Raw genomic sequence first — 144,179 nt, forward strand, 5'->3', positions numbered from 1 at the left:
GTCAATACAAGGTGTCATTGTTTTAGCTTTCCTATCCACAACTTGCTTTTCTTCTCCCCAACTTCCCTCTCCTTTGGCAACTTTTCCTCACATTCTGTCCTACATTTGGCCCCAAGTCAGTTGAAAGCTCTGCAAGTTGATTTTCCATTCCCATCTGAATTTTAGCTTAGCCGTGGAACTGTTTTCCATGTGTTTTTCATCATTTGTTCATGTGTTATGAGCTTATAGGAACAATATGGTTCCCCCAAGCTGCCTGCATTGTATAAGCAGAAACTGGCAAGGTGGCCAGTGGAGAAATGGTTTTCAGACAGATGCCCCCTACACTCATTTCTGTTGGTGGTGATACACCGCCCCCTTCTTCCAACTGGAGAAAAACAATTTACAAGCTGCCTAAAGTTAACTAACACACATAGAATCAATCCTCTGGCACGAGTTACCTTTTCTAGGAGTATACTCCGTCAGGAGAGACTTTCATGGGAACTGTGGCTGGTATGACGAAGTTCCAAGACCTACTCTGAGACCCCGGGAGGCTGGGAAATAAAGGTTTACTCTGAGTCTTCCCAGAGTTAGTGGAAGTTTGATTTTAAAATAGAGTCTGAACTCAGAGAATTAAGGATATGTTCTCCGGGACAAAGAGATATCCTTTAGAAAGTAAAGCACAATAAGAACCTGTGTCAGAAGTTTCTGTCCACGTTTTAATTGGATTTGGTATGATAAAGCAGACATTCACTAACATTCCAAGTGTAGAGTGAGGGGCCAGAAGTGGGAAATAAACAGAAGAATGTATTTAGCAAAATCTGTGTTCTCCAAGTTGCTGACAGTGCAGTCTCCAGCATAGACCTTGCTATTTCTCCCTGGGTAGGAAGACACATGCACCCAAATTAAGCCAAGGCTGAGGGTTCACTAAATGCCAGAGTAAAGAAGGGACTTCCTTTATTGATGCCCCCCCAAAATCCTGTTGTTATGGGTGAGATGGCTCCCTTGTAACCCTCTACTAGCCAGGGAGCTGGCTGGATGACAGGTCTGCTCTTGCCGCTTAAGACTTTGGATTTTCATAGTTCTTTTGCTCACTCTGATCTTTTTTCTCCATTATATTTAGGACCGAATTCACAAATGTTGCAGAAAGTTCTAACAGCTGCAAGAAGGTATGGATGATCCCAGAAAGAAAGATTTAAAGGTGTGCTGGAGTGAAAAGCTAGACTTCGGTGGGTTAATATGTTAGTGGATGTGAGAAAGTGGAGGTGGGGTTTGGACAATTCTTTCCAAAATTGTGAAGGCAAAAGACTACACTGAAGTTCAGAACCTGAAAACTTCTATGAAATCAAGAGATGCTTTTAGAAAGTAAAGATTCAAAGCAGCAAGCATATCAGAGACAGCCACTGGAATACAGGGAGTTTGACAATAAGTGGGGAGACTATTCAACAAAAGTAGGTTGGACAGGATGGAATTTCAAGAGCAGAGTAGAAAGGAGAAATTAATTAGTATGGATGGATGGTAAGATAGGAGGGAACTCTCATCTAATGGCTTCTCTCTTTCTCTGTGAGGTCATTGGCTGAAAATGATGAAAGAGGCAGAATGGTCAAAGGCTTCAGAAAATTTGAGAAGTTTTTAAATATTCTATATGGAAAATAAAGAGTTGACTAGAGTTATATGAAAGATTGGGCAGAATTGAAGGTTCTGTTAAGGTGGGAGATAGTTCATTTATATAGAATTAATTTTTGTCATTTTGTCTTCATCTCTACCAGCACTCCGTAGTCTGGGTGTGGCCGAGGGAAGGTGGACAGCTGGGTGTTTCCAGGGTTAAGATTTTACTAAGTGTGTGCAAGAGAAGAAAAAAGGGGTGAGGGAGTTAGGAATATTGCAAAAGTTTGAAGTGATGGGCCATGAATGCACCCTGGATAGGGAACAAAGTGAAGATCAGAAAATTTATAGATATTAACTCACTCATTCATTCCTTATTCAGTTTAAACCAATATTCTGGAGCATCTACTACATGGAAGGAATTGTTCTAGGGCCTGAGAGGATTACTAAGAAAGACATAGCCTCACTTTCATGGACTTTAAATCCAAGTTGGAGACAGACGTTAAACAAATGTTCACACCAATAATTGTTTAACTACACTTATGGTAATACTAGAATGAGGATAAAGCAGAAAACAAATGCTGTCTGAAAAACATGAGAACGTTGTCATGAGAGAGTGGAATGCGGATGTCACAATTTAGAGGTGGAACAATTTCTGATAATAATAGGGATCAGAATGTAATAGGGATGAAGAGAGGCCAGTTGGAGTGGGGATCATCAGATTTTGGCCAGGTGTCGAATGCGACATCATGTGATACTGATGGCATGATATCAATCAGACCCATCCGTGTGCACACTGAGGTCACACAAGGTGATAGTAGGATTAGGGGTGAAAAGCAAGGCAATAAGTCAGAGGAGGAGAGAAGAGCAGACAGTATTGCCCCTGGCAAGGTTTAGGGACACACAGTTAAAGTACCTGAGATCATGCAGCTAACAAGCTGTAAGGCAGAGCCAAGAATCAGATAAAGTTTTTCTGGCTTCGAGTTCAGAGTTACTTCCACTTACATCACTCTCTCGGAGAGCAGCTTTCTGCGAAATGAAAAATGATCAAGGTAAATGTTAAGGAAGGGGAAAAAGGAGCACAACAGAGGCTAAGCATCAGTGAAGGCATCCCCAGGACCTATCACAGACAGTGGGCAGTGGGGGATAGAGGGACAGTAAGATGGCGGGGCACATGGTGAAGTCACCTCAGCTGCCTTGGCCTGCTTCTCAGATTTGCAGAAACCCTCTCTGCAGTCTTAGTAAGTAGCTGATTAGTCAAATTTAGGTATGGTCTATGACTTGTGCATGGTAATAGCTACAGCTCTAGTTATGAAAAATAAAATGCTTGTCCCTTGTATTGGAGTGTTTTAGAGAGCAGTGAGATCACCGAACCTATGAACAGAAGAATGAGATCTTAAAAGGTAATTCAGGGATCAGTGCCTAAAAGTGGAAATGGGGAATTTTTGTGACATGCTACACCATCCCATATTTGTCCTTTTCTACTGGCTATACATTTTGTTCTCTTAAAGTGATGAAATAATTTGCTAGAGCTGCCATAACAGCCATCACAAAGCACCCCAGACTGAGTGGCTTAAACAACGGAAATTTATTTTTTCACAGTTCTGTAGGGTGGAAGTCCAAAATCAAGCTGTCTGTGAGGTAATTTTCTTCTGAGGGCTCTCTCCTTAGCTTAGAGATAGCCATCTCCTTACATCTTCATGTAATCTTTCTTCTGTGTGTGTCTTTGTCTTAATCTCCTTTTCTCATGGGAACATCAGGTTTATTGGAATAGCGCCCACCCTAATGACCTCATTTTGATTTAAGTACCTCTCTAAAGGCCTTATCTTCAAATATGGTCACATTCTGAGGACTGGGGATTAAGATTTCAACGTGAATTTTGGGATACACAATTCAGCCCATAACAGGTGACAATTTAAAAAGATTGCATGTAAATAAGTTGATAATAATAATTGCTTCCATGGCAGGACAAGAAACCTGAAAGGTCAGAGGAGAATTTACTCTTCATTGTATAATTTTTTGTATTGTTTTACTTTTGTTATGTATTTATTACCAAATCAAAAGTTAGAGAAAATCCACGTCTATTGTACTTCTTTGCACTTAACAAATATTTATTGAATAAAATTAGCAGAGACACAGGGTGACAGTCTGCTGTGCCTTAGGGATTCGGATCTGAAGTTCCCCTATCAGTACGGAAATGGTGCCTGCCTGGGAGATCCTTGTGTAACTTACTCTGAATAAAGTAGACTTTCCCTATGGATGGCAAATTCCACCAGGCCTGGATAAGGACACCCTGACCATTTTATCCCCAGGACCCATCACAGAGTTGGCACTCAGATACATGCTGTATGAATGAATAAATCGCTGAGTTCAGTAAGTGGAGCAGCTTTGGGGAATGAGACCCTTTCTGATGTGTTCTTCCCACAGAAAGTGGCAGTGGGGAGAGTACTACATTTTGAATAATTTACTTAACTAAATCATGACAAAAGATTTAAGGGGAAACCACTTAGTCTAATGTGCCCTCTTTTTTGTCTTTTGGAAAAGAAGAGATCCTGCCTTCTTTTGGGTTCTTTTTAAATAAATGCCCATGACACTATTGCTATTCTATATTTTGAAAAGTTAGGTAGATATAAGGCAATGGCAAATTTCTTCCCAAATCCATCAACCCATATCCGTTTTCCTGTCTTTCAGTTTTCCAAAATTATAAATTTGCTAGAAATCTCAAATTTTATCTTTGGCAACAAATAATCATCAGTTTTCCTTGAAGCCCACCTTCTACCCCAAACTGCCTCTCGTCTTTTGTTGATTTAGGTCTGGGGTCTTCATAGGAGAATTTAGCTTCTCTCTTTTTCCTTAGAGAGCACTACAGCACTTTTTAGCTTTGTTCTGAGAGTCTATAAGAGGAACAGAAACTGTAACTGTTACTGTTTCTTCTCACAGGCACACTGGTAGCTCAGTCCAGTCCTGAAGACACCCCAAAGTGCCTTCAAGTTGAAATTAGAGCATTCGGATCATGCAGTGCATGAGTTGTAAATTGGAATGAATGAATTATGACATTGGCCCTTTTGGTCCTCACACGGGCCTGAGGTTGTCTCAGGAAGTCACCTTAACAAGCTTGGACACATGTAAGCTCAGGCCTGCCTTTCACTGTGGTGTTTGCTACTAAGTACACCAACAATTTGTGGTGTGCTCTCCACTCAACAGCTTCCTGCTGTGTCTGGAGGCCCCCTCCAGACCTACCTCCATTTGGTTTCATCCAAATTGGGAGGTGACTAGATGTCTGTGTCACTGAAGACCCAAGGAGGCAGCATATTTTTGCTAAAAACTACAAAATGTGTGTTTATGTTCTTAAGAATAAGCTGTAATGTGTCACATACTCAGCTTTAGAATTGATGAAAGGACACAGTAGTGAAAGGTGACATGTTATCTGCCCTTAGCTGGAAAGATGAGGGTTGAAGACAGACTTATGTACCATAGCTCTCATCATAGAGGTTTTACTTTACTAGATTTACCCTTCAGGATATTTGTACATTTTCTCAAGAGGAATGGCAGAACAGAAATAAATTCTTCATGAGTATTTTTTAAATGACATTATTAAACACCAAAATTAGGATGGGAAGAAGGAGAGTTTAGGACTAAAGAAGGGTTAAAAATGGATAAGTGACATCCGTACAGCTAATAAAGTTACCAAATGTGTGATGCCACTAGACTGTACAAACTGCTCAAGGGCAGGAACCAAGTTTTTATAATTTTTTTATCGTTTTTTAGTATCCAACATGATGCCTACATCTTCTACAAATCTTCTACAAATTTTAATGCAATGGACATTATTTTAATTGTATCCTACGTTCAGAGCTGAGCAACCTGAGACCTCAAGTGGAATCTCTGGGGAAGTCTTCAGTTTGGGGAAATGCTAGATACTGTAATTGATGGCAATGAAACTTCAGGCATTGAAAAGTAAAGTTTAAAAGGAATCAGGGAACATATCATAGCTGGCTTCTATAGCATATTTATCATCAGGTCACAGAGTGGCCAGCTCTGGAGTCTATCGCATTGACTAGGTGAGGGGAATTAAGAAATTCAAATCGATGGCAATTAAAAAAAAACACTTTAAAAGAAGTGGCAAATACTAATGCTCATTTAGGATGGATCAACTGTACCTAAATACTAGCAAAGGTTCTATGGTATTTGGTATAAAGAAAACATAGCTCTTCTGATAGAATTCTGGAAAAAATATGGTCCATTTAAAAATAGTTCATTATTGTAGATAAAGGGTTTACGCGAGGCTTTATCTCACAGAAGTCAGGTATGACTATTAAAAAAACACGTGTCTGGAAAATAGATTCCAGTGGGTTACTTCTTAAAAAAGAAAACCAGTACTGAAAACTGGGGGAGCACGTTCCAGATTATGTGTGTTACAGGAAACAAAGAATACGGTGATTAAACTGAAAAGGGAGAAATGTAAGCAAGTAATGGGTCAATTATCAATGGAAATACTGTTCAAATGGTGCGGAGGGTAGGTTGGACTCAATTCTGGGTTTCAGTTTTGTGGATATGTTTCTTTCTCATACCTGGTCTGATTTACAACATTTTTGAATGATAGTCACCTAACAAATTTTCCTTTGATCCCTGAAGACTCACGTTTGTCTCCGTCTTTATTTATCCTGGCCATCAGTTATTGTAGAATAAGGGAGATGATGTCGATTCTATAAGATAAAGAATTGACCAGTCAGCTTCATGCTCACAGCTATCAAACTTGGTTCTTAGAATCCACGTTCTCAAGTCTGGCTCTTTGTTTAGAGACAGAAAAAAATCAACAGGACAGCTTGGGAGTAACATTTCCCCATCGTCAGTGAGGAGTGATGAGCTGTCAGTCTATTAGTATCTCATTAGTAAATGTGTGAACAATTGAAAGAGTTTATCTGATGACTGACCAGTTGTGAAATTTAGCACTGAGTATTTGATTCTTAGGATGAAGAGAATAACTTGGGAATTGTGTTTCCTTTTACTCCCTTACCATATAAAACCAGCAACCCCAACCACATCTAGGTAAAAGGGAGAGTCCTCTGCTCAACAAAGCTAACATCCTTCTATTTCTTCCTTTCTCGTCCTTACAATTTTGATACATACACTTTTGGCTACTCGTGTGTGTGTGTGTGTGTGTGTGTGTGTGTGTGTGTGTAGAGCCCAAGGCCTGTTTTTAAGTAACTGTATGCCTTTTTTATCTGATATACTTCTCTCATAGAAACATGTTTTGTCTGTTTTATCCCAGCACAAAGCAGAGGCACTGCATATGTTAGCTGACTCTGGTCCTTCTCTAATAACAGTGATGGGAAATCCAGGCAAAGAATGTGTTGTTTTCACTAATACTGCTCTTTAAATCTCAGCCGATAAAGTGTCAGCTAATGAACCCCTGGGTCCCAGGCTTTCACTGGGGCCTCCTAAAATACACAAAACCAAAATGAAGGCAGGACACCATTAGCACTACATAATTCAAGCAAACAAATGTGTTTACACTGCCTGGCTACTGACCACCTGCCTTCCCATCCTACAAGGCAGGTATCTATATATGGGATGTCCTGTTCACAGCCCTGCAGGCAGTGAGTCTCTTCTTTAAGCCTCTCCATCTGTGAATCTAAAAGACGCTTGGGACCCTGATAGCATGCATCTCCTCTTACTCTGGCTGCTGGTGCTTCTGCCTCTGGGGAGGGCTGCCTGGCCCCTGGATGGCCGCCAGAGTCAGAATTCCGTTTCTCTGGTGCTCCTAGAAAGGAATCGCAGGGAGCTTCCCATGGGCAACCACGAGGAGGCTGAGGAGAAGCCAGATCTGTTTGTTGCGGTGCCACACCTGATAGGTGCCAGTGCTGCAGGGCAAGGCCACAGACAGAGAGAGAAGATGCTGTTCAGGTTTAGCAGATTCTGGAAGAAATCTGAGAGAGAACTGCACCCAACCCAAGACCCTGTCAATGAGCACTTTCCACTTGGGACCCAGGCTCTCACTCAGTCAAAGGATCGGATGCAAATGAAGAAGTCTCCTCTCCAGGAAGAAGCCAAGAAATTCTGGCACCACTTTATGTTCAGAATGAGTCCGGCTTCTCAGGGAGTCATCTTGCCCATAAAAAGCCATGAAGTGCATCAGGAGACCTGTAGGACAGTGCCTTTCAGCCAGGTATCTGTTCCTGGGGGAAAGAGGGGGCAAGGGTTGGCAGGAAGGGGGTGGACAGCTGGGACAGATGGAGAGAAGGGGAAGAGGCTGTCAGCATCCCGTGTCTTGCCTAACTCCCAGACTTGGTCCTTGGGTGTTCATCATAGGATTTGACAAAGTATGATTATACTCCCTAAATTTCTTTCTAAACTTATCATTCATTGTTTCTTGGTATTCAGGAAATGCTGCGAGAACGGTATGGCTGTACTGCCAATATTAGTAATCATTCATATTAATGGCACACAGCTTTGTTTAATGTGGTTTTATTTATTTATTTTTATAAGAGCGTTGGTCTATCCAGAGATATAAATAAGACTGTACCTTCAGTTAGGAGACTGGGGATTTAGAGCCATCACCAGAATTCTCTCTAGAGTATTCTGTACTCTGTACTCTATAAGGATGTGTGTGATCAGGTCAACTTTATCTGCAGATAGGTGGGATACACTGGACTCCTCCTCAAACAATCTCATACACATGTATGTTGGTCTTAATCCCTATATTTCACATGTAATTACTTCATAGGTCTATGAAATATGTTAAGGTTGCCAGGCAAAGTTGCCACATCATTCCTAGTATTACCATAGCAAAAATGCTTTAACTTATTTTCTCGTAAGCTTTTAAAAAATACTCTTGATGTGAAATTACATCTCCCCTTAGTAATACCTATCTCCTAATTCATGTTGTGTTGGTTGATTTGCAGTTATCGTGATTGATTCCGCACTATTAAGATGAAGGGGTATTCTACTATCTTCTTCCTCCAGTCAGTCCTGGCAAGCCTCATGTTCCAAATGTTAAATTAAAATTGAAAAATTGCATCGGGTCCTTAAACATAAAGATAGCGAACCAAAAGCAATGTAGGGTAGACTAAAATTTTACAGTCCAGTAATGCTACCCAATTAAGCAGGCAGTATTATAAGGTAATTGACTGTGCATGGCAGTTAAGCATTCTGCCTGAAAGGGCAAGGATGTGTAACAATGACAAGTCAACTATCAAATAATAATGACCGCTTTGTTGGCCACATGAAATTAGAAAATTGCTCCTAAGAATCATGAAATCAAATTTCCTTTGAAACTATTATTTTACATTCTATTGCTAATTAAATAAAAATTAAGGTGCTTAACTAACATATTTTGAAGGGCATATAAAGCTAGGGGCATGGGGCTATGGGAGAGGCAAAGATGATGTCATGCATGATGACTTGCAGGCTTATGTGTTGCAACTTTGCTCCATGCAACTTCATAGATTTGAATGTGCTATACGCCCTGCAGAATAGGATGGAATTAAACTCATGATGTTCCGATTTTATTTTATGAGCAATTGAACAAACTTATGTTGAAAATCTATTATGCACATGCACTGTGAGGAATCAAAAGGTAAGGCACGTTACTTACATAAGAAGTCAGGCATTAGAATGTTTTCAACTGGCAACACCCAATTAGACAAAATTTCTTAAAGTTGGCATTTAAAAATTAGTGTAAAATATTTTCACATTAATGTAGAGATTTCTTAAAGGCTAATTTATTAATTTACTCAATAAAAGAAATATTTAGTTGAGGTGGTTTTTGCCCTTATAGATACCATCACTTGTATTGCAAAATATCCAAAATTGGAAGGTTTTTGAAACTTTAAATTATTCTCAGACTTACAGTTGATAGCTTCTGCATCATATATGTTAGTGAGATTATGCAAAATAATTTAATGGAGATGTGTTTGCCTTTTAGAGTATCACCCATGAAGACTGTGAGGAAATAGTTGTACAGAACAATCTTTGCTTTGGGAAATGTGGGTCTATTCGTTTTCCTGGAGCTGCACAGCACCCCCATACCTTCTGCTCCCACTGCTCGCCTGCCAAGTTCACCACGATGCACTTGTCACTGAATTGCACTGGCCTTGGCCCTGTGGTCAAGGTGGTGATGCTGGTAGAGGAGTGCCAGTGCAAGGTGAAGACAGAGCACCACGAGCATGGACACCTCCTACAGGCAGGCTCCCAGGCAGAATTTCCTGCCCAGGATCCTTTCACCCCAGGATTCTCAACTTAAAAAGCTATCCCACTATTGCTTTGGAAAAGCAAAACCACAATAGCAAAGTTGCTGATTATTCAGTAGAAGTTTTCAGTGGGTACATATTTTAAGGGAAAGGTGATTTAAAAAGCAGTACGATAGAAAAATGTAAAGAAATTGGTACTGATTTGGTATCTAGTTTTGGCTCTATTGATCAGCTGTAGAGTGTTAACAGTAGTAGAAGCTTTCTCTGCCTCAAGATGTTCATCTATAAACGGAACTTGAACTAAATGATTACTGAAGTCCTTTCCACTACTGATATTCCATAATCTATGGTCATTGAGTTTTTGTAAAAGCCCTGCACCTGAAGAAGGAAGAGAAACTTGACCACAAAAACCAGCTTCTTTAATAATTTGTCAAAGCACCAGCAAATGTATACATACATAAAATTTGTGGAAAGGCCTCCTCATACTTATAGCTGTCATCGCATCTGAGGCAGTTTTATTTGACTTCTATCAGATGATTAAGTAGTTCCATGTAAGGAGTAACTTGTTTGGTTGCTTCCTTATTTTTGATACTCCCCATATAAAGTTCTTAATGTCAGCTTTCTGGCTTTGAAGGAGGAAGATCGATGTTACTTTTAGTGCTTTACGTAGAGAAAAGGAACAATCAATGGTAGCCAAACAAGTACCTATATTATGGAGAAGGAAAAATACATGACCAGTACCAGGTTTAAAGGTCAATCCAGAGACATCAATGAAAGAAACCAAGGAACTCCAGTAGATGTCAAATTAAACGAACTGCAAATGATTTAAAATTGAAACATTTTATAGGTGAAATCCTTTATCCATATATATTTTGGGTTAGGTAGTAAGGTTCTGTGTCTGAATGACTTTTTTTTTGCTATTGTATAAAAACTCTGTATTACAAATTTTATTCTACAAATGTCACAATTGCAAGTTCTGAAAATATTCTGACTATCTTAATGTATTAAATTTTAGTGTATGATGCAATCTGGGAACTGTCATGGCATTCAATTGTCTTATATTTTGTCCTTATTTGTTTTGTCTGTCCCATAATTTAAAGGTACTATCTAGAGATTACCTAACTAGATGCATTTGTGAAATGGATTCAGAGGCTAATGACAACGGCCCAAGTGTTTTTTCTGACACTTCAAACAGCTTTCTGTTAAGGTCCTTCAATCACTGTCTTCTGTAATTACATTTCTCCTTCTGTATTTATTTATATGCATGTGTTGTGCAGAACTGGCTTTCCCGAGCCATGTTTCTTTTTCTATAATCATTCTTTAAAAATTAGTCTTAAAAATTATTTTTATTTTAATTTTCAGTATATACATAAAAAGTATTTCCCAGAATAATGATTATTTTCTAAAAAAAAAAGAAATGAATGTATATTTTAATTCTATCACTCTTTAATCACACTGTCTAACCTGGTGTTCTGAAGAAGCAAATGCATTTATATTTAGTGTATATTTTACAACACATCAATGTAATAAAATATGTGCTACACAGATACGCATGTGGCATTTACATCAATGTGTATTATACTCTTTGGTGGTCAAAGACAACCTAATTGGCCAAGATATGGTCATAAGGATACAACTGTTAAGCATTAATGATATCCCAGCTGGTCAATATATTTTGGTGCCAAAAGCTATTGAGCAGCTGTCTAGTTTGCAATTGCCTAACCCTGATTATGTAAACCTATCTCTGCCAATCCAACTATCCTTCCCTTCCTCACACACTTGCAAATAGATAAAATCCCTTTTATCTATTCTTGCAAATACTCCAGCCCAAGCCTCAATCATCAGCTTTATTCAAAGGCTGGTCTGCCCTTCCTCACAGGTGAATTCAAGATGAAGTAGCTGATAGTGGTATCAGAACTTACATTAAGAGTAATAGCATAAGCCTCACGAATTGCCCATATTCAACCATTTTTACTTACAAAAGAGGCAATTTCCAACGGTTCAGCATAATACATGGAAACGTAAGAAACCAAGTGGGAACACACAAATATTGAATATCTATTGAGTGCTAGATACTGTGCTGGCTCTTTCACATGAATTATACCATTTATGTAATACATAAACATGTAAATTATACATTCCTCACAAAAATCTTAAGAGGTGGGTAAATACCCTACTTTATAGGTAAGGAAAATAAGACTTAAAATGTTTAAGTAACTTGCCTAAGGCCATGTGGAGCATGTTTTCTATTTGTATTAAAATATTTGCTCATTTAGCTCATCAATTTAGGTTGAACACTTTTAGGTCTTTTGACTATAGACTTTAAAGCTAATTCTTTTTACCTCTTGTCTAGCTCTCATATTTGAAGGACACTGAAGTTATCTCTTGGAAGAGAAATCACTCTTAGGTCAGGTTCCTAGCCAAGCATTTCCCTGACTTAGGAGGTGGTCAGAGTAAGCCTCATGAATCTTGATCTCATTTTTCTCCTGATTAAAATAAGGCTGATAATAATTACTTCAAAATTATTGTGATGACCAAGCATAAGTAACAGCACATCAGAAAGCTTTATTTTAGATCCTGTAAAACTATAAGGAGTTAATTCACTCCTCTCCATTCAGATTTACTTTTTTTAAATTTTGTTTTGAGAAATTCAAGAGAGAAAAGCACAAATAACACAACAAATTATCACCACTAGAATATTTAATATTTTCTCACCTTGTGCTTCTTGTTTATTTTTGTTTTTTAAAAATGAACCATTTCACATATAAGTAAAGTCTCCTCTAACCACCGTGTTGTGTCGCATCCCCAAGCCCCTCCCTGACTCCTCAACACCCCCAACCCGAAGATACCTGTTCATAATTCCAATATCCTTTTATATTTTTACAAAGGTGCATACACATCTATAGTATTATTTTTGTGTATATGTTCCTTTATTCGAAAGGTATTTATTTGTTCACTAGCTATGTGCAAGATACAGCTCTAGGTACTGTGACTATAGCAAGGAAACAAGTTAGACAAGCTTTCGCTCCTAGTGGGGGGAGATAAGCAATTTGAAAATCAATCAATTCATTGATCAATCAGCCAAAAAAGAAAAATATCAGATGGTATGAGTTTTTAATTACATGCATGTTATTCTATATGAATTGTTCTACAGTTATTTTTTTCTCCACACAAGATTCTGGCTTGTTTTTACAACAGTTTTAGAGGTTTTTTTTAAAAAATATATATATTTTATCTCTATTCTAGAAACTTGGCATTAAGTATTCCCTACAGAGAGTGATTAACTTAGCTTTGATAATTTATTTTTTAATGTATATAGTCTCTTTACCTGTCAATTTAATCCTAATAGGAATGTCTTGTATCTTCTGAATTTTTACAGAGACTTTGTTCTACACAAGACACTGTGCTGAGAACTCTGGGATAGTCAAAGGTAAATAAGACATTTTCCATCATGCTGGAGCTTACAATTTGGTAGCAGAGATAATATATGCAAATTATAAATCAATAATGATAGTACTAATAAAAGCCAATAATTATTGAGCCCTTACTATATGTTCAAGTACTTTATATTTCTCATCTTTTAGAAATTAACATTTTATAACCATCTTTTTGACAAGGAGTGTGAGTCAGAGAACTTCATTCTTTAAGTCCACAAATATTTATGATTGTAGTGATTCTGGTCACTGTGCTGGGTATAAAGAATATAAATAAAAGAATACATGATTATCTGAATGTAATTCCCAGACTTAAGAAGTTTACCATCCAAGAACAAGTAACTAAAAGTATTTGCCTCTATAATGCTACAATTATGATTCCCCCTATCATAACCCCAAGCCCAAACTCAAACACTGCTTTTCCAGTGAAGCCTTCTTTTTCTCCCAGACAAGGTCAGGTTCACTTCTTATATGATTTCATGGTGCTTTATACCTTCATTTTGTAGCTCTCATCTCAGTTTATAATTATACCTTTATTTGTATCATTATTAGTCAAATCATAAACTCCATGAGAGCAGGGGTCATACTGCAGTTCTTTCAACATTGTAATCAATGCCTAGGAAATGTCCAGCACATAGTAGGTACTCAAGAAATATTTTTTGTCTGCATAAAAGAAACAATATCATAAGCATTATGTTGAAGGTATATCATATGTTAGGCATTGTTTCAAGAACTTTATCTACATCATTTCATCTAACCCCCATGAAATCCTATGAGGTAGGGAGTACTGTATTAATTTACTGATGAAGATGCTGAAGCTCATATAAATTAAATAACCTTCCCATAGTACCACTTCTGGAGAGTAGCAGAAGCTGAATGACTCCAAAGTCCCAGATCTTTCCTACTATGCTGCACTGCCTCAAGATTTTAAAAATAAGAATATATAAAAGAAATATATATTTATACACACATATGCATACATACATATGCATGCATACACACACACACACACACACACACACACACAATCAGGGTTAAACACCTGATGCCTTCACTAGTCTATTCCTTCTCTGACTCCCATAAACCATTATCCGTTCCTGTCATATGTCACTTATATCAATAAGGATGCTTTCAGCTCAAGTACCAGAAAACACAACTTGGAATACATTAAGTTGTAGGGGAATTTATTATTCTTTAATATTATTATTTTAGTGAAAATATTCTTTTCACTAAAAAGAAGTCTGGGAAGCAGCTAGTTCCTTAGTTGGTCAAGTCAGAAGTTCTACTATTCCATCAAAGACTTGGGTTTTTTTTCATCTTTCTGTTCAGTCACTTTCAGTGTGTCCTCCACCAGCTTAAACTCCTCTCAGTCAGAACATGGCTGCTACAGTTCCAGACATCATGTTTTACCTTACGCACATCAATTTCCGAAGTGGAAAAAAATGAATTCTCTCCCACTTACATCCTTATAAAGAGCTGAATAAAATCAATTACACTGAGGATAAATAATGGAACAAACTCTTTGCCTTGACAGCAAGGAATAAAGAGAGAAATAGCTATTGAGTAGGCAAGCATAATGTGTGCCACAACCGTTGCCACTTTTTAACTTATGTTATCATTATTTATTTACCTATTTTATATTTCTTTCTAGACTGTAAACTCCTTTAATAGCAAGTCCTGCATATTAAACATTTTTTTATCCCGTTCCTTTTAATTTAATGTTTTATGTTTAATATAGTATATTATTTTAATATTATTAAATACATAAAATATATTTTATATATTGTATTATATTATTTGTATGTTTGCATATTTTATATATTGTATTATTTGTATATTTGCATATATACATTAACATGGACATATACATAAAATGTATAATTTTAATGTTTTATCAGGGATCAATGCTCAGTACATGCAAGCTAAATGAATGAATTTTTGGAGCTGCTCTAGGAAGGATAGGTAGTGTACATAGTGTAGGGAATTTTGAATAGCAGCTAACTAACAGCTTTTAAGAATGTATTTGGCAGGCAATCAAGAATTTTTGAAGGTTTTCGAGCAGAGTAGGCTAGTATGGGCTTATAACAGTTGCTTCAGAGGGGCTTACGAACTCCTTGAAATGTGAGTAAGTGGCATGAGTATGGGCATACTTCAGGGGAGAAGGTCCAGAATTTTCACGTTCTTCTAAAAGATTTCCATGAGTCAAAAATCCTAATCGTGGGTATGATATATTAGAATGAAGAGAAAGCCTGGAGGCCAGAATTGTTGGAAGAGACCTTGGAAATCATGTGCTCAAACCTTTTCTGACTGGGACTCAGGAAAATCAGGTTTCCATTTTAGGGACAAAGGATGAATTTAAAATAGACATCAGTAGATCCTCTTTACCTTGTTTAATCTAATGTTCACATTCAGGATCTGGCAGTGGTGAAACGGGTGAGTAATAACACCCTAAGCAAAGAAACGGACTTTCCTGTCATACTAGTTCTCCAAAGCCAGGCCCCACTTATCCACCCACACTTCCAGGAGAGAGCTCAGATTTTCATTTCATGGCCTGCTCATTTCTTATTCTGTTTTGTTCTCTCTCCTTTCCTCCAAGAGAAACAATCACCAGTGACCCACCTGTGGGTGGGGACTTGGTTAATATTTTTCAAAGAAATTATCACAACTTCCTCTTGTCTACCAGCTAAAGGAAACACACCTATTTCTGTCCAATACCCAAAGAACAAGAATTTCCAGTAAGTACTTTTTTCTAAGTCATACTTCTATTACTAAAAACAAACAAAAAAACAAAAACCAAAACCCAAAACAAAAACAAACAAACAAAAAACCCCTATATCCAGCCTAAACCTCAGGCAAGAAATAGGTGAAAATATAAATGGATAGATAGATTTGATGATCTTATACCAGCTCAACTAAGACACTAAAAGATTGCCCCCTACAGAACCTGGGATCCAGGGAATCTCCTAGTGTCTTTGAACACGAAACAAACAAACAAACAAACAACAACAACAACAAACTAGAGTACTTCAGGGCCCCAAGAACACAATGAGAACCTATAATTGAAGGAGCTCCCAAATGTGCAGACATTACAAAGAGAGACTATGCCCCCATTTCCCTGCTTGTCTGCTAAGGAAATTATGAGTCCAGGCAGAGCTCTAAAAGAAAATTGAAAGCAGGTGGAATTTTCTTTGGTATCTACTTTTCTTTCTTTCTACCTATGATCTTAACCCCGAGCTCCCTTCCCTCTCTCACCTTCATTTCAGGATAATCAAATTATCGATAATTGCCCAGAGCTTCTAATTCCTGTCTACTGATCTATCGGGTCCATCAATGTATTCATCCAATTAACATCTATTTAGAACTTATTAAGCTTTAGGCATTGTGCTTCGGGCATTTCCTATTGGGGTATCGAGATGGCTGTGACAAATTTTGCCAATGTGGAGACATAATTTGTCTGGCTGAAAAGTTCGGGTTTCATTCTACAGGTGACTGCTTCTTAACCTAAAATTACCTATGACCTTTTAAAATATAGAAATTCTGTTCCAATGGGTGGAGTTAGGGGTAGAGGACAGCAGGCAATAATCAATATACTTTTAAAACTCCACAGGTGATTTTGCCACCAGGCCAGACAGTGAGGAGGTGGGAGTCACTGAAGAATTCTGGTCACAGGAATTCTGAACACTTGCTAAGATTTCATCTAGAAGGAGAAGGTCATGCTGTGCTCTCAGCTCTTCTTAATCTTCCTGTTGTTCTTCACCAAAAGTCTCTTCTAAGTTCTTCAAATTTCATTTTTGTGCAATTCATGAGTAACATTACTCTTGCCCAGTTAAAGAAATTGCAAAGGTGGTTTTCTTTTCTTTTCTTTTTTTTTTTGCCCAGAGGAAATAGAGGTGTTTAATTGAGTTGATTTTTCTTCCCAGATAAGTTGCTTTTTAAATTATATACCTATTACACTTATTTCTCCATTAACATTTAACACTATAATTCAATAACTCTCAAATATTAGTGTTCCTAAAACTTATTTTGGGTGCTCATAGCAATACTTTTTTGGTTCCACATCCAGGATATCTGATTTACTGGGTTTGAGATAAGCTCAGGTATCTTCATTTTTCTACTTTTTCATTATGAAGATTTTCAAAAATACAAAAAAAAAAAGTTGAAAAAAAATAGCACCAATAATACTTCTACAGCTGCCACTTTAATTCAACAATTGTTGACATTTTTCTATATTTTCTTTATTTCTGTTTGCATGAATGTATGTATTTGTATTTGCTACATTATTTTATATTGTTGCACCATTTGAAAGTAAATTACAGATGTCATGATGCTTCCCCCTTAATACTCCAGCATGCATCGCCTAAGAATGAGGATAGTCTCCTACATAATAAGGATAATGAGATCATCGTTACGCTTAAGAAAATTAACAGTATTTCCAAAATGTTATCTAGTCATTTGCATTTTAATGAATACCTTCTGGATCTAAGTCTTTTTCTCAAGTTTGAGAGTAGAAGTTTCAGACATTATGGTGGGCTAACAGAGGAGACCTTTGGAGATTAAGCAGGACTGATGGAACAACCCAAATAAGTCTAGAGTTAGCTTGGATAAATTTCACAAATCGAGGCAGACAAATCTTGCCAGAATGTATATTCCGTTTGACACAGTCTAAGAGAAGCCAGACAGGTCATACAGCTCCTAGGATGCACTCCCAGCACACTAGTTTTAACTATAGGAAAGCTGAAATGTTCTTTCCTGCCCTGGGAAACTTCAAAGAAAATCCTCCTGCCCTCATTTTTACAGTAGAAAGTTGATTGGTGAGTGTACAAAAAGGCATCTAAAGCACTAACTACATACCTGGTTTAAAGATAAGATTCGCTTCAGTGGAAGTGATCAGTTGAATGATTCCCTGCCGTCATTAAATAGTTAAAATTGTGGCCTAGAGTCATTTCTTACAGCTTCGGGGAGCTGTAAAAAATAGAGATCATGGGAGTTGTAGTGTGACATTTCTGCACACTCTCTAATACTGTTTCCATAAAATAGCATCAGCTGCTGGTGCACATGGTATACTTTTAACATGCTCTTTTAATATTTATAGTGTGCCTATAAAAGACTTCACAATGACAGTTGGTGATTCCCATGGTATTTAATGCATGACAGCACAACTGTGATCAGATTGCTTCAGAAAAGAGTCTCTGAGAATGCTGTTTTTCAGAAATCCAGGCCCGGGGATGATTCCTGGGGGCAGGATTTTTTAAACCTAAGGTTGACTCCATTTCATTGCCTACATGGTTCGGAAAGGTCCTTTCTCCAGGTTCTTCCCACTCAACAAAAATGGAATAGGAAAAGGTCCAGTGAATAAGGAGGTTGCTTGCAAGAACAAGTATGAGCTTGGGAGTGACTTTTTGTGTTTCTAATGCAGTTTCGGTGAAAGTTACTCCTTGACTAAGAGAGCAAAGGACAAAAATATCAGCAGAAATGATGTTTCTCCCTCTCTCTCTCTCTCTCTCTCTCTCTCTCTCTGTGTGTGTGTGTGTGTGTATTTATTATTGTGTGTGTGTGTGTGTGTGTGTGTGTGTATGTGTATCTATGAGTCTGGCTGCTATCCAAAGCAGCACAAGTATTTATTAAACCCAAGACGTGGTCAGCACACTTTAAGAGGTTGGTCAGTCTTTCACCATTGCTTCCACTGAATTCTTTAATTATGTGTTTGCTTGCCTTGTGCTATTCTCTACCATGACACTGAGCTCACGTTGCCTATGGAATTCTCTCAAACATCTCTACTTACTGTTGTAACCCATGTCAACCACATTTTCACCAGCTAAGTCTAAAGCTTCCTGCTGTGGCACTGTGGGGTGTCAAAAGGTAAAATGTTAGATGGCCTAAATGTTTTCATTTACTTAATGTAGATACAATGAACCCAAAGCAAATCTGCTGAGTTTGTACATTTGGAAAATAACGAAAGTTAATTCTCCAAAGTGTTTTAGAGTCCTAAGTTACAGCACAAAGTACTATTTTATTACCTCTGGCACAAAGTACTATTTTATTACCTCTGGCACCTGCATTTTCCTTGAAAGATCCAGATTATTTTATTCTCCTAGTCAATATTATCTCAACATGAGCCATGTGGGCTGTCTCCTTCAACCTCTTCATCTCCTTTCCTGGTGCTGAGCAATTCCCTCTCTCCTTTCCCCTTCTGAGAGTTTAGCACTGCCTGTTCTTATGTCTACACAGAGATAGAAACCATTGAACTTTAAATCTCAGCTTTCCTCCTCTCCTCTTCAAAATCTTCCGCTTGGTCACTCTCTGGCTCTTCTTTTGCTTCTGACTTTGAGAATCAACTGTTTCTTTTTTCTACCCAAGATAACCCTTCAATTTGCACCCTTGGTTCTACCAGTGCTCCTGCCTCACACTTTGTTTAAGGTCCCAATTTTAACTTGTCTTCCTTTTCTCTTTTTATGATCTTGTCTTGGTGACGAACTCTGGTTTTCCCCATTTCTCTTTGCTATTTTCATTATAATAGAATCTCTCAATGAAAATCTCACTCAATCTCCTTCATGCAAAGAGGTTGGCATCATCAAAATTGCCCTAGTTTTAATATGTTCTTTACATTGAACCAGAATGTTTTATCATTTTTCTAGACCCATTTTACTTCTTTCTTGGAACTCTGTTAATCCCACTTCTTAAATTAAGCCATCTTCTAAAAATACTACACACAAAAGTAGTTTTTAAAAGTACTTGTTCCTTCTGTCTTCTACCTTGACCCACATTTCTCCAAAGGATGAGTGATCAGGGTAACCTGCCCCAAACATCACTTCTTCCCAAGATTAGTGGCAGGGCTTCTTTTTCTCTTTCCATGTCATTCTTTCCATTCCAAACACATTTTAACTCTTCAGAGTCCTAAACTATAAACTCATCTGATGATTCAGTGGGATACAGTTCTTCACTAGCACTTAACCAACTGTATGAATCTCAGGTTCATCTCGATTTAACTTAATAGAAATCTCTCTAGCAAACATCAGGCAACTCTAAAAAGTTAATGCAAAACCACGTGGCTTCACTAACAGGTTCCAATTTAGGATATTAATAACTTTTTCAAATGCTCACCACTATGACTCTCGATGATGCCCCTGCCCTCACTAATGGTCTTTCCAGATTAGATCACCCCAGTCCAAAAGCTTAATGGCTCCTCATTGGAAAAAGCATTTTATTTGAAGTTCATCACGATCTGACTGTTCTATCATTTTGTTGTACTCTGTTAAACTGTTGTACTTTCATGCCTCCTTTGCTTACACTTTCCTTCATCCTGGAAGGATACTTTGTCCCAATCAAAATTCTATCTTCACTTACCTGATGCAAGAACTTTTTCCATGAAGCCACTCCTAAATCACCTTGCTGACACGACTAGCTACTTTGTCAGCACTCTCATTGCATTTTGCTTGTAACAAACTGTCTGGCATTACTTTTGTTCTGTCTCCTAAGCACACAGTAGTTTTTTTAGAATTATCCTTGATATGTTTTTTAAAAAGTTTATTTTACCTACTCTCTGTGTCCTAAGGCAAGTTCTTAACCTGATGTTCATGACTTCATTGTGGTCCTCTGATCACCTCTGAGGTGTGGGAAGGTGGAGCAGCTTGTGAAACTTTATGTGTAAATATATTTGTACATGTTTATGTAATTGTGTATGCTTGTGCTTTGTTAAGAAGAGGGTCCACAACTTTCATCAGGTGCTAAAAGCTATGTGTAACCCAAAAGAGGTTAAGAACAACCATTAGAATATTAGACTGTTGTGGAATGGGCACTCTGCCACTCAACAGATGGGGGAGATGACTATAAGCAACCAAGAAATCATGAATGTGCATCAAAAGTGGGTGCTTAGGGCATGGTACCCAGCTGGGCAGGTGGAGAATGCCATTCACCCAAAGCTGCCAAGGGCTATTAGCCAGTACTGATTAAACTCTGGACTGCATTTGCACTGACTTTTGGAAATTGCAGGAAAATCCAGTCCTTCCCAGTCACAGCACAGAAGCACAATAGTTGGCTGAGCTTATCCACATAAATGACCTGACTGTGCCTTTGTTGAGAAGCTAAGTTGGCAGTGGCAGCAATGCTACTTGTCCTTGTCTATTTTTTCAATTCCCAGATAAATATTAGTTCGATTAATAATCATATGTCCATCAGTCACAGGCACCATGAAATAGACTAGAATTTTGGAGGGAAAAAATAAGAAAATAGGAAATAGGAAATAGGAAAGCTCCCTAAAATATTACATGATGCCATATCTCTTACTCTCTCATTAAGACACAGGTATCTAGGTATATAGATTACAAGACAACATAGTTATGTCTACCATGAGTGATAGGGACTAGATAATTTGACTTTCAGTGTAAGGGATAGAGAGACCCTTGATTATACTTCTTAACTGCTCATGCTAAAAGGGCTCCTGATTTTGAGAATGTTTCTCCTGCTCCTTCTCCTTTTCCATGGCTTTTAAAGAAAATTCTCTGTGGTATTGGTTTGGCTGAAAAGAGACAAATTAACTCACGAAAAAGAGGCATGAAATATATATATATATATACTTACAATTGTCATGTACATTATGTGCCCATTCACTAATTCTCATTTAGGTGCTCGTTGAGATCATTTGCCACAAGTTATTCTGTCACAAGGGCATTCTAAGAGAGCAACATTCTCCCAAATATAAGAGGTAAAAATCCACATTTCTTCTTCCCCTAAAGAGACTTGTCATCTGATTATTTATTTCTTTTCAAACAAACCAAGTTGCAAAAATCCTTCTACATATAATGCATTATGAAAATCAGATACTTCTTCCAGAAGCAGTTGTTATAGCCTTCCAACTAGCTAGCTACACATGAATAGAGAAGCACATTTCTTAGTCTGAAAGGCAATAAAACTTATGTAGAGCCAAATTAATCCCTACCATTGAGTTCCTTTGGGGGTAAGAGAAAATATTCTAGGTCAGTAATTCTAAAACTCAAGTGTGCATTAGAATCACTTGGAAGGCTTGTTAAAACACAGGTTGCTGAATTTCACCCCTAAAGTTTCTAATACAGTAGATCTCGGGTGGAGTTGGAGAATATGAAACTTCTCACAAGTTCCCATGTGATGTTGATGCTGCTGGTGTGCGGACCATGCTTTGATAAAACTAAGTCTCTAAGGTCCCAAGGTGTTTGTAATCAAGTCAGAAACTAAAACATAACACATTTAAAAATACCTAGCAATACAAGGTAACATTAGGGCCCAAAATACACTACAATGTTTATGAGAAAGAACTCTAGGCTGGCAGGATTTGAGCTGACTCCCAAGTTTTAGAATTAAGTTCATGAGAGTGTAAGATGGATAGAATTAAGTTCATGAGAGTGTAAGATGGATGCCATTCCAGATGGATTTATGAACCAAGTTAGTAGTTAGAGATAAGACTGGAGTTGTAAGCAGGGACCAGTTTGTGGATGGCTTTCAATGACATCTTATAAGGAGTTCAGATTTTATACAGCAGGTAATATTTCTTCCACCCACACATTATCTCCTCCTGTGACATGCAGGCATAAAGATTCACCTCCAGATTATTGCAAACATTTTAACCTTTCCAAAGTACTATTCAGCTGAGGAGAGGGCAAGAGGGGAGTTTTTAGTTTATCTCTGGTTGTTTGATAAGTTAGAGTGGAAGATGGATTATTTGCAACGTTGAGTCAACTTAGTTACCCAAGGGTTGCAGGATGGGAAAGCCTGCAACTTTTTTACGTCTCCTGAAATACTAAGTAAAACTTGTTTGGGTATGAATTTAGGTTGCTGACAGAAATAGGAAAAATCTTGGATGGCTGGGACGACTTTGGCTTTCTCTCATAGAGGGTCTAAAGTGGGCAAGACCATGCACTAGAGGTGCTTTTCAATCTTTAAGGTGCACACGTTGGAATCACCTGAAGCTCTTGTTAAAATGCTGATTCAGCAGGCCCGAGACTGTGCATTTCTAACAAGTTCCCAGAGGATGCTGATGCTGCGGGCTGCACTTTTACGGAAGGCACCAGGAGACATCCAGAACGCCTTTTGGAGAGAGAGGCCGGATGACCATCTCCCCTTGAGAAAAGAGGATAATGCGATCCTTAAAGGAAGGCCCCTCACCTGGACCGTCGGAGAGGGGAAAGATGAATGTGGGGACAGAGACAAGGACAGCGGGCTTGAGCAGAGCTCGCAAGGCCAAGGCACCCAGGTGCGTCAGGCACGAGTGTCCCATTGATGGCGGTCCGGTAGGCACGCGGCCTGAGTCCGCCGCACGTCTCCTCCCGCCCGCGCCGCGGTTTCCGGTATTTTGGCCTTCGGCGGTTCCCATTGTGGCTCCCCGGCGCGAAACGGAGCCGGCGACAGCGGCTGCCAACTACTGCACATTGCGGGCAGGCGAATACATACCCCGCCGGCCCAGCCACTCGGACTCCCGGAAGCGGAAAAGGAGCGCGGCCCGGCCTGGGCGACGGCGGCACTGGAGGAGGCGGAGGAGGAGGAGGGGGAAGAGCCGCTGGCGGCCGCGAGACCAACGGCGGCGAGAGGAGAGCCAGCCAGTGCCGGTGAGTGTGTGCGGGCGCCGGGGCCACCCGGCCGCCCCGCGTCCCCGCCCGCCGCCCCCCGCGCCCGCTGCCCTCACCTGCAGCGCTCCCGCCCCGCGCCCTGGCCCCTCTCCGCTCCTGCCCTCCTCCCGCTTGGGATCCCCCCGCTCTTCTCGGTGCCCGGCTGGTCCCTGGCCTGGCCTAGCCAAGAGCATCTTCAGCCAAAGCTGCAGCCTCCCGCCAGCGGCCCCTCCCGTTAACTGGTGGTGGGTGGGTTCCTGCTCTAGTCGAAATGATTTTGGTAGATTTTCGTGTTTTTGTTTTTGTTTTTTTAATTTATTAATCTGTGCCCCGAGTTTCTCGTCTGTGAACTACTGTTTCCCTCTCTATACCCCTTGGAGTCTTGCGCAGCGATTTCGGATTTATGCTACCCCAGCCTTTCATTCATTTCCAGATCGCTGGTATGGGGCTGCAGAAAATGAGCAGGAGGAGAAATAGTTTACTTCTTTATTGACCTTCTGCCTTCCTCCTTCAGATCCAAGAGTGATTTTGAGAAAATGGCTTATGGATGGGCAGCAGTTTGCACTTGTTACCATTTACTGTAATAGAATTTTAACTGGAGAGTCCATTTAAAGTTGTGGTCTTTCTCAAGCTGTATTTGGGTCACGTTTTATGATTCCTTGTGAGTCAGTGGAAGATGTCTGTATCTCTAGGGCTGAGAGAACCTGACCGGTTATTACTTGAAAAATACTGCAATATAGCAGCCCATAAAAGTACAGAGGGGAAACAAAATCAAGGTCATTGTGGGTGGTTCATAAATCATAGTGTAAAGTTACATACAGTCTGAAATAAAGAGGACTGAGGATAGTTAAGGGCAAGTTAAAAAGATGTGTCAAATGGATCCTCAGCCTAGTATGCTAATATGTGTACTTTAAAAAATTAACTACCTACCTCATGGTGGTAATAATAATAATAACAGTAATAATAACCATAGTGTAGTATGTGCCTTCCCTGGACAAAAATGCATTGGCGTAGTAACTTGTTTAAACCTTTCTAAATCTTTAGATTTTATTTATTTTAAAGATGAAATCAGATAGGTGTTTTATTTGCATTAGATTGTGCTTTGTGTCTTAATAGCTAAAAGAGTTTTGAAGAATAGATGAGGTGAGAAATCAGTCAAAAGAACCAAATGAGATTTGGTGTTGTGGAAAGAGAAACTAGATTTTAGTACCGTTGCTGTCACCGTCTAGCTGTGGGATCATGAGTAGGTCAGTGACCAATGCCTTTTTTTCATCTATACAATTAGGGAGTCAGACTAAATTCTGTAAGGTTTATGCACTTTTCCATGCTTACCTGGCATACGCTATGTTTGTAAATAATTTAAGACCCTTTAACATTTTTAGAATACATTTAAAACATTTACTTGAAGAAGTACCAGTAAAATTATAGCAAAATATAAGTAAAAAATGTACAATTCCATGCTTTTGGAATAGTGTTTGGCATAGTACTATTCTAGAATTCCTCATTTGGGATGTAAAGCAATAAAATTATATTAGGTCCCTTCGAACTGTTGGTATTTCTGTTAAACTTAACATACTTTAGAAACTGTATTTGGAATAAATGAAATAGAGCATATGTTAGATAAAATGATGACTGTGTTGCATTGCTTGTCTCAGGGGTGTGTAATAAGATAAATTTAAGCATTTTAAAATGCATACACATAATCATCAGCTTAACAGGTAGGTTCTAAAACAAGAACTAATCAGTGAATCATAAAAGTTTTACTTATTTCCCCATGGCCTCATTTTTTTTTTAATTCGTAGGGACTGATTCAGAACTTGTAGAAAAGGGCATGGATAAAATAATGCCATGTATTAGTGAAGAAATGAATTGGGAAGTCTAGTAATGTGTTCATGGAGGTTTTTTTTTTGGAGTTATAATTAAGTGTGAGCCAATCAAATCTTTTTCAGCACAGAAGGCTACATAGTGGTGGTATCAGTACTACCAGGAATAACAGGGAATGCAGAGGAAAAGCTATTTTTATTACCAGAAAGTTGTTCCCTAAGCTCAGTTTTACTTTCTATGAAGGAATGAAGACTTTTTATATTACTTTAGTAAAATAGTAGGATTCAGATTCCACTTTTCAAATGTACTAAATACAAGTGGCAGTTTAGCCTCTAGTAGAATAATCAGTGCATTGATACCTCTTATTAAAGTTGAAAATGTTTGAACTGTTTTGAGTTGGTAAAAAAATATAGGTGAAAGACAAGAAAGGAAAAACACCAGTCTTTCTTATTGTCAGGATAGTGATCTTTTGGCTAACAATCATTGGTAAATTGAGTTAGCCTAGTTTAAAAATCACATCTTCATGGACATGAAGTAGCACTGCTCACATTTTCACAAAGTCTTTCTGGAGAACTCAGTGGTTGAATCAGAATTCCCTACTTTAATTATGCGTTCTTCATTGACTTATGAAATTAGGTTCTGATTTTCTTCCATGCTTCATTCCATAATTCATCAGTCCTTCTGCTTTTACTTGAAAAAGATTTAATTTACAGGCTTTAGTTCAGTCTCTCTATTTTAGATCGCATTTCTGTTTTTGGTTTACTGCTTAAAAAGATCTTATGCCAACATGTGGAAATACAACCTCCCTACATACTTGTAGTATGATACTAGTTGAAAAGCTGTCCTATCTGAGGTTTCTCATCTCTGACAAGTAGTTCTCAGACTTCAGTATTAGAGAAAGTTGGTAGCTGGGGTAAGGTTAAATTGTATCACCACTTTAATCATGGGGACCCAGATCATTTTTCATTCTGTAGTTTGTAAGACTAGAAGTAAAACTTCTTCTTAAATTTCCCTTCCTCTCCTCTCTCCCACTTCTCTTTAAAGTTATCATTTTTGGAGGTGCCAGGCAATTTCTCATTTAAGCATGACAGCAACTGAACTAATATTATGATCACCATTTTACAGATAGCTAATATGAAGCTTGAAAGGAAACTGAAGCTTATAGTTAAGAAAATTTGAGATATTCTTTGTTATCCCCAAAATTTTTTGGATTTTTAAGCCTAGTATTGCTTCTATACCACATAGATGAGATTTGATTCAATGGTGGTAGTGATATTGTTGAACTAGATGAAGTGCTCATCTTGTTTTGGATGCTATGGCTGCAGTGTAGCTCAAATAACTATAAATGTAAAGTAGGATTTTTCTTTGATTTTAAGCCAGTGAGTGACTGGGGTTTGACTCATAGATGATTGACCTGTGCTGTTACCTAATAATATTACTGACAGAAACTGTTACGCTGAAACATTAGGAAGCCACCCTAGAGTCATAGTCTTAGCAGCATTATTGATCTTGCCCATGCTTCAGAACATTTTGTTGTACCAGCTCCTTTACTTTCTCATTCCATATTTTGTCTCTAAGAAACAAAGGTGCAGCTAAGGAAACCACGATAAATTAGCTTAGAAAGTTAGAGTAGAAACAAATTACATTTCACAATCTAACAGTCATAGACCATAGAAAATTGACCCTGGGAGAAAATTATTTTTTTATATATATTATTTTATATGTGTGTATAAAAATATAAAAATTTTATATGTGTGTGTATAAAAATATAAAAATAATTTTATATGTGTGTGGAAATAATTTATATATATATTTTTATACACACACACATATATGGAATAGAAATGAAATGATAATGATCTTGATGTATTTTTCACATCCTCAGTATATCATAGTTTCTCAGTGCTATGGTAAGCAGTATGCTTAATAAATTCATAACTTATCCTTTATTTCCTGTCTTGGAGAATGGTACTATCCTTCTCCCAGTCCCTAAGTCAAAAGCTTGGGAACCATTCTAGCACGTGAACCATTTGCTTCCAACTGTTCACCAACTCCTGTCACTTTTACTCATTAAGTTCTTAATTGCCTTTTTCCAGTGTGCCTCCTGTTTTAAGTGTTTCTTCCTCATCCCCTGCTCTCCCCCACACCCCTTTTAAGTTACCACTTTTGGGTACTTACCATGTGCTCTCATTTCTCATCTAGGTAACTAGTAAGCCTAGCTTATTTCATGTAGTCAGTCTTGGAGCTTCCAAGTGTTGTTCTTCTTTCCAAAATGCAAATTTCATCATGGCATTCTTCTGCCTAAAATCTTTTGGTGGTTTCCCTCTGTGTTCAGGGTGAAGTCCAAGCTCATTGACATAGTTTAACAGTGTGTTTCACTCTTAGATCATGCTCTGCTTGTGGGTCATGAAATATCAGAGTACATCACATATTGGAAGGGTAAATATCATTTTATTAAACTTTTTTGGTTATATATTTCATACATATGAAATACATACTTATGTATCTCATATATTCCTGTGTGTACTGGTAACATTACAAAATATATTTCTTAAGAGTTGATTGAGGTCAAACGGTTAGATATGTTTTTTACCATTCTTTCATATGCAATGATTCTAGTCATTTCAGTTTAATTGGCTCTTCTGCCTGCTTTTATACCTTTGCTTATTTGCTCCCTCATTCAGAAGAGCTACCTGCCAGTCTTCATATAACTAATTCAAAAATTTCACTCTTTGGATATTTTTTTCCTGATGGCAACTTACCGTAATAAATACATTCGTATTGCAACCTAGTATACACATAAATATTCACATAAGGAAAGTTCCATGAAACAATAACCTTCCTGTATGAGATGCTTTCTTGCCCCCTTGCCTTCTATCTTACTTCATCTTACATGATATTGATCTGTCTTCACTGAGGTTAGGGCTCCTCCCTTTTATATTTATACCCAGTGCCAAGGTGTAGCATACAGTCAATAGATGTCGATTAAATTAATGAAATACTGAATTGGTATGTTATCTAGGACTCTTTACAATATTGTTTAAGCTTGAACTGTAGAAGCTAACTTTTATGGTTGCTTCTCAATGATTTTATTACAGGAGGGTAACTTTTTTCTTTAAAACTTTAAAACTAAAAATTGTTTCTATGTTAAATTCTTTATATTTATCAATTGTGACTGCATAGTTCTAGCCTCACATCATGATAGACATTACATTGCATTTTGTCACATCAGTGATCTCAGAATTGATTATCATTTGTGATTTGTGGTCAGCAAGTTTGATGAAGTCCAAATGCTGGACACATAATGCTAATTTGTTTTTATGGAAACTGAGTGGTTTCAAAGGAGAGAACTTTTATGTATAACGGTAATCAAATGCAGATTTGGGGGGATGGGGTGAGATATGAAAGCACAGAATCAGGTGGAGTTGAATCATCTTATTTCTGAATATTTAAAACTTTGTAAATGACATTTTCACAGGATATTTAGTTACTTACAATTTTCCTTTGTGGAAGATAATTATTTATTAAACCATTAATAGATTCTCATGGAGAACTGTTATTGAAGAGAGAGATCCATTTGTTGGAATGTAATAAAAAAGAATGAATCAAGACAAAACCTCTAAATGCAAGCACCAGAAAAATTACAACATATCACAGTGAATTTGCAAGTGGTAAGTCTGCATTTAATTTTACATGGGAATATGTTTCTGAATTATGTGGCATGATATCTTTAAAGTCTTATGTTTAGATGTGTTTAACAGTTGTTCATTTGCAAAATAAAATTATGTTTATTTAAAAGTTTTTTTTTATTAAATTTTAACTAAACATTTTCTTAGATAAGGCTTTTTCCATAGAGAAAAATAATCTATAAGTAATAAAGTTTTAGAAACATCTTTCTGGATTATGAATCTTATATGGCTTTACAGCTGATGCTCCTACACTGCATTTTAAAAAATATTAACTTTAAAAGCATATAATTTAAGAATAATATGTATTGATAAGAGAGGCTTCAATTAAACACTTTGTTTGTAGGGTTGTAGTGTCTAATCAGAACCCATAGGCTATCTTTATATTTCTGTTGGGTGAAAAGAATTTAGAACTACATGTGTTTATTAATAAACTTAGAAGAACACATAAATACATACATAAAATGTGAAAGCCTTCCTTCTCATTGCTCTTTCTTTCCTCTGCTCAGTGATAACTACTGTGAACAGTTTAATAGATGTGTTCTTTCACACTTTTTTCCTATACATATATAGAAATTACTTATGCATATATTTTTTCTATCAAAAAATTACATTATACAAATATTTCTATAACTTACTTTCTCCTCCAACATTTAATTATGAAAAATTTTAACGGGAGAGTAAAAGAATTATTTAGTATAACATCCGACTACCTATTACCTACATTAACAACTAATATTTTACTGAACTTTATCACATACTCATCCATCCCTCTGTTCATCTGTCAATCCATTTTAATTTTTTTGGATCCATTTCAAAGTAAATTGCAGACATCGATACATTTCCTCCCCTTTCTTCCCAATACTTCAGCATACATATCATTAACTAGAGTTCAGTGTTGGTTTACAGGGTTTTTAAAAAGGTAAATTTACATACCATGAAATGCACCAATCTTAAGAGTATATTTACTGAGCTTTGGCAATTCATAACCTCTGTATCTCAAACTCATATCGAGATAGAGATCACTATCAGACACTGCAGAAAGTTCCCTATGCTCTTTCCTAGGCTATCTGTATCCTCCCTCCCTTCAGGAAACCACTGTTAAGATTTTTCCCCTCCACCATAGATTTTGCCTATGTAACTTATTTTTCTTCACTCCAGTACTATGTGTAGGTAGTCATATGAAGATCTAGATCTACCTCTTTTTTCCTTTGTTTTTTTTTCCTTTTAAAATTGCAGTGGCTCAAAAATAGTCTACACTGTGGATGTGTTATAATTTGATCATTCCCCTGTCTTTACGTGGACATTTAGGTTGTGCCATATTTTTGTGATTGTGAAAAGTGCTGTATAGAACATTCTTATATGTATATATACCTGTCTACTCTAGTGAGTATTTTGTAGGTATTACTAGAAATAAAACTGGGTCAAAGAGTTTAACATTTTAATAGATACCGTCAGATTGCCCTCCAAACGATTGTATCAGTGAAAGTGTATGAAAGTGTCCTTTTTCCTCTGCCTCCTCAACATTGGGTTTCATCTATCTTTCTAAAAATTTTTCAATACAAAAGATGAAAAATATACCTAGTTATTTCACATTTTCCTAATCACTAGTGCTTAGTCATTGGATTTTTTTCTTTTCTGAATTGTCTTTATGTATTTACTTTGTATGTCTCTTATTAGTCATATGTTATATTATTTTTTCCAGAGATGCTTTGTCTTTTAACTTTGTTTTTGATGTGTTTCGGAACTTCAGAGCTTCTTTCTTTATGTGGTCAAATTTGATTTATGGGTCTTATTTGTGAACACCTTCCTCATTACAATATTATAAAACCACATGTTATTTTTCTATTAGTTTTGCTATTTTTAAATTTGGAATTTAGAAGAGAAAGAAAAATCACTGTGAACTGAGGTACCAGGAACATTTTCATATGGAGAGTGAGATTCAAATTGACCTTAAAGTATGAGTTGAATTTAGAGTAAGCAAAATGGTAAGGTCATTTCAGATAGGAGAAATGTGAGAGGGAATATATTTTTCATATTCATGGAGCAGTGATAAGACTACTGGCTGAGGTGGCTGATAAAACTGTATATTTAAAGATATATATTTGACGACTAGATTTCTTGTCAATTATTTTGGCTAACTTTTACCATTTTCTAAAATCTGTATTCTGATGTTACAGTTTTCTCTCACTTTAGTTTTATAGTGACTTGAGAATTCTTCCTCAGAAAAATGTGTAGTGAAATTTAGTTGCCTGAAAAGGCAAAAAAGGAAAGGTGGTTTCCTACCAGAATAGTTTGAACATTGTAAATATTTACATAATCCAGTTTATTAGAGTTGAATTATAATTTCTTTTTAAAAAAGTTCGTGCTGTAGTAATTTACATCATTAATGAAGTTAGTCACAGCACTCAAGTATAGTTACCAGATAGCAATCTTAAAAAATGTTGAAGTACCAGTATGTCTACTAGTTACATCAAAGTTTGAGTTATGAGCTCACCATTTAATATACAAATTAATATGTTGGAATCTCTAGCTAATGAAAGTATTTTACAAATGCCACCCTTAAGATGAACTAGCAGCATTGCGTTCAGTTCGGTTGTTGCTCAGGATGTGTAATAGTTTCTGTTCAATCATGAGCCACGCCTGGTAGATATTACCTGAGTGGAGTGATCCTGCAACTCTACCAGTTACCTGTTTCTGTTTGAAATCTGATTTGAAGTTCTTGGGAGACTACTGTTTTCTTCTCTACAATCTACTTGTGAAGATTATGTGGCACTAATTTTCACTGATCAGGTATTTAAAGAAATATTCAACATCTTATTTGTTTACTGTTTTATTTTTCTGTCTTTTGCTCACTTGGCTTGGGGATGCTTGTTCATCTAGACTTTGTTGCCTATATATGTTTACATCCAGGAAAAACACAATTTTTAACTATACTTTTCACTGTCTAATATTTTTCTTTTGTGAAGAATCTTCTAGTGACAAGAAAAATTCCTTTTCTGAGAGGAGAATAGAAATAGGATTTAAAAAATGAATGAGTATTTGATAATTTGCTACTTGTTTTGCTGGCTTATTTGCTTTTCTTTTTCTAATATTAATAAATATTAAATTTAGAAATAAGTAATGAAATTACTCTGTTATGTATAATTCATAGACTGTTGTTTAGTACTGAATGGAACTGAACAGTTAAATGAAAGAAGGTATATGAAGTTAATAATATTGAACATGTTGAGAGACAGTCTTCTGTCTTTTAGCACTTGATGGTTGGCAAGACTGTAAACATAAACATTCTTTTTAATGCTTCTCTTTTTAGCTATGTAGATAGTTTATCATTTGTATTTGAGCTCCTTTAGTTTTTAAAATAATACCTAGCAAATTAAATAGCATGCTTTATCCTCTGTGACTTTCTTCATTTAAATGTGATAGGTCTTTTAAATTTCGAATTAAAAGGTAATGAAGTTCAAACTTCTTTTAAAGATCTAGGCATGATTCCTATTTTAGAGTTAATATATAGGTACTAACTTAGACCATCTCTGATGTAAACAGTTGGGTGGTGTTGTGTTTGAGTTCTTGTCTTTTTTTCTGCTGCCCCAATATTTGTAGATTCTAGGGATGATAGCAAAGGGATATTCTTTTAAAACTAAGTAACTCTTAATTTTTTTTTTTTTTCTTGAAGCTTTGTAGCTTCAAGAACATTGGCAGGGCCTCCAAGAGATGGTACAGAGAAGCTTTTCAACTGATGATAATTCTTAGAATGAAATAGTCTGGGAATTAAACTGAAAATTAGGGAGTCATTACTCAACTTTCTTCTGACCCCTAATATCCAATCAATTAGTAAAACTTACTGGGTTGATATTAACTATTTCTTCAGTTGATCTCTTCTCTAAAAGTAATTTTGGCTATTGTCTTCTCTTAGCCGAACTGATCTCTGTCTTTAATTTTATCCTCTACTCCAGAGCTTCAATAATTTATTTAAAGTATAAGTTTCATTATGTTAACCCCCTGCTTCAATAGCTCTTCAGTGCCTAAAAATGAAGTCTTAGCTTTCTAACATGACTTCTGTATGTTCTTCATGATTTAGCCCCTTCTTTCTCAACACTCACTCTCCACTGAAAGCTTTGTAATTTATGATGGCAGTTTGTGATAACCTCCTACAATTTTTACTCATATATACCTACTGCTTTTCCTTCTATTGGCAGTATTGTTGTCACTCTTCTTTGCTTAGGTAAATTTTATTCATCTTTTAAGATTGAATTCAGGTTTTACCCGCTACAGGAAGTCTTCCTCTGATTTAACCAGTCCCCATCTTTTGTACCACTAGTAACACCTTGTCCACGTTTCTGGAACTTACCGTATTCTATTAAACCCATTTAACGACTCTTTAGACTGTTAATTCTTTTAAGCAAAGACCATGTTTTAGTCATCACTGTATCTATAATCCCTAGCAAGTGACTGCTATATAATGGAGGCTCAGTGAATGTTTGTTGAACTGAGTTCAACTCATTACTGTAACATTGAAGTCTTATTGAAGCTTCTGGATCAGTAATTCCTAGGTATCATCAGCAGTATCAGATACAGTTTGGGAGCATTTTATAGTTTTTGACTTTACACCATAAAAAGTTATGATTCCATAGACCTAGAATGGAACCTAGAAATAAGTATTTTAAAGACACGGCTCAGTTGATTTTCGTTTGCTTACAGGTTTGAGAAACACTTTGAATTTATTATTGTATTATTCCATTGTAATTTATGTAAAAGTTGTCCCCTAGACCTTGTACAGTAGTTTGTTATTTAAGCTTTATGTCTACTAAAGTATGAATATTTTTTAAGTCACCTTTTTGGTACCATGGATATAGAAATATCTTAACTTTAAATGGCTAAGTGGGGGGTCTGTTTGCATTTCGTTAACACTCAACTGAAAAAAGCTCCATTTAAATAGGACTCTTCTTGAGTTGATAGTGATAAGAGTAATTGGTCTTTATTCCGTGGAATTAATTATTTTTGGCAATTAGTAATTGCTTTTCCCTTTCTATTACAGTTTTTCAAAATGATTTTCAAGCTTTTCATTACGGTTTAAAATTAAACTAAATTGCACAAATATTAAGTGTACAGCTCAGTGAATTTTTATATATGTGTATACCCATAAAGCACTACCTAGGTCAATATATAGAATGTTTCTAGCCTCTCAAAGATTCTCTCATGTCTCTTTCCAGTTAATATACCCCCTCCCATCACAAGATTACCACTATTTTGACTTGACTGCCCATCGGTTAGTCTCATGATGAAAGCTACGAAAAAAATTTATATTAATATACATATATGTACACCTCATTTCTCTCGGGTTTATACATGGTATTCTTGGGCTAAGGATAGACTAGTGTTAACTTCAGAAGGTAGCGTCAATTTATATTTTGTGATAACAGTTCATAATGAAAATTGAAATTAAATTATTTGAAGTTTTTGGTGAAGTTTTTAATATCTTTGAACTTCTTTTTGCTTTCCAAAGTGTTTTATTTTGTCAGAAATATACAAAGAAAACTAAATAAGTGTCATTTTATAGTTGCCAGTAATATAGTTTTGTTTTAGTCAAATAATTTTTTCTATATAAGTAATGTTTTTCTTTTTTTCTCTCCTTAGGATCATCTGTCCTTGTGGGTTGGCAGGCAGTTGTAGGACTGCAAAATGGGTCTCCGGATTCACTTTGTTGTTGACCCACATGGTTGGTGCTGCATGGGTTTGATTGTTTTTGTCTGGTTATACAATATTGTTATAATTCCCAAAATTGTCCTCTTTCCTCACTATGAAGAAGGACATATTCCAGGCATATTAATAATAAGTAAGTTTCTAGGTCTTTATTTCTTTATATAATTAAAGATTTTCCTCATTTCGAATGTTTCTAGAGTATAGTGCTACTATGATCTTCCTTTTAATATTATTAGTACTGTTATTACTAAGTTATTTACTAAATTATGGAAGTTTTAAAAAATAATGGACTTTATATTTTTCAGGGTTAGATAAAAGTGATATTTCCGTATGTAACTCTGCAAAATATATAAAGATCATTTTGTTTAAAAAAATCTGGTAACAATAGTGCTAATTTGCATGTGTCTATATTTTTAATGTTTCTGTTATGTATTTATTGCAAATGTAGAAGGAGTTTTAGGACTGAAGATGATATCCATTACTGAGAAATGAGAGTTTCATGATACAAATAGTGATTATGATGTTGATTATAGCACTGAACTTCTGGATAATTTTTTCCTGCTATAATTCATTGATAATGGCTTGCTTATGATTAAAAGAATAAGTTTGAAATGACATATTTTGCATGTACACAGCATTTACATGTACATTTTGTCATTTTGACCTCACAAGAGCTGTGTGAAATACAATCTCTGTTACACAAATGATAAAACTGACCAATACCATGCAGTCAGTGCTAGTTAGCACTTGAACTAAGTTTCCTGTTAAAGGTGCCTTCTTTTTCCCTAAACAAAATGCCTGTTTCTTATTCATTTTAAAGGTGCAATTATACCGTTATTTTTTCTAGTTTTTCATTTTAAAACTTTAAAAAGAGTTTCTAGATTCTTTATTTTCAAATTAAATATATTAAGAGCTATCAAAAGGAACAGTTGAACATTACTAATGCAAAGTAATTTTGAAGATAGCCAGTTAGAGCTAATGAAAAAGTTTAATTGTAGAATGGGTTTAAAGATGCTGCTTTGATTCTTTCCATTATAGTATATGTAGTAATTAAAAGGAAACCCATTTATATTGTTATTGCTAGGGAATCTCTGTTAATAATCTGATTTATAACAAGTTTATCAGTTATTATCATGCAGTATTATTTGATGAATGAAATGAATTTATTTAATTTTATCTTTTGAAAATTATCTTGATAGATTAAAATATACATTTAAAGTTTAAATATGCTGATTTATAAAATGTTTTGAAAGGTAAATGACTAATTTTACTTATTTGTGTATTTCAAAGTCTTCTATGGCATTGCCATATTTTGTCTGGTTGCCTTAGTCAGGGCCTCAGTAACTGATCCGGGAAGACTTCCTGAGAACCCTAAGATTCCACACGGAGGTATGGTACTCTTCAGATTCATCAGTTTATTACGACAGAATTATCTTTATTAATATGTTTTATTACCTTTAGTATATAATAGTTATATATGTCATCTAACACAACTTTCAAGTTTTTTCTCAAATGTTTCCTTTTCAGACTTCTCTATTTATTTAAAATAGCAAATCCCAGCTGACTCCTCATATCCCTACTCCCTGGCTATCCTTTTCAGTTTGCTTGTGTATTGGTTTGTCTCTCCTCCCACTCTAGATCTGTATAATCTCTGTGAGGGTGTGTAGATTTGTTGTTTTGTTTTCTTTATTTGTTTAGTGCTGTCCTTAGTGCCCAGAACAGACTCTGTCACTTAGTAAATGATGGGTAAATATTTGTTACATATAATTATCTGAGAAATTATATTTTTATTCGACAAAAAAATTTTTGATGGTGCCATTTACCTCGATATAATATATTTCTTATAACGAATTATGCAGAATTATAATATATGTATTATAATATATTGCCTATATTTCTCCACATTCTAACAATTCCATGAAAAATTTGAAAGCCTTTTATTCTAGTTTCAGTTGAAGGTAATTTTTAATCACCTTATTACATAGTAACCGTTCACACCACAAAAATGAGGTAGAGTGTATTGCTTATTTTTTTACATGCTGATATAGTAAACCTCATTTACCTTTTTTCTCGAGTTTCACTTTCTGATTATTTGCTCTGTAAGCTTTGAGAACTCTGTACTTTTTTTTTTCCTGTGAACTGATATTTATTTATTTTTTCTTTTTTAAATTAAATTTATTGGGGTGACAGTTAATAAAATTTATAGATTTCAGGTGTACAATTTAATAATACATCATCTTTATATTGCATTCTGTGTTCATCACCCAAAGCCAAGTCTCCTTCCATCACCATGTACTTTCTTCTGTTAAAAAATTTATATGTCTTTGTTGTACATTCTAGAGCCAAAATACTTTTTATAGTAATTCAGTGGTTTCCATACTTGCTGCACATTAGAATCACCTGGGGAGCTTTTAAAAATCTCAATGTCTAGATCACATCGCATTAATTAAATTGCAGTGTGTTGCGGTGGGTGCCAGGTATCAGTATTTTTTGAGTACTGATCCTAGGTGATTCTAGATGATTCCGGGTGTAGCTATTTGGGAAGCAGTAATCCTTTCCAAAATAATATTAAGCGGCAGGTTACTTAAAGAGCCTTTCTTTGAGTGTCTGATTATTGTTTTTTGAGACCCATCATTTAGGGGCTTGCTTGGCCTTGCAAGTTTAATGATTAAATGGGAATGATATGACACCGATGTTTACGTAGCTGTAGAAGTTTCTGAAAACTATGCTGAATATTTAGTTTTTATTATAGGAACAATATTACTACCACTTTGCAGAGTGTGTGTTTTTGTGGGAGAGTAACACTCTGTGATTTGTATAAAATCCCTCTTCTCAACTAGCCTCAACCAAAGGCTCTAAAATATAGATAACATGTATTATCTACTTCAACTCTAAAACCCAATGTTCCCAGAAAAATCAAGCAGTCTTTTCCTAACTCTGAAGAAATCTTTATTTTGCAGTGGTCAAACACTCAGTGCCTAATGTGGCAGATAACTGCAAATCAGTGAATGGGGCTAGGGAGGAACTATTTCATATTGAAAAATCTTATAACTTTTCTAATGGAAGTGGCTGCTACTCAGCTACAGTGAAATTGTCATGCAGGCCTAGTCTTAGATCTGACAGTTTTTAAAGAGATAACAGGGAATCTTAATGTTTTTGAGAAATTTCATTATTTTAAAAAAATATTGGCAACTAATTAAAAAATTTAAAAACATTATAGACTAGTTAATGGAGGACACAACCTTGCTTAACTATTTGAATGTCTGTATTATATCTGGTCTCAATTGACATTTGGCCTGTTTTCTTCAGTGAGTCTAGAAGACTACAGATGAATAATTTTAGCTCTTTATTTACTTTTGCTATGATTTGGGGGAAAATTTGAAGTCATGTTTTTAGTGCTGGTTGCTTGATTATTTTGTAAATATGATTTTAACTTGTAAAAAAAGCCCAAAATTTTAACAGTGAAAAATAATATAATGACTAAAAAGTTGGAGCTATAGAATAGTGATATTTATTCAGCATTGTTTTAAGGTTGAGCAATTGATATAATTGAAATTTTTAGAAGAGGAAACTTAAATGCTAATACTTTTGTGATTTTATCCGTTTTTTGAATTTAATTACTCTGAAGTAATTTACATGCCTTTAAAAAAAAAAAACAAAACAATAAATTTAATATCTGTGTGACCCACCAAATATTAGGCAATTTGAATATAAGAGAATTTTATTTAAATATAAGAGAATTTCCATTTTCCCATGCAAAGATCCTTCGAGCTTGATTTTATAAACTTTAAGAGATGTAGATGAAAAAGTCAAATGAAATTATTAAATATATTATTTAAATTATTCACATGTATGTTCAAAATATAGAAATACTACATTTTGTCACTTTTAAATTTTATGAAATGATTTTTATTCAATGTCTTAACATTTTTAACAGCTTTTTTGAGTATAATTCACATGCCATGTAATTCACCCATTTAAACTACACGCACTGGTGGTTTTTAGTATACTCACAGAATTGTACAACTATCACCACAATCAGTCTTAGAACATTTTCATCAAACTCTTAATGGAATGTTTGACTTCAGTGTTTCTATCATCACTAGAGCTATTTTTTGACAGGCTGTTACAGAGCAAAATCTTTTTCCTAAATTTTAAAAAATATAGCACATTTTAAATTTGTCTGATGCTCTCCTTTAAAATTTTGACCCAAGCTATAGGGATGGATAAATATGCTGTTAATGCTTAGGGTCATGTAATCACTGATAGTTTTGCTTTTTCCTCTCCTTTTATATTGCTTTATAAAAGTGATTTGTAGGATACTTACTGACATTTATTTCCTACAATGGCACCCAGTTCTGTCAGGGAACCTCTGTTAAGACCCAAAACTTGTATTGATTTTGGTAGTTTCAAGTTATATTTTTTCCCCAAAACACTACTCTGTGATTTTCAATACAGTAATTGAGAAAGGGCCCCCTAATATACAAGTCATTTAAAAGACTCAAATAGAAGATGATTTCTTCCTTTCTGAGGATAAACAAAACCAAACCTTGCTTTATATTCATTTATAGATTTACAGCATTAATAAGGATCCATGTTAAACAATGTAATACTGTTTACTTACATTAAGCAGCCTCAATCATTTATGGAGTTTTTCTTTTTTTCTTTGATTTATGTTTTGCTTTTTCTTTCCTTTAAAAATGTTAGTTTTTATTTTTTCTATAGCTACCGTAAATAGGCAGTTGGAGTCTCTCTCATAAGGCTTTTATTTTATCTTACTAAATGGCTAGTAACAAAAGTGTTGTAGGAAATGATCAGCCATCAGATTGTATCGGTTACCAAGGACCTCTTTGGACACAAATAAACCCTAAAGAAAGAAATGGAGGAGACTAATATGGTTTATGAGTATGTAGGATAGGTTAAGATGGATGGATTTTTTTCTTGCTTTACAAGCACAAACATAGATTACACTTTTAATTAAGTTTCTAGATTTTTACAATAGTGGTTTTTACTTTGTTTTCTAAAAACACAGGTATGTGTGTGTTCGTGCTCATGCACATGTATGACAATGAGATTTTGTAGGCGTTTCTCATTTTAGAAACTTGTATCTTAAATTTAGCAAAAGGAATGTCTCAATCTCTTTTTTAAAACAAATTTATGGTTCAGACCATAAATCGGCAAACTATTCTTTACTGTAAAGAGTCAGATAGTAAATATTTTCAGCTTTATGGACCATATAGTCTCTATCACAACTTCACAGTTCAGACATTGTGGCATAAAAGCAGCCATAGACAATATGTAAATGAATGAACATAGCTGCGTTCAAATAAAACTTTATTTATGGATACTGAAATTTGAATTTCGTGATTTTTACATACCACAAATTATTATTATTCTCAATCATTTAAAATTGTCAAAACCACTCTTAGCTCATGGGTCACACAAAAACAGGTTGTGTCCTGGATTTGCATATGGACTGTAGTTTGCCAAACTGCGATCTAGACTACAGAATTATAGACTTTCTCTGCCTATAGCCAGATACTCTCTTCTCTTCTGAGGATAAATATTTTAAGTATGAATAAAGAATTTTGTTCTCTAGAATATTATATGCTAAAATTGCCAATAATGAATATACCATGTTTATGTTTTAAGGGACTAGTTTAAGAACATAAAGTTTTTATGTTGTCTTATAATGAAAATTGGCTCACTGAGGAGAATCTTCTTTATGATTATATTTCTTCAAAGTGTTAACATTGGGATGTTTGGGAGCATCTAGTTAAGTGGGGAAAAAAGTGATATGCTTGTGACATTGTATTTTGCCTCATATGAAACGAGTTTTTATTTCACTTTCAGTAAAATAATACTAGTTTAACTGTATCTAAATTAAGCTTTAAAACTTGCTCTCTCACATGATTTACTTTCATTAAAATAAGAACTGTAAGTAGGAAATTAAAGAGGATTTTATTTTAAAATGAGATTTTAAATGTAAAAGATAAGTTCTCACCTTTCATATTATTGAAACAATTTTGATACAGGTTTTATTTATACTTCATTGATTTCTTCAGAGACATCTATAGCCGAATGTTTTTCCCACACTTTATAAAATTCCAATATATCGATTTTACTTCTGGCCATTAAAATAATAGAATTAAAATAGTAGGTTTTTCTTTTTTTTTTTTTTTTTTTTTTTTAGACTATCGAGCACTACCTACTATGATCTTCTTTCACTTGAGTTTAGACAATTTGATTTAAAAATTGTAAACTTTTCATACTTTAGTAAGCACTTAGTGACTACCTACTGTGTGATAGGTTCACACTTTGCATATACTAATATTCACTCTGAATGGGGAGTTAGATTGATTTTACATACTTTTAATGAGGTTAGGGTATAGTTTAAACATAAGTCATAGAAGATTTAATTTTGTAAAAGTAAAATTTTATTTCAACAAATATTATTAAAATATATTCTGTATAACAAAGCAAGTTGTCTTGCCTTGGTAAATGACTTTCCCATATAGTTTTAATGGATCTGATTAGAATAATTTATAATGAAAGCACAAGACTTTTCTCTTTATTTCTGTAAACTTCATGTTTTTGGTACAAAACTTATTTGTGTCCTCTTTCACTACAGGCTAGAGGAAATTGCCCTTGATGGTAGGACAGTTTTGTAAAGAAGTTTCTTTCCATTAAGTAGTAGTCTCGTAATCTTTTCACTTCTGAAACTATTCTAATATATCCTAAACTAATCTGAAATTCTTTTCAAATATCCCTCATAAACATTGCCAAATGAATTCAGCGATATTATTAAATGGCTTTTGGCCGAGAGTGTGAGGAGACAGAATGCCATCTCTGTTTCTCTTGAGTTTATAGGATTGATTTTGACTTATTAATCCATGAAACCAGGGCTCAGCATTATTCCTTCTTTAGAGCCTTAATAAAATTTCTAGACATAAATTTGTTTAAATAAAATTCTGTTTTAATATAATAATTCGATTGTACTTTAGGGTTTTGTCATTAAATTTTACTTATAGCAACGTATCCAAAACCCAGATACATTGTTTTCTATTCCTTAGTTTGACTACTGTCTTATTTTTATGGAGTTTAAACTTAGAAACATACAAAATCAGATATACATAGACTAGAACAGCAACATTTATGGCAAACACATTTATACTGGAGACTTAGAAGAAAAATTTCTTAGACATATATATTGAAGACTTCCTATAAAATCTCCTATTAAGTTGTTGCTGAATTTAAACACTACTCATTTGCCTTCATTAAATGGATTTTAATTTATTTCTCTAGAAAGGGAGTTCTGGGAATTATGTAACAAGTGTAATTTGATGAGACCAAAGCGTTCCCATCACTGCAGCCGCTGTGGCCATTGTGTTAGGAGAATGGATCATCACTGTCCATGGTAAGAAATGAATAATTCACTTTTAGGGAAATAAACCTAGTAAAAAATAAATCTTAGTGCTTAGCACATTTATACAAAAGACGTATCAAGATTATATAGTTTTAAAAAATCTCTTAATAAGGATACATTTTCGATTGTATGGTCTGTGAACTCCCAAAGTCATTTTTTCATAGAGATCCTATCTTTTCTAACAAGGAGATATATGAGCAGAAAACTAAGAATTAACATGTGCTCAAATATACAAAAGACTTAAGGTGATTATGTTAAATGAGGTAATATATATAAAGCATTTTGTATACTGTCTGACACTTAGAAGGTACTTAAATAGTGGCTGTTATTGTTTCTAAAAGTAGTAAACCATATACATCCCATTGTTTGAATTTCCTTTTATGTCCTCTTTCACTACAGTTTCCCAGTTATTTAAAGAATAACACTTTTCAGGTACCTTGATTCCTCATTTTAAGCCTGTATTATATATTGGATATAAGTATTAACATTGCACACATGCTGGATATGTATAAGTGGAAATTAGTTGATTCTGCTGAACTGCCAACATTTTTGGTCAATAGAGGGCTCTCTTGTAATATTTAAAAATGTTCAGTTCAGAAATAGAATTTTTTAAAACAAATGCTATGAGAATTCTTCATTGTATCTCATTTCAAAGCTGTCACAAAAATCTGTGAACAAGATATTGTATTTAATTCTGTTTTATTTAGCATGGGATCTCTAAATATTTAAACTGGTATATTGTGGCACTTTATAAATATATCTATACATATATATTTATGTTTGTATACACATGCATGCACGCATACAAAGTTAACTACATAATGGGCTTCTTAAATTTATGACTGCATTTATCTAAAGTTGACTCAAAGGAAGAATTTAGCTTTGCCTAATAATGCTAATCAATTTAGAGTTTCTCTTATTTTCGATAGTTTATTTTAGTAGCATAAGTTGTTATTAGCAAGCTTTTAGTGGAAATTTGAGTTTTACTATAAACCGATTATTTAAATAGAAGGTAATTTTCCGAGATTAGGAAAAAAAGCATTTAGATAAAAGCACTTTGTTTATTATATCAAAAAGTTTAAAATTGTCTAATTCTATCAACAGGATTATTATAGTGTATAACATATAGTTGGTGTTTTAAAATGTGCCTTGAATTTAAACAGATTAATTCTCTAGTATTTTCCACACCTCAGTGATCTGTTTACAATTAAAATAGTAATAGATTTTAAAAAGCTAGGTAAAAAGGTAATAGATTTTAAAACCTAGTTAAACAAGTAAGTGTAATTATACTGAAAAACTCAATTTTATATACTTTTTAGAGTCATGTTTCTGATTAACTAAAAATATAATAAATGTTCATGGTATCATGGATATTGATACTTCCTTTTATAAGAATTTAATAGTTTAAGCTTAAAAAAATACCAGCTCACTAGGAAATATTTTGGTGCTATAGAGATTAGTGATATTATTCATTTATTTACTTTTAAGGAGTAAAGACTAACTTGATGACAAAATAAAGTGGTAGTGCCTAAACTCTAATTGAGGTGAGTTCTTTATTTCTAGGCTTCTTGCTTCCAATTTAGTCAACTTCTCAGTATTGATGGGAAGAAGAGTGGAAGTAGAAAGAATTAGAGGATAAGAAAGGAGGGTAGATCAGGGATCTGAATAGATTTAGAGTTTTTCATGATTTAATTCTGTAACAGAGCATTGCTGAGATATTCAGTGTGAGGGAAATGTGCAGTGTGAATTGGAAGCAGGGAGAATTTTTATTATGTTCAGAAACTGCATTGTTCTAACTGCCTTACAGCTTTAGGTTTGGAGGTCAATCCTCGGATCACATTAAGATTTTCTGGCTCTGATCACTCTTTCTGTGTATTTTAATTGTTTCCAAAAGAACTCTTACATATATATAGATTGACTACTTTAGTGTTTCTTAAAACTCTTTGGGTAAAAAGAATGCCATGATCATAGCAGTTATTTCTAAAATTGTGGGGGACAGGAAGGATCTTACAAGAATAAGTCATCTTTCAAGCAGTAGCTGTTGAAGAGTATTTTTGAGTGCATACATAAACACAGTTCTCTGATAGCCTTGCTTGGAAATAACAGAACAGGGACTTTTCTTGTTAAAGCATGAGCTCTTAAGTCTAAGAAATACCTCTGCAAGGTTTTCTGTTCAGCTCTATATCTGATTTTAAAAAATAGTTTAATAACATACCTTTAAAACAACTTAAGTTAGGAATTGAACCTATTATATTGTTTTTTTCCCCAGACAGTGGCAATGTATAATACTATATTGAAATAAAAAATATTTGTGCAAGGTAATTTATAGTTTCGAACTAGTGTTTTCAGCTGGAATTGTAAAATATTTTGGAAATTTGGGTACAATAAATTTTGAAACAAAATATTCAGATTGCTTTATCCTTGAACTTTTCTGATTATAGCATTAATCTTTTTTCCTAGTTATAGTTCACTATTGTATTGCTGGACGTGTAGCTCTAAGAATTTGTAAATAGTTTTGGATATGTGTTTATTTTCAGCCACCAAAGATAGCTTTTAAAAGTAAGAAAAATTGTGAATGCTTAGCAATTATGTCAGAGTCGCAGATTTAAGTTTTTTTACTTCACATGATTCAAATTGCTCTCCAAACTAGAATGTTGTAATCGATGAGCAATGTATAGAAGACGGTTCTTGTTCTCTTGGCCACAGAGTGTACGTGCTCTGGCACGTGTCTTAACTCCTTTGTTCCTGTTTCCATTTCAATGAGACAAGGAGACTGCCATCTGCTCTTCCTGCCTCACTGGGTAGTTGAGGGGGGATCATATTCATGGAGTACCTCTGTGAAGTAGTAAGTGCTTTACAATTGTGAGGTAGTGTATTTATATCTTTTCATATGCAATATTTGCTTTTAGGTTTGAGTGACTTTAGCATATCTCCATGAAGTTAAGCATATATGAAGTTCTTTGTTTTTATTTTTAGTTTTACCAGTTCTGAAATTAACATTTTTAAAGTTTAAAATAATTTTTCTTTTTTATTTTTTTTCTTTAGGATTAACAATTGTGTTGGTGAAGATAATCATTGGCTTTTTCTGCAGTTGTGTTTCTACACTGAACTTCTTACTTGCTACGCACTGATGTTTTCTTTCTGCCACTATTATTACTTTCTTCCACTAAAAAAGCGTAACTTGGTAAGAAATGTTTATATCCACTAATGTTAGAGCAGCTGTATCATACAGTTATGAACATGTGGTTCTTTTAAGTGCAGAAGATTGAAAATAAAAGCAACAACAATAAACCCCCAAATTAATGAATTTTAAGATGTATTGGAATTGAGAAAGTAGACCCTAATCTGACATTACTTTTTAACCAAATCCATTTAAGATTGCTTATTAGTATTGAGTGACTTTCTTTAAAAAGCAACATTTTAGATCTTTTAATATCTATGTTTTGGTCTCAGATATCTACAATAATGAAAAACAAAGTGAAAAATGTTAACTTCTTGTTTCTGTCCAGGAATAAAAATAGACATCAGAATTTTAAATGTTCTCTAAGGAACATTAGATTCTTGAGAAAAAGGACTCTCCCCCTCCGCTCCCCTATCTTTTCACAGTTAACAATAAGAATTTGCAGGATGCTTTAAAAAATTATATGTACCATTAAAGGCAGTGCTTTTCTTATTTTGTTGAGGAACTACAACAGATGTTAATAAGACTCGCCCCAAAAGGTGATAGTAGTGGTGGTGTTGGTGATAGCAGCAACTAGGAGTTTTAGGTCCTTGACTATATATATCGACCCTATGCTATGGGCATGCCATTTTAATACTAACTTTAATGCTCACAACAATCACATCAGGTGGGTACAGTTTCTTTCCCATTTTTATAGATGAGGAAACAGACTAGTAGGCTTTAAATAAATACTTACTGAAGCGATTATTCAAGTGGTTTCAGTTGTTGAGCTGGAATTTGAACCTAATCTTGTGTTTTCTGAATCTACCCTTCTGTGTTTTGTGTGTAGAGCTGGGATTTGAGCCTGATATGTATGTCATTTAGACTCTGATTATGTTTTTTAAAAAAACGTGTGTGTGTGTGTGTGTGTGTGTGTGTGTGTGTGCATCTGTTGTTCATGTGCACCTGTTTGTGACAGAGAAAGAGAATTTGCACAGGGATGCAAATATGCATGTGAGGAAGCAAGGTTGGGGAAGAAAGAGGGAAGAAAGAATCCCTGATGAAGAAGGGGGATTTTTTTTCCTATTTGTATACTTTTATATTATTTAAGTCTTTTATATTAAAAACAAGTTCAGTGATGGTACATATAATTAAATTTTGGAATAAGGGTGAGAGTGAAATAAGTCTTTACGTTCTATGTATTTAGATCTTTCTTGTACACATTTTATATAATTAAAGGATATTTGCTATTGTTAACTGGGCTATATATATTAGTGGGGGCTTATGATTATGCTTTTTAAATATAGATTGAGCAATTAAAATTAGATACTAATAACTGAAAAAGTTCAAAAGAGAACACTTCAAATATAGCTGACACTTTCACACTGAGTATTTAGTGCTTGCTAGTACTACAGTTTTAGAAATTGTATCTTATGGGTTAATTTCTGATATAATTGGCACTATAGTTAGAATATGTGAAAGATTGTACATATTACCCCAAGATCAACCTGTTTCAAATAATTGAGCCTAATAAGAAAAGCATTAAAATAAAGTTTCCCAATAAGATTAAGGTAATAATTTTGATAGAGAGATAACGTTTAGTGACATTAAATTAGGTTCTCTAGGAAAGAATGCATTGTAGTATGGTGGAGGAATTGACAAACTATGGGCCTTCAGTTAAATTAGAACTGCCACCTGTTTTTATTAATAAAGTTTTACCAAAGCACAGCTACTCTCATTTGTTTACATATTGTCCACAGTTGCTTTTGTGCTACAACAACAGAGTTGAGTAGTTGTGACAGAGACATGTGACCCGATAACCCTAAATATTAACTATATGTGTTTTTATATTGAGTTTGCCAATCCCTGGTAGTTTGCCAACCCCTGGAATGATGTTGGCTTTGCAAACACATAGACCTAGGATCAAAGCCTGGCTTTTATTATCCGTATAACCTTTGACACTTCATTTAACTTTCCTGAATTGCAATGTCTTCTTGTGAAAAATGTGAATAATAATAAAATTAAATATAGAGATAACACATGTAAAAGTACCTGGTATATTATAGACATTCAATTTATGTTACATTTGATTTTAATGAAAGCTCTCAGAAGGAGGGAACAGTTTTTCTTTGGCCTATTAGATTTTACGAAAATTTTACGGACTGTTTAACAACATTACTGGGAGATAGATAACAGACTAGATACATTCCAATACTCACGAATATAATAATATTCAACTGAAGGATTAAGACATTTAAAATTACAAAAGGTAATCTTCTCCAAATGTGAAAGATAGAAACCCTGGAAAAATTAGTACAAATTAGAAGAAGAATTTCTTTTTTTAAACAGAAAAACTGACTATAGGTGATAATATTTGAACACTTAGAATTATGTATATATACACACACACATCATACTAGGTGTTGAGAAAAGACTAGCATAGTAAAAGTTTATTATGAGATTAAAAATCTAGGAAGAAAATAGGAAAAGTGAGTTTAAGTTGGGTTTTGAAAATTCAAACCAGATTTTCCTTAGAGCAGTCAATTGTAGAAGCAATACAGATGATTTTTAATTTTATAAAAAATCATAATGTGTTAGTAGGATTACCAAGTGAAAATCAAATAAGCAGCTAGATCATTGTAATATAGCTACTTTGGTGTAATAAGCAGTAAATTATAAATAGTTCTAGGGACCTGACAGTTATTTTATCTAATAGTGCTAATGTCCCTTTAGCCCAAGTCTTATAGTATCCTTGTTGTTAAGTAGGATGCTTTTATAATTACCTTCATAGTAGAGATAATGAAATTGAAACCCAAAGAGGTTATGTTACATTTTCAAGATCATTTAGCATCCTGTTGAGGAATCTAGTATGTTTTAACCTTGTTTATGGTATATTTATGGTATATTCTCTGAATGAATGAAGTGATTTGTATATTATAAAGTTAGGTATATGAAGAACTTTAATGTTGCCCAATATAAGAAAAGATAATTCATAAAATTAGAATATTTGTTATTGGTGTTTCTAACCTACTTATTTTTACTAAAGTTAAATTCTAGGACCAGAACTTTAACTAAACTTGGGGAAAATATTTTATAATTTAAAAAGCCCGAAATATTCCAAGGATCTGAAGCAAACTGAATATTCAGTAGCACCTAATATTCATTGAAATGAATTCTAGTCATTTCATTGGTTTAGATGTTGATAATTTGAAACTCTATTACTAGATGCATACAGTGTAGAATTCTAATGTTTTTATGGGCTGGATGGATTGACTCTTGTATCATAAATTACACCTCTGTAGTAATGATTCTTGCCTTGAAGTATTTTTCTTTCTGTTATTAATTTGCAATATCTGCTTTCTTCTGGATAGTATTTTCACGGTACATCTTTTTCCTTCTACTTTAAGTCTTTCTCAGTTGTACGTCTTGTCTATGTGTCTTGTAGACACCAGATACTTCATTTTTTTAATCTGGTGTGATAATCTTTGTCTTCTAATTAGAATATTTATTTTTATTTAGTGTAACTGATACTTTTTCATCTTACTATTTATTTTTTATTTTAGCCATCAATTACTTTTGTTTCCATTTTTCTACTTTTTCTTTTACCTGCTTTGGAATTTTCAGTTAAAAAATATCTAATTTATCCCTTCCCATGGCTTTTTTTTTTCCTCTTCTTTTAATGGTTTTCCAGAGTTATAAACATTCTTCCTTGATTTTTTGAAGTTGAATCTAAGTTAGTAGTTTGACCACTGCCCAGACAGGTGGCTTTAGAATGCCACCCATCACCATCATTTTTGCTCTTTTGGGGTATAAAATAAACGTAGAACTAAAACACATGATGAGATGTTGTGTTGTTTGTATTTTATATGTTATAATGTATATGTTATATGAAGTCGGTATTCATTTGGAATTATCCAAATATGAATGCTTTACCTAGTCTTTCACGTCGTCATAGATTTCTCGACTTATTTCTAGGAATATTTTCTGCCTATTGATGCAAGTCAGCTGAAACAAATTCTCCTAGTTTTGTTTCGCCTGAGAATATCTTCATTTCTCTTTTATTTTGAAGGATTTATTTGCCTGGCATAGAACTGTAGGGTGGAGTTACTTTTACTGTTAAAGGATGTTATTGCATTGTTTCATGGTTTCTATCATTTCTGTTGTAAAAATCACTTAGTCTTATTGTTACTCCATTGCAATAAAGTGTCTTTCTCTGGCTGCTTTTATGATTTAGTAATGTAGATAATTATTTATTTTATTTCAGCTTTATTGAGGTATAGTTGACATATAAAAATGTAAGATATTTGAGTTGTACATCATCGTGATTTGATGTACATAAACACTGTGAAAGGATTCCCCTATCTAGTTAATACATCCATCACCTCACGTATTTATCCTTTTTTTTCAGTAAAAAAAAATCTCTTAGCAGATTTCAGTTATACAATACAGTTATTAACTATAGTCACCATATTTTACATTAGATCCTCAGACCTTATTCATATTATAGCTAAAGTCTGTATTATCCTTTTACCAACCTCTCCCTATTTTCCCCAACCCTAGCTCCTGGTATACTTTACTCTATATTCCTGTGAGTTTGACCTTTAAAAAAAATTTTTTTTTAATTGCACATATTAAGTAAGTAATACCGTAGAGTATTTGTCTTTCTCTGTTTGGCTTATTTCACTTCATATAAGGTGCATCTATGTTGTTGCAAATATTCTTTCTCATGGCCGAATAATATTCCATTGTGTGCATATATCACATCTCCCTTTATCAGTTCATCTACTGATGGACCACTTAGGTTGCTTCCATATCTTGGCTATTTTGATTAATGCTGCAGTGAACATGGGAGTGTGAATAATCTCTTCGATATCCTGTTTTCATTTCCTTTGCATATATACCCAGAAGTAGAACTGTTGGATTATGTGGCGGTTCCATTCTCAATTTTTTGAGGAGCCTCCCTACTGTCTTCTGTAGTGGCTGCACTATTTTCTTTTCCCACCAACAATGCCCAAGGGTTCCCTTTTCTCCACATCCTTGCCAACACTTACCTCTTGTCTTTTTGATGATAGTCATTTTAACAAATGTGAGGTGGTATGTTGTGGTTTTGATTTTCATTCCCATGATATTAGTGATGTTGAGCACCTTTACATGTACCTCTTGGCCATCTGTATGACTTGTTTGTAAAAGTGACTATTCGCTGTTCCTCGGCCCATTTTTAATCCAATTGTTTTTTGCTATTGAGTTGCATAAGTTCTTTATTTCGGATATTAACCCATTTTCAGACATAGTATTTGCAGATATTTTTTCCCATTCCATAGGTTGTCTTTCATTTTGTTGATGGTTTCTTTGCTGTGCAGAAAAGTTTTAGTTTGATGTTGTTGCACTGGTTTATTTATATTTATTTGTTGCCTTTGCTTTTGGTGTCAAATTCAAAAATACTATTTCAAGACCAATGTCAAGGAGCTTACCCAATATGTTTTCTTCCCTGAGTTTTATGGTTTTACATTTTATGTTTAAGTCTTTAATCCATTTAGACTTGATTTTTGTGTATGATATAAGAGGTCCAGTTCCATTTTTATTGATCCATGTGTCTGGTTTTCTGCCTGTATCATACTGTTTTGATTACTGTAGCTTTGTAATATAGTTTGAAATCAAGAGGTGTGACACCTCTAGCTTTTTTTCCCTGTAGATTGCTTTGGTTATTTAGAGTCTTTTGTGGTTTCATACAAATTTTAGGATTGTTTGTTCTACTTCTGTGAAAAATACCATTGGAATTTTCATAGGGATTGCATTGAATCTGTTGATCATTTGGGTAGTATGGACATGTTAAGAATACTTAATTTGTTAATCCATGAACATGAACTAACTTCTTTTCATTCATTAATGTCTTCAATTTTTTTCATCATTGTCTTAGTTTTCATTGTACAGATCTTTCACCTTCTTGGTAAATTTATTTCTAGGTATTTTATTCCTTTAGATTCAATTGAAAGCAGTATGTTTTCTTAATAATTCTTTCTGATAGGTAGTTATTAATGTATAGAAATGCAACTGATATTTGTGTATTGATTTTGTATCCTGCAGTCTTACTGAATTTGTTTATTAGTTCTAACAGTTTTTTGTTGAGATCTTTAGATTTTCTCTATGTAATATCATGCCATCTACAAATAGAGATACTTCTTCCTAATTTGGAGGCCTTTTATTTCTTTTTCTTCCCTAATTGCTCTGACTTCCAGTACTATGTTGAATAAAAGTCATCCTTGTCTTATTCCTTACCTTAGAGGAAGAACTTTCACTCTTCACTTCATCACTGAGTGTGATGTTTCTGTGAGCTTGTCACAAGTAGCCTTTATTATATTCAAGTATGTTGCTTCTATACTCAGTTTGTTGAGAGTTTTTTTTTCTATGAATGGATGTTGAATTTTATCAAGTGCTTTTTCTGCATCTATAGAGATGATTTTTACCCTCCATTTTATTAATGTAATTTATCACATCGGTTGATTTGCAGATATCAAAGCATCTTTGAATCCTGGAATTAAATCACATTTGATCATGGTGTATGATCCTTTTCATGTATTGTCGAATTTAGTTTGCTGATATTTTGTAGAATTTTGCATCTGTGTTCATCAGGGATATTGGCCTATAATTTTCCTTTCTTCTAGTGTTATCTAAAGTCTGGTATCATATCAGGTTAATGCTGGCCTTGATTATGGAAAGATTCCTCATTCTTCAATTTTCTTGAAAAGTTTGAGAAAGATTGGTGTTACTTTAAGTGTTTGGTAGAATTCATCTGGTCCTATACTTTTCTTTGTTTGGAGGTTTTTGGTTAGTGATTCCAATCTCTTAATAATTGGTTTGTTTAGATTTTCAGCTTCTTGATGATTCAGTCTTAATAGGTTATATGTTTGTAGGAATTTATTTCTTTAGGTTGTCCAATTTGTTGGTATATAATTTTTCAAAGAAGGTTTTTATGATCCTTTGTATTTAAGTGATATCAGTTGTAATGTCTCCTTTTTTATTTCTGATTTTGAGTTCTCTTTTTTTCTCTAGTGAATATAGCTAAAGATTTGTCTATTTTGTTTATCTATTCAAAAAAAACCCTCAGCTTTTAGTTTTCTTGATTTTTTTCATCTTTTTTGTTTCTATTTCATTTATTTCTGCTCTTACCTTATTTACTTTCTTCTGCTAACTTTCAGCTTGATTTCTTTTTCTAGTTCCTTTATGTGTAAAGTTAGGTTGTTTGAGATTTGCTTTTTCTTAACGTAAGTGTTTATTGCTAAGAACTTCCCTTAGAACTGCTTTTATTACAATTTGTAAGTTGTGATATGTTATATTTCCATTTCATTTTCCTAGAGATTTTTTCTGATTTCTGTTCTGATTTCTTCTTTGACCCATTGGCTGTTTAGTAGTATGTTGTTTAATCTCCATGTATTGGTGAATTTTCCAGTTTTCTTATTGTAATTAATTTTCAGTTTCATACCATTATGTTTAGAAAGGATGTTTGATATGGTTTCAGTTTTCTGAAATTTATTAAAACTTGTTTTGTAACCTAACATGATCTATCCTGGATAATATTACCTGTGTGCTTGAGAAGTATATGTATGCTGCTGCTGTTGAATGGAATGTTTCGTCAATGTCTGTTAAGTCTATCTGGTCTAACATGTAGTTTTAAGTCCAATATTTTCTTACTGATTTTCTATCAGGATGATCTCTCCATTTTTGAAACTGAGGTGTTGAAGTTCCCTACTATTATTATGTTGCTGTCTGTTTCTCCCTTCAGGTCTGTTAATATTTTCTTTTATTTTTAGGTGCCTCTATGTTGTGTGCTATAACTATTTACAAATGTTATATCCTTTTGTTGGACTTCTTTCACATTACATATTGACCTTCTTTGTCTCATATCTTTGGCTTCAAATATTTTTCTGTCTGACAAAAGTTTAAATATTCTGCTTTCTTTTGGATTCCATTTGCATGGGATATCTTTTCCACCCCTTCACTTTCAGTCTGTGTAGCCTTAAAGCAGAAATGAATCTCTAGTTGGCAGCATTTAGTTGGGTCTTATTTTTTTTTTAATCCATTCAGCCATTCTCTTGTCTCTTGTTTGGAGAATTAAGTCCATTTACATTGAAAGTAATTATTGATTGGTATGGACTTAATGTTGCCATTTTGCAAATTATTTTCTAGCTTTTTTCGTAATTCATTTGTTCTTTTCTTTTCTTGCTCTCTTCATTATTTGATGATTTTCTGTAGTGATTTGCCAATGTGTAGAAGTTGCTCACTAGTTTCTGATATCTTTCAAAGGGAATTGCTCCATGTGTAGCAGTAGATTCAGTGTGTCTGTGGAAAAAGTTGCAATCAGGAGGCTCTTCTTTTGTCATCTTGGACCAAAACGCCTATGTTTTTTTTTTTTTTTTTTTTGCCTTTGTATTTTAGCAGTTATTCTATGATGTGCTTCATTGTTGTTTTCATTTTTCTGTTTGAGAATTTATATAACTTCTTGAATCTGGCTTAATGACATTTTAAGTTATGGATTTATTAGTCTGTGTCTCTTCAAATATTACTTCTACCCAACTTTTTCTCTTGCATTTCTGGGAGTACAATTCTAAGTACATGAGATCTAACTGCACTGCATAACTTTTGTGGCCTTTTCTACATTTTCCTTTCCCCTCTGTGCTTCAGACTGGGTATTTTCTACTGACCTATTTTTCTAGTTTACTGATCAGCTCTTCTGCTCTGTCTAATCTGTCAAACCATTATGTTGAGTTACTAATTCAGTTATATATTTCACTTCCAGAATTTACATATGATACTTTTTTTTTATAGATCACATTTCTGGTGAAATTCTGTTTGTCATCTATATTTTTGAACAGTTCAAAGTTGTTTTAATGTCTATGTTTGATAACTTCAGTGTTGAGATGTACTTGACTTTTTTTTTTCCATTTCTTAGTTTCCAGATATTTGGTTCTTTCTTCTGTCATATCAGATAAGTTTTGTTGGATACTAGACATTTTGTATGACTAAGGACAAAAGATCTTGTTAAATATTTTCTTTGATAAAATATAGTACTTTTTTCTTTTTTGGATAGTCAATAAAAGACTCATCTTGATCCAATCAAGGGTTTGTATAACAAACATTTCTAAGTCTAAGTTACAGAACACTGATCTTAACAGTGGTTCTTTTGAAGATGACATTATTGCATTTATTGAGATTTTTGTGAAGATTCATGATTATTGAGTTTTTGTCTTTGTGAAGGACTGCTTTCAGTTTGCCTTTTCTCTTATAATGAAGCTCTTCAGGAGTCTCAGGTGAAAAACAGGTGTTTACAATGGATTGTAGCTTTGCTTTATTGTTTTCCCAGCTCTGTGAAATAGCAGAAAGCTCTGATCTGTTACTCCCACTCAATCTGTCATAAGTACTGCTTATGAATTGGCAAGTATCTTAAGGTAAAAAACAGTACAAAATAGAGGAATCACCTTAATGCATTTCTACTCTCTCTGGGATCTTGGCCCTTGAAGTCCTAGCAATTTGGCTACTTTCTAGTGTCTTTCTACTTTCAGTCAAACTGTTTATTTACTGATTAATTGGATTTTATCTGGCTTTTAGTAGTGTTCTTACTGGAGGGTTTAGTCTCATATAATCTCTTCCTTCATAGGTGTCATTGGCAGTAGCATTTTATTTAAAAATTTCTTCCCAAGTGATTCTAATCAGTGCTGCCTAACTTCACAATTCCGTGAGGCAACACTCAGAGTAAGTGTAAGCAGAATCCTATAGAGTTGTGCAGGTGATTCTAATCAGTGCTGCCTAACTTCACAATTCCATGAGGCAACACTCAGAGTCAATGTAAGCAGAATCCTATGGAGTTGTGCAGAACAGCGCTTCTGTAGCAGTGAAGCTTGAGAACCATTGGGCTGTGGGGAATGAGACCTGTGAGGGACTTTATGGTATAGGTAGAGATTAACCAGATGGAGAATTGAAGGAAATTGTTGCCGGACAAAAGAACAACAAGAGGCTTGAAGCAGTAATTAGAATAATTGGTTTTAAGGTCAAATATGTTCTAAAATAGTAATATACTGTATAGAAAATATTTCTAAGGCTACATAATAGAATAGAACATTGTGCTTATTGTAGCAGTTCTTTTGATGATGACATTTATTGTGTTTTTTATAAAAGAAAAAAATCAATAATTTCACTACAAAAGTCACTATTAACATTTAAAAAAATAAATTTTTGTAATAGAATATTCTTCAAACAATCCTGTCCCATTAATTTTTTGCTAAGTCCTTGCCCATGTCTCTCGTTTTTCTCTAAAACAAACTATAATCCAGCTCTTTGTTATATGCGAAAAGCTGGCCAGCTAGTGTCATAAATCTTATTCACCTTGTTACCCTTTTCATGATTTGGGGTATGGAATAAATATCCCCAAAGGCCTCTAATTATCTTTGAAAATTGTATTAATGACTACTGTGCATCTTTCTTGTAGAGATAGTAGTACAGTTAAAGTATGCCATGGACTTGGACCGTATATTCTTCTGTAGGCCAGAGGAGGTGAAAGCGTTTGTCTGCAGTTTTCTATATACCCTTTCAGGTAGGTAGATGGCAGCATAGTATCTTTACTAGCCTATCTTTAAATTTTAAACTCGAGTGCTTAACCTCTAGGTGGGAAAAGAAAATATAATAATTCTTAAGTTATTTTGTTTCATTTTAAGGTGAAATGTTTATTCATTAAACAGAAGAAAAAAATGAATTGCCCTTTCAACTTTGTCGTAATGGAACTTAACCTGTAATTGGTAGAAAACTGGTACATTCGGTTAGGCTCATGGGAAAGAAAGAGTTGGAAAAAAGGATGCTGTTCACAGACTCTGGGAGGGAAAGAATTTGGGACTCTGATTTTTCTCTATGTCTCTTTCTTAGCTTTTTCTTTTCTGGGGAGTTATTTCTGTATTGTTTTTATTGCTTCATAATTGCCCCATTGTTTTTTAGAGTAACTTAACGCTTTTTAGATTCCTTCTTAATCTTTACTTTAAAAATATCCATCTGTCATGGATTTTCAAGGATTTATATGTTTTTATCATGTGAAGTTTTGATATATCCTTTAATGATGGAAGGTGGTAGTAAGAGGTGTAGGAGATAAGAAATTTATTCATCATGAATTAATGCCCAAAATAAGGATTTATTTTTAAGCTGTATATTTTGATTTATATTCTATCTTATACTAAAGAAAGCCTATGGACCTAAGAAAAATAAGTATTACTATCTTCTTTGTAAATAGTAACTGAAAAAAGTCTCAACTCAGTGTTAAGGCAAAAATTCATATCTACAAACATTTCAAAAACTTAAGGAATAGGTATCTTTCTAAATAAATTGGGTTAAATTAAATGTTAGAATTACAGAGTCCAAAATTAATAAAGATTATAAGCTTTGAGATATTTGGAGAGGTTTTTCAAATGTTAAGTGTCAGATTAGTTTTACCATTATTTGCATTAGTCATGACGATATAATATTAAATATTACTTAAAATTTCTCTTGAAACGGATGTCTTGCTTTAGTTACTGGGATGACAGTCATTTTGAAGATTACAAAAACCTGTAATTTGGAGAGTGGTTTAGCATTTTAAATGAATAAAACAGATGGACATTAAAGAAATACATTTTCTTTAACCCAAGTCCATATTTGATTATTTTTCACGCAGTTATTTTAAATGTTTATAAGCAAGTGCCTGGTCATTTGGTATGTTATTAAATTATAATAATTTATTTCATTTTAATGTCTGATAATTATTTACCAAAACCAATATTAGAAAATTATAGCTTTTTAATTAAATATGAAGGAAGGTATCACCATACTTAAAGAGTATACTTTCTAAAATTTATTATTTGTTGTTCCATGAATATTTCATTAGTTATATATTTCATAATTTTTACTTTATATTCTAGATTTGTAAGCATTTGATTAATGAAAGATGTCGACTCATTTGAAATGTCCCTGAGAAGATAAATAGTAGGTTCCCATTGTACAGATAAGGTGACTGAAATTCAGAGATGTTTAATAACTTGTCTAATCACAGAATTGCCAATTGGCAGAGATATGATTTGAGCCCATTATGTCTGTCCCTAAGTCAGTGTTCTTTACATAGTACCAAGCTGCTATTCCACTTTTGCATTTTTTTTCCTGAGGACATTTTTAGCAATATTATTATAGCATTGTTCATTTAAAAAAAAAAAAATTTAAAAATGCTCAAGTATCACAAAATTTCTTCAGAGAAAGCTCATTGAATCTCCTGATTGCTAAATTCATACTTTGCTGTTTTCATTTTTTATTGAGGCAACCTGTCTTTAGAAGTTTATCTAATATAAACTGTCAAAATGCATTTTATAAAGGCATTTTAGTAGGTTAAAAATATTTTTAAAAATATGTACCTGATGGCAATCTCATTCTGTAGGCGATACCGTCTCTCTGCATGAGAAAATAAGGGGTTATTTTCTTTTTTAAATAAATAATTTGTGGCTATTAGAGTAGAGATTATGCAACTAATCATTTATGGCATAACACTTTAGTTCTAAAGTTACATCTTTTAAATTGTTTTTAGATGAAGTAGATTCAGATAATTTCTAATAGATTCTTTTATACCTATTTTTATGTGAAGGGCAAAAAATAACTGCATTTAAGACTATGGGGAGAGTGACAGAAAGGAAGAGAAATTTCAATAAAGGACATGCTGCCAATATTTAGAAGAGGAAAATAAATAATGCTTAGCAGTCCAGCCAGTCCTTCAGCTAGGAAGATATATTATTATTATTCCAATTAGCTCATATCTAATAGTGTTACTAGAGATTTGATGTCGGATATAACCATGCCACAGAATTTTTTGCCTAGCTTTATGGCTAACAAAGAATAGAAATAGCCAGAAGACCTGTTTGCAGATATCTTGAATATTAGTAAATCTATCTACCTACCTACCTACCTACCTATTTATTTATTTATATACTTTTTCTATAATCAATCTTAAAGTATCCTGAGTACTTCTGTTATTTATTGCTATTTAAAAAACATTTTAGGCTTTACTCAATAACCTTTATTTATTTATTTTTTTGTATCTATAAGGTCATTTATTCATCGTGGTGACTAGAATAGATAAAATTGCTGAAATATTTATTTAGCTTCTTGGATTTGGGGCAAGAGTAGTCAAGAATAGCCAAGAATAGTGTGGAATTAAGATAAATATGAAATGAAAATTGTATTAATTATATCATGAAGTTAATTTGGCATTTTTGTTCATGTATCCTGAAATGCTAGTGGAGATATTATCCCTTGGTAAAATCAGTCTATCTGCCTGCCTGCCTGCCTGCCTTCCTTCCTTCCTTCCTTCCTTCCTTCCTTCCTTCCTTCCTTCCATCCTTTCTACTTTCCTTTCTTCCTTCCTTGGAAGGAACAGTGTAAGATGTATAATCAGTTTATATCTGTAGGGAAAAAATAGTTTAAGAATACCCTATTATTCAACAGTTATCAATTCTGTCTATCAATATATGCCTGTGTCTTTAGTGATTAATGGAACACCGAAACCTTATCAATTTTGACCTTGCCCTGCAATACCAGGTCTACTGGATATCTGTCCTCATTAAATTTATTTATATAGCTAGTTAGTTAGTAATATTATAGCATTTAGCATAAAAAAATTAGCAGTTTTTATTTTTCTTTAAGAATATCTCAGTCACTTTGAGTTTCAGTGGTGTAACCATGGTAGCAATTTTACTGTCTCACCCAGCTTTTACTAAACACTATAGCACTGTGTTAAATGAAAAATGTAGCAAGAAAATACATTATCTTATTTTCTTATTGAATTGTTCCAACTTTTCTAGAGTTTTTTACTGCTAAAATATTGGAAGGCAGGCAGAATGATTTTTTTGAAATATTTTACCCTCAGCCATGAACCTGGCAGTCAGGTGTTTGTTAGTAAAATTTGCTCCCTAAGAAAGCTGCATTTATATCTGTATCAAAATTTAATGTATAGTTCTGAACACTCAATTATAGCCATTAGGTATAAATAGTGATTTGTTTTTTTCATTTAAATTCATTTTTTTAAATTTCCATTAGGATTTAACAAGACTGAAAAAGTGCATTTTACCTGGGGGCTAGAAGTGAGGATGTACATAATAGTTCTGTAACCTCTTTTCCTGTATTTTAATGTAATGATAAAACTTAAACTAAGGCCCATCCTAAAAAGTGCTGATAACTATATAGGTATAATAGGATTTTATTTTATGCAAGAATAATTGCTATATGAACCTGACCTCAGTATGTGAAATTGGTTATTTAACCATTTTGAAAATGAAAATTTATACACTTCAGATATCTCCGTTGTGATCTAAACTATTTCCATTTTTGAAAAACATAGGAAATAAATCTCTTCTAGTAGTACAGTGGGTGGGGTGGGGGAGGAGACTTTGCCCTCCAGGGGACATTGGTAATGTCTGGATACATTTTTGGTTGTCACAACTTGGGGAATGCTGCTGGCATCTAGCGGTAGGGGCCAGGGATGCTGCTAAATAATCTTCAATGCAAAGGACAGTCTCCAAAACAAAGAATGATCCTGTCCAAGATATCAATAGTACTGAGGGTGAGAAACACCTTCAGTAAGAGGAAGATCCCAAAGTACTTCACATATTGTTTTCAGACTGGTTTCATAAAAACACAAAACTACTTATAAATAGTAGTTAATAAATAAAAATTACTTTCTGCTGATATAAAAACTAAAATTATATGTAAAATTATATTTGTAAAACATAGTCATTTATTTTTTAATATTATGAAGAACACTCAGTCATTCAACAAATATTCAAGTGCCTGCTGTGTGCAGTGGTCCCTGTTCTAGGATCCGAGGATGCAGCAGTGAACAAAACATAGTTTCTGAATTAAGGAGCTTACATTCTAATGGGGAGAGATAGGCAATAAACAAATATATGGTTTTTAAGATAAATATCTGATTTATAATAAAGCTGGGTATATGATAGAAAGTATCCTTTCTATCATATACCCAGCTTTATTATAAATAATTGATGATATAGTCAATTTATTATAAATAATTGATGATATAGTCAAGGAAGACCTTTTCATAGTGACACTTGATAGAGACCTAGAGCTCAAGCAAGTCACACATATGGAGAAGAGCATTCCAGAGAGAGGAAAGAACCAGTGCCAGAACCCTGAGGTGGGAGCATGCTTGACATTTTCAAGGAACAGTAAGGAGGCCTGTGTATCTTGAATGAGTTAGAGAGTAGTAGGAGACTATTTGAGGTAATTGGAGAGGAGACTGTTTTGTTTGGTTGTTTTGTGGTCCAGACTTTGGAAGTCACCGGAGGGTTCCAAACTCATTTATATTTTAGAAAGAAAAATGACTGCTAGGAAGATTAAACTGAGAGACAAGGATATCAGCAGGAAGACCAATTACTAGACTATTAAATTATAGTCCAGACATTATGGGAGTTGTAGAAGTGCTGAGGAGTGGCCTATTAAAGTTTGAAGAGCTAATAGGATTTGGATGTGGCGTATGAAATAGAAAGTGACAAGCTGAGGATTATTCCAAGGTTTAATTGTCTGAACAACTGGAAGATCAGAGGTACCATTTGCTAGAATGGAGAAGCCTGGAGGAAAAGTAGGTTTTAGGGAGAAGTTTAAGTTTTGGTTTTATACATGTTTACTTTAAGATACCTATTCAACATCAAAGACATTTAAACTAGACAGATATAGGAATCTGGATTTCAGAGGAGTGGTCTCAAATATGTATACACACATATATTTAGGAGCTTTTTGCTGTGAACAAATCCAACAAAAGGCACTGAAGAGAAAAAGGAGACTAGGTAACAGTTTGCAAACTGAGGAGACGAGCCTCTGGTAGAAACCCAGAGTGTGTTTGGCCAAGACAAATGAGAGGCCATTTTTTTTATAGAAAACGTCTTAACCATAGTTCCCATATCAGTCCATTTTATGTAAATGAGATTTCCAAATTGTACAGTTTGGATTGGTCGGTGTGAGTGCAAATAAGGGTACATTTTGTACAGTTCCAATTCGTTGGGAGAGTCACAGTCTTTTGATTGGGTGATAGCATGGCAATGACAAAGAACTTCGCTCTAGTGGTTGACTCAAGCAGCATAAATAGGCAGAGCCTAGTGTGGGAAACTAAGAGTTCATCTTGTGGTTCTTCCATCATACAGAATATGTAAGAGGTTCCTTCAGTAAACCACTACATTTTGAATTTAGGCCCAGCTAACCATAGATTGTCTACGTCCATCTCAATAGATAAATTCTCTTTTGGGGTTTACATTAGATAACTTTTTTCTCAGGGTCTACACAGCATAAAAATGGTATTTGTAGTTATGTGACCTGGTAGGAGATTTTCTAGGAAGTAAGTGTAGATAGAGAAGAAAAGAGGTCTGAAGGCCAAGCCCCTTCAGATTTTAAATTTTAGAAGTCAGAAAGTTGTAGAAGAACCAAAAAAGTGACTAAGAAGGAGCAGCCAGTGAAATGGGGAAAACAATAAGAGAGTCAGGAAAGTCGATAGTATATTGAAAGAGAAATTATCACAATGTACCATGGAATATAAACAAGTAGGGAGTCAAATGAAAGTATTGGGGGAGGCAGTGATGAACAGCGAAACAGTTGGATCAACAGATTGTCAGTCCCATTGAGGTAGAGAATTTGTTAGCGTTGTTGGCCCACCGGGAGTTAGCTTGAAAGACAGGAGATGTGTGCTTGAATTTGCAATTGTGTTATGGGTACGGTAATGGGAAATGATAAATGGGAAATGATTATAGGATATAATCATAGAATTTAGATTGAGATTAGGATAGAAAACAAGATTATTAGAAGAAATGAGTTTGAGGTTTTTCACAGACCAATATTAGAAGGATTATTTGCCAGATCATAAGTAACCAAATCTGACTCTTGGTTTGTTTTCATTCAGCTATATCAGGAGGTGATGCCCCCACTACTCCTTAGTTTTGTAACATTTTAAAATTTTAAATGATATAATTCCAAAAGATTATCAGATAGAACTGTTCTTTCATGTAAGTACCCCCTCTTCTGTTAGTTTGAGTGACACATGTCTGTGTACATGTTGCCTTTGTGTTTCTTTTTCCGTGTTTATCTCTGCTAATACAAGTGTGTAACAGTCTTTGTAGGTAGTAATCTCTGTCTCTTCAGGTGTTGGGGGAGGAGACTCTGCTCTTTTGTCTAGCTTTCTTCCTTAATTTTCATTCACTCGATAAACACTTACTGTGGCACCTGCTGTGTGATAGAGGTAGCGCACTCTAGGTTCCAGGGACAAAACAGGTAAAAGTCCCCATCTTTAAGAAACTTATATACTGCTGAAAGACAGTACGTAAAGAGAGAGAGAGAGAGAGAGAGAGTGAGAGAGAGTGTGTGTGTGTGTGTGTATCAGATGGAAGTAAGTACTATGGAAAAATAAAATAGGCCAAGAAGCTATGGAATGCTGGGATTTTCTGTAGTTTGGAAAAATGACTAAATGGGCCCTGGTAAAAATAAGCAAATTGGTCTCTGATAAGGTGATATTGAAGCATAGACATGAAGAAAGTGAGGCTAAACATGTGGATATCTGGGGAAAGAGTTTGCTGGGCAGAACAAATGTAGCAGCCTTCACGTGGGAGTTTGCTTGATATGTTTGACAAACAGGAAGGAGATCAGTGTTGTTGGATAAGAGTTGGCCAGGAAGAAAGTGGTAATGAGATTAGAGAGCCAGTCTGACTCTTCCTTTCTCCTTTTTCTCCTCTCTTATATCCTTTTCTGTAACGCATTTGACATTTTTTATCTCCCATCACAGGCCATATGTCACTAAATTTTATTTTACATTTTGTTGTATGAGTTTTAAAGGAATTATGTTTCTATTTCTAAAATTAAGATTTTTAATTTTTATGATCACAACTTTCTTTTTACTATAATTTTATTTTTTTTTTACCTTTTGTATTGTAAAGTATAATACACATACAGAGGAGTGCACAAACATCAAAACATACGGCTCAGTGAATTATTGCAAAAACATTTTTGAGCAATATTAAATTTATTCTTTTTGTTACGTTAAGTATAGTTAATTTTCATAGCTATGAATATCACTATAAATATTCATAGAATTTCATTTAGTATAAAACAATTTATCCATTCTATTGATGGACATTTACATCATTTGCAGTTTTTGTCTTAAAAATAATGCTAATAGACACAACCTTGTTCATGTTTCTTGCTGTACATGTGCGTGTGTCTCACTTGGATGTATAGCTAGAGAAGGCAGTGTTCAAAGATTATGTGTATATCCCTTTACAGACTATTAAAACAGTTTTCCAAAGTTAACCCCCCGACTAGTACAGTATATGAGGTCAGGTTACTTCACAGCCTTAACTAATACTTGTTAATGCCTTCCTAAAGTTAGTTATTTTGTTGGGGATAAAAAGAACTTAATTGTGTTTTAATTTGCATTTCTCCAATGACTAATAGTCTTAAGCCTCTGTTTGTATGTTTATTGAGCGTACGAATAGCCTGTTTGGTGCAGTGTGCCTGTTTAAGTAATTTGCCCATTTGGTAGGGGAGTTATTTGACTTTTTTTTAGTTATGGTAGGATGTTTTAAATTTGAGCCCCTTTTTGCATATGTGTATTATAAATATCTTTTACTCTGTGTCTTACCTGTTCACGCTGTTAATGATAGTTTTTTGATAAACAAGTTTTAATATATTCCAACTTATCAATCTTTTCCTTTTTGGTTAGTACTTTTTAGGCTTAATAATTTAATAAGCCTTTTTCGATTCCCAAATGATCAATATAATTCTCCTATATTGTCTACCAAGTATTATATTTTTTCATATTTCCACCTGGAATTGATTTTTTTTTTTTGATTCTTATGAAGTAGGAGTTAGGGTTTCACTTTTTCATGGGTAGATAGCCAAATGATTTAGCTCAGCTTATTGAGAAGATAGTTCTTTCCACTCTGCAATGTTATCTTTGTCATAAACCAAGAACCATATATGTGTGTATCTGTTTCTGGTTCTTTTATAGTCTATTGGTGTATTTATCTATCCTTATGGTTATAGGACACTGTCATAACTGTAGTTTTATGATAAATCTTATCCAGTAGAGGAGCATTTCTCAATTTTTTTTTTTTCATTACCGTTGCTCCACTAAGGAGCCTTTTTAAACATTTTCTCCCCTTCTATGAAGTTAAATACTAAGGAATAAGAGTTTATCAGGTACGATTGATTTATGTACAGCCACAAACCAGTGTAATAGCTACAATTTTTATTCTCCCCCCTGGAGGCAATCTGACCCCTATTGAGAATGCGCACAGTAAAACAAACCCTCCTACCCTGTTCTTTTTATATAGGAGTAGTATGCTATTGTTTTTGTATTTGTTTGTTCCTATGAAATTTAGAAACAGCTTACTTAGCAATTTCTGCAAATCAAAACGAAGTAAAATAAAAAACTCCTACCAGTAGACTATATACTCCAATGATGAGGGATTTTTATTGTGATTGTGTTAGTTCTATACATCAGTTTGGATGGTTCACATCTTTACATTATTGAGTTTCTTGATCATAAACATAGTATAGCTTTAAGAAGAAAATTGTTTCAAGAAGAAATTGGAAGCATGGGTAATTCTGTAATCATGAGTGAGTTGTTAAAATATTTCATGCAAAGAATATTAATATTTATAGATTTACCAGTGAATTCTAGCTCTAGCTAATATGAAAGTAAACAATAATTCTAGTCTTACATAAACTCTTTAAAAGAATAGAAAAAGGGGGAACTTGCCCCAACTCATTTTATGTGTATAGCATATATTTGATACATAATCTATCAAAGATAATAAGAAAAAGAAAGAAAATTATAGACTAATCTGATTATGAACATAGATAACAACTCCTAAACAAAATATTACCAAACTGAATCTGGTTATATATAACCAGCCTGACGAAGCTGAGTTTATCTTAGGAATGAAAGGTTGTTTTTACATTAGAAAGCCAGTATATTTTATTACATTAACAGATTAGGGAGGAAAATCATATCTATAAAGACTATATCAATATATAAAGACAAAACTAAAAATCAGCATGTGTTCATGTTATAAATTCCTAGTAAACTAGAACTAGAAATATTTAATGAGATAAAAGGTTTCCCCCTGCCAGAACCCCCATTCCCACCCCCACAAAACAACACAACATCTATAGCATGTTTAATGATGAAATGTTGACCTCTTTCCAAGCTGGGGGACAAGGCATTGATGCCCACTATGCCCTCATCACCATTGTTAAAAACGTAGTGATCAGAGTTCTCTTCAGTGCAGTGAGGCAAGAGAAAGAAAGAAATGGTATAACTGCTCAAAGAAATAAAACTGTCATCACTCTTAGATGATATGATTTTGTAAATGATTTGTCCATAGATTCTTTTTGATTTTAAGTTTAGGAAGTATGACTACAAAACAGTATTTTAAAACTTAATTCTATTTTCTATATGCTAACAAACATCCTTTAGACAGTGAAACTAATAGCCGAGTTATTTATAATAGAATCAAGAAACAGAGTTCCTGAAATAAATCTGACAAAAAAATACAAGACCTCTAGCGGGAAATTGTGAAGCTTAATAGAATATGTTATATGTTTGTGCATGCCTGAGTGTGTGTTGTAAGTTGAAAATCTAATTAAAATTTTTTTATGGCAGTACAAATTATCTGGAATAATCAAGATAGTCTTGAAAAAGAATAAGAGGGGATGACTTAGCCTACTAGATATGGAGAGTTATTACAAAGCTATAGTAACTAAGACTTATGTCATTGGTACAGGGATAAACAAATAAACCAGGAGAAGAGAAGAGAGAGCCTACATCATACTCATGCATGTATGGACACTTGAACTCTGATCATTGAAGAAAGGACAGTTTTTTAAATAATCCATTCTGGAGCAATTGGATATCCAAATAGGAAAAGTAAATTCAGACTGCTATATTTTACTGTGCTCAAAAGAGTAAATACCAATTTCGAGTGGATTAGTGACCTAAAAATGAAAGGCAAAACACTAAAGCTTTTAAAGGCTTTAGAGAATGTCATTATTACCTGAGGGTTGGGTAGGATTTCTTAAATAGGAAATAAAAAACGCTAAAGGAGAAGATTGATAAGTTGGACTACATTAAAACTAAGAACTTCGAGTTATCAAAAGATGCCATTAGAATGTCTGAAGAATGAATTGGCAACCTTTACCTTTTGAGTAGGAATGAGGGAAATAATGTGATGGGGAAGGGATGCACAGGGGAAAGCCTCTGCATGGTTTCAAAAGTTCCCATTCTTGAGAGGGTAGTGTCACTTTTCTCTAAACTGAACTTGTATTTTTTGCATTTATCTATATATCAGTACATTTCTTAACCACAAATGAGAAGAAATACATTTATTAGTTTGCTTGGGCTGTCATAAGAAAATACCAGAGACTGAGAGTCTTAAACAACAGAAATTCATTTTCTCACAGTTCTGCAGACTACAAGTCCAAGATCAAGATGTCAGGCAGGTTTGGTTTCTCTAGAGGCCTCTTTCCTTGATGTGCAGATGACCTTTTGCCTTGTCCTCACATAGTCTTTCCTCTGTGCTTGAGCAACACTGATGTCTCTTTGTTTCTATATTTCCTCTTATAAGGATGCCAGATTTGATTAGTGCCCACTTTAAGGGCTTCATTTTAAATTAGTCACCTCTTTAAAGGCCATATCTCCAAATACAATCACATTCTGGGGAGGGTTTTGGGGCGACACAATTCAGCCACAACATTGATTTTGTAGTCAAGATTTTAAATAACAAATGAGTTTTTGTGATTTTGGATATAATTCCCCAAGCCAATATTTTGATTTAAAAAGTGCTATATTTAAAAAAGAAATCTAAGAAGTAAAGATGTTATGCTCTGGAGGACTGTGTGAAATGACTCAAACTATGGTTATGTATGTGTAAACTTAGAATACAACTTTTTTAAAAAAATGTAAGTAATAAAAAACCATTTCTAAAATGTTTTTACAATTCTTAAAGGTATAACCAAATGAATAAATGTAATATTGTCAGTAGATCTTTTAGTCTCATCTTCATTTTTAACATTTATAAATTCTTGTTGGCAAAAAAATTTTTTTTAAGTCATAAATTCCTAGTTATAAATTCCTATGTTATAAATTCCTAGTAAGAGGAGAAGAGAAGATGCATTTTATTTGGTCATATATTGTATTTTTATTGCAGTTAGCTCTAGTATAACAGTATGTGCATTCCTGTGTTATTCACCCAACTATGCAAAATCATGCATTGAAAACCTCAGGACTTATGGGAGAATGGAGGTACAACACTCAAAAATTTTTGTCAGTGACACTTAAATGAGTAAGAACCTAATAAAAACAGCAGCACAGTTTTACACACATTAAATAGTTAAGAAATGCATAAATACTGTAATGAACATGGCACTTTAAAAGAGATCTGAAGTTTTCTTGTGGAAGTGGCATTAGAGGATTACAGTGTGTGAGTTATGGTGAAGTGACAGAAGTAGGGTCATCTGAATTTGAAGGGTAAGTTGTAATATCAGAGGTAGATGAGTATGGCTCATAACACATTAAGATAAATGGAATAGCTGGTAGATGTTTGAAGGGCGTCCGTGTATTTTGTGTATTCCTATATGCCTTGGTTTAGTGACTGCAGTTTTTTGTGTTCATCTAGGGTTTCTCACAGATAAAATGCACAAATGAACACAAAATGCTTGCTATGCTCGAGTTACTGCTTAATATATCAACCATGTTGGAACAAATTTGTTTTTTCAAACAGCGTTATAGCAGAACTTACTGTGCTGAATTTTTTTTTATACCATTCATAGCCCCATCTTTTCATCTTTAAGTGTTTTGTAAGGATTCTGCATTAGGCTCTTTTACTGAAGTTTTGAAATGACTGCCTAATATTTGCCTGCTACATAACACCTGAGTGTCCTGGTGAATGTTAAGTTCTTCCAGGCTAATGAGTTGAGTGATTTGGGTATGGAATCTGATTTTTGTTTGAGTCTGGTAGATGATCACTGTGATACACAGAAAAGCATCAGTTCTTTTGTTTTAAGCACGCTCATTATGTTAAATGACCTTTCTGTTTTTGTTATTGCTGCCAGGATACCTTCAAGCCTTACCCTGAATCGGTATTAAGAAAGCGTGTCAGTGGTTATGTTTTGGGGGTCCTTCCCATTCTTTTGTTGCTTTTATCCACTGTGGCCATTTCATACCAAAGCCTAGCAATAACAGGTTTCCAGGAGAAGTCGTCGTTCTTTCATTCTCTCTCCTCTGGTCTGTATAGTTGGTAACAGGGACTGCAAATAAAATGCTTCCCCTAGTTTTACTCTCCTTCCACTACAGTTTCTTTGGTTAACTTTTAAGACCCTCATTTTTATGCCTTGAACCAGAAAATCAGCTTTCCGTTACATCATTTCCATTTCTCCTTCTCATCTAGGCATTCCTTCATGTTTCTGCAGTCCTCCATGTGTGCATCTCTAATATAGCATATATCACATTGTTTCGGAGTTTTGTGAAGCTGGATTTTCTAAGTAAACTGCAGTATTTCTTAAGGGCACAGACCACATTTTTATATTACATTTTTACTATATAGCATAGTGCTTGGCAGTGGTGGTTGGTGAGTGGGTAGATGAATGAATAAAGTGAACTTGAAGGATCCATATGGTCCTATTATTATTATCCCCCTCACTTTAAGTAAATTACATAATCTCTAAATATCATGGTCACTTGAACTTTAATACTACGATTTAGCTTATTCATTCAAGCTTTTTAGCCATGCAAAAATAAAATTTCCTTTTGTGGAGCCAAAGATTCTGCACCATCTGTTTTGTTTTTTAGAGGTTTTTTTTTTTTCTTTTTGCTACAAATAGTAAACAAATGTGGCTAATTTGCAACCTTAGGATTGAGGTTTTTCTTGACACAATAGAGTAGTAAATCCTATTTTCCAGCTTCTATGAAACATTTGGTGATGGAAGGAAATTTAACTTTGGATGGTAAACACACAGTGCACTATACATATGATGTATTATTGAATTGTACACTTGAAACCTATTAGATTTTATTAACTAATTCATTCCAATAATTTTGATAAAAAATTATTTTCAAAATTTTAAAATATTTATATATCAATTAAATGAAATAAACTCCAAAAGGGGGAGAGTACTTTTTCTTAAGATAATAAGGGGAAATGTTATGGCTCAATTCTTGATTATTATTGCAACTATAAAAAACGTCTTGAATTGTTTTTAAAACTTTCTTTTTCTTATAGGACCTCTTTCTTGTTAGACATGAATTGGCCATAATGAGACTAGCTGCCTTTATGGGCATTACTATGTTAGTTGGAATAACTGGACTTTTTTATACTCAACTAATTGGCATCATCACAGTAAGTATATTTTTAATGTAAAGTAATCCGTTTATCAACATATTCCCTAATTATGACCTTAATTCTAAAAAGTTATAGAAAGTTTAAAAATTAAGAGAAAATTACCCATCATCATTTATATATTCCCATTTCCATATGACTGTGCAATTTTAAAGTAGTTCTAATCAGTGTACAGAATGTACATACAATTTTTTATCCTGCTTTTAAACATTAAGATAAAGGATTTTTATATAGCTATAGACTACATGTTTATAATTTTTAATAGTTGGATATACTCTCTTTAGTAAATATATCATATTTTAATTAAGTGTCTTCTTGTTGATCAGGTCTTAGTGTGCAGTTATTTTTTTCTATATTACAAATGACACTACTTTGAACATTTATTTTTTCTTTTTAAACTATTATATCAGGTAAATTCTGAAAAATGCAGTGCTGATAGAAACATTTTATTAGTAATAAATCATTTTTTAATGTACTTGTTAGTTAAATGGGATTTAGCACAACAGAAAAGATTAAAAAGTGAGAAAAATATAGAGAAAGGATTTAAAAGTTTGATAATACATTGCATTGCAGAAGATGTAGGGTAAACAGACTTTCTCATGTTATTGATAGGGATGTAAATTGATATAATCTTTTTGAAAGGGAAATTGTCAATGTCTGTCAAAATTTAAAATACATAGTCCTTTTGCCCAATCTATAAATTTATTTTGTAGAGAGTATTTATTCACTTGTGTGTAAATAAACATGTATTTTAAAGAGCTCCATTATTATGTTATATATAGCATGTATTATATATGAAAATTTAAGTGTTTACCAGAATATATTCAGTGAAAGAAATGTATAGTAAGAAAAAAATGCATCAAAACTTATTATAGAGCAATAGTAATCAAAAAGGTGTAATATGGCCATAAGGATAGTCATATTGATAAATGAAATAGAATTGAGAATCCAAAAATACACACAGATTCTGTGGGCAGTTATTTTCAGTGAGAGTGCCAAGACGATTCAGTGGGGAAAGGAAAAGTCTTTTCAACAAATGCTACTGGGATAACTAGATATCCACATGCAAAGAATGAAATTGGACCCTTATCTCACACCTTGTACGTATATTAACTCAAAACAGATTATAGACCTAAATGTAAGATCTAAAATGATAAAACTCTTAGAAAAAAACATTGGAGTAAATCTTGGATTAGACAGTATCTTAGATCCAACACCAAAAGTGCAAATAACCAAAGAAAAAATTGACAAATTGGACTTAATCAAAACTATAAACTTTTGTGATTCAAAAGACACTATCAAAAAAGTGAAAAGACAGCTCACAAAATGGGAGAAAATATTTGCAAATTATAAGGCAGGGGTCCCTAATCCCCAGGCTGTGGACCAGTACCAGTCCATGGCCTGTTAGGAACCAGGCCTCACAGCAGGAGGTGATCGGCAGGCTAGCAAGCAAAGCTTCCTCTGTCTTTGCTGCTGCTTCCCAGCGCTAGCATCACCACCTCAGATCCACCTCAAATCCACCTCAGATCATCAGGCATTAGATTCTCATAGTAGTGATTGTCTCTGGTTCCAAAAAGGTTGGGGAACTTTGTAAGGGACTTGTTTATAGAATATATAAAGACCTTATAACTCAATAATAAAAAGATAAAACATGAGCAAAGGATCTGAATGACCATTTCTTCAAAGAAGATTCAAATGGATAATAAATGCATGAAAAGATGCATTTATTATCCATTTGAATCAACATCATTAGTCATCACAGAAATGAAAATCAAAATCGTAATGAGGTTTTGACTTCACACACACTAAAATGGCTATAATAAACGACGACAGTAACAAAGGTTGGTGATTCATTATAAATTAATTATAAAGTAGTGATTCAATGATAAAGTAATTCACAATTACTTTATAGTCTGTTCATAAGTCATGTCAAAATTGCCAGATTATGCTTGAATTTTTTGAATTTACGCATTTGATTTTACCAGAATCATTAGTATATTTTTATGACCCCTCGAATGGATTTTCTCAGATTTCCCCAATTTCGTCTGATTAATGACTGGAAATTACATTTGGGAACATTGCTGCTAACAGTACAAGTTACTTATGAGGGCCATCTTTCTTACAAGTTATTTATGAGGGGTTTATAGCTGAGGGTAACAATTTCCTTTTTACCTAGCAGTGCTAGTAGCTTCAGAGAGTGTGGGTTTGACAGCAAAGCCTTCAAGATCTTTTAAGAATCAAAAACAGGCTCACAAATACAGAGAGCAAAGAGAGATTGGGGGCTGGGAGAAGGGAGTAAAGGGTTAAAGAAGTCCAAATTAGTAGTTGATAGATGGTTACAAGGATGGGGAGCACAGCATAGGGATTACAGTCAGCAGTAATGTAATCGCTATGTGTAGAGCCAGAGGGGTGATAGAGTAATTGGGGGAAATCTTTTCATAAACTATATACATGTCTAACCAATGTACTGTATACTTGAAACTAATAATAAAAATAAAATGCTAAAAAATTCCTACTTTAAAATGTTAGCATTCACTCTGCGTTGGACATAAATTTTTTATCATATTTGTTGGTTTTTAAAGGATTTATAGTAGTCCCCCCTTATCTGAGGTTTTGCTTTCTGTGGTTTCAGTTACTGGTGGTCAACCGCCATCTGAAAATACTGTACTGAATGGAAAAATTCAAGAAATAAACAATTCTTAAGTTTTAAATTGCATGCCATCTGCATAGTGTGATAAAATCTCTCACCCTCCTGCTCTGCTCTGTTCCATTTGAGACGTGAATTATCCCTTTGTCCAGTGTTTCTACGCTGTATACTCTACCCACCCGTTAATCACTTAGTAGCCATCTCTGATCATATCAGATTCACTGTTATGGGATCACAGTGCTTTTATGCAAGTAACCCTTATTTTATGTAATAATGGCCCCAAAATGCAAGAGTAGTGATGCTGGCAATTCAGATATGCCAAAAAGTAGCTGTAAAGTGTATGTATGTATTGGAAAAATCATTTTATGTGTAGGTTCGGTACTATCTGAAGTTTTAGGCATCCAGTGGGGGGTCTTTGAGTATATACTGTTTGCATAAGGGGGGACTACTACTGTATATTAGATTATTTTCTTACTGTTCATACTACCAACATGTTAATATTTTTTAAATTGTACAATTTTCTCTTTTGCTACAATATTGAACATTTCATTGTTTTAGGATAGGGAGATTGGTTCTGATGTGCTGTTTCTAAAACTGAGTAGAAATCACATTTGTTAAATAATGCTCTCTCCAAAAGTTTCATTTCTTTCTGTATACATATATTACCCTCTCAGAATATTCTGTACTAGACAGGTCTGATATCTGTAGAAATTACACATTTGTGAAGCATTCAAAAAAGAATGGAAGTTTTAAGAGAAAGAAGGAGAAAGAATATATTTTGTTTGTTAGTCCAACCTTTAGTCACCGTACTTCCTCTTGAATCCAATTACTCTGAAAAATTACTTAAATTTTATTTCCATTTACCTGGACTTTCCTAGTGGATTTCAAACATCACTCTTTTTAGATTAAAAAACTTTTTTTAAAGGTTTCCAGAATGCATTTCTCCCAACATTGATTTAATGTTCTTTAAGGTTTAATTAAAATTGTTATGCATTCGGTATTTAACATTAAATCTAATGAATTATTAACATTTAAATAAAATGGTATTTAATATTTTAATTAAAGTAGAAAATATAGATTTGTTTACTTTCTTTATAAAACATACTTGCTATTTTATTTTATGAAAACATTAAGACTACCTACAGGAAATTTCCCACCTAGATGTGTTTTTATCATAATCTAAATCCATGGATCTCTCTTTACAGTGTGAAAGAGTGATAAATTTGTCAGGTCGCATGAGAAAGAAAAGGAGAGAACAAAACAATAAATTTAATGTTTCCACTGAAATCTTCCTTTCCCTACTCTTGTACCCCAAAGACCAAGAGGCATTTTGGGAGAACACTGGTAGGAATATCATCTTATTATATAAACTATGTGATTACATAGTTTGAATTTAAGCCTGTTAGACAACATAAACAACAAATGCTAGCTTTTTTTAGGTTTAGATAGAGGTTTTGAGGAAGCAGCATATCAATTTTCAGCAATTTTTTTCCACTGTTTTTACTTGGGATTAATAAATCATTTATCTCCTGTGTAAGAGGAAAAGTCCTATCTTCTTATTGATAGTAGAAGGTAACAGGATAATCAGAGTAATGATAATCAGATAAAATAATTAGAAATCACTTAAATTTAAAATAGTGGATTTCCAATCTCATTTCCAAGGTTAAAAGTCAACAAGGCCAGATGTTTCTGTGGAATAAACTAATCTTAAACCTAATTTTAAAGGATTACCTTTGATTATTTTTAGATTTAATTTTCTACATGATTTAAATATGTTTGCATTTTTACTAAAATTAATATTGAAGTAAAAGTGTTTTCAAAGAAGTTGGTTTTAAAGTGTCCTTTATTTAGAGAACAGATTATTCTAATTATTCCTTACATAGACTGTTTAGCCTTTTTTGTTTGTTTCTGAATGAAATAGATAGTGATGTTATTAATAAAATTGATGTCAGAATTTCTTACTGAGCGGTGGTTCACACACAGCCAAGAATAATGTCCATTCTGACAATCACCAATACTAATAGTGCGGGATGATTGTATTAGTCATGTTTTCAGTCACTGGGCTTGGAGAGAGTTAATGAAGAAGCTCTGTAACAGCTGGTACAGCGCCTTCTGGTGAGATTCTGACAGTGAGCTATTGTATACCATGACACTGCTCTGACAGTTTATCTGGATTTTGTATACAAGCATTTTTGTTTTCTGGGCACCGTGGAGTTTATATAATAGCTGAAGCTTTTGATAGCGTCTCTGGAGCTTAGTGTTTTTCTCAGTTGTGAGGATGAAGGTAGGGTGGGGAAGATATATTTACTTGCAATTTTGTAAAAGGCCTTAAATTCTCAAAAAATTGAGCTTTTGCCTTTGGTCTCATGATTACTCAAATAAATACAAAGTTATAAATGCAGGGATGACTGAATTTTAACTTGTTTATCTTATGCAGTGAAAAGTGTCTTGTATTTAAAATGTTAAATTAGTTAAAATGAGATTATTAAATAGCATTCTCATTGTCAATTAGTGGACATACCTGCCTTTTAATATATATCCAGAAATGTAGTCCCAAGATTATTAATCCTTATAATTAAATTTTGCCAAGTATCTCACGGAATCAGTACTGTGAATTAGCAACATTCAGTACAATCTCTGTACGGATTATGTTTTGTTTGCTCAACTCCAAATCAACATTGCACATATGGAAATCATTGTTAATTATGCTGAACCCAGTTCACTTATATTTTTGTAAAAGGAATTATGTACACCATTTTGATTTCATTTCTGAATTATATTTTTGTTTAATAAAAGCAAAATGTATTTCTAATATTTTTGTTCAGATCATATTAAATGACATATCTTCTCAGTAGCTTTTAAAAACCTAGAAAAATCATTAAAGTTTAAAATGTCACTTTTATATGCTTTTTAAAAGCATTTTACTTTATTTTATCATTAGTTTCAAGTACATTGGTTAGACATTTATATAGTTTATAAAGTGATCCACCCGATTACTCTATCACCCCTCTGGCTCTACATTTTTTATATGCTTTTAATGTTTTATACTAATGTTAGCTATGATATTTCTTTGAATTTTAGATACAGTAGAAAACTTTATAGAAACTAGATTCCCCCTCACCAAGGAATTAATTTAAAACATACTAAGTTACATTGCCTACTAATTTAAAAGCACTCTTTTAAAAAATGCCTATTTTGATCAAAATTATTATATGTGGAATTGGATTACTCTTTAGCATAAACATGTTCCTATGTGAAAATGTATATTGTCTCATCTCTCCTTGCTCAATTTAATAAGTATTGGAAGTATTTCTGATAAGATTAAAAGTAATTAAAAACAACTTATCTGTTTTTATAATGCATAAGAATAGTACACTTAAATTTTTTTAAAGCATTACTAATTGCTTGAGTGATTAAATAGATGCTTTTTTTGGGTTAGCAAGCTAAACATTTACATTTTCCTTTTATTTGCAATTTTCCTTAGACATTCATATATTCTTTCATGTTCTGAATGTACATCATTTTTAATCTTACTTTAAAACATAAAAAATAAAATAGTGAATCTTATATAGTTAACTTGTAGATCTTTTTCCACAGCAATTCATAGCTTCTCTCTCACATTCTATCAATATATTAGTTGCTACCAATATCTTAGCCAAAGGGATACATTAGCTCATCTTCTACTGATAACCAAAATCTTACTGAGAGGATAATTTTGTATTAAAAATATAAGAGTAGTTGACCTTGAACGTTAATCACAAACATAATTTTTCAGCTGTTTCAAATATTTAGTATGTCTTATTTATAGAAGATGTTACTATACATAGTCATCCTCTGGCATCCTCTATATTTCTGTATAGTTATTTTGTATATTCGACTACTTTCACTAGACTGCAAGCTCCTTGATGCTAAGGACTGTCATAATAGATGCTTAGTAAATTTTGATGGATGGATAAATGAATAAATGAATCATGGTTTATGTACTTACTACTTGGTTTCTCAGCTAGGTTGTAAGCCTCTTGTGGACATTGAATTTTATCTGTGTCATCTCCCAGAGGCCCAGTCATTTTATCTTTTATTATAAAAACCATGTTTTTTGTTTAAACGTAATTTTTTAAAGTTCTATTCTGATATAATTGGGATATTATATCTCCAAGCCCTCTCAGAAAGTGTTTAGTAGACAATATCAGTAAAAACAAGGACTGCCATTGGTTGAGGAGTTAAGGGCTCTAACATATATTAATTCATTTAAACCATACAAGAACCTATGAGATAAGTATTATTATTTGAAAATTGAGATACAGAGTTTTAGTATCTTTCCTAAGGTTTTATACAGCCAGAAAGTTGCTTGATAAAGAAGAGTATGGGGAATATTTTGAAAGGAGATTTTCAATGACTATATAAATGTAAGATCTCCTGCCCTCTTGGTTCCGTGATTAAATGTTTATGTGAACTTCAAATCTCTAATCAGAGATTTAGCTGGTCCTCTGTTGGAGATAGATGCTTAAAGGACCACTTATTTCAAATGAGGAATAAAGTGAGTTCTGTCTTCAAAGGAGGAGAGAGAACTAATATTAACAAGAACATTTTTCTCTTTGGATTTCAGGAAAAGATTAAAAAATTAAGGAATCATGCTTTTTCTGTTGATGTTCTCTTCATTTAGTGCTGCAAACATATATTTAGTATCCACTTTGAACAATATATGCTGCTAGGTGGTATGGAAGGTACAAAGTTAAATGAGCTGCTGTACATATGTTGATCAGAGGTGCTAGGAAGTCAAAAAAAGTCTAAGAATTAGTAGAAATTAGTAATAAATAAAACAGGTATATAATCTCTAGTTGTGAAAAACTTTCCTGAGTAGTTTTTTTTACCTCCAGATTAAATCAACAGTCATTGAATTAGATATGTACAACAGAGCTAAAAGTATTGACAAGACCTATAGCAAGAACAAAAAGTACAGGTGATCATTGAGGTTAGATTGAATTATCTTTAAGGAGTCTTAATGATGGAATGTTTTTATTTTCATCAGGTTTTCATTTTAGCAGGTCTAGAAACTCCATTTTTAAAATCTTTCCAGAGTTAATCAGACCCAAAAAGCAATGGCTCTTACTTCCAGACTTAAAAGTGATAGCCATAGAAGTCATATAAAGCAGACTGAATGTTTATTCCTTACACATGATTGTCAGGTATGCCAGAGGACTCTTTGTATTCTTTCTCCCCTATAACAACATAAATGGCAAAGTGTTGGTTGGTGAGAATGAACTCAAAGCAGGATGAGTTAGTTGGATAGGTTGTACTATCAAGCTGTCTATTCCAAGAGGACTGCTAGATTCTTGGATCTGTTAACCAGGAAAAGTGGTGGTAAATTCTGATGCTTTGCCCTTCACCCCTCTCAATTTTTCTAGCAGGCAATAAATACTCCCTCTCCTTTTCTGCTAGGAACTTCTTTTTTCCATTTTAGATATAATCTTATAAGTTGGGATATAGCTTTACTTTATAATCAAAAATATATTTCTAGATTGAATCTGAAAGATCGTTTCTTAGGGTAACATCAGCCAGCCATTAGAAGTAGATAAAGTATTTGTCGATAAAATAGTTAAGGCCTATATTTCTGTAAATCTTGCTTTTTCTAGTTTATTCTTTTTTTAGAAAATAAACTTTCAGTTTTTAAAATAGGAAAGCAATCTCCTATATCTCTTAGTTAAGTAGGCTGAAGAAATTCAGATATTTCGATCATTATACCAGAATCAAGACATAAATATTTCTCTGGAAATAAGATATCCTAATTGTAGATAACATTAAATATAAAACTTCTTATCATTCCTTGAAGAATCCGTTTTTCTGAATAGCTGAATTTTATATTTAAGAATTTATGAATTATACTTATACTCCTTAAAGATAGCAGTTATCTTACTGGTCGTTTTCTGACGGTCACTAAAGGTATTGAGTCTTTTATATCGAATGAAATTGTCTGTACCAAAGTCGGTTTCAATTATTTTTAGTTTGTTTTTCTAAAATATGGCACATTTCTGTGCTTTATAAAACAAAACACAAAGTATATTAAATCTGTTTAGGCACTTGGAAATAATTTAGAGTTTCAATGTTCCAGCCAGTAGGAAACTCTTTCCCCTAATAGTCTGCTGTTTCTAGTGTGCTTATGAATATGATAGCATGATAACTTGTGTTGCTCTGAGTATGTTACATAAATGCCAGTGCAAAAACATTGTGACATATTCAAATACAAATTGTTCTTTTTTTTTCTGGATAGCTGAGTTTCAGAGAGATAAGTATTTGTTATTTCTAGAGGGAAAACATAGCCACTTTTGGCTATTCTGACTAATCATGTTCATAGCGTCTTGGTAAACATTACATCCTCTGATAGAATAACCATATGTTTATCATTATTTAAAAGGTAGTATTCTACCTTTTTCTTGAACCAGATTCTAGAAGAATGTCAACAGCTTTAAAAAAAATTAAAGCTTTTCCTGTACGAGGTCTAAACCCAAAGTCTTTAAACTTGATTCTTTTATTGCTACATATAAGTTCCTCAAAGTTATAATCAAGTTGTAAATTCTGCATAGTAAAAATTGCCTGTAATATTAGCTAGCTATAGTAAGCTGACTTTGTAATTGCTTCTTCATCCTGAAATAGTTTTCAATTTTTAAGTATTATCCACAGCTGCAATTTTAGGTCATTTATATATATCTTTGCTAATAGCACTTCTTGACTTCTGTCCTCTCTTTCCCTTTGTATCTTTGCACAAGCTATCTTAATTGTTTAGAACCGCCTGTGACCAACCCATCAGTTCTAAGAAATCATTAAAATTACTTCATTTACTTTCTTTACAGATGTGAAACCAGAGGCCCAGCTTTCTTCTTAAGTTCCTAATCAATGTTGTCACAAAGTAAAATATTATGTTGAGGAAATTATGCAGCAGAACCCCCAAAAGTTAATTATAAATAGAATTGTCATTGGATACCATGAATATCAAAGCATGCTAGGAAAACTAATAAATATAGAATATGTAGCTAACCTACAGTCTTGTCCCAAATTCCTGGGTAATTCGGAAATGAAACTCTATTATTGGTGACTAGTCATCTAAAAAAAAAATTATTTTCCTATATGTGAGCTAACTGTAGTTATTCAACTTCATACATAACAATTTAATATTATGAGCTATTCATGTAGCTTCTATAAAAGTCTTTTAAAGTAAAGGTACTTTTTCTTAGTGTCATTGGAGAAAAGTTCTACAATCAAAGAAGTTCTTGAGATTGGAGTTGAAGCCACAAATATTTGCATGAATAGTACTGCTTAATAACAATACAGTCCACCTGCCATGTATGAGCAAGCTAGTAAAGGATAAGAGGAGAAAAATTTCTCTAACTTTTTGGTATATTTAAAAGAATATTTTTGTACTACTTTGAAGTACATTTAAAAAGCAGAATAAGTAATTTGTGTTTTAATTATTTAGATGTTACTTATCGTCACAGTTTCTCAACCTAATTATAGATCTTCTGTTAACATGAATTAAACTAGCATGTCTGGAAACTACCTTTTGTTTGTTGAATTGTTTTCCTTATTTATTTCTTAGAGCTTTATAAAAAACACATAATAAAGAATTGTATTATTATCAAAGAGACTGATTTTTCTGTTGAAAAAAAGGGAATAATTTTTAACCAAAGAACACTAATGAGATCACTTTACTTTTCAGAATACTAGATGTCGTAGTATGGCAAATGCGTAGATTGCCTTGTTGAATTCGTGTTTGTTAACAGAAATCCAGAATCAGTAGCACTCTTTGGCTGTTGGTGTTTTCTGTTTATTGGTGTCTTTGTCATTTTGGTATTTATTTTTTTAATGCATCTTCACTGACAGTTGAATTAGAAATAGGTAATAGAATTTTAAAAGAATTTTCAAGGAATAAAGTATAATAAAAGGTTAAAATTTAAAGAAGTGAGACTCCTACAATTTTTGTGAGGTTTTGTAATTGAATAATTTTTTTTTGACACAGTGTAGTATTGAGTCACAAGAACTTCAACCAAGATATGTAGATAATTTAGAATTCTTAGTACCTATATATAAACTGTTTAAATCTTCGCATATTCTCTGAATATGATTAAAAACATTATAAAATTAATATAGGATAAAACCTTGATAACTTTGTTACATCTGAGTATAATTTTTTAAATTTTTAATAGGATACAACATCTATTGAAAAGATGTCAAACTGTTGTGAAGATATGTAAGTATAAAAGTGAAGTCTGTAGTGTTCTTGTTAAAAATGGAAACAACTGGCCAGATTTGAAAAATGTGTGCATGTAGTGGAAAGCTAATATAATGACAGCTTTTTTTTGGTGCCTTGTCTCAGGCCTGAGCTAGACAGGCATAACCCAGTCTTACAGTAGGGGTCTTCTAGCCATGATAGTTTTTAAACAAAATAAGTGCTGATCATTCTTGTTCCTTGTCGAAGTAAAGTAAGTTAAATTATTTGTCCTGAAAGTACATCAAAAGAGGTTTGCTACTGTGTTGTTGACACGCGTTCTGTTAATCCTGAGATTCTCCTCTGCTTCAAAAGTTGCCCTAGGTTGATTGACGACACAGATACAATATATGCTATCCAGAGTTAAAACTCAGCTGCATGCCACAATGAAAGAAAAGCTGTATTTGTGATGCTGGGACACAATTCATCAGAGTCCAGTAATGGATCCCCAGCCAACCTGTATTGTTTTAGCTGACTGAAGTGCACCATGGGAGTGCTGTCTTTCACTAATAATGCTGTCTTCTGTAGATCGAGGCCCCGAAAGCCATGGCAGCAGACCTTCTCAGAAGTTTTTGGCACTCGTTGGAAGATCCTGTGGTTTATTCCTTTCAGGCAGAGGCAACCACTGCGAGTTCCCTACCACTTTGCCAATCACGTCTAAACAGATGGATGGTGGGCACAGATGGGTCCTCCATGCTGGAAATGCGTTACAGGTTTTCTGATAATAGAACGATGACAGTCTTCAAGTCAATTAAAATCCACCCACCAATCTTAGGAATCATAATGTGCCCCAGGCTTAATTTTAATAGTGATCTTGATCCTATTGTGGGACTAATACAGGATCTATATTTAAGTTTTAAAGCATGTTTACTTTCAAATTAGCTTTCCACAGGGATTTCTTTAAATGCTTTTGTTATTAAACTGTAAAGGCAGTGATTGGGATGAAATAATAGTACCTAATTTCCTTTAGTACTGACAATGTTACAGATTTTAATTTATGGGAAATTTCAGATGTTTATTTAAATTTTTCACTCTTGAGCAGTACTAACCCAAACTGAATTTAATACTTCAGGTTTTAGAAAAGGTTTTACACCTTATATGCAAATTTTCTTTTTCAAATACAATTTAAAATACATTAATACTTTTATATGTGCTGCAAGAATTTTTAAAATGCAGCATAGAATCGAACAACAACAAAAAAAAGGGCAGTGTTTTCTTAGAAGTAGCTTTGTAATGTTTTCTCTTTTTCTCTTCCCCAGAAGCAAAATAAAAACACCACTAAAGTAGAGCATCAACTACCTACCTTATTTTAAAGGAAAAATTAAACTTTTCTTCCATGTTAACTTTCCCATTTTCCCTGTACTGTCGTAACTATTGGTTGTTAATATACTTGCTCCAAGGAGAAAATTTAAACTAAGTGGGTATGTATTCCTATTTTATCCTAAAATATTGATGAGTAAAAAGCAGAGAGAATTTGCAGTAACTCCACAGGTACCTTTTCTAGTGCAGTTATGCGAGAATGCTTGTGTTTTAAAATGCTAGTATAACTAGATAATATATAATGTACAGTATAAAGAGAAATATTGTGCTTTTGAAAAAAATATTTCTTTTTACTAGTAGATCTAAAATTACACATTGAAGGTTTATATATAATAAATTTTGGCCAACTAATACTGAAATTTTATCTATAGGAAATTACTAAAGTAAGTAACTTTGGTGTACCTCTAATCATCCAAATTGAAATTAAATTTTAATTGGCCCACTATAATTTGGATTGAGAGACCTTTTTAGTAGCTAGTGTTAGGAAATGACCTTAAAATAAGAAAATATAATGATCTGCATTTATCATTAGCCTTACACAAATTTAAACTGCTAACAGTGATGGTCCCTTGGAAAGCATAGAACTTTTGTGTGAAAAGACATATAGCATGCTTTGAAAAAATTGAGCTTTAAAAATTTTTTCCATTAGAATACTGCAAAATTCATATATCTTTTAAAAAAATGTATGTACTCAGTCTTTCCCTTGAAAAGAAGATTGAAGGGATCTACTGTTCTTGGAGCATATCAATAGTTTCCTTTTAGTTAGTTTTGATAGAAGGGACTCATACCTGAGAAATCATGAAAAAGGTTACTATTGTCAGCCAATTAACTATACTGTGGTTGGTTCTTTCAAAAATTGTAAATATCTTCTAAAATAATAGAATAGGCTGTTCTCAGAGATATAAGTACCATGTCTTTCATGTTCTGATTACAGTGCTTTATTATTTAAAATAGAAGTGGCAGATGAAAATATGTATTGGTGCTGATAAGATGCATAGTAAATTTAATATGAGAAATATTTATAGAGTTTAATGAACCACAAAATTAGTATATTCATGTCAGGCAAATGAGTTGGCTTTTGTGCAAGCTAACATATTGACCAAATTTGGCCTGGTGACAGAACTATTATAAGGAAGTGATATATAGATAATGCATATAGATATCAGTCGATACCCTAGCTGTAATACAATACATGCCTTTCAAATGAGGACCTTGAAAACAGCAAAGTGAAGATCCCCTAAACTGCTTTATGGGCATGGTTAAACTTCGTATAGTAGCGGTAGCTACCTTAAAAGTTACCTGAGAGGTACTCAGTGCCAACTTCTGCCTCAGTAATGAGAACCAGAGGTGGTCACCTTCCCCATTCTGGGAATTTTTGTTTTCTTAGTTTTACCACTAGTAGGGCACATTCTCTTCCCTCTTTTCTCTGTATCCTGCCTGGTCCTGATCCCTCTGTATCTGATTCCTGTGGTACTGGAATACAAACTAATACACTAGCCAAGGCATACGTTTATTTTGTTTGAATGGCAGAAATGCTGCCGAGCAATATGTTTATATAAGAATCTATATTAAAGTCTATATATAAATATATATTTATACTGTAACTTTCAGTATTCCTAAATTAGCACACCTAACTATAGGTTTTTTGAATTCTTGTTAGACAGCTTGAGAAAAACTGACTACAGTTTCCTAGGGAGTACATGAACTCTAGTGTTCTCTCTGCGCCCTCTTTTGGCTAATTGGTGTAATTATACTGGCTCTAGAGATTTACTGCCCCACAAGTAAATTGTATAGCCATATTCTGAACATGTCAGAGGTCCAAATGTAGGAGTATATGTACAAAAGTGTAATATTTAATGAAAATGAATATGTTCCTGTTCATGATGTCACATCTGGTTTATACAAAACTATGACTACTTTGCTTCATTTTTGTATATTCTTATATTTTTTACTATCAATTACAAATTTATATGAGATCAGGATAAACAAATGTAAACTATTTAATGAATTTTATTTTAAATCTTATTTTGGCAAATTAAGTCATTAGAATTAGAAAAGTCATAATCTATTGTAGTTATAGTGGCAAGCAAGTATCTAATGTCTTTTACTGGATACCTAAAAAATATGTTTAGTTTTTTTTAATCTCAGTTTTGGAATGATTTTTTTTTACTGATTCTGTTGCATTAAAATAATAGATTAATAATTCTGTACATTTCTTCATTTTTTTAAAACTTTCCTACTTAGAGTTATAGCTGTAGCTTTAGTAGCCAATTTATTATGTCTTCTGGTTAACCATGAAAATAATTATGTTGAGCTTTAGAAAATAATTGTGAGCTGTGAGGTAACTGATGTAATCTATAGATTTGATGAAGTAGTTCCTTATAAACATTCCACTTTGTTCTAAGCAAAATGTATTTTAAACGATGTTTCACATCAGCAAAGTCATTAATTGGGTTTCTGGAAATGAAAGAGTTTTACCTAGATATTATAAGTTACACCTCCTGAAGAATTATATCTGTTGTTATTCTTTTTGTTAAAAATCTTTATGGGCTCAAGATTGTTGACAAAAATTGACTGGTCACTTTACAGTCCAGTCCCCCAAACAGCAGGTATTCAGTAAAAGAGCTTCTGGTACTTTGTATCCAAGACTTATAGTTTAAAAATATTAAGTTAACTGATATTCCATTATAAGCAAAATACTATTTTGCTTAAGAGTTGTATTAAAAATATTTGTGGTTAACATAAGCAATAGCTGTATTTAAATTTTTAGTTAATATATTAATCTCTTTTAACAGAAGAAAGCATAGTTTACTTTTAATAGTAATAGAAGTAGAGAGCATAAACGTACATAAAGTTCAATATAACAACACAGTTAGAACTTCTGTCAGAGTGAACATCCATTTTTGCTAATGTTTCGAGGTATTTTTCTCTCAGAATGGTGGCTAATTATAGCTATTCTTTTCAGGCTTTTTCAGGTCATTTCTATATAAGTAAGTAGTTGAAGATATGTTTCACCCAAAAGGGTATATTAATTCTGAATGCTAATCATGGAGACTTAAGTTAGGACAACACTTCCAGTCAGGAAGTGCGAATAATTTAGATTATGGCCACACAACTCTCTGTGAGTTAGGCCATGGGGCAGTTCGGGTGTTCTCATGTGTATTGCTGTAAAATCACAATGTGTCCAGCAGTGGTTTACAATGGCATTAATATTAAGAAAGCTGCTAGTCTCTCCTCTTAGTCTCTAACTACTTCCCTTCTGCTTCATGGAGAAATATATCACCTAGCTCAGATTTACTAAACTATTGCTGCTTCATTAAATAAGCTTTTGACATGACCTCTAATATACTTAGGTATATCTAGAATTTATATGGTAAAGTTTATACTTACAAACGTTAAATAATTTACTAATAGATACAAGTGTTAGATTTTTTTACCCAGTTCTAGTATTGCTTTCAAAAACATATGTGTTGACAAATGTATTATGTCATGTACATTTAGTATTTTCTCCTTGCTAGTAGTATTAACCACATAATTAACAAATGAATATGTTATTTAATGTCCACAGTGTTACCTTCTATTCTAAGAATCATCCTCTGAATTAACTATAAATTACAAATTTCATTATATTCTGAATTTAGTCATTCTCAGTTGAATTCTAGAATATTCTACAGTAGAATGTGAGCAAGTAATAGAACCAGCTTGCTTAAAGTATTTTGAACCAATGTTGTTATTCTATGTATCACTATTTAGAATTTCCGCTGCCTTTGGGATGATGGTTTCACTTCAGGAAAGTGACTGTTTTCTCAGAAATCTCCTTTCATTTTCATTGTACAGTTTTTAACAGTCTACTACATTTTTGTCTGTTTTTCAGATATTGTAATGCCTGCTAGTGCTAATTTGAAGCAGAATTAACAATGGTATTTAAAGTTCTTATTTAAAGTTTAATGGTATTTAAAGTCATAAGTATTGCTGCTATTTTCCATTATCATATTTTTTTACTATTATATTTTCTTTCTCTAGTCCACCCTAGAGGACATAGAGTATAAATGAGTAGTAAGTAGCCAAAATCGGAGAAAGAGGATAGGGGAACTTATTAAGATGGAGAGAAGGCTAGACCAGTAATGGATAATCAGCAAGCATTCTCAGCAACAGGATAAACTCGATACCGTTTCTGTGACATCACAAAATCCCCCTGGTATAATCATTTAGCCTTATCTGTTCTTGATACCATTCTACTTTGAGTCGTTGATGCTTGCAAGCATTTTGTTTGAGCTGTTTATCTAAGGAATTTATATTGCTAATTCTCTTTAGCTAGTCAGATGCCTCTGAGAAATATCTTAAATTTTAAATGTTATGATTGTGTAGTGTATGCTAGTATGCAGCGTTAAGAATGTGAAGGTGCAGCTTTTTAATGCTGAGAAGAAATAAATAGGTTGTCCAAAGTTCGATTGAAAAAACTGGGACCTTTTTCACAAGTCTCCTGTTGGAAAGAAAGGATACTAAGTATTATAGTAAATTTTGTTACCAGATTAAAAACCAACAATTTATATACAAAGAGTCATTTTCACTTTAAAATTTGGGCTATTTTGGAGTTCTTGATACCTTGAAGGTCTCTATATCTATTAGTACTGTGAATACCTGTAACATGTAGTGGAGTGTTTGCCACAGTTGTTCAATACTCTCCGATCGTTTTGGTATTGATAGCTTTATATATAAACAATAATGTAGACAAAAGGCAACAAGAAAATGTGTTTCTCTTTATGGTTTTGCTTGCCTGTTTGACTAAATACAGGGTTTAATTGCATAGGCTGTTAATTACAGGGAAAGATTGCATATTGCAAGCTTTGTGTTCTTGCTGGTGTACGTTGGGTGATATTTTAACCTACTAGTGCCTGAAGTTAGTGTTTTACAACCTCTACAAAAGATCCTGGTGCTACTCACTTTAGCATTGAGTGACATTTTTATTTTCTGTACCAAAGAGTTAATTTTTCTTTTTGGTTGAATGAGAATTTTCTTCTCACATCTTTGTGTTTATAAAGTAGAATTTAATGTTACTAAGAACAATATTGATTAACTGACCTGAGTTTTTGCACACTGCTGCCTCAGTTTGATTTTAGATATTTCTCATTTGAACTTTTTTTTTTAGTTAGGCAGATTCGTATGTTTTTTCATTTTGTATTTTAATATAGATTGGCTGCTTTAAAAGGTAGTTTAATAGGTTGAAGTTACAAAAGATAATTGCAGCGCTTTCCACAAGATATTTTGGTTTTGCTTTATTTCTGCAGGAATACATGAGAAATAATAAATCTACTTTTATTTCTGTAAATGAACTGTATAGATTATTGGCCCATTTAATGAATGCTGAAAAAAAATGCGAAAATGAAAAGGTAAGGGCCTTCTGTAATTACAGATGAAGAATTCTGCATCTGTGTGTATGTGTGTGTGTAGTCCTTAGTGGCATTAAAAACTGATATTACCATTTGTCTATTTTGCAAATAAGGATAAAATTAAAGAACACTTTAAAAAAAAAAATATATATATATATATAGACATTTCTCAAGAGGAAATGCAAATGTACTTGATTTAAGCAAAACTGTAATAGAAATTGAACTTAACAACAACAAAAAAGATCTGTATGATGTTATTCACTTTACATAAAAAGTTAGAGTTATTTTAAAAACTAATTCTGCTTAGTGATTTATTTTACAAAAGATAGGAGAAAATACCCTTTAGAAGTACTTATAATTGTCCAAATGTAATACTGCTATGTATACTATTCTGGTTCCCTATGTTTTTCCACAAATTTTCAAAATACTCATATATGGCATCCTTAAAACTGGAGCTGAAATGGTTAAAAAATTGGGCAAGAAGATAACAGTGTGTATGTATTGGAAAAGTAGACAATCACATTTGAGAATGTTTTGCATTATTTTCAGTGAAAAAATTTTCTCATTTACTGTAGATACAATATATGGTTTTGCAGTGAATCCTGAATGGAAAAAAAGAATCAAGTCCAACACTTACATGAAAGGTGTCTTAGGATCATTTGAATGATATGTAGAAATACAGCTATAGATGTCAATTACAGGTAAAAGTAGAATTCAAAAGAAAAATGAGAAGAAGCAACATTATGTTTCTCTCTAATTGTCAACAATATATTTCCTAGATTTTGTTGCCACAATGTCAGTTCTGAGTTATTCAGCTTATTTATTATATTATACATTATTTAAATTAATGTGGCCAAATGTGGTTATTTGTTCAAGCTATTAGATAGTAGAGAATTCATCACTGTCTGCTGTCATCCAGAGATGAATATTAAAAAGAAATTTCTGCTTTAGCATAGGTAGAACAAAGCAACTAAATGATATGATAGGAAGAATTTCTTCTACGATCAGCAATATTCGGACAACTGAGTTGCAGTTTGAAGGAGGGCTGAGCACAGATTATCATGGTCGTATGAGCTTTTTGTCTCTGCAGTTAGTCATTTTTGAAAACTTGACCAGCAAGTTTAACGAATAGGCAAAATCTATGATGTTTTGAGGCTTCTAAAATTTTGTGTCGACCCCTAATATTGTAGCCCTAAAATAAAGGACTTTTGTTTTAATAGTGGGGTGTTTCAAGTGCCATATAAAGATCTTGTTTTTAAATTGGTCGGACATTTTTTCATTCAGTACGTATGTTTATGTGTGATTGCTGTTTTGCTGCACTGCTTGTTTTACCCTGTCTGTTCCCCTAAGAGCATTTGAGGAAAACCTTCACTGTTTCTAGTGCTAATGATAATAAGGAAAATAATAGTTGAGAGATAAAAGACTAGATTGAGAAGAGTGAGGAAAATGACAGGTACAAACCATGTATCTGAGATATACTTGTTTCAATGAAGTCTACACTGGTTCTTAAAGTGGAAAACTATGTATCTACCTTAAGAAAAATGTTTTTAAATTTTATTTTAATGATTTAATTTTATTCATGTAATATTTCTATTTTTCTTTGTAGATTGTTTTTAATTTAAATTGTGGAATTTTTACTTCTCTTGAAATGTATTATGTACTGTATTTTTAGAAATCTTATTTTTAAATAAATACTTTTCAAAAACATAGGACTGTCTCACCCACTTCATTATTTAATAAAACCAACCCGAATTCTAGATTTTAGCACTACCAGTGGTTTTTTTTTTTTAGTTTTATGCCGTTTAGATGCTTATAATTAGTAGCCTTAGGATATTGTTCTACCATAATCTCAAAATTCATTATGTATTCAAGAACTATGTACGTATATATACGTACTAGGATTGAAATTGACAGTATTTCAAATTAGACATATGTGTCTTAGAGATGACCTGATGGCTAGATTCAGTCACGCTATTTAATATTTATTGTGCCCGATACTTACTTATGGAAATATTTTTTTGAGGAATAATTTACATAAAATAAAATGCATAGAACTTTATACATCTAGGCATTATTTTAGATCTAGGGATATTGAATTACTTAAAGCCTTTCTCTTATGGAGTTACATTCTAAGAGTTTCTGGATAGCTTTTTATTGACAAATTTCCTGAGTCTTAACTAATTGCTTTACTTGTACATGGGAAAAATCACAAAGGAGAAGTGTATATTAGTATAAATTAGTCAAAACATAATTTGAAAAGACAAATTAGTATGTCTTAGAAACAGTGAAGGAGTAAAAACTGCCCCGAGACTGAAAAATAGGGGCTAGGCTTTGTTTTTTTAATTATTTCTTAAATTTTTATTGCCAGAAAACTAATGTTGATAAATATCATGGATCAATGCATAAATTAAATGACTTGGTAGAGTCACATATAAAACTACAAACTTTGTTGCATTGGTAAATAAAAGCAAATTGTTGCATTCTGATAAACTTTCAGGGATTATAAAACTTTAATCTTGTTTCTCTTTGCTCTGAATCTAAGCAGAATTTACAATAATCATGCTTTCTTAGTGATGATAAATTACAATTCTCAATCCTTTTGATCGCAGGACTCCTGTACACATAAAAATTATTTCAGGTCCCAAAGAGTTTTTGCTTATGTAAGTTGTCTTTATTGATATTGACTGTATTATAAATTTTTAAAATGCTTATTAATTCACTTGAACATTATAATAAACCCATTACTTGTTAACATGTATTTTTATTGAGAGACCCATGGTTTTACATTGTTTGCAAAGCTTTAATATCTGCCTTCATAAAAGAAATTTGGATTCTCATATTGCTTCTGCATTTAATCCATTGCATTGTTATTTTGGTTGAACTACCTAGAGAAACCTGGTTTCATGCAAATAATATACAGATGCTCCTTGACTTAACAATGGGATCATGTCTCAATAAACCCATTGTATGTTGAAGATATTGTAAATTGAAAGTGCATTTAATATACCTACATTACCAGACGTCATAACTTAGCCTAGCTGGTTTCTACTGAATGTATATTGCTTTCACACCATTGTAAAGTTGAAAAATCATAAGTTGAACCATCATCATAAGTTTGGGGGACATCTGTAGGTGGAAAAAGAGGAATATTTTAATAGTCTTTTCAAGTGACTGCACTTCTTTGATACAACAAAAACTCAACAAGTGATGGTTTCTTAAAGTTTAGTTGCAATTTTAGACCAGAAACAATACCAAGAAACTTTTTATACTCTGTTACATTAAAATCTATTGGTCTCTTTTTCACTTTGGAAAGTTCTGTTAACTCATAAGTAATTTTGTGACATTCAGTGGTCATTTGGAAACTATTGGAATAATGCAGCTCTTCCAAGTGTTAACACATTTCATTCTATAAAGTAAATTAATTTTGAAAAATATTACCACTGATCTTGCTAGAAAAGTAAGTAGTGGAAAGCTGTTGAACTTGTAATGACACGTTACATTTTTCAAAATTCTAATTTTCACTTGAAAGCTTGAATTTTATCATTGGTAACTACATACTGTCAATGGTTTTTGTTAAAGTGACAAGTTCACTTGACTTATTTTGGATAAAATGTTTGCCATGTACCCACATCTGAAAAACCATAGTTTGTCAGTTAATCTTTCAAATTAAAAAAAAAAAAAAAAAGATGGAGTTCCATGATAAATGTGGCTAGTTCAGCTTGCAACTCAAGCAGTTGCACCAGTGCTTTTCTTCAAGAATAAACAAACATTTTGCTGAAACAGTAATATGCAGATGAAATGCTTCATGTGTACTTCTCATATTGTCAAACAATAATAAAAATAAAAAAAAATCAAGACAATAAAGTTAATCATTTTTACTGATTAAAGGGCATTATTAACTGAAACTGGCTTATCTTTCTCTTTTTTAAGCTAAAGTTTGAATCTAATTAATTTGTCTTTTTTTAGGAAGGAAAGCAATGAGAGAAGGTAGGGCCAAATCTTATGCATTTGAGACTTAAGTTCATTTACTCGATATTTGATAAGTGAAAAGGAACATCGGCTGTTTAAAATAATTTGTATTTGTATATTCTTGCTTTTGAAGCCCTTAAAGCATCCTTGAAGGTTCACAGCTACTTAGCCTTGTTATAAAGAGACAAAACTTAAAAATACCTGATAGTATTATAATACTGCAAAATCATTTGAGAAGCTGCCAGTACTGCAGATGAGCAAATGCACACAAATGCTGCTCTATGCTGACCAATTACCCACATGAGCAGCAATTATATTAGCGTGCAAGGCAATTGGAGAGAAAATTGGACCCTGTGGACATCCAGCTGAGCAAACAGGACTGAGGAAGGATAGAGAATGTGTGTTACTTTGAAAAAAAAAAAAATACATCTAAGCTTACTTAAAAAAATATTTGTATCAGTCACAGCACATTCTTTATTACATGTCCTCTGGTTGCCTAGTATTTTTCAAATTAGCCCTCTTCTCCAAACAAAAGAGCGCCGCTGCTTAAAGATCAAACACCCAAATAGCAATGTGTTTTGCACATAAGAAAGCCAGAATAATTCAGGGAATAGAGAACTTGAAATATACAAATCCAAATAATTGTATATTACTGTACATATGCACTTGTGTATCATTAGTTATAGTTTAATTGTGGCATAGTCTGGATGATATTTATCCTTTTTCAATACTGAAATTTACTATTATAACTAGAAGTGTTCCCTAGCTCTAATTTGTGGCGATTCTTGACAAAAACAATGATTGAGGATCTAATGTGATGTGGAGGTCTTGTAGTTCCACAATGAACTATGGATGAGTAGACCTTGATGAATAAGTAATGACCATCAAGTTAATGAAATTTGTTCTGTAAATTGTATGAGTTGTGTAGTTGTAGGCCAAATACCCTCATTCCATTAAACAGATTTGTGTTTTAATGGCAACTAGAAGTAACCCATACCAAAGTTTTGATGGTCTACACTTCTTATGACATGATGTCTAATTTAGAGAGTTCTTGAGTGTTTGAAAGCATTTCACATATTCTCAACATGGAAAAGTTCCCACAGTATGGAAAATACCAATCCATCAAAAGTGCTTCATCCATTTAAAACAAATTTTTCACATTTTTATTCCCCATTTCCACTTACATTTTATGCATATAATTTAGAATTTTGTTATTTTATATTCTCCCTTTAAAAATCAACTTTATTGGGGTATAGTTTATATACAACAAAATATACCACGTTCAGTGTGTATTTCAATTAATTCTTACAAATAGATATAACTATGTAGCTAGCAACACAAGATACGGAACATTCGGTCGGTCACCCCAAAAAGTTCCCTGGAGCAGCTCACTCCCTACTCTAGGAAACACTGATTAGCTTTCTCTCACTATAGATTAGATTTGCCTTTTCCAGAACTTAATTCAAGTGGGATTATACAGTATGTCCTCTTTTTCTGACAGGCTTCAGCTCATTTGAGATTTGTTCATGTAAGTATCAATTTATCTCTCAGTGGTATTCTGTTATATGACTTATCTTGATTTTTTATCTATTTTACTTCCTGAAATAGTTATTAAAGATTGGTATTATTTCTTTAAATATTTACTAGATTTCACCAGTGAAGCTAACTGGACCTGGGTTTTTCTTTAAGATTTTTAATTACTTATTTAATTTATTGTTGTAGGCCCATTTAGGTTTTCTATTTCTTCTTACATCTGTTTTGGGAATTTATGTCTTTGTAGAAATTTGTTTTATTCAATTTGTCTAAATCGTTGGGACAAAGTTGTTCATAGTATTCCCTTAGAAGCCTATCAATTTCTATAGTGTCAGTAGTGAAATTTCTTCTTTCATTGCTAACTTTGGTAACCTGCCTTTTTTGTTTTGTTTTGTTATAGGTTCGTCAATTTTGTGATTACAAGACCTTTTGTTTTCATTGTTTTTCTCTGTTTAATGTGTCATTGATTTGTACTATAGTTTATTTTCACTCTATTTCTTTTCTTCCACTTTGAATTTAGTTTGCTTTTCTTTTTCTAATTTCTTACTGTGCAAGTTTAAACGACTGATTTGGAACCTTTACTCTTTTCTAACAGATTTTCAAAGCTATAAATTGCCTTCTTAGTACTGCTTTAGCTGTACTCCACAATTTTGATATGTTGTGTTTTTGTTTTGATTCAATCCACATTATTTTAATTTCCCTCGAGATTTATTTTGTGACCATAGATTATTTAGAAAGGTAGTGTTTGATTTGCAAGAATTTAGAAATTTCTCAAATTTATTTCTATTGCTGATTTCTAATTTAATTTCATTGCGATTGGAAAGCATACTTAGTATAACTTCAAACCTTTTACTTTATGGAAATTTATTTTATGGTCTAGCATCTTTTGTCTCTTGAAGAATGTTTCAGGTGTTCTTGAAAGGAATGTATATCCTGCTGGTTTTGGATATAGTTTTCTATAAATATGTCAGTTATGGCAAGTTGGTTGATATGTTTGCTCAAGCCTTCTATTCCCTTAATGTTTTTTTTGTTTTTCTATCAATTATTGAGATGAGGGTATTGAAATCTCCAAATATTATTATCAAATTGTATATTTCTTCTTTTAATCATTTTAGTTTTTGCTTCATTTATTTTAGGGCTCTGTTGTTAGATGAATATTACAATTGCTGTATCTTTCTGATTGTATGTCATACTGTTTGGTTTATAACATTTTATATGTAAATATATGTAAAGCAAGTAAATACATGTATTTTATATATATATAAAACAATAACAGAGTAGTGGAAATAGACTTATATTAGAATAAAGTACTTTAAGTTAACATTAATTCATAGTAGGTTGTGATGAGTTGCAATGTTTATCATAATCATTGAGAAAAGTAATTCAGTAAAATATAGTTTAAAATCTGTAGAAGAATTAAAATGTACACTAAAATATATATTTAAGACAAAAGAAGGCAGTAAAGGAACAGAAGGGAAAAAAGATATGACATAGAAAACAAATAGTAAAATGGTACATGTAAATCAACCCTATCAGTATTACCTTAATGTAAACGGAGTAACAGCTCCAACTAAAAGTATAGACAGTCCGACTGGATAAAAAAGCAAGATCCAACCAAATGCTGTCTGTAGTAGACAAAATTTATGTTCAAAATGTAAATTGAAAATAAAATGATTACAAAACATGTACCATGTAAACAGTGATCATAAGAGAGCTAGAATAGCTATAATGATATCAGACAAAATAGACTATGCCAAGAAATATTACCAGAGTGATATACAAAGAGGGGTATTTTATAAAAGAGGTGTACCAAAGGGTTGTAATTTAATAATAATGATATTTTTTGCTGCTTCATGAAGGATCTTGAGACTGTTTTTCCCACAAATTTAATGATTACGAATAATACAACAATGCTAGTACAGTTTGATGTTCTGTGTTGATTTGACCACAGTTTTAGAACTGCTGATTTGGGACATTTATACATAATGTAATTATCATTATGGTTGTGTTTAAATCTGTCATCTTATTATAATACTCCGCTTTATCCCTCCTGTTGGTTTATTAACTGTACCTCTTTTAATTTTTTAATGGCTTCTCTCAGAATTATGATATGCCTGTTTATCAGTTTACTTTTAATTATTATTCTACTTCACATATAATATAAATATCATGAAACATTTTGCTTCTATTTTCCTCTTCTTTCCTTTTGGAGATTATTGTATATTTTACTGGTACATGTTAGAAACCTCACACTACATTGTTATTCCTTTTACTGGTCAATTATCTTTTAAAGAAATTTGAAAGTAGAAAAATTTATTTAATTTACCCATTTATTTACCATTTCTGGTGATTTTCATTCCTTTTGTAGGTCTTGGTTTCCTGTATATTTTTTTCATTCTGCCTGAGAATTTTCTTTTACATTTCTTGTGATTCAGGCCTACTGGTAATGAATTCAGTCAAATTTTGTTTGTCTGGAAAAGTTTTATTTCACCTTAATTTTTGAAGAATACATTGAATGTAGAATTCTAGTTTGGTGGGGTTTCTTTCTTCCATATTCAACGCCTTCCATCCTATTATTTCTGGCATGCGTATTTTCTGGTGAGAAGTCTGTTGTTATTTTTTTTTCACTCAATGTGTCAATTTTTTTCCTATTTTTTTTTAAAAAATGGTCCCTTTATCTGTGGTTTTTAGCAGTTTAATTATAACGTGTCTTGGTGTGGTTTTCTCTGTGTTTAGTCTGCTTCGTTTTATTGAACACTTTAAATCGATGGGTTTATTCATTCCATCAGATTTTGGAAATTTGGGCTGTTACGTCTTCAAATATTTGGTTCACCTCATCACTTTTAAACATATGCTATAGTGCTTAGCATATATTGTTCCATAGGTTACTGAGGCTCTTATTTTTTTTCAGTCTTTTTTCTCTCCCTCTCTCCTTCTGTTCGAATAGTTTCTATTTTGATGTTTCAAGTTCACTACCTTTTCTTTTGCAGTGTTTCTACTGTTATTATCAGTAATCCACTATTAATCCCATTCAGTGAATTTTTCATTTTAAATACTACATTTTTTTCTACAGGTAATATTTATTTTATATCATTCATTTCTCTTCCTGTTATGTACATGTTTTCCTTTAGATACTTACACATGATTATAACAGCTGTGTTTTAAGCCTCTTATCTGTTAATTTCATTATTTCTGTCATTTTTACAACTATTATTATTGACTAATTTTCTCATAGTTATGAGGTTACTTCCTCCTATGTCTAGTAGTGTTTGATTGAATGCTAGACTTTTCGAATTTGACATTTTCGAGTGATGGATATTCTCTTTAAGAGTATCAGATTTTGTTATGGCAGTTGGTTAAATTACTTGCAGATCAGCTTGATCCTCTCAAGGCTTGTTTTTAACCTTTGTTAAAAAGGCTAGTTTGATCCTAGTACTAAGGCATACATCTCTCACTTGAACATCTCCAGTCCTGTATGAATTCTGGAAATTGTTCAGCTCACAGTTTCCCAGTCATTTTTTGCTTAACCTTGTGGACTCTTACCATACACAAGTGTGGCTCGGTATTCAGCAACCGTCTCAGAGAGCCCCATGAATCTGCCCTGCAAATTCCAGCCTCCTCTGTCTTCCTGAATTCCAATCTCTTGTCTCCTCAATTAGGTGAGACAACTGTGCTCTGCTTGGGATTGCCCTCCTTATATAGTGGTCTATGAAGTGACTGCAAGCAGAAATACAAGGAGATTTTTAGGACTTAGACCATGTGTTTTTCTTTTTCGAGGTTGTAGTCCTGTACTGCCTGTCAGCCAGTGCCTGAGAACCGTTGTTTCACACATTTCTGTCCACCTACATCACTTTTTAAGCATTAAAAATATTTAAAATCTTTACCATCAAGACTATGGACATATCCACCATTTCTCAAAGGTTTCTCCCACCTCCTTTATTATTGTGTGTATCTGTATTTGTGGTGAAAGCACTTAACATAGATATACCCTCTTAGCAAATTTTAAATATGCAATATAGTACTGTTAGATATAGGTACTTATTTATCTTGCATATCTGAAACTTTGTCCCATTTGACTATTACCTCCTCATTTTTCCCTACCCTCAATCTCTGATGACCACCATTCTACTCTGCTTTTATGAGTTTGACTATTTTAGATTCCACATGTAAGTGAGATCATACAATATTTGTCTTTCTGTATCTGGCTTATTTCACTTAGCGTAATATCTTCCAGGTTCATCCATGTTATCACAAATCACAAATGGTAAGATTTCTTTCTTGTTTATAGCCTTGGCGGAGATAGTGTTTCACAGGTATATACTTATCCTCAAACTTATTGCATTGTCGACATTAAATATCATTAAATATGTACCTCTTTTTACATGTCAATCATACCTCAATAAAGTAGTTTTAAAAACATTTAAAACCTATTTTAATATAATTCATCGTGTAGATATATCTGTTTCAGCTGGTCACAGGCCTCACTTGACTCGCTGACTTGATCTTTCTTTAGCTAGAAGACAAATCAGTACATATTGTTTCCACTCCACTTCATTTCCAGGAGACTTCGACTGAATGAACCTCTGCTCTCAGCAATTGCTTCTTCTTTTCCCAAGTGTTTCTCCAGTGTTCTGAGCCAAGAGAAGGCATGGAGAAGTACAGTGACTAGAGTACATTCCTGTCAAGGCTCTTTCCATTTACTCTCGTTCAGATTTCAGATAGCACTACAGTTTGCCTTCTAGTTTCTGAGCCAGGCTTTTTTTTTTTTTTTTTTTTTTTTTCTGAGTTGCCCTCTCTTGGTTGCAAGAAGATGCTGGTGAGGGCTGCAGGAAAAATTGTTTTCATAGAGCACTTCCTAATGGGTGGAGAGGGATAGTAGCCCAGTTTCCTGATTTGTACAGGCTTGATCATTGGAGTCAGTGGACTCATAGTTGGAAGATGTGGAACTCTTTTCTCAGACTATTTATGTTTCATAAAATAAAGCCAGGGTTGATCGTGTTAACTGCCATTTCCACCACTGAGTGTTAGTTCCCTTAATGACATTTTGCCCTTTCTTTCTAGCCCCATCCCTATAGAAAATCCAGCTAGAGTTGGGACTCCAGAGCTGCTTCCTATCCAGGAATTCTAGTGAGAAAGAAGGACAGGTAAAAGGACAGAAACAGGTTCTTTCACTCTTGGTGGTTCGTGTTTGGCTGGGACTAGATGGCTGTCGACACTTCTGTGTGGCCAGTTTCCCCTTGCTGTGGTTCTCCTGTGGTCTCTTCAGAGGACCTGGGAGAGACGAAGGACACTCTTCTCCGCAAAGCCCTGGATCGGAGGGATCAGGCTTCCCCTGGACTTCTTTCCTCTCCTGATTTCAGTAAAAGACAGTACTAGCAGTCTGTTGTAGCTGGAATGCTTCTGCATGGTAGGTGGGACTTGTCATTAAGATATAGATGAAATGAAAACGAGTTCAGCACCCAGAGTTGGTGCCTTCCCAACCAAGGCTTGACTATGAAAACGATGGAAATGTAAGCAGCTTTTCAGCTGCTCCGTCCCTCAGCTCCACCGTGTCTTTCCCACTCATTTCTCTAAGGCCAAGGAACACATTAGGTACTCAACTGGCCATGAATCTCTTGGTTAATAAGAAGTGGGGTGTTGGAATCCCCCAAACTTAGCTAGAATTTCTTTTAGGTTCTCCCTCAGCTTTAGGGAGAAGGAACACGAGGTATCCTCCCCTATAGGGAGGGGAAGGAAAGGTCTTTATAGCCTCCTTCTGTGATAATTCACCCAGAGGCCACACTCTGCCATTTCTTCCTTTATATTAGGGGCCTGGGGCTGAAGGTGGGGAAGACTGAAACGAACTCCTCTCAGTAAACCTAGGACATTTTGTGCTGTTACTTTACTCATTTGCTATAATTCTAGGACAATGGGGAGAAACCTTGTTTTACAATGACAACAATAATAACCATGAACCTTTGCTAATAACTAACATGCACCGAGTACTTGCTTTGTGCACCCATGGTGCTGAGATCTTTACAGGCATTATCTTCTTTAATCCTCAGAACAAGCCTATGAAATCGTCCTAATTATCCCCATTTTATAGGTGAGGATTTAAGGTTACTCAGCTATTAAATGGTGGAGCCAAAATTCAGACCTAAAATCTGCATTTTTAAACAGCTAGAGCTATTTTTTCCCAGATCATGCATTTGGCTGTCAGTTTTAGTGATGCTGGCTTTGAGTTTCCATCATCGGGTATATCTGCATGGATACCAATTGGAGAAACTGCAGGGGAAGCACTGGTGCTGTTAGAAGTCTTTCTCAAACAGGAGTTTTGTTTTCCCCTTGGGGTCTTTTTAATTTTAAGATTCTGTGATTCATACATAAATAATAAATATGGTCTAGTAGAGGTTAATAAAATACTCACTGACGTACTGCCAACTTTACTCTAGGTCTTGGTTTCTTTGGTTCTCTCAGGGAATAACTACCTCTTTGGGAATTAATTTCCCCATGTGGATTTGAATTCATTCCCTCAGGCCACAGAATTGTAATCTGGAAGAGTTCATTTAGCAAATGGCACCCAGCTTTTCTCACCCTGATTTGCCAAAGACACTGTGAGGCTTTGTTTGAACACAGGCAATGGTACTGGACGACAGATGTTTGCAAATACCATTTGTTTAATTGCTCAAGCACTTCGTAATATATTTTTCTCCTAAGCTGTGGGAAACACATTCTTTATCAGCTTTAAAACAGAGTGCAACTTTGGAGGGCCTTTCTGTTTGTCTTTTTTCCTTGTGCATTGGTCCAGACAGATCGAGTGAACAAAAAGAAGAGAAAAGGGAAGCTGTTGGCAGTTACCCGCAACTTTGCCTCTTTGTAGCAACAACAGCAATATAGAAATGAGTACCTTTTCCCATCCTGCTCCCCATCCCCTAAAAAATAAACCCAACCAATAGAAAAGCACTCACAACTATCAAGCTGAAAAGACAGCCAAGGATAAGGAAGGTCACATGCCAGCAGCCCTCCTTAGCAGCATATCTCATAGCATCTGCAGTTGCCAGGGTCTCAATTCTGGGAATTTCACAGGGACCTGGCATCGCCTTATGTCTGGCGCAATCACTCATGGGAGGTTCACGTGGGCACAATAAGCATACCCAGCATGGCTTTTTACTCTGCACGCAGTCACTTCAGTCTCTTACACATGCTGCAGAGCCCCTGACGGTTGTACCTTAGAGGACATGGTATGTGGTAATTGGTCTAGGTTTCAATATATTGCCAGCCCTAGGTGAGGCTCTCCAGAGCCACCTAGAGTCAGATTCTTCTTGCCCCAGAGTCAGCATGCTAAGCTGTGGTACCATTCTGCTCTACCTTTAAAGAATTTCCAGTAGTGCCTCCAAATCTACACACAGCCAGAGAGTTCATTTCAGTAGCACTTGGTAGAGGCTTGGGAATCTGCATCCCTGTATCAATCCAAAAGATTCAGATATGCAGCTGGGGTTAGAACTACTGTCTTAGTGCTTTCTAAAATGAGACACTAAATATATTCTTTATATCTAACAGTTACAAGAAAAGTCTCTAAAGTGAAGATTCTAGTCCTGGTTCTGCCACTTATTAGCTATGTGATCTTGGACATGTAAGCTCTCTGTGCCTTATTTTCATCGTCTCTGATGTGGAAATGATCATAGTATGATCATGCAGTGGTTTGAGGATTAGGTGAAATAGCACATAAAAAACACTTAGAATATAGCATTCCCTCAATAGATTGTTATAAGTTTAAACTTATTTAGAAAAAAGAAAAAGTGACCATATGTTTGCTTTTGACTTTTGTTTGAATCCCGTAGAACAGGAAATTGCCTTGCTCTTCATCTGTCTAGGTATAGAAAGATCCTGTGGAGGTACCCCTCAGTGCCAGATTTTTCTTTTAATTCTTGCTTTAACTTATATCTGTCTTAAAAACTTTCTTATAGGACCCAGTTTTAATAAAGAGTTCATTTTATTTTTTAAAAAGTTCTATAGAGATTACTTCTGGCTTCTCTGGGAGTCAGGCTGTTAGCCAGACAAGGCACCAGTCTCCCTGTGACAAATACACACATTCTAGACATGTGCTCTTAGTATTTTTTAAGTTTAATTAGCTTCAACAAATATTCAGTAAGTTTATACTAGGTGTGAGGCACTTTTGGAAAAGGAAGGCAATAAGAGAAAGGAATCTGACATTTGTTGAGCAGCTACTGTATGCCAAATACTGAAATAAAAACTTTATAATACCTTATTTAATGTCTGTGATTGATACAGTTAGCTGTATTTGCAGATAACGAAGCGGAGACTCCTAGATTTCATTGTCTTAGTATTTTATAAAATCCAGGGCTATACTCTTTTCCAACTTAGAAGGTTCAAAGACGAAGATGGATCTGATCTTATTTATATAGCATATTATGATTTATAATTACATGCACATCTACATCCTACATAGGGACTTAGATTCCAGTGCTGTTCTTTGTCTAGTAGTCCACATGACTTTTATGAAATTTATAATAACCTGTGCTTGTAGGGGCCTTGATGCTAAGGGAGTCTTATCTCACATAATTATTACAATGACCTTATGAAGGAATAACAGTCTTATAGGCAATGTTTAGTGCTTACTAAAAATATCACGTGCCAGGCATTACACTAAGAAGTTTAAACGTTGTCTCATTTAATCCTTAAAATAGCTGGTAGGCCCTGTTCATATTCGTGTTTTGCAAATAAGGCCACTGTAACCTATATAGCAATGCTAGGGTCAAAACTCACATCTAGGTCTGCCTATCTCTAGAGCCTACAGTCTTAATCAGTGTTATACTGTATTATTACCTGCATTTTATGAATGAAGACACCAAGGTTCAAAGGGGTTGTGGACTTGCCCTTGGTATCACAGCTAGACTGAGAATCAAGCCTTTATTTGCCAATGACATGTTTCTGACTGGTCTAGTAAACAAGCATATAAACAACAGTACTAAAAGGCAGAATAGGAAAGGAAATAGAAATGGAGAGGCTTATGAAGGAAGTGAACTAGGCCTAATAGGATGAATAAGATTTCTAGAAATGGAAATAACCAGGAAGGATATTTCAGATGAATGCAAGATGATGAGCAAAAGTATGAGATGTGTAGAGTTCAGAAAGCGACAGCTACACTCATGTGAATTCACCACACTACAAGGTGCATGTAGGGTGTATTGGGAGAGACTGAGCTAGAAAGCTATCTATGTGCTTGGGTGCAAGTACGAAGGGTTTTGAGTTCTAAGAGAATGGGGAGCCACTGACTGTTTATGAGCAAGGCATGTTTAATGATCAAAACCACACATTAAGGAAGATCATTGTGGCAGGGAACAGTGAGACTAGGAGAAGGCCATTGCAGTGGTTCTGAGGATAGAAGGAGTGTCTGAACCAGTGTCAAAAGTGTGGAAGGGGAGAATTCAGATGGCCATTGCAACATAAGTGTTGGCAGAACCTCATGACTATCTAGACATTGGGGGCTACAGAGAGTGAGGTATCAAATATAGTTCTATGTTTGAGTTCCTAAAATAATTATGTTGCCATAAATGAGTTCCAGGTTCCTAAAATAATTACGTTGCCATAAATGAAAATAGGGAATTAAGAAAGAAGAGTTAATTTAAGAGAGGAGATAATGATCTCAGTCTGGAATAGGGCAACTTCGAGGTGCAGCGGGTCATTAAAGCTGAGAGACATCAACTTGAGTGAATAGAGATGCAATCGAATAATATAGTTTGAGGAAGCAGTCAAATGAAAGTGATAGTGGATTGGGCAGGCATGAAAAGAGGAGAGAGAAGGAAATTCCTACATTCAGAGGGCAGGCAGCTGATGATTAGCTCTTACAAGAGGTCGGGAAGTAAACAAAAGTTTAGAGGGAGAACCAACAAAGTACAACGCTATGAAAACCAAAGAAGGGAGCTTCTAGAAGAGAAGAATAGCTAACATTAGGAAATGGGACAGACAGCTAAGGAAGTTGAAATCAGAGAAAAGATCTTAAAAACGGGTTTGATTCCAGAGTGGTGGTAGAAAGTAGAGAGTGGTTGGCGGTAAGGAAACTGAGGAAACAGATTTAGAAGCGAGTGAGCTGGACCAGGTAGAATGAATAGGCTGCTAACTCTCTCAAGAAGTCTGTCAGTAAAAGTGAAGAGATCAATTCTATTTTGCAGGGTCAGATGGCATACTACATGCAAGTCAAAGGGTGCGTAAGTCAGTTTAATATATGAATTTGCATTTTCAAGAGATTTGAAGGAAAAATTTTTTAAAGTGTTAGCAATCGACATGAGGTAGACATCTAAAGCAATTATTCTAAAGAGGATAGAAGAAAAATACAATACCACAGGATGGAAATGAAACTTGCAACTTATGGAAAGATCACAACTTTGGCTTTTATACAACATTCCACTAATAATTAGTGGAGAGAAAACTATAGCCTCTGGCTGAAAAAATAGTCGAGTCATTTCAAACCCAGACATCAAGTTTCTGGAAGCAGCTGGTTATACACCTGGCTACACATGGTCCTTATCTCACAGATAAACGAGACAGCTTCCTCATAGCAATACAGTGTTCAGTGTTTTCTTATTAAATGCTTCATTTCAAAGCATTCATTTCATCTCTTCCAACAGTTTACAACAAAAGGACAACATTCTTTTGTTTTCCCTTATTATTTTTTTTAAGCTGCTGTCTCTGTAACATGTTACAGTGATGATCAGATTAAAGTGGGCCCTTTTGAAAAGTCAATATTGGAATATATGGAGAAGATATACAAAATTCTGGTTTATAAGCTGTCATATGCTTCTGGAATAAAACCAAGTTAAGCAAAGAAGAGAATTTGATTCCAGATGATCCATACTTTCCTCTGACCTAAGACAAGACGCGCGCATGCACACACACACACACACAAGCTAAAATAGTATACTTCGTGAATCAATCCTTGGTTCTCTTAATGAAGTACCAAGACCTGTCCTTCATGGAGGACATGGAAGTCTCAGGTTTTTATGATTTTGACGTATGGCTTCCTTTAGATAGGTTTGTTTCCCTGTATGTAGCCGAGAATCAGGAAGCCAATAAAATGCTCATTGCCTACATGTCCAGTCCCCTTACTTCAGGCTCTTACAACTTGAGAGACTCCTGTTTGTCCTATTCTTGTGTTCTTTTTATTTAGAAATTTGTAGAATGAGAAATAGTCACTTCATTAACTTTTAATGTTATCTTTAATAAAAGGACATTATAGAAGGCTCGCCAAAATTAAGGAAAAGTTACCCATAACTACATTCTAAGAGAGACTACAGTATTTATTTTGATGTATTCTCATCCAGTCTTTTTTTTTTTTTTTTTGCTATGCATAGTTGTTCCATAATTTTACTCATAGTCTAATATAATTTTGCTGTTTACATTTGGAGCACCCACTCACTCTCCATGCCTCATACTTACCTAGTAAAGCTTCCGGAAGACTGCTATTTACCATTTCTTCTCTCTTGAGGGAAATCCACTGGTTGGTTAGGTCTTAATCTAGCCGTAGCCTGTTTACATTTCTTCCAGTTCCTTAAAGACAAAGAGACTACATCACCTTTCAGGAGACCTACTTGCCTCTCCTTCAAAAATGTAATGGTTCTTTCGTCTTTGGAAAATCTGAAGTGAAATATGTTCTCACTTTTCTATATCGTCTAATGCCAGCTTACTAGATTCAGAATCCTATACTTGCTAAAAACAGGGTTGGAACTGGGATTATCACTCGTTGCAGCATTAGTTTAGAATCATGCCATGGGTTGCCTGGTTTGTGCCGAGGAGGACAAAGTGTATATTTCCATTTTTCAGCAATGGCGGTGGTTGAGTCAGAACCTACAGTGTATTTTATGTCAGAAGGAAAGTGTCATGATTGTTTAGCAACGTGTGCCTCAGACACCAGGGGAGGAAGTTACAGCACACATGCCTAATATTTGCTACCCCTTGAGAGAAATATTTATTTAAAGCCTACTGTATGCCATGAACTCTGCATACATTCTGTGATATATTCATCACAGATGGTAAATGGATATTTTCCCTTGTGGACAGTACAGGAGGACAAGAGTGAGGTGTTTATCTAAACTCAAAAATTAAGAAATTAGCATTACCTCAGAGAGGATTAAGCAGTGAAAGTAACACAAAATGAAACACAGAGAAGGGATTTAAAATGTCGTGCTGGAGAAACTTGTGAGGATAGTGCCCAGGACAACAATATGGTCACTTGCCAATAATCATGTTTAATGATTAAGCATGTTTTAAAGAAAGATTGTCAATTAGAAGGTGGTTTGGTTAATAATAGAAACTTAGATAAGCAGGTATCGCCAAATCAAATGTTAGCTGTACATTCTCAAGCAAAATATTCAGTTAGTTATACTCAGCAAACATTTATTGAATGTCTGCTGTGGGCCAGGCATTGTACTGGGTGCTAGGCATGCAAAGATAACTAAGATATAGCACATGCTAATCTTTTCATCTTTTTAAAATTTCCAATCGGCCATGTAAATACAGTAAAAATGATTGACTAGAAAACTTAAAAAATACAACCCCAATTTTCTAATTAAGAGTACACAGATATGAAATTACTCTAACATGTTATTATAAAACATTTCTAAATGCTTGCTTGCAACTTCCAGACGTACCTCAATTCACCAGTTTAAAAAACAGAATAGTTCACAGACTGGCACAAATCTATAGACCACATTTTGAATGGCCTTGTCTTAAAGGATACTCATCAGCCCAGAGGATAGCTTGAGCAAAGACTGCAGGAGTGGATGGTGTGGCCGGGGCTGAAGACAGAAGCATTGGGCAAATTCTTTTCGCCATTAAGTTCCTTCCTTCCTTCTTTCCTGCCTGCCTTCCTGCCTGTTTGCCTATGTCTCTCCACCCTCCCTCCCCAACCCCACTTCTTTCCTTCTTGTTCTAAATCATATGTTGGTGTAACTTTTTAAAAACAGGCTTGCATGTGCCCTGATATCTTCAGTTATTTCTTTATAGTTGGATATGTTTTCGTCAGTCAATTTAAATTCTTTTTAGGAAAAAGGCTACTTATGAATCGATAAAGTAAAAATAAATAAAATAGAAAGACAGTGAATAAAGGGAGAAAATCTTGCCTAATTCATAGGAATTAGCTGTAATTTATTTACCACCAACACCCCTCCCATGTGGGGCATGCCTTCTGAATGCCCAGCACTAAATTAAAATTTAGCATTGACCTCAAAAAGCACAGCCTTCTAGGGAGATAGACAATCACACAGATACATTACAGATAAAGGTAGTTAAAGATGTGAATGTGTTCTCACCAATGTATCATTTCATGAATGTTTCAATAAACTAGTCCTATGAACACAGTCATATGAAAACACCAAGTCGAGCTGTGAACTTGTCTTGGAAATAAAGAAGTCTTTACATAAGGGAGGTCATCTAAGTAGGTTTTGTTTATTTAAAATAATAATTTTTTATTCTAACAAAGTAATACATGTATATAGTCTGGTATGTAAATCAGCCCAGCCCTGCTCTCTCTCCCCTAGAATCCCACTCCTTACAGACAATGAATTCCAGCACTTTTCAGGTTTAGTTCTATTACCAATATATTTTTAAATAATATGCTTATGATGCTCGTTCTGTTTTGTTCAAAGTTAGGTATTGTGTATTGACTCATGTCTGTGAAAATGCAGACTTGGCTTTCCTATTGCCCGACCTCTACTGCCCGTCTCCTGTCTCTTTGATTGGATGTTGGTTTTGTTGCTGTCTGTCTTAGTGAAGGCATTGGTCAAGGGTCTCTTGACCTTGGCAAATTGTTCCTGTTTCAAGCTTCCTGGAACAGTGTGCATGGAAAGACTAAGGCTGTGGCTGGAGGCATCCCTCTGTGGGAATCAGGCAGGTATCTTGAGATTTTACCGGGGAGATCACAAATGTAAGTATTTTTACAATTTTTTCTTTTGAGTCGGTCAATTTTCCTAAAGAAGAATCCTACAATCTCTTGCCTGGGATGTACAGATCTGGATGCCGGCTTTCTCAGAGCCGAGTTGGGCAAGCAGCCGGAAGTTTCATGTTTGAGTACATAGACGCCCCCTAATCCCTGTGTTCAGAGACTTCTGCCGTGAGCTCTGCCTGCTCTTTCCAACTCCAGAGTTCCTCAGACTCAGCCTCTTCAGTATTAAACCTCCAGGCTTCTGATGAAGAAGTGTATTCACCTGGCTGTGTGGAAAGGGTGAAAAAATCCATGGATTAATGGCTTCTTGTACATTCGGCAAATCCTGTTTTCAGCTCTTCCCATGCCACCCTCCTAGGCCATCCTCCCAGGCATCCAGCCCCTAGTTCCTGAGTCCTCTTGATCCTGTGATGAAATTCACTTTGTTGCTTGCACCCCCACACATACCTTTTGTGGTTTGCTAAGTTGGGCATCATGCATATGCTTTCCACACCCCAGTTTCGTCAAAATACTTTATTACCTGTCTTCTTCTCTTCTTTTTGCCCTTGTAGTTTTGTGCATCTTTATTTTTTAAAATCCTCTTTATATCCTTTTACTAGATTTTCATGAGGCACCAGAGAAGAATGCATCTTTAGTCAGCCCCTTTTACTTAGAGTTGTAAGTTACACTTTGAAGGATAATTTAAGGGTGAAAGCATGGGGGAATGGAAAAGGCATTTTAGGTCAAGGAAACTGAAAGTCTAAAAACAGATTTCTGAAAGGATCTGGCATCGTGTTTGGGAAATGAGGATTACAGTTTGGCTGAAGTATAGGGTATAACAGACAGGGAAGAACTAAGGGAAGTAGACAAGGCCCCTGTGATAGATTGGATATAAAAATGGCCCAAATTATTTCCCTCCCTCGATGTACATGTCTTACAATGTAACTTTGCACCTTCTTCCATCAAGAGGAGAGTCTGTTCTCCAACCTCTGGAATCTAGGCTGCCCTCGTGATGGTGCTGGTCAATAGAACGTGGCAGAAGTGGTGATAATACAGTTCTGACTAGGCTGCAAGAGGCCTTGCATCTTCCACTTGCTGTTTTGGAAACCGCCCAGGTGCCATGAGAACAGGCTCAGCTAGCCTGCTGGAGGATGAGAGATGTGTGACCCAGTCTTCTTCCTTTCCTCAGCTGATAGCCAGTCAATCCCCAGAAATAGCCATTTAGCTGAATTACAACTGACCACACACATACTGGGTGCTGGGACCACAGTGTGAATCAGACACAAGGGGCTCAATCTCAAGGAATAGAATGGATGGTGCTGTAGGAATTAGGTACCTCAAATCAGGAGCTGCAGGCTTTAGGACCGTGAATACATCCTTCATTAGGATCTTCTCCTCCTTCTTATTCTCTCCTTTTCCCCATACCAAAAAGAAAATGAGTTGAGAATGTCAGAGCCATTCTGTGTTCTCCAAAAGGAAATGCAATGCAAGTCACATGTAATTTAAAATTTTCTAGCAGTCCCATTTTTGAAAAGTAAAAAGAAGCAGTTAAATTGAATAATATGTTTCAGTTAACCCTGTATATCCAAAATGTTATTCTTTCATAACAATTCGAAAATTTGAAATTAAATTTAAAAAATTATAGAGACATTTTACATTCTTTTTTTCTCTTTTTTTTTTTATACACACTCGTCTTCAAATTATAGCATATCTATTAAGTTTTCAGCACACCTCATTTCAGACCAGCCACTTTTCAGGTCCTCACCAGCCACCTTTGGCTAGCGGCTGCCATGTTGGAGAGAGTGCTCCTCTGGATTTGCCTCAGAGAACAGACTATTAAGCAATGGGGCCAGTCTCTCATTCCCTGTGCCTCGCTTCTGGCACCCCACCCCAACTAGTCCTGGACAGAGGCCTCCTGGACGCCTGCTCTGATTCTGTTTTCAGGGAGGCTGCATCTTCTCTCCTGTCAGTGGTTGATTGGCCACAGGGAGACCTTAGCCTGCCTCAGGTTCCGGCTCCCAGTAGGCCTCCTCTCCTTACGGTGAAACATGACCGCTGGCCAAGCCAGGCCCGCAGGCACACCTCAGAGCAAGCCTCCTGTTTGCAGCTCTCATGAATTGCTCTTTCTTTTCCAGGGCTTACAGAAACCATTTCCTTGACTCTTTTTACTCCCACTGCAGCATTAGTATGACCTGCGGAGGGAGCTACACAAGGCTTCCTTTGTTTCTCAGCTTGGAGTTGTACAATGTACCTGCTTTAGATAAAAGTCTTTACCTTGAAAAGCCACATTTTTGTCCCTTCTCTTCCTTCCCCATTTTTACAGAGCCAACAATCAAGCCTTCACTTTCACCATTTAACCTTATAAAATATGAGCAGGTTTCGACTTTGGCAATGGATTTTAGAGTTTCCCAGCTCGCTGCCTGGAGTTTGGCTTTCTGAGAGGAAGGCTAAGAACTGGGCATTGGTTCTGAAAGCTCCAGAAATGCCTTTATGATGCCCCTTGATAATTCGGTGACTCTATGTGTCATCTTCTATTTCTCAGGGGAAGTGAGAAATAAGAAAGGGGGTTTAATAAAACGACTGTGCAGCAGGTAGTTCAAAGAGGATTGGGAAGCCTGGGCGTAAGTGGAGGGACTCAAATGCTATCCCTGAGGATCATAGCCGCTCGTGTTTGTGCATTGGAAAATCAAGCCATCCACCTCACCTCACCCTCCCTGCTTCAGGTAACTTGCTCCCAAGAAGATGTGTATAATGTGGGCCTTCAGGTCACTGGTAACTTTGTTCTCTTATTTTAAACCCCAAAATCTTACATTTGCAGCACAGCAGGGCAGTTGGAAACCCTATCGAAGATTTTCTGACATCGTCTTAGGTACACCTTTAAAAAACACTGAAAACAAAGCAGCTCTGTAGAAGATATAGACACGATAATAAGCTTTCAGAGGCTTATTACAAGGTTCCTGGACACAGGATACTTTTAATGTAGGCGATTGGAACAATAAAAAGATAGAAGCAACCCAAATGTCCATTGATGGATGAATGGATAAACAAACAAAATATGGTATATACACACAATGGAATATTATTCAGCCTTAAAAAGAAAGGAAATTCTGACACATGCTACAACACGGATGAACTTTTAAGGACATTATGCTAAGTAAAATAAGCCAGTCAGAAAAAGACAAATACTGTATTATTCCACTTATATGAGATACTAAGGTAGTCAAGTTCACAGATACAGAACACAGAACGGTGATTACTAGGGATCGGGAGAAGAGAGGAATGGAGAGTTGTTGTTCAATGGATATAGAGTTTCAGTTTTGCAAAATGAAGAGTTCGAAAGATTGCATAACAGTGCGAATGTACTTAACACTACTGAACTGCAGATGGCAGGTTTTAATGTGGAACTTTTACTTTTTGGGGGAGGGGAGTCTTGGAATTACTGAACCCACTTTTCCTCTGAAGGGAATGATGTTTGTTACTCTTTTCCTTCTCTCCCTCCCTATTTGATTCACTCCAGACTCAACCCACTTCAGAAGTTTGCCATTGAGAAACTGCAGTTCAACTCAGTTTGCACCTTTTTATTGTAAATAGTGCTACTTTGAACATGGAAGTACAAATATCTCTTTAAGATACTGCTTTCAATTCTTTGGGGTATGTACCCAAAAGTGGGATTGCTGGGTCACATGTTAATTCCATGTTTAATATTTTGAGGAATCTTCATACTGCTTTTCACAGTGATTGTACCATTTTACCACCCTACCAACAGTGCACAAGGGTTCTAATTTTTCCACATCCTTGCCAATACTTGTTATTTTCTATATTTTTGATGGCAGCCATCCTAATCTGTGTTTGAGGTGGTATCTCATTGTGGTTTTGATTTAAATTTCTCTAATGATTAGTGTTGTTGAGCTTTTTGTATATCTTTTTTATAGACATGTCTGTTTAAGTCTTTTGCTCATTTTCAATCAGGTTGTGCCAGTGGCCTGTTTGTGGAAATGAAGTTTTATTGAAACAGCCCCTTACCCATCCATTTACATATTGTCTATGGCTGTTTTCTACCCTACGACAGCAAAGGCCATATATATTTTTTAAAACTTGTTTGTTCATAGTACAATCTGATCATGCCACTCCTTTGCTTAAAAACTCGCATCTTTTCTTTGCCTTCTGAAGTCTTGCATAATGGGCTCAACTAAAATTCATCCTTCCTTACAGATTTAAACACTTCAAACTGAACACAGTTCTCCTCATGCTTTTTAATATATTTAATATTTATTTGTATTAAATTCATACATAGTCATAGTTTTTATAATGAAAAAATCCTACTTTATAAGGTTTATTTTGAAAAACAGTAACCTCTGCCTGTCCTCCTTCCCAGAGCAGCCGTTTTCAACTTTGTTAGCTGTTTCTTTTGGGTTTGCCTGCATATTTCTAAATAACTAACTGTCTTGTTTTGATTCTTTTAGAAAACATTCTTACCTTTATTTTTGCCCTCTTCTTTCTTCCTGACTCATACACATATATGTACTTTCCCTTCCACATCCTTTCACTGTAATTATATCATGAGTTTGATAGAAATATGTTTAGACTTCGCTTTAATATAACTAAGTGAATATTTTCTCACAACTGAGTCATTCTGTACGTTATGATTACATTTTCTTTCTTGAACAACTTTTTATTTTCCCTGGAGTTAATAATTGCAATGATCTTTAAACTGTTTACTTTTCTATATACCAATCAGTGATTCATTCCTAAGCTCATTGCCAGAAGTTAAAATTTTCTCTTGATATATTCACACATGTCAGGTAATCCATCTGTTTTATTTATGTTCTTCAATTTCATCTGCCCAAATCCTTCTGTCTCCTCATGTGATTTTTCAGTTTGGAGGCAATAGAGATGAGGTTAAGCTAAGGCATTCAGAAACAAAATACATACATCGCTTTGGCATTTGGAGAGAAGAGAAAACACTTATCGCCAGATGTAATCTCTACTTATTTTATTTTAAAAGTAGCTGGAAGGCACTTGTAAACTATAGCCTTTTCCATCAACATACGATGGGATGATGATGATGCTGGTGATGATGATGTTGGCTGTACCAAAGTAATGAACAAACGTTTCCTAAGTATATATACACTCTGATCTTGCAAAGCACAGAGAGAAGTCACAGAACAAGAACAACAGGCAGTGATTGTTCCTTTTCTGTGGAGCTACACATGACACTCTGAGGAGCTAAACAGATTTTCAGTGGAACGTAGACACACATGAAGTATACTTGTAATAATAGCTTATATTTCTCCAGTGCTTACTGTGCTGAGTGTTGTGCCTGCATTGTCTCACTTCATCGAGACTGAACTATTAAGACTCCCATTTTACAGAGGAAAAAACTCTGTTAGCTTAACCAACATTACACAACTAATATTTATGGGACTCAGGAGTTGAACTCAGGAAGTCTGACTCTAGAGCCCCACACCTTCCTCTGTGCTGTGCTGCGCCTGATCTTAGAAATGATTTACAAGGTGTGGTTCCAACCGACAGAGTACCAAATGATTGAAGTGAATACCAAGGTGTGTGCAAGAACAGTGTGCCAGCTACGTTGCAAGCATTGGACCACTGGGATCTTTTTATGTTCACCTCAGTGTCCCAGGATTGCCTTGCGCATATTTGCTGAATTTAATTGAGTAGAACACACCATTTCCACAAATATGTCAGCATATGTTCTCTCTGTGAAGGGAGAAAGGACACACCTTTCTTTAGCAATACCTGTAGAATTCTGAAAAATCAGAACTAGCTTTTTTCCTCTGGTCTCACCTCTAGACTTAACACTTTGTGTTCTAGATTATTAAACCTTGTCATTCCCTCACCCTCCCATGTCTTTGGCACCTCTGTGCTTTTGTTAACGCTGTTCCGCTGCCATGAAGTCCCTTCCTTCTCATTCTTTCTAGAAAACACCTTTTCACCCTTACGAAGGTTTTAGATATCACCTCCTCGAGGGACTCTTTCCATGACCTTCCCGGAAGATTCCCTTCTCCGTGTTTTACAAGGACACAGTTTATCTTGCCTCCAATATAGCATGTTCCTGTGTTCTCTACACCAGTATCTAGCACAGTGCTCAGTCACTGACGGTATTTAGTAAAAGTTTCTTTAATTAATGAACAAATGAATAAATGGGTGGGGTTTTTTTGTTTAATTTTTTAATTCTCATTAACTTTCAATACATCTATCATATTTTTTCCCAAGTACATATCAAATATCGACCTAAGCTCTATGTGCTCAGAGTCGAGAAAGAATTGCAACTTTTCTCCTGAATCTCCTGTGCAAGCTGTTGGTTATTTTCATTTATGCTTTGATCTTGATACACTGTTGTAACACATTAATAATAAACATGATGTCTTCAAAAAGGCATAAAACTGCAGATCAACATCCAACAACTTTGAATACCAGGGCATAGAAGCGCCTGTTGAAAAAAATACCCATAAGGACACCACCAGTGATAAGGAGTTGCAGTAAGTATATTAAAATGAAATGACCACTGGTAGTGTTTATATCTTATGAAGCTCTCCCGTGTTGGCAGGGCACAGATATTTGTTAGTATCAATACTTTATCACATCCCCATTATTTTGCTTGAGTATTTCCATAGAGTAGTGTATGGTCTAACTTTAGCTCCAGTGCTTCCCAACTATACCCTTGCCCTCTCCCCCGTCACCTATTTTCACAGGTAGAGGGTTGATTGTAGCTGGCCTCAGAAGCCACTCCTGAATGTGAATCCCTAATGTTTCATATGACGTAGGTAAGTCAGATCTCATGACTTTGGAGGAAAACATCTAGTGGATTTTCATAGTTGGTAGAATAAAATCCCAGCTCCTTCCAATGGTTCACAAGTTCTAAGTGGTCTGACTCAGCTTGGGTGGATGTTTTTAAGTAAACTTTCTCCATGGACCAAGAACCTTTCAGATTCTCCAAAACCACTTTCTCTGAATAAGAAAGTTTTTCAAAACTGTTTTTTCCATGGCTATCTTCTCCTATCTTTATTTTTTTGTTGTTGTTATTTAATAAAAATATTGCATAATGTAAAGTAACTGACCCTTAATTTCTAACTGACTATTTTTATTATACCCAACTGAGTGCAAATATTCCATTTCATTACTTTGTTATTTTTTCAATATTCAATATACATATTACTCATAAAAATGTGACTTCCTGCTTTATTTCCAGTGTAACACATGAAGGTTCCATAAAATCTACCAGAGAAAATGAAATGTAGCTCAGACAGGAGATTTTATCTATTCCTGTGGCTCCCCACTGTCGACTCATATCATGTAATTCTACTTAGCACTTCTGGGCCCATTTCCTTCAAAGTACTTTCCAAGCATTACCTAAGTGATGTAGTATATATGAGTGGATGGGACGCCAGGAACTTGAGCCGTAAACGTAGAACCGTTAAATACAGTTCTAAGGAAATTAGATTTTGGAGTTGGAAGAGCACTATGGTTCTGACACTAACTCTCTGTCTCAGTTCAAATGACCAAACCTCTACCTCCCCTCCAACGTCTCTGTTATGAGGACAAGGGGGATATTGTATTAAATGGACGGGCGACTGAGAAGTGGTGTTCCAAAGCTTATGAAAAGCTATAATCCCCAATGGGCAGCCACATTAAAAGACTTTTTTTTTCTCAAGATGTCAGAAAAAGAACTGCCATCACTTCATAATCAAGACATAGTATACTATAAACTGAAAAAGCCAGTAAGGGTTCAAGAGCAACCATTATTTTAAATTATGGCAATAGCTATTTATTGTCTGCTGTATGCTAAGTGTTTTGCATGCAGTACCTTTAATTCTCTTCACAAAACTTAGAACAAAGTAATGATTCTATAAAATCGAGGAGTTTTGCCCTGTCCTGTCTCTATGATCCCTTTTAACTTCAATCCAGAAGATTCTCTAATGTAAAAAGGACACCTTTTAGAAAATGCTACTGTGTGGAGATGGCCAGAGGCTAAATAAAGAATTGCGCTCACTGAATGAAGTTTTTCAGAGTTTTTCCATCTCATAGAAAAGTCTGGAAGGTTCAAATTAACGAAGTTGTGATCATTGGGGAGCAGGACCAGAGGATACCGAAAGAAGGGTAGCTTTCAGTTAAAATATTTTATAGACTTCTGCATCACATATGGTTTTTTAACAATAAGCATGTAGTTGATTTAGGAATTTCGAAATGTTATAATGGGAAAAATTGTATAAAGATCTTTTATAATCCAGGTCCTATTGTCACATGTTGTTTCTCCCTCCCAGACTGGTGTCATCTGCATTCCAGTAGCAATCCTTCAGTTCCAGCCACAAACGGGAGCATGAGGTCGCTGTATCTACAGCATCTAGCAACTGCACGGGACCTAGTGACCACTCAGTCATGAATTAAATGACTTCTCTACAGGAATCTTAAAATTTCTGTTTTCCTTTAATGACCATAGAAAAAGTGAAAAATTCTAGTCATCTTGAGACTGATGTGGTATATTGGTGTGCGCGTGATTGTGTTAGTGTTTAAGATTGTGCTTGTGACAAATGGTTAGTGAGAAAAGAAAACTAGGCACCTAAATATGTAATGATGTGCATGTGCTGAGCTGAGGCCATCAGCACTGCACCAGGCTATAGAATGATGATCGCACAGACGTCACCAGGCCCTTCCAATATTGCCATGTGGAGCTTGAAAGCACCTGTCCCTCGCCAGCAAGACCATGTGAGGTAAACCAGTAATTTCATGTCAGCCAGAGAACATCATCTGTCACATTAATGTGTTTGTTTCACTTTTTGCAGAGTTTGCGTTTTATTTTTAACTCCTAGCTTTGTAGTTATATGAAAACCAAAAGAAACATTTAACCTTGTTTGTGCCTATATTTAAGTCATATTATAATAAAAACAATTTAAGTCAAACAGAGGGTCTGTCAAAATTTTTTTTAAAAAAGGAATTACATTGAGGAAATACAATTTCAAATAGTTATTGAAAATATTAAGCCAAACAAAATGAAAGACAGGGCCCTGTGACATGTATCTTGAATTATTAATCCACAACTGGTGTATATTTGTTCAATCAGATAGAATTACACATAATAGAACTATTGCTCATGCCGTGCAGTGCCCTTACGCACAGACTATAATCACTGACTTCATCTACTGTTTATCGAAATCAAGACGCACAATGTCTTGAGCCACCTCCTCACCTATCAGATATTTAAATTTAATATTTAAAGAATGGTAATATCATTATTGTCGGGCTGTTGGTTTATTCATCTTTTGTTGATTTATTTATTTAGTTTTGTTTGTTCATTCACTCGGTTGTTTAATTAATATTTACCGTGTGATATATTATACATTATGCCGGGCACTGAGCTCTTATTGCTGCTAGTAGGTGAGAGTATATACTGCAATTGTAGCAGTATGAATCTATAGCTTAAAACGTTCTTATCTTTTACTGAATAATACATCTTTTAAAAATTTATCCCGTATCAATAATCAGGTAAGTGTGCACAAAAGTAGTTGAAAGGATATTTAGCACAACATCTGTGGAAGATCTCAAATCAGCCAAAAAGTCTTTCGTCCCTCTTAGTACACCTCCTCTAAAGTGACACAGCAGATTCTCCCATCACAAGTGGTGAGGACTATTTCTCCCTCCCTTGAAACTGGGCTGGATGTATGAGTGGGATTGGCCTATGAGACATTAATGAATGTGTGGGAAGCAGAGGTTTGGAAAGCACTTGTGCCTGAGTCCACTGTGTGACGAAGCCCAGCCTAGCCCACTGCAGGATGAGAGACCGTGTGGAGAGAGGCCCCAGTCATTTCAGCTGTGCCAGCTCTCAAAGTTTCCTCAAAAAAAATGTGAGCTTTAAAAATTGGTTTTTATCTTAAGCTGTGAAGTCTTAGGTGGTTTGTTACACAGTGAAAGCTAATCGATACTGCATTATTTGTAATTACGAAAAACAATCTACATATATGTCCAACGGGAGACTGGTTAAATGAAATCTCATTCATTCATGCAATGCCAAATGAGACTACAAGTAAGAATGATGATCTCAATATATTCTTGGTGTGCTGTTAAGTGGAGAGGAAATTCTAAGACAGTATGTAAAATATCTCTTTTTGTTCAGAAGACAAAACCCTAAACAAACCCTGAATAAGTGTGGTAGATTCTACTCTAGTGGTTATATCTCACGATTTTTAAAAATTTTCGCTTATCTCTATCGTCTCATTCGTCTATTTGGATTAAGAGAAATAATAAAAAGCCATTGTCTGTGTGTATGCCCTGCTCCCCAGTACTGTGCTCTTTCCTTTTCTCTCCTCACCTCTGCTTTGTGAAATACTCTTAGCGTCTCTGCTCTTGGGTTGTTCCTTTTCCACGTCTCTCTCCTTTTCTGCTTTCCTCCTTGTGGTCTTTGGCCTCCATGAAACATTCATTATAATTTTTGCTTTGCTTCTGTCACAGCACCTTTCTTCTCTACTCGGGTTCCCATGCAGGATCTGTGTTTGTGCATGACACTCGAGAGCACTTGGCTACAGACATACTTTTGTCTACTTGGTAAGTAAAGTAATGTGAGAAGACCAGGGATGGAACGAGTGCTACCAAGTGCACAAGGATAGCACTGATATGGGTGATGGAAAATGGCAAAATTAGTGGATGGGGAAGATGCTTTCAGGCTCAGTGTCAAAAAAGAATGCAATGTTTACACTTTGCACTGCCCACTCTCCCAAATACCTGTTAGTAATTATCTTATGGCTTTGACCAAGGAGCTAAATATCTTCTTCAGTGTGTGTGTGTGTGTGTGTGTGTGTGTTAATTCTGACTAATCTTGAGGTAGGCAGACAGCGCCTTTTTACTGATGAAAATATTGAGTACCAAAATGACTAAGTGATATGTCTTAGGGTGAAAGAAAATCTAGTGTTAAACCTGATCATCTGATTACTACCACTGGTTTATGTACTTTAAGCTTCTACAAGTAGATGCTCTGAAAGGAATACTATGGCAAAACTTCTGGATATTTCTACGAGTAACTGACAGTCATTAAAAATTTTAAAAACCAATGAATGCAAAAGTAACAATTAATGGACTTAGGGAAAATAACAATAGGATTTGTCTCTACGTAGCAGTCTCCCTCTCTCTGTATTCATCTTTCCCTATGTATATATCATGGAAACAAACATTAAAAAGTGAGTTTACACAGGTAAAGGCACTGTGCTTATGATACATATGGGTGCAGTTTCGGAGACTTTGTATCAGCTTTTCCAAATACTCAATCAAAATGCTATGTTGCATTGTAATTATGCGGTTTTGTGAGCTTGAGGATAGTTTTTTACTTTTTTAATTGGTTCACGGCCTCATGTTTTCCCTAATGGTTACAAATGCTTTGAGGCCTGGAGCTAAGAAATCTGCTTAGTGGAAGGTAATCCTGCCCCCATAGTCATTCACTATGCCTGAGGGGAGGCAGGAGTGTTTCTAATATTGGCAGTGTAAGTGGTTGCACCGATGCTGAACGACAGCAACTATTAACTGTGGGTGTGTGTTGATCCATAATTACCACTGAGCCACTTTCTTGCCATAACCAAAGATTTGTCTATTTGGGGTACTTAAATACCATGCAGTAAGTATGGAAATAAATTCCTCAAGCTATATAAAATCAGACTAAAGCACATTTTTCTTTAATGTGCTTTCTAAAATCTGTGTATAACTATCTATTCTTTATTGGAAATCCATATCTTATTGAGTTGTGCATTTTTCTGTGTGTTTTTCTCTATAACTTACCATGTTTGAGTCCAAATATGTTGGAATAGATAGCAGTGATACTAAAATTATGTGGTTTGAACTAAACGGTCTCTTTTAATCACATTGAAATTGTCTCATAGTTCTGCTGAACTTGTTATTGCCTACCCCAACCCATGAGAGAAGGTTGGAGGCTGAACAACCACTATGGCGGGATGGTGGGTAGCAGCGCTTAAACTCAAAGAAAGCGTGGTATGCCAGTTTACTAAGTCGAATTGGTGCTTTCAGAAGTGCAGACACTATTTTCTTATTCGTCAAATCTTAATTACCTATTATGTACCAAGAACTGTGCTAGGTTCTCTGGATATATTTTGCTAAGACTCTGTCCTCAGGAAGATGTAATTGAAGTCTAATTGGAGACACAGGCCAGTAAACATATCTGGATAACAGTGCAGTAAGGGAAAACCATAGAGTAAAGTATGCATTACAGTTATTTGGTCAGGTTTGGTTGGAGAAGGCCAAAGAAGTCTTTAGAGAAGAAGTAATGGTTATAAACACAGAGGTTGCAGCTTTAATTTCATTATCAGTAGAAATGTGACAATCAATACTAGTGAGGAAATACGTGTAAAAAGCAAAGCACAACCCCTGGTACATTGTAAGTTCATATTAAATGATAATTATCATCGTTATTATTATTCCTCACCACCCTCACTTTATACATGAGAAGATTAGACTAAGGCCTGTGGAGAAGTCTGTTATCCCAGTTCACATAGCTAGAAGTTCTAGGAGCAGAAGCGAGGTTTTCGGACTCTCAGTTTCTTTTATTACACAGTGACACCTGTGAAGCTGAGAACACTGAGAAGCCAGCCTTCTTCTGGCGTCTTTCAGACATTGTCCAGGCTGTGCCTCTCTGTGTAAAAACAAACTAATGGCCACGTTCCCTTCGTACTTGTGGACATGACATTTTCCTGGTAGGGCAGGAGGTTGCTATTCTTTCTTTGTGAATTTGGTCTAAGATGAGCCAAGTGTGGAAATTAGAGGAGGAGATGAAGGAGAAAGAAGGATGAAGTGCAGGAGGGCAGTGATACCAAAGAAAATGCTCTTTATCTCAAACCATGGACATTAAAAATCAGTGCAAAGCTGTCTGTTATCTCTAAGCACTTAAATCAAAGCAGTACTGAGTGCTTTTTCTTGTCCACCATGTCTTTGCATTGGGATGAGACTAGGCAGAGGAAATGGGTTTCTTCTGAAACACTAACCTTAACAGTCAATGGTGGAAGGATTCTGTCTAGAGTCGGGGGGCCCAGGTGGGCCTTATGAATGGATTTGACCTTGGGGACAGTAAAGAGAGTGAGGAAAGGAAATTTTTTCCCCAAGTGTTGCTCCATTTGCAGAAATTATGGTAAAATGTATAAATCAAACGCATAGATGGCTCAACCATCTATGAAGTTCTTTGATAAGAGTTCCTTACACCTGTCCAAAGTTCCAGAGTTCCATGGGAGGCAGCAAGAATGATGAGTAGTTGGGGATGAGTTTTTTGGTGATACGAGAAGGAAGCAAAGGATAATCCTTGTGCCTCCTAAATCATGTTGGAACTCTGATTGCTGAACTACAGCTGGTAACATCCATGTCTCCTTGTTAGAAGCAAGCCAAGCTGACCTCATTCAAACTCCATCCTCCTAGGAAATTTTGTTTTGTGCAGCATTCCATAGCTTCCTTATCTAGACCTCCTAACACTGCATGCAATAACTAGCAGCTGTGGAATAGTATCGTTCTCCTACATGCAGTTGACAAGGTTAGTTAAGGGTCTTTAGCTTCTTCTGATTCTATACCCAGTTCCTTTTCTCCTGTGGTCCACACTGCTATAATGCATGTTTCCGTAAATATGGATTAGCTGAGGCACAGTTGATCAAAGGGAAACGATGCTGGTATAGTGAGGAGATTGCGTTAGTTCACACACAATTTATTCCTAACAAAGGGACCTGGAATAATAGGAGTAGAATTATCATCTTCAGTGGGAGAGAGCAAAACCCTTAACTTGCTGCTGTCCAAGCACCAGGAGCCTTATCAGCTGTATTTTTAAATATTCAAAGTAGAAACGGACACCTGGACCCCCACCTCATGCTCGCATGGTCTCCATCTTCGTGGCAGCCCCACTGGCTCACCACTCCACTTCTAATGGCATTGTTTCATCTCTTCTCAGCCTTGCTCGATTTTCCAGCATTTCCACTCTATCACTTTTGTGCATTTTTAATATTTTAGATGACAGCCTCTAGCCATGCTGAGCTGCCTACTGGGAAGTCCAAGTTTATCTCCACAACTATCAATGATCACTGTTTTGGTTGGTGCTCTGGTCACAAAATTTCACTGGTTTTGAATGGTTTGCCCCTAACTTTATGTTTCACATTAGTCCTGTTACTTGAGCTCTCTGCTTCTGATAAAGAATATGTATTCACTGTATTAAACATCATCACATGAATTCATCACAAGAACTGGTAATACAAGATGAGTTCTATTATTGAGTTCTATTATTATTTCTATTCTACGGAGGAGAAAACTGAGACTCTGAGAGGTTAAGTAACATTTCTAAGTGGCAGAATTTGAGTTAAAGCCAAGATCTGCATGACTCTAGTTAGATGTGGCTCCCATATTGGACTGTGCAGCTCCGGACCATTTACTCTGCACCCTCTTGTCAGTTCTCCGAGTTTAATGGCATTCTGGACTTACAGTTTTTGACATTTTTAAATGATATCAAATATCCTGCCAACTGGAAATGCAGAATCAATGCTTAGAGTCACAGAGTGGCTGTCTTATAAGGAACCTCTTGTCTGTTCACATTTTCATGAAGTATAGTATTAGAATTTAAGGTAGTATTTGACTTCTCTGTTTCTTCTCCCAAGGCCAGATGGATGTGGTTAACCTGGAAAAGAGAAAACCGGGAGATATTATGATAGCGTAGTACAACTAACTGAAAAGCAGTTTTATGAGAAAGGACTAAATTTTTATATGACCAAGGAGTAGAACTGGGAACAGCAAGATGACAACAAAGATAGCAATAGATGAAATTAGCTCTATGAGAAGAGAGAGGAGGCTGGCTTGGAAGGCAGTGGACTCCTTGCATGAGAGCTATTCATGCAGTCTAGTGAGTCACTTAGTGGGCATGTTGTAAAGCTGGCCCGAGCACTGGGACATAGTCAGCCTACATTCTTACATCCCCAAGAGGTTGTGAGTTTGGAATGAGATGTGTTTTTTTTTGAAATTTGCATGATCATCTTCTAAACCTAAATTTAGACCTCAGTATGTAGATTTTGGCAGTAGAGTGAAGATGTCTTTCTCATCTAGATGTCCAATATTCAGGCAATATGCTACCTTATGTGATGCCTACCGTTGGATAGAGGTTAGATCTCTGCAAAAGAGGATAACCTGCCTTCTTGGTTTATTTTGGAAATATCAAATAAAGATTATTTAGCCTTTGAATTGGTGATGTGATTTCAAGACCATACTGCCAAAATGAAATCTGCATTTCAGAAGATGTGTCATTGGTTTGTTACCAGCCCTTAGAAGCAGAATCCAATGGTAATCTGACGATTACTTCTTACAAAAACAGTGATAGAAGGTAAGTCTAAAAGGTGTAAAAGGTGATTAAAGTCGGGAGGAGCCTTGTTATTTTAATGTTTAGAAATCAGACCGCATGAGTCATTTTATAGTTTAGGCGACTTGTTATGCATTTTGGATGGGTTAGGTCAGTGTTTTTCAAACTTTAATATGCATATGAATGGTTATGGATGAAATTATGTCACCCCAAAATCCATATGTTGAAGCCTGAAACCCCAGTACCTCACAATGTGTCTGTATTTTGAGATAGAGCCTTTAAGGAGGTAATTAAGTTAAAACGAGGACCCTAAAGCAGATGCTAATTTAATCTGACTATTGTCCTTCTAAAAAGAAATTAAGATAAAGAAGAGACATCAGGGATGCACATGCATAGAGAAAAAGGCACGTGAGGACACTTTAAGTAGTCAGCCACATGCAAGACAAGAAGAGAAGTTTCAGGAGAAATTAATTATGCCGACATCTTGATATTGAACTTCCAGCCTTTAGAACAGGAGAAAATAACTTTCTATGGTTTAAGCCACTCACTCTGTGGTATTTTGTTAAGGCGGTCCTAGCAAACTAATACATGAATTACCTGGGGATCTTCTTAAAATGCACATTTTGATTCAGTAGGTCTGGGATAGTCTAAGTTTACATTTCCAATGAGATTTCAGATGATACTGATGCTGCTGGTCCAGGGATGATGTTTCGAGTAGCAAAGATCTAGGTTACACTACAGCAAGAATTTTACCCTGAAAGCACAATGGCTTAACAAAATTAAGTTTACTTCTTGCTTATATCTAACATGGGTAATCTTGGGTGAAGGCATCTACATAGCCATTCAGGAACTTAAAATGGCAGTGGCTCCATTACCTGGAATGCCATATGTTATCAAGTCAGGGAAAGAAGGTGTCGAAAGGCTACCAGTGAACTATTTATTCATTACCTCATCCTGACATGATGCACATAACTTCTGCGCATTTCCCATTGGCCACAGTAGTCATATTGCCTGGTATAGCTGTAGGAAGTCTAGGAGATGTAGTCTTCCTCTTGCCCAGAAATGAGAGGCTACCTGGATATCAGTGAGAGCTAGTAATTTTTATGTAATTTTTATACCTCATTCCAATTTTACTCCTTTGGATATTTCACTGTTATCCAACAATAGTGCTGAGTGGGATCAGGAATATAGCTGAGTTTTCATCTGAGAAATGGAGTGGTAGTATTTTCCCCTTACAGTCCACTAAACTATATTATAAACTGATATCTGGAGTGGTGAACAAAATCTACACCCTCAAGATATCATTACAAGGCTCTCATTCTCTTGTGATGGTCTTTCAGAGACCATTCAAGATGTAAATCACTGGGAATTGTTAGAGTTTAACTTATTATTCTTAGTCAATGTATTCATCTCTGATATTTTAGAAACATAAACTTACCCCCAAATGCCCATTTCTTTAGAGATTTGGAATATATTTTTAGAAGCTGTAATTTCAGAGAATTGGTGTGATTATAAATCTATGGAGGACTCTAAAGTCTAGTTTACATGAAAGAAAGTTTATAAGGACTACAAGGGCTTGAGTCTTGCCCTTGACAGGTGTCTCAGCAAGATGAGAACCTTGGAGACCAGAATAGGGAAAGAGGTGGGAACATAAAGGGATGGACAAGAGGCTCAGAGTACCACTTTTAAAGGCTCCTCTCTAAAATTAAGCAATAATTGTATCTTGGTCTGGACCATAAAACAAGTCTCATTGAAATTAGATAAATGGTGTTCTCTGACCACACAAAATTAAGCTATCTAGAAAATAGCCAAATATTTGCAAAGTTAAAAATACACTAGTACATAATCTATAAACCAAAAACAGTCACAAGAAACATTAGAAAATATTTTGCAAAAAGTGATAATAAAAGACAATATATCAAAGTTTGTTGAACGTATTAAAGCAGTGCTTAACAGGAAATTTGTAAGTTTGAGTGACTATGAGAAAAGAATAAATATATAAAATCAATGATCTATGGTCAACCTTAAGTAATGTGGAAAAAAAGAGAAAATTAAACCCAAAGTTAATTTTTAAAAAGGAAATTCTAAAAATAAGAGTGGAAATAAATGAAATAGAAAACATACAATTAAAGTTGGTTTGTCGAAAAGATTAATAAGAATGATAAAAGTTTAGATAGACCAATCAAGAAAAAATGAGAGAAAAGGAATTACTAATTCAGAATTAAATAACAGTTATCATAGCAGATCCTACTGACATTAAAACAATGAGAAGATATTATAAATTATTTTATGCCAATTAATTTGACAACTTAGATGAAATGGATACATTTCTTTACAACCTAATGTATCTGAATAACCCTTAGTGCTGCTAAAGACATTAAATTTAATTTAAACTTTTCCAGAAAGAAAACTCCAGGCTCAGATGGCTTCACTGGTAAAGTCTATAAAACATTTAAGGAAGGATTAATACCATTTCTCACACAATTTCTTCCAGTACACATGGAGGAATAGAATACTTCTGAGCTCACTTAATGAGTCTAGCATTAATGTTGATATCAAAAATAGACAAAGCAGATAAACAAAATTGATAGACTCTTAGCTAGACTCATCAAGGGAAAAAGAGAGAGGACTCAAATAAATAAAATCAGAAATGAAAAGGAGAAATAACCACGGACTCCACAGAAATACAGTGGATTGTAAGAAAATACTATAAACAATTGTACGCCAGCAAATTGGACAATCTGGAAGAAATGGACACATTCCTAGAAACATACAATCTCCCAAGACTGAGTCAAGAAGAAACAGAAAATCTGAACTGACTGATTACCACCAATGAAATAGAATCAGTAATCAAAAACCTCTCAAAAAACAAAAGTCCTGGACCAGATGGCTTCATAGGCAAATTTTACCAAACATTCAAAGAATTATCACATATTCTTCTCAAACTATTCCAAAAAATTCAAGAAGAGGAAAGATTCCCTAACTCCTTTTATGAGGCCACTATTACCTCAATTCCAAAACCAGGCAAAGACATTGCAAAAAATGAAAACTATAGGCCAATATCTTTTATGAACATTGATGCCAAAATTCTCAACAAAATATTAGCAAACCGAATTCAGCAATACATTAAAAATATCATACACCATGATCAAGTTGGATTTATTCCTGGGATGCAAGGTTGGTTCAACATCCACAAATCAATTAATGTGATATACCGCATTAACAAATCAAAAGATAAAAATCATATGATCACATCAATAGATGCAGAAAAAGCATTTGACAAAATCCAGCGTCCATTTATGAAAAAAACTCTCAGCAAAGTGGAAATAGAGGGAACATACCTCAACATAATAAAGGCTATGTATGACAAACCTACAGCTGCCATCATACTCAATGAGGAAAGTCTAAAAGCATTTTCCTTAAGATCAGGAAGAAGACAAGGATGCCCACTTTCACCACTCCTCTTCAACACTGTATTGGAAGTCTTAGCCACAGCAATCAGACAAGAAAGAGAAATAAAAGATATCTGAATTGAAAAGGAAGAAGTAGAAATAATCAATGAATTCAGTAAAGTAGTAGGTTACAAAATAAATATTCAGAAGTCAGTGGCATTTTTATACACCAATGATGAACTTTCAGAAAGAGAAATTAAGAAAACAATCCCTTTTACAATTGCATCAAAAACTATAAAATACTTAGGAATCAATTTAACCAAGGAGGTAAAAGACCTGTTCTCAGAAAATTATGTCATTAAAAAAAAAAATTGAAGAAGATGGAAATAAATGGAAGCATATACCGTGCTCATGAGTAGGAAGAATCAACATCATTAAAATGGCCATACTATCCAAAGAAATCTATAGATTCAATTCAATCCCTATCAAAATAACAATGGCATTTTTCAGAGAGCTAGAACAAAGAATCCTAAAATTTATATGGAACCTAAAATTTATATGGAACCATAAAGACCCTGAATAGCTATGGCAATTTTGAGAAAGAATAACAAAGTTGGAGATATCACACTACTTAATGCCAAACTATACTTCAAGGCTACAGTAATCAAAACAGCATGGTACTGGCATAAAAACATACATTGATCAACGGAACAGAATAGAGAGCTCAGAAATAAATCCATGCCAATATGCTCACTTAAATGTGACAAAGAAGGTAAGAATATACAATGGAGTAAAGATAGTCTCTTCAATAAATGGTGTTGAGAAAATTGGACAGATACATGAAAAAAAGGAGCTGGGCCATCTCCTTACACCATATATAAGAATAGGCTCAAAATGGATTAAAGATTTAAATATAAGACCCGAAACCATAAAACTTTTAGAAGAAAACATAAGCAGTAAACTCTCTGATATTACTAACAGTAATTTCTTTTCAGATATATCTCCCTGGGCAAAAGAAACAAAAGAAAAAATAAACAAATGGGACTACATCAAACTAAAAAGTTTTTGTACAGCGCAGGACAAAACAAAAAGACAACCAACTGTTTGGGAGAAGATATTTGTTAATGATACATCTGATAAGGGGTTAATATCCTTATTAATGGCAAAAAACAAACAAACAAACAAACAATCCAGTTAAAAAATGGGCAGACGACCTGAAGATATACTTCTCCAAAGAGGAAATACAGATGGCTAACAGACATATGAAAAGATGGTCAAGGTCACTAATCATCAGAGAAATGCAAATTAAAACCACAATGAGATATCACTTCACACCTGTCAGAATGGCTGTCATCAATAAATCAAAAAACAGCAAATGCTGGAGAGGATGTGGAGAAAAGGGAACCCTCATACATTGTTGGTGGGATTGCAAATTGGTACAGGCGCTATGAAAAACAGTATAGAGTTTCCTCAAAAAATTAAAAATGGATATACTCTTTGACCCAGCAATTGCACTTCTGGGTATTTATCCAAAGAAAACCAAAACAATACTTCCTAAAGATCTATGCACTCCAATATTTATGGCAGCACAATTTACAATAGCCAAGATATGGAAACGTCCTAAATGCCCATCAACAGATGATTGGATAAAGAAATTATGGTTCATATATACAATGGAACATTACTCAGCCACTAAAAAAAATGAAATCCTACCATTTGCAATGATATGAATGGACCTAGAGGTTATTGTGCTGAGTGAAATAAGTCAGACAGAGAAAGATAAATACCATATGATTTCACTTATATGTGGAATCTAAGGAACAAAAAGAGCAAACGAATCAAAAACAGACTCACAAATATAGTGGACAATTTGGTGATGCACAGAGGAGAAGGGGGTTGGAAGGCTGGGAGAATGGGGCGAAGGGTTAAAGAAGTACAAATTAGTAGTTGATAGCTGGGCATGGAGAGCGTGGCAGAGGGAATGTAGTTAGCATTAATATGATGGCTAAGAGGAAGGCCAGGGGGTGAGAGAGCAATTGGGAGTATCGTTTAATGAACATTATAGATGTCTAACCAATGTACTGTATACTTGAAACTGATTTAAATAAATAAACTTATTTAAAAAAAATAGACAAGGCAATTACAAGAAAACTACAGTAAATATCCCTTATGATACAGACACAAAAATCCTTTAAAAGTTAGTAAATCAAATTTAGCAATGTATAAAAAGAATAATATTTCACCAAGGGGTTTATCACAGAATACAATATTGATTTAACGGTCAAAAATTAATTAATAACATGAGATTAATGGAGAAGAATTCTATGACCATCTCAATAGATGCAGAAAAAGCATTTGACAAAATTCAACTCATATATATGGTTTTTAAAAAAAATGAGTAGCAAACTAGAAATAGAAGGGAATTTCCTCAACCTAGGTCACTGAAAAACCTAGAGCTAACATACTAATGATGAAATATTGAAGCCTTTCCATCTAAGAATGGGAACTAGTCAGGAATAAATTTTCTCAACACTTGTTTAACATTGCACATGGGTGCTATGGCCATTGAAATAATGAAAGAAAAATAAATAAAAGTATACAGTTAGGAAAGGAAGAAGTATAACTCTATTTCTTCACAGATGATGTGATTGTATACAAAGAAAATTCTAAGGAATATACCACGAACAAAACATCACAAACAAAAAACATCAACTATAAGAACTTATGAGCAAATTTAGCAAGGTTACTAGAAATTAGTAGTCAATATATAAAAATCAATTGCACTTCTATGGTCTAGCAATGAACAGTTGAATAATAAAATACAAATTCCCTTTTGAAATAGCATCAAAAAACCTAAGATAACTGGAGATAAATTCAAAGAAAAACGTGTAAGACCTCTACACAGGAAAATGCAAAACATTGCTGAGAAAAATTAAGAAAATCTAAATAAATGAAAATGTATAACATATTCATGATCAGAAGACTTAAAATAGTTAAGAAGTCAATTTTTCCCAAAGTGATCTGAAGAGTCAATGCAATCCCAATGAAAATCTAAGTAGAAATTGACAAACCAATTATAAAGCTCATATGGAAACGTAAAGGAACTGCAATGGCTAAAACATTCTTGGAAAAGAATAAAAAAGTCGTTAGACTTAACTTCCTAAAAACGATAATTAAGACAGTGTGGAATTTGTAAAAGGATAGACAAATCTATCAGTGGAACAGACAAATAGAAAATCCAGACATTGATCCACTTATAAAAGGCCAAATAATTTTTGCCAAAGGTAAAAAAGTGGTGCAATGGAGAGTGGAAAGTCATTTTAACAAATGGTTCTGGAACAATAGACTATCCATATGAAAAACAAAAACAAAAACACTGATCCCTACCTTATACCATACACAATAATTTGAGATGGATCATAGATCTAAACATAAAAACTAAATAATGCTTCTGGAAGAAACTAGAAGAATATCTTTGTGACCCCGGGTAAGCCAAAATTTCTTAGATAGGAAATAGAAAGCAATAAACATAAAAGAAAAAAATGATAAATTGGACTTCATTACAATTAAAAACATTATCGTGAAAATGAATAAAGAAACTATGGACTGTGAGAAATATTCATAATACAGATTTTTAACACAACACTTGTATCCGTAATTTACAAAGGACGTCTACATCTCTATAACAAAAGAAATCAACTTAAAAATAGGCGTTAGACTTTTAGATACTACACAAAGGAAAATATGCAAATAGCCACATGGAAAAGGCTTCAAAATTATTAGTTGTTAGCAAATGCATATTTAGAGGTACTACTGTACATAGCATGGATAAACCTCAACATTATGTGGAATGAAAGAAGCCAGACAAAAAAGAATAGGCACTGTATGATTCTATGCATATGAATTTCTAGAAAAAGTACATAATGTGGTGATAGAAATCAGAAATGTTTTGGTGTGCAGCCTGGGAGGAGGCGGGTGTACTCAGAGAGGGTAATAGGAAGCTTTTCAGGGCATCGAAAATGTTCTGTATCTTTTTTTTTTTTAAGTGAGGCAACTGTTGATTGACCTCACAGATTGCAAGGACCTTGTCAGTTTACAATCTCTTATTTTTTAAAATTTTTACGCCTAGAGCACCTGGTCTTCCTAGGTGATCTCCCACCCAGACTCGACCCTACTTAGCTTCCGAGATCAGACGAGATCGGGCTTGTTCAGGGTAGCATGGGCTTAGACTGAAAATGCTCTGTATCTTAATAAGAGTATGGACTATAGAGGCAGGCACATTTGTAAAAACTCATCACTGAAGATTTGAACAGGACACTGTATGTAAATCATACCTCAATGAAACTTTATTAAGATAATCGATGGTAACAGGGCTCTTATCTTTATGGGGTACAGTTCTCCCATGCAATGTAAAAGCAACTTGGGAGGACCCTTAGCAGAACTTTTCAGTTCTAATCTCATTTTTTTTTAAGACAGAACTATCTGTAGAACATGGTAAATTGAGGGCACTTTCATCCCTTCACCTTCCAGTCCCAGAAAGGGATCACCCTGTCAGCTGGTTCTAAGGAAGACCAGAACCTGAGATGTGACACTAGCTTCTGAAATTACCAAAAAAAAAAAAAAAAAAAAATTGACCTACAGGAACAATTGCTGGTTTTAGAGTATGACAGACTGGTTTTGACTCTAAGCTCTAACACTTATTCTGGGACAAATGATTTAATTTGTCCAGAGCCTTGACTTCCAATTTTGTAAAATGAAGAGAATTATCTTTGCCTTGGATATTATTGTGAGGAATAGTGCCCAGCTCTTGACTTTGGTCACTTCTATGAAATCTTTCCCAGTCCCCCTGCCTCCTGCCTTCCCAGTTTCACATGCTCATAGTACTGTGCTTTTCCTCCAAAGCACCTATTCCATATGTAATTTTGCATTTACTTGTGTGAATGCGATTAATGTCGTTCGTCCCTTACCTTCTCCACACCCCACAGACCACAAGCAACTCCAGGGAAAAGAGAATGTGTATTTTTGCCACCAGCACCTAGTACAGGGCCTGGCACATGGCAAGTAAGAACAAACATTTCCTAGAGAAATGATGACTGGCAAAAGCAAGTCCAGACTGCCTTTGGGGGCCTTCTTTTCCCCTTTGTCATCTCCCTGAGTTCATTAATATCACCTTTTACTTGTCTTACAATGTGTGTGTGGCAAAAAATGAAAATCAATAAAATAAAATAGAGAAGGGTTTTGGAGGGGGAAGGTGTTTGGTCTACGTGGGAAGATTTGTCTCTTAATGGCAGCCTCAGAGAGATAACCCTGCCCTTAAGAAGCCAGTGGTGGGAGACTTTGACACAGCGATTAAGAAATTTATAGCCGTCTTTATTTCTTCCTAAGACCTTTTACGCTGGCGAGCATTCCAGGCAGCCTATCACTGCTTTCCATCAAGGCTTGGGGGTTTCATGTTTATCTGTGTTACTTATATGTTGATCTTGCACGGCCTCACTGAGTGTTCTTAGGAGCCTGAGTTGTGAAACCCGCCTATCTTTTGGCAAGATTTGCCTTGTTTGATAGGGGCAACATGGCAATATATTGTTACTTCACCTTCACTGCCACTTTTTTTTAAATCTTATTCTCTGCCTTCTGAAAGCACCAAAGGGGAGTACTATTACGATCCGATGGACTGGGCATGCTTATGGCACCAGATTCCTCTAGAGAGTATCCAACCCTGGCTTCGGTGTTCAGAAGTTTAAACATTTAGATGGAAACGTATTTACTTACTTTTTTCCCAATTTCTTATTTTGAAATAACTGTATACTCACAAGAATTTGCAAAAAAAAAAAAGTACAGGAAGTCCCATGCCCCCTTCAGCTTACTTTTTTGTTTTATTTATAAATGTAACATATGAGCATTATAGAATTTCAGAATACAGAAGCATATAAGGTACAAGTTCCTCCCCATTAATAATTGAGGGAATATCCTTCTAACATTTTTCTATGCATAAATGCATATATGGATATGGTTGAGTTGTTTTTCATAAATAGGGTCGTGCTATCCTGCAACCTCTTTTTCTTTACCAAGAATCTAAGTCGAAAAATCTTCCCATGTCAGTGGCCTTAGCTGCCACACATTTTTGTAAACAGCTACATACAAGAGAAAATATTTCAAACACTTATGTTTACAAAATGTGGCATTTTCTTTTTTGGAAACTTAAGAAAAGTTAATATAATTTAAGAATGAGCACACTTCAATTCTAGACTCACGTATCTTAATTTTTTTTTTTTTAAAAAGGCCTTATTCTAAGGGAAGCTCCAACTCTATTCCTGGTTTCACTCAAATTATCCTTCTCTGAAAGAAATACCTGCCTTCGGGACAAGCTGCCGGTGGATCATTACCGGTTTGTCTCCAACTTTAATAACCAGATGGTTCCATTCTTTTAAGTGCTCCATCTCCTTGTTTGGGAAGGTAAATCTGCTACTTCTTTCAAAAATGGCCTTTTGTCCGCCATGCTGGACACGTCTCAGGATGTTCCTTTGGAAGCCAGTAGGGATGGGCGAGGTCAGTTAGGATCAGGTCCAGAGGACGGCTGTGGGAAGCAGGTGGTGGGGATTACGGTGCTCTCTAGTGGGCGGACACCACCCCGGCACAGGATCCACTGAGTCAGGGTTTGCTTCCAGAAGAAATGCCACAGGGCCGCAGGGCCCCGAGAGACAGCATTACAACAAGGACAACATCACAAAGACAGCATCGCAAAGTGAAGGCATAGCGCTGCAGACTGTTGCCAGCTGTTTTGATGGGCTCAGTTACCAAATATGCCGCCCTAGAGTCCACACTTTGGATTCATCTCTTCTCCTCTAAGCTCAGATCAGAAGGGCTCTGACTTGAGGGGTTGCAAGTGAATGAGGACAGCACCCAAGGGTGAAGGGAAATAACTCAAAAAGTGGCCTTATGTTTCTCCCTGAGTTCTCAGAGAGGGTGGAAAGCTGGGACTGCTTCCCCTGGAGGGGAATCAGAACAATTTAATACTTCTTTGCTCCCTTCTGCCTCACATGCCACACATTCTCTTCTCAGTTACCCTCATGCTGACCCTGGTCCCAGTGGAAGGCTCACTGAACTTTCCTGACAGAAGCCGGTCTTTTTCTGCCAGGTCTGGGATAATGTATCTGACTCTTCCATATAGGTTCTTAATGGAAAATACTCACTTCCTACTACTATTTGCTGAACTTGCCATTCTCCCATTTTTTTTCCCACCAGGGCTCCACCAGGCCCCCATGCTTAGAACCGGGAGTTATTATGGACTCTCTGTCAGCTCACACGCACGAGGCCTGCCACTCCGTCCTCCATAATCACTCTCCACCCACATCACCACTGTTTGCGTTCAGTCATTCACTTGACAAATATTTGAGTATTTGCGTGTTGGCTTCTGGGCATGGATGGTGAGCAAACGCAGACTTCGTCATCCCTGCCCTCCTAGAGGGTATGGTTTAGGAAATTAGTCTTCATCACTTTTTCCTGTCTTCTTACTGAGTTTGTCTGTTCTCCGCTTTGCTAACTCACTTCATTCCTCGAGGAATCTTCAGCACACCAAAAAAATAATAAAATAAAACAACAACCAAACAAACAGACCCCCAGACTGAACCTTACTCCCATCTCTCTTTGTGGTGGCAGGAGAAAAGAAGCACTAGGTGAAGAGATGAGAGAGCAAAGGCTGAACATCAGCTCCATTGATCACCTGTGTGACTTCTAGGAAGCCTCAGTTCCCTAACCCTAGAAATAGAGTTGTAGCAGATAAATAAAATCAACGCTAAATTTATATCGATTTTAATAGTAACTACAGCTTGTGATGAAGCTTTACATGGTCTTAATTCTCATAACGTCCCATGAGGATGCTATTTTCAACCCCCGTTGATGGGTAAAGAAACTGAGGCTCACAAAGTTGAAGTAACTAGTTCTAGATCATACAGCTAGCAAGCAGCAGACCAGAACCTACAACAAATTTCCCAAAAGAAACTGTTTCCTCTACATGATGCACTTCCATCTATCTATACACTCATGAGCACGGGGCTCGCACATTCAGCGCAACATTAGATTAGATTAGAATCGAACATCACGGCCAAAAAGCTAAAAATAACATACATCACAATAAAATAGTTTAATAAAATGATTTTCCAAATAGCATAGAAATTCGTAGGCTTTCATAAGTCAAAAGCCCTGAGTAGTGACCACTCCCATCCATGGCCCCCGGTGGGAGTTAGGCTAACCCCACAGTCTGGGGTGACACAGAGGATGGACAAGGAGCCAGCAAGAGCCCTGGGAGGGTCAATGTGAGCAAAGTGGGCTTGGGGGCCCCCACCAAGGACGACGGGTATACCAGAAGGGCTTCAGTTTTGTTTTCTCATTCTCTGCCCTCCCTTCTCTCTCTTTCTTTCCATATCTCTCTATCTGTTTCTCTTTTTTCTCTGATTATCTTTATATCTCTTTTTTTTATAAGTTTTTTTTTAATCTCCTTTTTTTTTGGGAGGGGTTTCTTTCTTCCTTCCTCACTCCCATTCTCTTTTAAATATTAATGAAATGATTTGGATCAAATTGGGGGAGGGGGGACTGCTTTTTTATCTGTAAATAAAGCACGATGGTAACAACCACATACATAGCTCTCACCCACCAGGCACCATGTTAAGCACTTATAGTAACTGCTGCAGTTCTCATGCCCATTATAAGGTACTTCATTATTACTAATTCCATTTTCCAGATGAGAAAACTAGGGCACAGAGGTTAAGTGACCTGCCTCAGGTCACATGAGTAGTAGGTAACAACCCTGTAGTGTTAAATCCTTGCCATGTGGCTTCTGAGTCAGAGCCCTTGGCCGTGCCCCATGCTGCTTTTCAAAGAGGGGACAACCAAGAATAGTTGAAAGCAGTGGGAAGCTCACTGTAGCCTGTCTGCAAAGGTTAGTGTCCTCCCACTCAGCTCTAGACTGATCCCTAGTTTATTTGCCAGTAGGAGAAAAATCAAAGCACTCCCAGGGCATAATGAAGCAACAATTGGTGATTGATTTTGGCTAAAGATCTGGCTTTTTCCGAGCTTTTGTTCTACTGAGTGAGGTGTGGAAATTGGGGGAGGCACTAGTGATAACATGGCTGAAAACACAGGAGAGGAGACTGTGAGTCAGGGAGATAACACCGGGTAGGCAGAGGCAGATGAAAATAAAATTTTGGGGAAAAACTGAGATTTGGGGTATTTTAGGAATTTAAGCCAGGAGGATGTAACTCTCTACTAATTTCCCTGCAAAGCTTCCTCATTAGTCCTTAGTGCCTTTGGAGTTTTTAATTCATGTTTTTAAAATCTAGTTAGCATTTAGACCTGTGTCAGGTGAGATTAGTTCAGCTAATGAATACAGTGATGCTGGCTTCCACCTGCGAGGCCAGGTTTCCAGCTCTCTCCAGTTTATAGACTACAGGCATACCTTGTTTTATTGTGCTTTGCTTTATTGCACTTCACAGGTGTTGCATCTTTTACAAATTGAAGGCAAAACCCTCCACCAGCAAAACGATCACAACTCGCTTTACTGCCATTGCGGTGGCCTGGAACTGAACCCACAATATCTCTGAAGTTTGGCTGTATTTGGCAGGCTCAGGAGTTTCACTCTCATGAAAGACATCCCCCAGGACTCCAAGTGGTGAGTGGCCAGCCTCTGGGCATTTGTCTTGTAAATACTGTCCCAATTCTGAATTTGTTTCCTTTTTAGCTCTGCCAGGGATACCCAGTCTGGCGTTCCCTAGCCATGCAAGTAAAGTGCACAGGTTTGTCATTTCTATCCCTGCCTCTTTGTTCCCCAGGGTTCACACATTTGTACATAACGCCATGCACTCCCTCCCACTGGCTTTGCCTTTCCTTTGCTTCTCTTGTCATCTTTTATCATTTCCCACTTGTGTCATCGGCTACTCAAATGAGGTGTCCACACAGTGACAGTGGACATCTCAGCAGATACACTTGTGGATTAGCCCTGCAATATGCCAAGATTATTATGGGATTCTGAGGCAGGCGACAAAAGTGTTGGTGGGTTGAGTAGTGTTCTGCAACCAGCACGCAAAGTTGAACTCTGCTCCGAAAGAGCCCTTCACAGCAGAGAAAGGTAGATGGAGGTCCTCCTTCCACTTAGAGCACCTGAAAGAGGTGAGCTGTGGCAGGGACTGACTGCTGGGGAGAGGAAGAGGAAGGAAATGAGGAAGATGTAGAAGCCATGCCCGCCTCATCTCCGGGCCCACGAGCTTCCCCAAAGGAGTGCTCTGGAAATACACGCAGAGGGAGGTCCTGAGCTGCAGGGAGTTGCTGGCCCTGAGTAGCCTAGGAATAAATGCCTGGGCCCATCCCTTCGCTTCACCCATGCCACAGCCTCTGGACTCCCTGCTGCCTGTCATGACTTGGGGTGAAGATGAGTGTGAGATGAATGAGACACAGACTGTATCTCATTAATCTGAGAGCCTCATTGTTTACAGTGGGACCCCTGGCACATAGGTGTGTATGGCTGTGCTGCTCTTATCTGAGAAAACGAAAACAGGAGACTACGATTACCATCAATGGGCTTATTATCCAATCATTGCTCAAAAAAAAAAATACAAATAAGGAGAGAAGAATGGGATGTGGAGGGAGAGGGAGTGGGGGAAAAAAAGGAGATACTGGGATCATGGGGTACTTCAAAGGCAGAGGCCTGGGTGGGGCATTCCAGTCCCCCGCCCACCCGCCTGAGAATAAACAAAACAAACGTGAGGAGGAAGAAACCAGAATCCGAGCCATGAGAGGATCAGCGAGTTCTGTGAAGGGCAGGCTACTTTGCTGCCAGCACAGTCAGGCCACCGTAAGCTCCTGTCCTGTCTGAGACTGTGGCTGTCATGTCTCCCCAGTGAATATAAAAACACCCGAAGGACGCAGCTTTTCCCGGCAGTTGCTTTGCAAGTTTGGAGTTCACAGGCTGAAACAAGTTGCCTTTGCAGCCTCACACCAACCGCATGCAGAGGAAAGAAAACGCCGGTAATACAGCAATTTTTTTCCCCTTCACTTTGACCAAATCAAATGAGCTTTTGTCCTTTTAAATTGTCTGCAGCAAATGTAAATTCTAACCCTAAAAGTCATTCAGAGACTACTAGCAATGCACACTAAAGAAAAAATGACAAAATGCCATACGAGGGGTTGCTTGGTGTTTGGGGTGTGCGGCAGAGGCCCTGGAAATCAATATCTCCCTCATAGAGATGTCCTTGCCTTTTTGTATTTTAGCAAAAGAAAGGTCAGGAACCCATCTGCTTGTCCTGGCCTGGGTTTCTGATTATAGTGGCATGACTCTTTAAGATGCTCCCTGAAGATTCTTACTCTTTAGAAAAGAATGAAGGCTATTCAGAGCACGTTGTTTTATTAGTAAATGTTAGTTTTGCTTTCTGTGTGTGCTGATTGGAAGAATTAGTTTAAAGTCCAGCATAAAGTAAAATGATCACTGCTGAGGACAAAATGAACCCCCTTCCAAGAGAAAGACAGAGAAGGACTAAGTGAGGAATTAAGTCTAGGGTTGGGATTATGGGCAAACCTTGCCTCGCCCTCTGCATTTTTTCAGGTCTTTTCTAGGTGAAGGAATCACGTTTCTAGGCCATCTTCAGAAGGGAGTGAGCACCAGGCCCGATGGCTCCTGGTTGAGAAACTGTTCTCAAGGCTGATTTACCCTTGCAGACTGCAGGGCTCTTCTTGAACAGTGATTTCAAAGAGTTAAACTGCTTCCATATGTCCAGCATGAGAATGGAGTTTGTAGCCTTTGGCAACCTCGGCTGAATCCAGCTGCAGCTGCTACCTGTGTGTTCCACTCTGTGTGTGAGTGTGTGTGAGCGCGCACACACCCGCACGCCCGTGTGTGCAGTGACATCTGAACCATGTTCCGACTGTGTCAATGAAACTGTTATGTCTTTGTTGGGGAAGATATTAATTCTGAGCAATTACAGCTCCCTCTCCCCTCACTCCCTCTCACCCCCCTCCCCTCCCTTCATCTGCTCAGCAAGGACCATGGACCATGTCAAACAATATACAACAGAGAAGAATGCAAATAAACTTTAGTCTGCATAGCCCAGCAAAGCAGTTAGCCGCCCACTTGCAAGATACTTAACTCTTGTACACATGATACACAAAGAACGCTAGCTACTTTCACCAATCCCTTTAGACCAAAAAAAAAAAAAAGCAAAAGAACTGATCCTTGTCTTTCTATCTGTGAGGTTGCAGTTCCTCCTGCTAATAAAGGAGCTTTTCCCATGATGCAGTGTGATAAGGATTGGCCTACATGTAGTCCAGAAAGCAACCGCCGATGTTTCCTTGATTAGGTGTCTTATCTTCCATTGAGCTGCATCTGATGAAGATTGCTGACAGCATAATGGCTGGGAAAACATCGGACAGCTCCATAAAATGGCAGCTATGTTATGACATGTCAGCCAGGACCTGGTGGATGGTAAGTTTGGCGTGATAACATTTTTTTTCACCCACCCCCAAAACTTACCCCCCTCCTTTCTTTTGAGCTCCTCCTTTATTGTTCCATGCACATGTTATAAAGTTCGCTGCCTGCGGAAAGTTCAAGCTCAAGTTGTGGGAGCCCGGGGTGCCTCTGCACACCAGTGTACTAGATAGGATTTCTCTGCTATTGTGGTCAGGGACATAGGCCTTCTTTTTTAAAAAGGCAGTGTGAGTTTTCACATTTTTTTTACAAAAGAAAAATGCAAATGGTACAGTCGGCCCCAGGCTGGCTGGTGTGAAATGTATGGAGGTGGGGTAGTCAGTGGGGGACTGGAGCCTTCTTGGCTAATTGTTCTTGCATTAGTCTTAAAACAGAGTAATGTACTTCTTTCTTCGGCTTCTCTGAATAATGATTTTGATAGTGTATTGTATCATGTTGTGTGCGGTTCCCTCATCAGTATGCGACTGTCCCCCACGCTTCGCCTTAATTTGGAATCCACCTCCCTTTCAATGAATCCTGTAACTGGAGCAACCACTGATTACTATGCCACTCAGCGTAATTAAATTTAGTTAATGAGGATATGCATATTCAGTTCATTATTTTTCTTTGCTCGGGCAAATGTGTGTGGATTTGTTGTTGCTGGTTTTGTTGTTTTTTTTTTTTTACCCCCATATTTGTTCAGCTGCAAATTTGGGGAAGAGGAAAAAGAGCATAAAAATTGAGAACATTGATGAATACTGTGACTCAACTTTAAAAATAATATTGGGAGGAGAGGAGTTGTAACTTTTTAAATCAGAATGCTGGAATCAGAGGCCATAGTTTTGGGAAGGAAAACCTTTCGTGTAAAATAAGTGCTACATAAAAAAATTTCAATCTACTGATTTCTGTTGTGTGGACAATGGTCTCTTGTACACAATAGTCATGACATGAATGGGGAAATCTTCAGGCAACCATTCCAGTAGAAATATTAAATTCATTCCTGGGTTAATTCATCTGAGCATGTATTTTCTTTTTGCCTTTTCTTTTCTTTTTCTCCCTTATGCCCCTTTCATTTATGCCTCGACTGCTTTTCCTTGCTTGCTTTGATAATTATTACGCTTACTGCAAGGGCTGTTATTTCACAATTAGTACAGTGTGAGACAATGGGCGCTTTATTCTAGGTGAGGAGGGGTATGGCCAGCCCTGGTGGTCAGCCCTTCCCCGGTGCCCAGACAGGAGAGAGAGCGCCTTCCGATTAGTCCTGGCACTGATAGGCAAGAGAGTTTCTTAGTGATGTTGTGCTGCTGCTTCTAGGCTCGTCCTGAGAGCCCAGTGCACAGAGGGTGCCGCCGTACACTGCAGTTCTCCTGCGCTTCTCATCCCTGTGCGGTGTGTGAGCTGCAGGAGAACTTTTCTGCCGCTGCTACTTGTTGCTGTTTTGAGTACTCTGTCTCAGAAAGAAAGACCAGTTCCTCAAGGAGAAACAGAAGCCTGCCTCCCTTACTCTCTCTTTCTCTCTATCATTTTATTCCCATTGGAGTACATTTTACAAGTGATATAAACTCTGCAGTGACACATTTTCATTTATGGTTGTATCTCCCATTAGACTTTAGCACTGTGTGTGTATACGGGTGCAATGAACTTAAAAATAACTGACAGACATTTGAAGAAAGATATTGCAAAATGTTTCTGTAAAAGACTTGCTTGATGTGACTATATCAAGACTTGGAAATGATGTTTTAATAGTTACTGTGCATCTTAACTATCACTTTAGCATGTTGCCAGAAGTGAGCTTTAAAATTAGTACTTTTACTAAATGGAACATTTTTCTGTCGGAAAATTTATAGGTATTACTCTATATGTATTTACTTAAAAACTGGGATTAATATGGTTATAGTGAGATAATCACTACTTCATCATTAAATTTCATCCTCCTAATTCTGCACAGAGATTGTAGCTCTCTAAGAGAAGTGTGTTGCGAATACTACAGTTAAAGATTTGTGTAAGCTGATGATTTATTTTTTTAAAATTATGTCCTTTTATTGCCAGAGAGGATGCATAATGTATACAGGGATAGGTTCAGAGGTAAAATATTAAGTAAAAAATGTTTGCATAAATTGTTTTTGTATTTCATCTTTATTAGGTTATATGAATAGTACATAAGTTTCTTATGAAGGACAATTCAGTTTTAATAAAATCTGTTGATTTGGGGGAAATGTCTAAGAGATCGATATTGAATGCATCATTGAAAACTTAGAATGACAGATGCTTTGTGGGAAACTTAATCAAGCTAAATTGTTGCTTATCATTAGTTACGGGAGAGAAAGGAAGGTGCATGGTGGCTGCTGTACCATGATTTCCCTCTTTGTGACTTAAGGAATATAAGGTGTTTTAAGGTTCTTACAAACCAGTTTATTGTGATTCTTCTCTCACCACGACACTGCTTCTTTTAGTTTTACAATTATTCTGGGGTTTTGTGTAAGAAGGGATATTGTATCTTTACTTGGCTTAATCAAATGAAATTTTAGTAACCAAATCCTGAATTCCAAAGCTGCAGTGTTAAAGTATCCGGCAATTGCTTCCTGGCTTATTGTCTGTTTCACTTAGATTCTCTTATTGTGTGACAATGATCATAAATTCTACTTGACAGGGAAAAAACCCAAACAAGACGTAGTTGTCCAATTCTACATCTGTTTTCCTTCCTAGATAGGCATGTTTTAGTAAAACAGAGGGAGGAAAAACATTTTATTGAGACAGCTAAAAATAAACAAGTACAAGAAGAGTAAACTCTGTGTGTGTGTGTGTGTGTGTGTGTGTGTGTGTATGTGTGTGTTAAATATCATCTACATACATGCAGTTTTGTAAGTGATACATATGTTTTCTTTAGATTTGCACGTAACTTTTAGGGGAAAATCGTGATCATGTAATGTAAGCAGTTTAAATTACAGTCGGTTAGCTATATTTAGAGTTCTGTTGATGTCTTTTCACATTATTTAAAAATACCGCTTGGAAGTATTAAAGGCGTATCTGGTTAATAGCACTATTTCATTAACGGTTATTGATGATGCTGTAGTTTCCTTTTGAACCATTAGAAAATAAAGCTAACAAAAACAATTTTTAAACTTTCCATTCTATTTCGTACTGTTTTTTAAAGCTTTCTGCGAGACGTATTAGAAATTCTTTGTTAGCTATTTGAAACATCAGGGTAACCTGGATGCACCAGACATTTTTTTTCCTCTAAATTTCATAAGTCTAATCCTTTGATCCCATCAGAACCAGACCAGAACATTTGTAACTTTACCTTAATCATGAAGGGTAATTATTTAAATATTAATCCATAAAATTAATTTGAAAAACAAATCGCCAGTTTATGAGACTGAAATTCTCCCAGCACTGTAAATAGTAATCAAAGAAAAAGGCATATAAACATAAAAATGGAACTAGATCTGATATTATCTAAGGCACAAAAGTGATTCTTGGTTAAGCACCAGTTAATCTACTCAATTTTAATGTACTTTTTATTTTTCTTGAAAGAAAATAATTTACTTTTTGAGAAATTGTGTTAAAATATTGAACAGGTACCTTTACATAACTTTATCATTTGGTTTAAGACAATATTAGTAAGGTGACATATTCATCAATTTTTTACTGTTTTAAAAATCAAATAATACAAATTTTAATTAAATGATTTGACAACAAATGTCAATATAGATACAACATTGAGAGACTGTTTTCATGGCAAATATTTCTCTAGTCTTTGAGAAGTTGAGGTGAACTTAGGTTTACAATTAACTATTTTTAACTGAAAATCCTAAAATTAATGTATCTTGTAAATGCTGAAACTAGTGTGTTATCTGTATTTCACATTACTGTAAGCGAAAAGAATTCCTAAGCAATCTAATTAATATGCTAAAAATATATGAGAAAATGCCTGGACTCATAAACGTATTTAGACTCCTATGGTAAGCTATCAGCCATGCAAAGATCTATCTAAAAATCAAAATTCTGTATTTAATTTTAAATTGTATTTCCTTTAGAAGTGTAATTGAAAGTAGAAATGTAGTTGAAACTGGTAGACACCATACAGATAATAACCACATCAACCAATTTTCTGAAGATATTCTGTCTATACATTGCCTCTATTTCCAGAATTCGAAGCAATAAAATTTATGTTTCATTTAACAAATATTCGTCATGAGCTCACTATCTGCCAGGCAGTGTTCTAGGTGCAGGGATAACTAAAGCTATCTCTTCATTCTGGAATCAAACCCAGTTCGCGGTGTTATAGGCAGGGGACACTCATCATACTAATGAAGGCTTCCGAGTGATCTGTTTTCTCTATAATGTCACTAAATATGTAGATGTTACATTTGCAGATTTGTCACTCATTGTCAAAGTTAGTTAATACATCTTCTCAATACTTTCTTATCCAAGCCATCTCCTGTGCAATTAATGACATGGATAAAGATTAATAATTTATTAAATATCAGTTCCTGAGTAATAAAACAACAGTAATGATGGCAATGTCTGAGTGAAAAAAATTTCAACTTTCATAAATAATTTTAACACTTTTTTACTACTTCAAATTTTGTCATAGATTACACTTTTTTGTTACACATCTTCTAGTCTTATATTCTTTATGACACATTTTCATTTGTAATGTCATTTTAGCATATTTAAAAATGAACTATATAGAAGATGCCGTTAAATACATTAATGTTCTTCCAAGACACTTTCTGGTCTATAAATGATTTTTTTTAAATTTCATCTTCCATTATTTTCACTTACATGCAACACAAACTTTAGACAAGGAAAATATTCTTTGGATCCTATCTTAATAAATAGTGATTAGATGGTTATTAATCTGAGCAGAGAGTAAGGAAACACAAGCACCTCTCTATCCTCTTTTCCAGTTCTTTTTTGGATGCAAAGGGTTATGTTCTCAACGGGTGTTATCTCTTCTATCTATGGGAAAGCTGGTGTTGATTTTCCAGTTTAGAGACTAGTCAACAAAGAAAGATATCTGATGCTCCCATTGTCATTGAAACTACAGCATATTTCTGAAACATAGCTAAATGATGTCAATCACTACCTTTAGGCATTTTTTAATTCCCTGAGATTGATTTGTGACAAATTAATTGTAATATTATTTGTAATTTATATTGTGAAGGGCTGAGAAAATGAACTTGGATGTAGGAGAATATACCCGTGAAAATATACCAGGCCAGTGAAAGAGAATTGTATTCCTCTGTTGCATTTTAATAGGGTAATGTAAAATGGGTAATGCACCTTCAGTGCAGAAATTCTATTCAGGAGTTCTGTTAAGGAATACATGCAGCTATACTGTATATTTCACTAACTTAAAGCATTTAAAATAATATTTCATTTTAATATTTCTAGAAAAGAGCCAGGAGAATAAAAATACTTGATGAATGTTATGATAATTATTATTATTCAACTCACACTTAACATGCTTTATAATGGGGGTATATTTGGCATATCATGTAATGGGCAGCTTTAATAACAATTTTTATTTCTCACTTTCTAACATAACTTTTTACCTACCACCTCTCTTAGAAATGACTTTATTCACAAAGCAATGATTTTTTTAACTTCTCGCTACTATGTTCATTTTTCTGAGGTTATAGCGTAATGGATATGTTTATGAGCACAGGGCTGAATCCTGGGAAATGTAGATTTGGTGACCTCTGGCAAATGAATTTGCTCCTCTCACGGCTGGTAGAGCCAGCTGTAAAGTGCAGATAATCATACTCATTACTCGTAGCTCCAACCTGTCGTGAGGATGAATGAGATGGAGTCGGTGAGGCACCTGGTGAATGCAGTGTAAATACCAAGTTCATGACACATACCCAGAAGGCTAAAACAAAGTGTGACTATTTATACAGATTAAGGTCTGAGCACTTAGTAGGTGCTGCAAAAATACACAG

The 144,179-nt window shown here is 35.1% G+C and overlaps 2 protein-coding genes and 2 long non-coding RNA genes across 14 annotated transcripts; all 4 read left to right on the top strand.

The window, feature by feature from the left end:
• The first annotated feature begins 6,854 nt into the window (after window positions 1-6,854).
• On the top strand, window positions 6,855-10,578 carry CER1 (cerberus 1, DAN family BMP antagonist). The gene is made up of 2 exons (XM_039875600.1): window positions 6,855-7,750; window positions 9,509-10,578. Exons 1-2 carry the CDS (start codon window positions 7,244-7,246, stop codon window positions 9,824-9,826), a joined length of 825 nt encoding a protein of 274 aa, XP_039731534.1. The 5' UTR covers window positions 6,855-7,243; the 3' UTR covers window positions 9,827-10,578.
• Window positions 10,579-23,625: 13,047 nt separating this feature from the next.
• Window positions 23,626-87,176, top strand: ZDHHC21 (zDHHC palmitoyltransferase 21). Of its 11 annotated transcripts, none has more exons than XM_039875714.1 (9): window positions 23,626-23,781; window positions 27,991-28,044; window positions 29,145-29,276; window positions 34,929-35,127; window positions 36,285-36,383; window positions 42,300-42,411; window positions 45,466-45,604; window positions 69,910-70,026; window positions 81,462-81,815. In XM_039875714.1, exons 4-9 carry the CDS (start codon window positions 34,974-34,976, stop codon window positions 81,813-81,815), a joined length of 975 nt encoding a protein of 324 aa, XP_039731648.1. In that variant the 5' UTR covers window positions 23,626-23,781; window positions 27,991-28,044; window positions 29,145-29,276; window positions 34,929-34,973. The 11 variants fall into 11 exon arrangements, with proteins under 11 accessions (XP_039731648.1, XP_039731824.1, XP_039731975.1 ...); XM_039875759.1 differs by lacking the exon at window positions 27,991-28,044 and adding an exon at window positions 31,929-32,084 and having other exon boundaries at window positions 23,629-23,781; XM_039875812.1 differs by lacking the exon at window positions 27,991-28,044 and adding an exon at window positions 32,011-32,084 and having other exon boundaries at window positions 23,629-23,781.
• On the top strand, window positions 56,063-67,619 carry LOC120613593 (uncharacterized). The gene is made up of 3 exons (XR_005655744.1): window positions 56,063-56,073; window positions 57,290-57,292; window positions 66,801-67,619. It is a non-coding gene; the product is annotated as an uncharacterized LOC120613593 (long non-coding RNA).
• Window positions 87,177-109,192: 22,016 nt separating the features above from the next.
• On the top strand, window positions 109,193-115,887 carry LOC120606109 (uncharacterized). The gene is made up of 4 exons (XR_005653832.1): window positions 109,193-109,786; window positions 110,581-110,714; window positions 113,460-113,563; window positions 115,346-115,887. It is a non-coding gene; the product is annotated as an uncharacterized LOC120606109 (long non-coding RNA).
• Window positions 115,888-144,179: the final 28,292 nt, after the last annotated feature.

This window comes from Pteropus medius, unplaced genomic scaffold (assembly GCF_902729225.1).
Source record: "Pteropus medius unplaced genomic scaffold, Ma_sr-lr_union100, whole genome shotgun sequence".
NCBI classification, from domain to species: Eukaryota; Metazoa; Chordata; class Mammalia; order Chiroptera; family Pteropodidae; genus Pteropus; species Pteropus medius.

Excerpts from the sequence above, each read along its gene's own strand:
- CER1 (XM_039875600.1), top strand. The coding sequence starts at position 7,244 with ATGCATCTCCTCTTACTCTGGCTGCTGGTGCTTCTGCCTCTGGGGAGG. Across the intron at positions 7,751-9,508 it reads GGACAGTGCCTTTCAGCCAG|AGTATCACCCATGAAGACTG; the intron begins GTATCTGTTCCT and ends TTTGCCTTTTAG.
- ZDHHC21 (XM_039875714.1), top strand. The coding sequence starts at position 34,974 with ATGGGTCTCCGGATTCACTTTGTTGTTGACCCACATGGTTGGTGCTGC. Across the intron at positions 45,605-69,909 it reads CACTAAAAAAGCGTAACTTG|GACCTCTTTCTTGTTAGACA; the intron begins GTAAGAAATGTT and ends TTTTTCTTATAG. Across the intron at positions 70,027-81,461 it reads AACTAATTGGCATCATCACA|ATCGAGGCCCCGAAAGCCAT; the intron begins GTAAGTATATTT and ends TGTCTTCTGTAG.